At 42.7% G+C, this 102552-nt stretch overlaps 3 protein-coding genes and 1 non-coding gene across 6 annotated transcripts; 1 reads left to right on the forward strand and 3 right to left on the reverse strand.

The window, feature by feature from the left end:
* Window positions 1–30563: 30563 nt before the first annotated feature.
* Window positions 30564–50941, reverse strand: Steep1 (STING1 ER exit protein 1). Its single transcript, XM_090325663.1, has 7 exons — window positions 50783–50941; window positions 48227–48344; window positions 41637–41678; window positions 40457–40595; window positions 39499–39588; window positions 34908–35000; window positions 30564–31085 (listed from the first exon to the last, which is right to left on the reverse strand). Exons 1-7 carry the CDS (start codon window positions 50904–50906, stop codon window positions 31023–31025), a joined length of 669 nt encoding a protein of 222 aa, XP_090181789.1. The 5' UTR covers window positions 50907–50941; the 3' UTR covers window positions 30564–31022.
* A 914-nt stretch (window positions 50942–51855) lies between these two features.
* Window positions 51856–51927, reverse strand: Trnaa-ugc (transfer RNA alanine (anticodon UGC)). Its single transcript has one exon. It is a non-coding gene; the product is annotated as a tRNA-Ala (tRNA).
* A 13718-nt stretch (window positions 51928–65645) lies between these two features.
* Window positions 65646–78597, forward strand: Ube2a (ubiquitin conjugating enzyme E2 A). Of its 2 annotated transcripts, XM_090325638.1 has the most exons (6): window positions 65653–65884; window positions 66024–66104; window positions 66559–66584; window positions 74786–74875; window positions 76631–76719; window positions 77073–78597. In XM_090325638.1, exons 1-6 carry the CDS (start codon window positions 65841–65843, stop codon window positions 77199–77201), a joined length of 459 nt encoding a protein of 152 aa, XP_090181764.1. In that variant the 5' UTR covers window positions 65653–65840; the 3' UTR covers window positions 77202–78597. The 2 variants fall into 2 exon arrangements, with proteins under 2 accessions (XP_090181765.1, XP_090181764.1); XM_090325639.1 differs by lacking the exon at window positions 74786–74875 and having other exon boundaries at window positions 65646–65884.
* Window positions 78598–84592: 5995 nt separating this feature from the next.
* Window positions 84593–99919, reverse strand: Nkrf (NFKB repressing factor). Of its 2 annotated transcripts, none has more exons than XM_090325982.1 (3): window positions 99633–99919; window positions 89170–89300; window positions 84593–87641 (listed from the first exon to the last, which is right to left on the reverse strand). In XM_090325982.1, the coding sequence occupies exons 1-3, from the start codon at window positions 99896–99898 to the stop codon at window positions 85684–85686; spliced, it is 2355 nt and encodes a 784-aa protein (XP_090182108.1). In that variant the 5' UTR covers window positions 99899–99919; the 3' UTR covers window positions 84593–85683. The 2 variants fall into 2 exon arrangements, with proteins under 2 accessions (XP_090182108.1, XP_090182109.1); XM_090325983.1 differs by lacking the exon at window positions 99633–99919 and adding an exon at window positions 91411–91578 and having other exon boundaries at window positions 84596–87641.
* Between the last annotated feature and the right edge of the window lie 2633 nt (window positions 99920–102552).

Consider the following 102552-nt stretch of genomic DNA (forward strand, 5'->3'; position numbering starts at 1 on the left):
GCTCTGTGCTTCTGTATATTAGGTTCTTTTTTGTTGTTTTGTTTTTTGCTAGCCTCGGGCTTTAACTCTGGGCCTGGGTACGCTCCACTTCCAGTTTTTGTTTTTGTTTTGTTTTGGTGCTTAATTGAAGATAAGAGTCTTATACACTTTCCTGCCTAGGCTGGCTTTGAATTGTGATTCTCAGATCTTAGCTTCCTTGGGTGGCTAGGATTACAGGTGTGAGCCACAGTGCTTGGGTTCTATTACACGCTATCACTGGCTGGTACCTCTGTTTGTCTACCAGGAAAACAGAAAAACAACTTTTTTGCTTGAATTGAGACTCTTCTGTCCAATAAACTATCAAAAGAACCAGAAGTAGAGCTGTGGCTTAAGTGGTAGGATGCTACTGTGGGGGGGGTGGCGGGGAGGGGGGGAAGGGGGGACAGAGAGAAAGGGAGAGGGAAGGAGAATAGAAAATAGAAAAAAGGGGAAAGGAATTTGGCCTAGAGTGCTTGCCTAGCATGCATGAAGACCCAGGTTCGATTCTTGGAACCACATACATAGAAAAAGCTGCAAGAGCCGGGCACAGTGGCTCTCGCTTATAATCCTAGCTACTCAGGAAGCTGAGCTCTGAGGATTGTGGTTCAAAGCCAGCCAAGGTACTAAAGTTCATGAGACTCTTATCTCCAATTAACCACTAGAAAACCGGAAGTGGTGCTGTGGCTCAAGGGGTAGAGTGGTAGCCTTGAGCTGAAGAGCTCAGGACAACGCCCAGGCCCAGGGATAGGGTGGTAGCCTTGAGCTGAAGAGCCCAAGAACAGTGCCCAAGCCTAGAGTTCAAGTCCCACAACTGACAAAACAAAAAAGTTGCAAGTGGTGCTGTGGCTCAAGTGGCAGACCACTAGCCTTGAGGAAAGCCCAAGGACAGTGCTCAGGCCCTGAGTAAAAGTCCCAGAACTGGCCAAAAAAAGAAAAAGAAAATAGAAAAAAGACAAAGATTGAAACAACCAGGTACCAGAAATTGAGATTGCTCTGAAAACTAGACTCAGGATCATAGTTCATGTTTGTGACAAGTCTTGTGAGAAACATTTCACATGGATCTACTCTTCTGATTTGCTCACCAGCTTTGAGAAGTAGACAGCAGTATCATTTCCATTGCAGAGCTTATGAAACTGAAGGTTGGTGAGGTGCAGTAATAGGCTCGGTGCTAGTAGATTTGAAAGGAGAATTTAGGTGGTCCTGTCCAAGCATTTATTTTAGGTTATGAAATGTAGCAAAGTATGAAAACCAGCCAAGCAGAGTAGCCATATCTGTAACCTCAACAATTGGGAGGTAGAGGTAAGAGGATCACAAGTCCAAGGCTAGCCTGAGCTACACAGTGAGACTTGGTTAAAATTAAATAAAAATGAAAGCCAGCTAGTTTCAGTAGTAAGCAAGCAAGTCCATTTGAAAAACGTGGAACAGAAATTGTAATCACCGAAGCACAGTTTACAGGCCATTTTTAGAGTGTGGGTAATTTTCCAATTTCAGTCAATTTAAGAATTATTATTGTATAAACTACCCAAATATGAAGGTCTAGCCTATGCTCATAGATCCACCTGCCATTCCCCACTCATATTTATCCCTTTCAACTTGTCTAAGTTTTGCTGCATGGTTGGTTTTCCTCACCATACCCATTCCTGCCTCTGCTAGGGCAGTCCTTCAAGATCCAGCTTGAACCATCCCTCCTCTGCAAGCTTTCAACATACTCCACCAGTCAGGACCCAAGTGCTCTCTCCTGGACTTGCAAAGCAGTCTGTTTATGTCAGCTCTGTGAAAGCAACGTTTTGTCTATTTTATTCATAGTTCTATTCTCAGTGCTTCAAACAGTGCCTGGCATATAGCAGATACTTAGGAAATATTTGTTCTGTGAATGAATGATAATGGGCATCTTACAGTATGGGAAATGAGGTGTTTATCTCTGTAGTGGAAGGGACCTCTATCTTGCTCCTCTTTACATGCCTAACACCATACACAGAACCTAACACATGGTAAGTGAGGGGTAAATATTCACTAGGGGTAGAAATGAAGTAGGGGCTAGGAGTTTGGCCTAGTGGTAGACTGCTTGCTTAGCATGCACAAAGACCTGGGTTCAATTCCTCTGTACCACATGCATAGAAAAAAGCCAGAAGTGGTGCTGTGGCTCAAGTGGTAGAGCTCTAGCCTTGAGAAAGCCTAAGGACAATGCTCAGGCCCTAAGTTCAAGCCCCAGAACTGGCAAAAATATTTTTTAAAGAGAAATGAAGGAATGGATAAATGACATGTTGTTAGATTTACTCCTTTGGTTATTGATTGATATGAATGAATTTCAGTGGAATTGAACTCTGTGATACTCAGGAACAACTCTACAGTGAACTGTTCAGAACCTTTTTGATATGCCTTTATCATTTCCCAGAGGGCTTAGAGGAAAGATCTAGATGAAGCAAGATTTTGGAAATCACACGTTTCCTGTTACTATGTTGTCCATGCTAGAGAACCTGGAAGCCAGGGCCTTGTGACTCACTCCTGTCCCACATGTATGTATAAACCAGGGACAACTCCACATCAAGTGCTCCTGCCATTCTTTTAATATAGGCTGGCCCTTCCATCATGAGCTGCTAACACAGAGCATTCCATACAGTAAGTACTTGATGGGCATCTTGTGATGGTGACAGTCATGAACACTGGCTGTCACACAAGATAACTCAAGCCAAGAGGAGAGGAGCCAGCATGTTTTGGGGGGCACTCAAGGACACTGACATTAGAGTTGTACAAGCGGCACACCCGTGTGACTGCTTAGGGATGATTAGACCAGACATAGTCAGAGCCTAATGTTCCCATCTCTTAAAACCATCCCAGCCACCAAAAGCAGACAAGAATCCTAGAATGGATGCAAATCTTCTGACCTGCTCAGAAAGTAAGTAGAGTTGGCTCCTTCTCATTTATTTTTCCCTCTCATAGTAACATTTCTTGGGCTTTGACTGCAATACAAGTACTCTTTGTATTGTATTAATTCTCCACTTCATCCTCCCAGCAGTCTCACCATGCAGATGGGGAAAATGACCAGAGGTAGCAAACAATAGTGCAGCATCTGGAGGTTTTTGACTATGGAGAGAGAGGGAAAGGAAGGAGTTCAGACTAAGAACCATCAGCCTGTTTGGGGACTGACCCAACATCGGGAGTATAAAGTTAGCGGTGCTTGCAGCAATAGTTTCAAAGCATAGTTCTGACCTTTTCCAGTTGTAGGTCTATGAGTTTTCCTCAGTGCCTCAGTTTTTCAGCTATACAATGGGAGCAATAATTGCAGCTGCCTTGTAGTACCCTGAGGATTAAATGAGCTAATATTTGCCAGATGCTTGACACAAAATAAGTGCTGAAGTGTTTGTTAAATGACTCCTGGGGCTCAGCTGAGAATGGAGAGTAGCAGAGGGAAACACCTCCAACCCACAGCTCCGAAGGCATCTAGCACACACCAAGTGGGAAATGTGACTGCTATGGCTCTAATGGCTACCAAAGAAGGCGTTCGGTGCAGTGCTGGATGAAAGATATGGGCTGAGAAAGCCACCACGTGTCTCACTCACAGCCACAGCCACTGCAGCAGCTGTGGGCCCAGCTCCTTCCTCATTTCACAACAGCGTTTCTCACAGCTTCCTGCAGAGGGCGTGCTCCTCTTAACCTCCTCCTGGCCCCTCCCATGCAGGCTGCCAATCACCTACAAAGAAGCCTCCACGTAACACCTTCAAACATCATCAGGACTTGGTAATTTAGAACTTGGGCATGTGCTGGCTGGTCTGCTGAGTTCCTGGGATATGTTAGACAAGTCTTGGCTTCTCAACAGTATCATATCTAGTCATTTCCTCTCAGCCCCAATCCACGCCCCCTCACACACACATTGGGAGCCACGTGGTATATGCCAGCAAATACTTGGCCTTTACTAGGCCTAGCTGTATTGGTTCCCAAAGAAGACTCTCAGAAGAGTTGATGTTACAGAGCCTAGGGGTAATACAAGCAACAGTGACTGAGTTCTGGAGAATTGCATTTCTAAACCAGCCCTGGCAGAAAAAGTCCCAGAGACTCCATTTCCTATTAACTGACAACAACAAAACAAAATTTAAAAAAAAGAACTAGGCCAAAGGTGTGTTTCAAGTGGTAGAGCCCAAGCCGAGTAAGAAAGAAAGCCCAGTAAACAAAAAAGCCCAGTGAGCATGAGGTCCTGAGTTCAAGCCCCTTTAAATGCAAAAAAAAAAAAGAGAGGGAGGACAGCTAAGAGGATGCCTTCAGTTGCCACTTTGAACCTCCATTGACCAGATGGGGTCAGCACAACCCATTTCAGAAGGCAATGGTTTTGCAAAGCAAACCCAGGTGCAGACAAGTGCATTGCTATGGAAACATTTGCTGAGCCCCGGCTTTGGTGCCATCCTGGCATAAGTGCATAAACAGGGTCTTTCCTGAACCTTGGAAATAAGGGAAAAAATGGAAACAGTAGAAACTGATTCACAGTATCCGTTATACACATTAGCTGTGTGATGTGGGCACACCACATGTGCCTCAGTTTCCTCCTTTGTATCCCTAAAGCACTGTAGAATGGAATGGAGAGGGGGGTGGTCAAGATGTTCAGACAATGCAGTAGCCAGATCAGTCATGAGCTTACTTTCATGGCAAGGATATATTTATCTATGAAGGAATTTAAATCAAAATTTTCAAGTTGAAAAGATAAAATGGAAGGGGTTGTGCTTTTTATGATAATGAGATGATAAAATAAGAAGGCACGGTGACTCAAATCTATAAATCTGGCTATTCAAGAGGGTGAGTATATTGATTCCAAGTCAGCCTAGGCAGAAAAGTTCATAACACTCATGTCCAATTAACTACCAAAACAATAATAAATAACAACAATAAAAAGCTAGAAGTGGAGCTGTGGCTCAAGTGGCAGGGCATTAGCCTTAAGCAAAAAAGATCAGGGACATTACCCAGGCTCTGAGTTCAAGCCCAGTACTGGCACTTGAGCACGAGTGTGTGCACACAACATACAAACACACACACATACAAAGATAAAATAGTTATGAAAACTCACTGTTAACTAAAACAGGCTCTACACAGCTTTTTTTGTGGGTCATGGGGCTTGAACTTGGCCTGGGCACTGTCCCTGAGCTCTTCAGCTCAAGGCTACCACCCTACCCTTGAGCCAAGCCCCACTTCCCCTTTTCTAGAGTTTAACTGGAGATAAGAGTCTCAGGTCCTTTTGTGCCAGGCTAGCTTTGAACCTTGATCCTCAGATCTCAGCCGCCTGAGTAGCTAGGATTACAGGCGTGAGCCACTGCGCCCAGCCACAGTTTGCATTTTTTGTTGTGTGGGGGGTGTGTGTGTGTGTGTGTGTGTGTGTGTGTGTGTGTGTGTGTGTGTGTGTGTATTATTCCTGGGGCTTGAGCTCAGGGCCTGAGCACTGTGTTTGGACTTTACTCAAGGCTAGTGCTCTACCACGTGAGCCACAGCACCACTTCCAGCTTTTTTCTATGTATGTAGTACCGAGGAATCAAACCTGGGTCTTCGTGCATGCTAGGCAAGCACTCTACCTCTAGGCCAAACTGCCAGCTTCTTCCTGAGCTTTTGTGCTCAAGGCAAGAGCTCTACCACTTGAGCCAAAGCTCCACTTCTGGCTTTTTTTGGAAGTTCAATGAAGCTAAGAGTTTTACAGACTTTCCTACCCAGGCTAGCTTCGAACTACAGCCCTCAGATCTCAGCTTCCTAAGTAGCTAAGATTATAGGCATAAGCCACCAGCACCTGCCTGGCAAGGTTTACCTTTTTTTTTCCGACTGCTAAAATATATAACAGGCACACAATACTGTGGAAAGGAGGGTGTTTTGTGATAGGATCCATATGCAAAAGCTAAGGATAAAGAACATCAGACATGTGTCACTTGAGTCGCCCAGCTAAGTGTTGGATGACTTCAGAAATTGGAGGAGACTCCATCTTGGAGGCAAGATTTGAGAAGGGTCTTCGTGATTGGCTTGAATTCTGGCACGAACAGTATAAACTCAATTGGTCTGAATTGTTATGACATGGAGAAGACAACGTGGACCCAAGGAATTACAGTAATGAAGGTAGAGAGGCAGGGTGGCATTAAGGGCTGGCAGTGCAGTGCCAGATGCATTATCTCTGCTGCTGCTCTGTCCTGTGCCAAGCACTGAACTTGGCATATAGTAGGCTCTCAACTGTATGTGGAAGTAGATAGGAAGGGGATGAAGTAGGGAGGGAATAAGGGAGGAAGGGAATAAGGGAAGGAGGAAAGAAAGAAGAAAGAAAAGGAAGGAAGGGAGGGAGGGAGGGAAGGAAGGAAAAGAATTCAAAAGAAATCAAAGGGCTGGGAATGTGGCTTAGTGATAGAGTACTTGCCTAGCATGCACGAAGCCCTGAGTTCAATTCCTCAGTACTACATACACAGAAAACGCTGTAAGTGGCACTATGACTCAAGGGGTAGCGTGCTAGGCTTGAGCAAAAGAAGCTCAATGACAGGGCCCCGGCCATGAGATCAAGTTCCAGGACTGGGGATAAAAGAAAAAGTCAAAGCTTTCCACAAAGTTTGAGAGTTGGGACAAACAGAGTAACAGAACTAGGATACAAGTGTTTGAAGCAAAAATGTTATTGCTCCTATGAGATTATAAGCTCAAAGGCAGGATTAGCAGAAGCTTGGCTGGTTTGTTCATCTCTGTATCGTTAGCACCAGAACTAGAACAGAAAAAAAGGAGGGGGGTGGTCTCTGTAAAGATTCATTGAGAGGCCAGGTAATGGTGTCACACCTGTAATCCTAATCAGGAGGCTGAAATCTGAGGGTCACAGTTCAAAACCAGCGCAGGCAGGGAAGTCTGTGACATTCTAATCTCAAAGCCAGAAGTAGAGTTATGGCTCAAATTGTAAAGTGCCAACTTTGAGCAACAAAAGCTCAGAAACAGAACCAAGCCCCTGAGTTCAAGCCCCAGGATCAGCTAAAAAAAAAAAAGGTTGGGGGTGGATGTGGCTTAGTAGTTAAGTGCATGCATGAAAGCCCTATGTTCAATTCCTCAGTACCACATACACACAAAAAGCCAGAAGTGGTGCTGTGGCTCAAGTGGAAAGACTGCTTGCTAGTCTTGAACAAAAGTAGCTCAGGGACAGTGCCCAGGCCCTGAGATCAAGCCCCAGGACTTGGGAAAAAAAGGACGGAAGGAAAAAAAACAGTCAGGACTCTTACAGGGGTCCTTGTCCTTAGTGAAAACCAGAACAGTCAATTTTCTGATCCTGCAAAGATTTTTCAAGCCATGTTATTGTCTCAAGAGTTCCAGACTGTTTATTTGACTTGCCTCCAAGTGTCCACAAGGGGGCAGCCAATATCTAGCAAAAACTAGTTTTTTATGGAAATGCCTTGATGTTACAAGGCAATCTTCCCTCATAGATACTGCAACTCTCTGGACAAGCACAAAGGCTTATGGCATCCGCTTTCTCAGAACCTATTAGAAGGATCTGCAATGCCAGAGGTATGCCACCCGTGACACTGTAAGTTAGATGAGCACCAGGAATCTGCAGAGCCCTTGCCCAAATATACAACACATTGATTATTGCTCAGACCTGGCAGTTCCTTATCCCCTAGATTACGGCTGTCCTACTGTTTGCACCTTGCACAAGAGCCAGGCAGAAGCACAGCGTGACTGATGCTCATCGCACCTGATGGTGGTGTCAGCAAAGCTCTAGCAAACTGCCATCAATCTATCCATTGAGCAAGTACCCACTGCAAGAAGAACCCTGAATCAGATGTTGGGAGCCTGAAATCCAGACATTGGTTCTGTTACTGGGACTTGAATTCAGGGCTTGAGTGCTATCCTTAGTTGTTTTTTTTTTTCCCCCACTCGAGCCACCAGTGCCCAGCCAATAATTCTTTTAATGAACTAAATCTGATGGAAGAGAAAAAACAAACCTACAGGGCCGGGAGCTTGGCCTAGTGGTTAAAGTGCTTGCCTAGCATGCATGAAGACCTGGGTTCGATTCCTCGGTACCACATACATAGAAAAAAGCCGGAAGTGGTGCTGAGGCTCAAGTGGTAGAGTTCTAGCCTTGAGAAAGTCCAAGGACAGTGCTCAGGCCCTGAGCTCAAGCCCAGGATTGGCAAAAAAAAAACCAAAAAAACATGGGGCCGGGAGTTTGGCCTAGTGGTTAAAGTGCTTGCCTAGCATGCATGAAGACCCGGGTTCGATTCCTCGGTACCACATACATAGAAAAAAGCCGGAAGTGGTGCTGAGGCTCAAGTGGTAGAGCTCTAGCCTTGAGAAAGTCCAAGGACAGTGCTCAGGCCCTGAGCTCAAGCCCAGGACTGGCAAAAAAAAAAACAAAAGAACAAAAAAAAAACAAACCTACATTGGTTCAGAGACTGGCTCTGAGATCAGAGAGACCTAGATTCAAATCTCAGCGCCAGCATTTCTTATCTCTGTGGCGTAGGGCAAACTGCTTACCCTCCTAATACTAGGAACTGCTTCACAGATACTATCACTTTATAATATCTATTACAATGTGAATAAGTCCTATCATATATTGCTTAAAGAATAAAAAGGTATGAATATGTTCAGTACAGGGATAATTTTAAAAAAATGTTTCTGATCCACGGTGAATAGATAAGGACCCTGCAGATACAGCAGGCCAACTGTCATCTAGAATTCACAAATGGCCCAGAAGCAGCTATCAGCTGTGAAGTGCACAAGAGGCCTGAGGCCTAACTTTCCTGCCCCCTGAGGCAGTACAGTGACCCCTGAACTATTGTGGGAATTACATTCCAGAGGGACCTCCCTGCCTTCTATAAGTAGTAGTCATCCCTCGCTGTACTGCAGTTCACTTATTGCTACCTCGCAGATTTTCACCTGTCACGGGGTAGGGGGGATCATAACTCCCTCGTTGGTGAGGGATCACTACTTTTTTTTCTCTCCCTCTAGACCTGCCATACAGTGAAGCTACAATCAGTGAACAGCTATACAGGAAGGGATGACAGTAAACAGGAAGGAGATTCTTGACCTTCTCTTTTAGATCCACAATCTGCCTTATGGTTTTCCATTTGCACATGAATTTTATCAGGTAAACTTTCTAGGTTAGCAGGATCTTGTACAGCAGGGCTTTTTCCTGTCTTGTTCAGTACTACATAAAGAAGAAGAGGGCAAATCCATGATAGTAAAATGCTCAGGGAAGAGCCTTACTTCCTCAGCCTGGCAGCTCAGGACTTAGAGGGACGTCCCTGCCCTAAATAACCAAGCAAGAGATAAATAGAAAATACACACACACACACACACACACACACACACACACACGCGCGCGCGCGCGCACTTTGTGCAGAGCAGGAGCCTATAATCCTAGCTACTCATGAAGCTGACATCTGAGAACTGAGGATGAAGCCAGTCCTGGCAGGAAAGTCAGTGAGACTCTTATCTCCAATAAACTACTCAGAAAAAGCTAGAAGTGCTGCTGTGGCTCAATAGTAGAGTGCTAGCCTTGAGCACAAAAGAAATTCAGGGACAGTGCCTAGACCCTGAGTTCAAGCCCCAGGACTGGCACAAAAGAAAAAAAAAAAACTTCTTTTATATTTAGCTTTAGGAGATTAAGTGATTTTTTTCCTTTTGGCAATTCAGTTCCCCCCCCCCCCGAAAAAAAGGTGGGATGAGGGGGCTGTGAGTGTGGCTTAGTGGTAGAGTACTTGCCTAGCATGCACAAAGCCCTGGGTTCGATTCCTTAGTACCATATACGCAGAAAAAGCCAGAAGTGGTGCTGTGGCTCAAGTGGCAGACTGCTAGCCTTGAGAAAGCTCAAGGGCAATGCCTAGGATCTGAGTTCAAGCCCCAGGATTGGCAAAAAAATTAAAAGGCTGGGGGTGGGAAGAGGGAGTGTGGTCTAGTAGTAGAGTGCTTGCCCAACATGCACGAAGCCCTGGGAGCCTGGGGTTCGGATCTTCAGTACACTGAAAACTGGAAAGTGGTGCTGTGGCTCAAGTGATAGACCGATGGCCTTGAGAAAGCCCAAACACAGTGCCCAGGCCCTGAGTTCAAGCCCCAGGGCTGGCCAAAAAAAAAGCTAGATTAGGATAATATTAAATTTAACTTTACAGGAAGTAGTCTAAAAAATGGGTAAAAGCTTCATAGTCCAATGATTTTTGATCAAGCAACCACAATCTGGTTTCCAATCCAGTTACCCTCAAAGCCAGCCTGGAACTCTTATCTCCAATAAAATTATCAAAAATGTCAGAAGGGAAGCCATGGCTCAAAGAGTAGGGCACTAGCCTTGAGCACAAAAACCTAAGGAACAAAAGCCAGGCCCTGAGTTCAAACCTCATAACTGGACTAAATAAATAAAACGTTCAACAAGTAATCCAGAAAAGAAAACAAGCCATATTATCCATAATAAAAAGATATCCAGTAATTATCCTGAAGTTGATTGCTTGACCTTGCACTACTGCCTGGGCAGGTGTAGACTGGAGTAAGCAGACTAACTGAAACAGAGCCAAGAATCTGTTTGCAAAGTAAATGTCTGTTAGCTGCGCAGTCACAGTACTTTTTTTAAAAATCAGATTATGTTTGTGCAGGTGATAGACAAAAAATATATATACTTTTCTTCCTAGCTAGGGAATAATATATAATACTTATATATAATATTAATATATTCCTTATATATAATATGTGCATATCGAGAGAGAGAGGGAAGAGGGAGCCCGGGAGTGTGCCTAGTGGTAGAGTGATTGCCTAACATTCACGAAGACCCAGGTTCAATTCCTCAGTACCACATAAATTGAAAAAGCCAGAAGTAGTGCTGTGGCTCAAGTGGTAGAGCTCTAGCCTTGAGAAAGCCCAAGGACAGTGCTTAGGCCCTGAGTTCAAGTCCCAGGACTAGCAGAACAAAAAAGAAGGCTTAGTGGCAGTAACTGGCATGGCCAACATATAAATTCTGATTCAAGCCAGGGAGAAAAATTGGTAAAATTAATCTATATATCCCGGTTCCTGTACTGTTGTCAACAACCTCAGTACTTTTCCTGTGTGAGTGTGAGTGAATGTGTGTGTGTGTGTGTGTGTGTGTGTGTGTGTGTGTGTGTGTATCATTTGTCTTTTTTGTTTTTTTTTTGGTCCATCGTGGGACTTGAACTCAGGAGCCAGGCGCTGTCCCTGAGCTTTTCACTCAAGGCTAGTGCTCTACCACTTTGAGCCATAATGCCACTTCTGATTTTCTGGTGGCTTATTAGAGATAAGCATCTCACAGACTTTCCTGCCCTAACTGGCTTTGAACTGTGATCTTTAGATCTCAGCCTCCTGAGTAGCTAGGATTATAGGCATGAGCCACCAACATCTGGCCATTTATCCTTTGAATAGGTGATACATGTGAACTGAAAGCCTCTGATGTTGAATTTGCAAAACATAAGCAGTTTGCCTGGACAAGGTATGCCCCAACCCTGTGCCCTGCCCAGCCACAGGTCATCTCTGACGCTGCATTCTGGCTCCCTCTTGCAGAGATCATCTGTGCACAAGCAAACACATAATACTTTAGCACAAATGGAAGCATTCTTAATCCGATCTGAATTCCCAGTGCCAAATTAAACTGTGCAAGTAGCACACACCTATAATCCTAGCTACTCAGGAGACTGAGATCTGAGGATCGTGTTTGGAAGCCACCCTGAGCAGAGAAGTATGGGAGATCCTTATCCCCAGTTAACCAGCAAAACACCAGAAGTGGAGCTCAAGTAATACAGGAGCAAAAAAACTCAGGGACAGCATTCAGTCTCTGAGTTCAAGCCCCAGGAAAACACACACACACACACACACACACACACACACACACACACACACACACACACACACACACACACACACACACACACACACACACACACACACACACACACACACACACACACACACACACACACACACACACACACTGTTGTTTGTTTTCTGACCTTGTCCCAGAGGGGTGCTTGAACTCTTTAGGTGAAATTTCCTCAAGCTTATCAAAATTTTACCCGTTTGGGCTTACAGCTCTGGCTGGACTTTCTCAGAACTGAAATTCACAGAGAGGCCCTGGGGTCTTGCTTAATATAAACAAAGTCATTGTCTTTCACAATAGAATTCAAAAGGGTAACCCCATGCTCAGTTTTCTACTCTGTTCAGTTTAGGGCAAAGCAAAAGCTCAGCAGCTCTGGCTCCCACTCCATAGGTTGATTGATTCTGATGCTGTTCTAACATATGGGAACTTCTCCGCTCAGAATTGTGGCTTAGAAATAAAACACAGGAGTTACTCACTGGGTACCAGAGGTTCATATCTGTGATGATAGCTACGCAGGAGGCCAAGACCTGAGAATCACAGTTCAAAGTCAGCCCAGGAATTAAAGTCCATGAGACTCCTATCTCCAATTAATTACAAGAAAAAAAAGGGGGGGAAGTGGCACTATGGCTCACACAGTAGAACTAGCCTTGACCACAAATAGCTCAGGGACAGTGCCAAGGCCCTGAGGTCAAGCCCCAGAACTGACACCAAGAAACAAAAAACAAAAAACTAGTACTTAATCTGGTGACGAATGGCTCATGGCTGTAATCCTAGGTACCCAGCTGACCTGAAGGATCATGGGTCAAAGCCAGCCTGGGTATAAAATTCTGAAAAACTCCAACTGCAATCAATTAACCAGCAAAATGCCAGTCTGAAAGGGTGGCTCAAGTGGCAAAGTGGTAGCCATGAGCAAGCAAGACAAGCAAGAGCAAAGTCCTGAATTGAAGCCCCAGAACAGGAAATGCAACATTTCTAAATATAAAACATACACTTGGGAAGCTGAGGCAGGAGAACTCCAAGTTCTAGGCAGCCTGGGCTACATAGAAATACCCTGTTTTTAAAACAACAAACAAACCAGGGCAGATGATGTAGCTCATATAGGCACCATCACCAGTACTCATATAGGCACTTGCCTAGCCTATGTGAGGCCCCTGAGGTCTACCTCTAGCACTGTAAAAATAACAATAAATAAAGTCCTTACTACCCTGCTTTTTCTTGGGGCTCTTAGAACCCCACTCTGCCTCTAGAGGGCTGAGAAGAGTCCACTAAGAACTTCCCCAGTAATGCATTCTGGGAAAACTTGCTCTCATTGCTGAGCTAAGCATTGATCTCAGCCTCCCCAAAGTGCTTTGCTACTACAGTAACAAGCAGGGAGGTGGGGGGGGGGGGGAGAAGAAGCCTGTAGGGCTACCCAGCAAGACAGAAACCAGAACTTAATCAGAGCTCCTTTGGCTAGATTGGCACTCTTTGAACAGAACCACAGAGGCACCTGGTGCTCTTCAAAGGGCTGCACTGTCAACCCAGCCCCTCCTTTGTGCCTTGCCAGTGACACAGCACCAGAAGGATTTTTGTTTGTTTGTCAGTGTGAGGCTTGAACTCTGGGCCTGGGCATTGTCCCTGAGCTCTTCAGTTCAAGACTACCACCCCACCCCTTGAGCCACAGCACTACTTCTAGTTTTCTGGTAGTTAACTGGAGATAAGAGTCTCACGGACTTTAGTGCCTGGTCTGGTTCTGAGCCTCGATCCTCAGATCTCAGCCTCCTGAGTAGCTAAGATTACAGGCGCGAGTCACCACGCCCAGCTCACTTAGCTCAGGTGTCTAGCTTTAGCAGCTCCCTTGGGGAGCCTCAGTGGACAGAGCCAGACACTGTCATCTAGGAAGGTAACAGAACCTCAGGATGGGACCTGCATGGTTCTCCATGGCTCTCAGAAACCCATTGGGGTTCCCACATCCCTCAATTACAGGAACCCACAAGACCCAGATCACATACAACTGCAATTCCATTTGCTTCAGGCTCAGTAGGGCAGGTAAGCCACACAGCATAGGTTCAGAGGGCAGGTCACCCAGATAGGCAGGGCTAGCAGTTTAGTACAGTTCTTGAGGGAAGGAAAAACAACACGTATCCCTAACAACTAATGTATACACATGGACTATGCAAATGTTTGTTGAACGCCTGTTATAAACAAAGTCCTATGCCAGGAACTGTGGGGAGGGGAAAAGGATACAGACATGAATTTAGTGTACCCCTTGCCTAGACTGACTTCCAAACTGTTCTCCTCAGATCTCAGCCTACAGAGTAGCTAGGATTATAGGCATGAGCCACCATGCCCAGCTTCTAAACACATGTTCTGAGCTGGGCACTCTTGCTAGGTGTTAGGGATACAGAGAAGAGAGAAACAAGTCTACCCTTGTGGAGCTTCTATTTTAGTGAGGGAGGGAGAGAAGAGGGAAGGCAATATCATTGAATGTCACCAGGGTAATGACAGGATTCAGTAGCAAGCTTTGAAAATAGGAGGGGAAAATGGCTGATATTTGGATAGTCTAAGAAATCTTGTCAGAAGAAGTTCTATACAAACCCAGAATCCAGGCCTGGCTGGCTACAACATAAATGGTACCCCCTAGCAGTTCAGGCTGAAAGATGAATGGGAGTTACCAAGAGGACTTAGCAGATGTGGGGAAGAGAGTGATCCAAAAAGGCTAGAGTGCACAGGCAGCATTGCAATTACAAAAACATCATATGCCAAAGATCACTGTAAAGACTGGTATAGACAAGAACTGTATCAATGAATACCAAAACCAAGGGAATTTCAATGAGAAGCGAGATAGTTGCGTGAATTATTTAAAGATTATTTCCCATAAACTTTATTAGGTACCAAAGGCAGGAAAACATAGCTAAAAAATAAACTGGGGACTAATGTCACTGGTGATCAAAAACTGACATCCCTCCAAAGAAACAATGATACTGCCCATACACTAGACAGCACATGACTTGTGCAGGAAGGCACATCCTCAGTCTCATCAAGAGGAAACATTAGGCCTGGGGGCTAGTAGCTCACACATATAATCCTAGCTATTCAGGAAGCTGAGATCTGAGAATTACCGTTCAAAGCCAGCCCAGGCAGGAAAGTTTGTAAGACTCTTATCCCCAACAAACTACCACCAGAAAAATTAAAGAGGAGCTGTGGCTCAAGTGGTAGATGATTAGCCTTGAATGCAAAAGCTCAGGTCCTAAGTTCAAGCCCCAGGACAGAAAGGAAGGGAGGGAGGGAGGGAGAGAGGGAGGGAGGGAAGAAGGGAGGGAGGGAGGGAGGGAGGGAAAAAAAGAGCTGGGTACCCTGGCTCATGTCTGTAATCCTAGCTACTCAGGAGGCTCAGATCTGAGGATAGCGGTTCAAAGGCAGCCTGGGCAGTCCATGAGATTCTTATCTCCAATTAACTACCAGAAAGCCAGAAGTGGGGCTGTGGCTCAAGGGGTAGGGTGGTAGCCTTGAAGTGAAGAGGTCAGGGACAATGCTCAGACCCAGATTTCATGTTCTACAACTGACAAAAAAAAAGGAAGAAAGAGGATGCATTAGGCAAACATAACATGTAAGACATTCTGTTTAAAATATTAGCATGAGGGAAACAATGCTTTTCAAGAATTCTTCCAATTCTTTTGTCCTAAAAGACAAGAAATATTCTCCTTTTCATATTATAAATGAAAGGAAAAAAGGACCTGTTTTGCCATCTTCCCGACATGCTTTGTAATTTATTTTCCTTTCATTTTTGTTTATATGGCTCAGCTATAAAAACAAAAAAATTAAAAAAAGACAAGAAATACACACTATTGGAATGTTCCAAATTAAATAATGCTAAATAGAAAGACAACAAAATGGAAAAAAAAAATCTGACCTTGAAGTAGCTCCTATACTAGAGGGAAAAACAGTCTATAGGACATGCTGCCTCTCGTGATGAAATTGAAATCAGGACAGCAAAGCAAGAGTGCTAGATTTAGAAATGGATAACTTGCATAACTCTATGTAAGAAGGCATACACATTGGGCCGGATACTAGTGGCTCATGCCTGAAATCCTAGGTATGGCAGAAGGCTGAGATCTGAGATCTGAGGATTGTGGTTCAAAGCCTCCAAGAAGCCAGAAATGGAGCTGAAACTCAAGGTGGTAGAATACTAGCCTTGAGCACTAAAGTTGAGTTCAAGTCCCAGGATCTGCACACACAAAAAAGAAAACTAGAGGTTAGAGGTATGGTTCAGTTGGTAGGGCACCAGCCAAAGAGTGAAAGCATGGGGTACCAAGTTCAAGTTCCTGGTCTCAAGAAAAAGAAAAAAGAAAAAGGAGAATTGTCACAAAGCCTGTCTTCCTGCTGTCTTGGGCACATGATTTGGGACTAGCTTGTCAACAGGATTGAGACTGGATCAGGGGTTGAACTATGTCTGGCTTGGTGTATAGATGTGTAAGGTATGAGACAAGGGTGGGCTCGTTTCCCACATGGCTAATAGGTGATTGGCAGCACCATCGATGGAGAAAGGGATACTGAAGCAGAGCAAGAAGTGGCCTGCAAAGCGGAAGAGACATCCTGCTGAGTATATTACATTTGAGCTGCCAATGGCATATCCAAGCAGGGTTAAGAGGCACTCATTTGGAGACTGGTATGATGCATGAGCAAAGACTGGATTGGAAACAGAGCACTGCTATTCTAACATACATTCACACAGATATTTGTTTGTGTGCACTTATATACAGAGGCACAGAACTTCCAGGGAGAGCACACACCAGCTCATTCAGGCCAGGACTTGTTGACAGAAGTCACTGTAGGAGTCACCCTGGGAGGAGACGGGCATAGAAAGTCCCGATACACTTTACTGGTGGGTGGGGGAAGGAGGAAGTACGGGACCTCACACAGATCAGCTCTTCTTTCAATTTTTTTCTTTTCTATTTTGTCGGTCATGGGGCTTGAACTCTGGGTCTGGGTGCTGTCCCTGAGCTCTTCAGCTCAAGGCTACCACCCTAACCCTTGAGCCACAGCGCCACTTCCAGTTTTCTAGTAGTTAACTGAAGGGTCTCACGGACTTTAGTGCCCAGGCTGGCTTTGACCTTCAATCCTCAGATCTCAGCCTCCTGAGGAAGTAGAATTACAGGTATGAGCCACTGGTGCCCAGCTTAAATTTTTGTTCTGAGACAGCATATTGCTAAGTCTCCAAGATGGTCTCAAAATTTTGATCCTCCTGCTTTGGCCTCCATATTTGACTCTCTACTCTGGTTTTCAGTGTCTCTTTGATCACCATTACCCTCATCTATAAGGATAATGGGAATTGTGGACAGGATAGTTTTTATTCTGAAACTCTAGATTATGCCTATCTGCAGGGCCTCTTTCCAAGGCCTGCAGAGGTATTAGCAGAGGCAGCAACTGTGCTGGACAACTGTGTAGATGCTGGGAATGGGAGTTGTATGTTGAGCCAGGCAGAGCTTGGCAGTGAGTGGAGCACTTGTAACTCTAGCATGGTTTAAGCCCTACCTTTTTTGACTGTATTGACCCAGTAATGCCTGTGCCCTTACCCTGGTTACTTCCCATCCTGAATATTACACACAGGGCAGTGCCGCCCTCTCAGCTGCACAGGATGTTCTCAGGCTGATGTCAGGAGCAAATCACTCACAATGAGCACTTCTGACAGCTTGAGTGGTACAGCTTCGAGTAAAAAGAGCTCAAGGATAGTGCCCAGGCCCTGAGTTCAAGTCCCATGACTGACCAAAAAAAAAGTGTTGGGGATGGAGGTCAAGTTTTCTTCCCCACAAGAGTTGACAATCATAAAGGACGCTCCTTGTACAAGATGACAAGATGAGAGCTAGCCTACAGGAATCCATGCTGTACTTCTGTTCTGCCAAGAAGAAATCTTGATTACCAGCCAGGCTTGGACTTGATTCATTTAGTCATTGATGGCAGCTCTTTTTTTTTTTGATGGCAGCTCTTTGTGTTGAGTACTGGGGAGGATGGGGCCAAAGACTGGGCCATGGGAGAAATGCCAGCCTAGGTGCCAACACAACACTCATTTGTGCAATGATATCAGAGTAGGACACCACAACATAACCCCTACTGCATCAGAAGAGTCAAGCCTGAGAAACTGCCCAAGGGTTAGCTGAGGGGAAGAGACAATTACCTATGGTGCAGAAACACAAAGAGTGCATTCGTGGCCAGCATTAGAGGACAGCCAGATTCCACTGGCTCATGCCTATAATCCTAGGCATTCAGGAGGCTAAGATCTGAGGTTCACAGTTCAAAGCCAGCATGGGCAGGAAATCCTATGAGACTCTTATCTCTAGTTGAACCACCAAAAAACCAGATGTGGAGCTGTGGCTCAAAGTGGTAGAGTGCTGGCCTTGAGCAAAAGAGTTCAGGGATAGCGTTTAAGCCTTGAGGTCAAGCCCCATGATTACCACCCCCACCAAGTTTATTTTGAAAACACTCAAAACTCACTAATTACTAATCACTTTAATAGTTTACTATCATTTATGCTATTGAGGTTATTTATATCTGCATTGTTGAAATACTATATAATATGCTATGTGTGGGGGAAGAGTAACATTCAGTGGCAAGCTACATGCCTAGGAAGCATAAAGCCTGGGGTTCAATCCTGCTCCCTCTGGGTTCACCCTGCCCCTCCAGCATCAGTTCTCAAACATTATAATAAAGGTGGCAATAGAAAATGAACTGTGGTAGGAGTACATAAAATCTGAACATCAGTAAATGCTATAAACCATAAAATATGTATTGTTTTCCTAACTATCTAGATCTAAGAGATTGATGGGTGTAGGGGGAATATAAAAAATATAGATTAAACACAAGGGTGTATTGGGCACCATAGCTGTAATCCTAGGTACTCAGGGAGATGAGAGCTGAAAATTTCAGTTCAAAGCCAGCCCTCGAGATTCTTTATCTCCAATAAACCAAAAAGCCAGGAGTGGAATTGTAGCTCAAGTGGTAGAGCACTACCCTTGAGCAAAAAAGCTCAGGGACAGCTCCTAGACCTTGAGTTTAAGCCCTAGGACCAGCACCAGAAAAAAATGGGTGTAACATATGTGTAGATTATATTATAAATGCACAAAATAAGGAACTAATCCTCCAACATTTGAAATCTATTCACTTATTTAGCAAAGAAATTACACATGCCAGGTACTCACACTAGCTACAGGAGGCTAAGATCTGAGGATCATGGTTTGAAGCCAGCCCAGGCAGGAAAGTCCAAGAGACTCTTGCTTCCAATTAATCACAGAAAAAGCCAGAAGTGGTGCTATGACTCAAGTGTGCTAGTGCAAAAGGAGCCCAGGGACAGTGCTGGGGCCTAGAGTTCAAACCCCAGTACTGACAAAAAAAAAATCACTCATCTTGTTGACAAACGAAGTTCCTGCATCTTCATTGTTTCATATAGAAGTAAAAGTATCATCGAAAGTTCATGCGTAAACTACAATTTGTCAGTTATAATTTCAGGTGGGCATCTAGCCTCTAGCTACCCAAGAGACTGAGATCTGAGGATTACAGTTTGAAGCCAGCCCGGGCAAGAACATCCATGTGACTCTTACCTCCAGCTAGCCATCAAAAAGCCAGAAGTAGAATTGTGGTACAAGTGGTAAGCTTTGAGCAAAAATCTCAGGGACAGCATCCACACCATGAGTTCAGGCCCCAGGAACAGCATCAAAAAAATTGCAATTATAGATAAATAAGTTGATCAAAAATCAAATCAATGAAAGCATTCTATGAGAGTCAGTTAGCTACAAGCAATTCACAAAAAATAATGTGTATTTTATTATGTTGTACTATGCATACTACACATCTTCCATCTCAGTAAAACGTATAATGAATTTCTGTACATGTGCACATGCATGCATTCCCCTATACACTGAGAGCGGGGTGTTAAACATTTACCAACAAACCACGGCTTAAGCCCAAGGTTCAGATACTTTTGTACCATAAACACAAGGTTCAAAAATCCTGGTGGTGCTCCAAATCCTGACCAAACCTGAGAGGACAGGCATGTGAGTAGAAAATATTTATGTGTGTGGGTTTCTTTTTAAAGCGAACCAATAAACATCTAGTTATTGTATTTCCGTAGGCTGTAAATCCCATGAAGACAGGGACTTTGCCCCTGTCATTCCTCATGGGTTCTTTGCTATATTTAGCCTGTACTTAGCACATGAGAAGTGTTCAGTCAAGATTTCTTAGGTGGGGCTGATGAAACTTAGCTGGATGTTGGTGGCTCACATGTGTAATCCTAGCTATTCAGGAGGCTGAGATCTGAGGATCTCAGTTCAAAGCCAGCCCAGGTAGGAAAGTCTGTGAGACTATTATGAAGCTGTACCTCAAAATGGTTACTAGCCTTGAGTACAAAAAACATAGGGTGAGTGCCTAGGCCCTGAGTTGAAGCCCCAGGACATGAACGAGAAAGAGAGAAAGGAAGGAAGGAAGAGAGGAAGGGAGGGAGGGAGAGAGGGATTTAAATGGTTCTTATATTCAATTTCCTTTCTCTCAATGTCACCAGAGGGATCTGATTGGAGAGCCCAAGCCCCATCCACAAGCTCCCTGTTCCTCCTTCCTCAGTGCACTCTGAAAGCCCCCAGCAGGTACTACTGCTGCCTGATAGGAAGGTCCACTGCTGTGTTTCCTGGAAAGTGATATCGCATTGAAACCCGGCTGTCACTTCCAAAACTGAGGCACCTAGATTGGAAGAGGCACCTAGATTGGAAGAGGCACTCTGGAAGAGCTACCAACTATGACTGTATGGACAGTAGTGGAAGGGGAGGAAAATAAGGCAATGATCAAGTCTTTAGAAAAGTTCATGGAAAGCCATGATCTATTGATGAATAGATCTTTTTGACCAGAAATGTAAAAGGTTCCTATTTATATGGATCACATAGTAGCCGTGAGACCTCAGACAAGTCACTTTACCTCTCTGATCCTTAATCTGCTTAGGGAATAAATGGCATTACTCTAGAAGATTAGAAGATTCCTATGGTTTTCTACTGCTAATATAGGCACCTGAAATCTGAAAGGAAAGGAATTGGAGGGGATTCTGATATAGCAGAGGAAGAACATCACTTCAAGTTTCGGAGAGGTATGGGTTTGGGGGAGTTTTGTTTTTGTGTCAGTCCCAAAGCTTGAACTAAGGGCCTGCACACTAGCCCTGACTTTTTGTGCTCAAGGTTAGCACTCTTCCCCCTGAGCCACACCTCTACTTGTGGCTTTTTTGGTGGTTCATTACATGCATGAGCCACCAGCACCCAGATTGGCAGGTATATCTTTAATAGCAGACTTTCTCTTTAAGAGGAAGCAAAAATAGGGCCTGGAGTTTAGCCTAGTGGTAGAGTGCTTGCCTAGCATGCACGAGGACCCAGGTTCAATTCCTTGGTACCACATACACAGAAAAAAGCCAGAAGTGGTGCTGTGGCTCAAGTGGTAGAGCTCTAGCCTTGAGAAAGTCCAAGGACAGGGCTCAGACCCTGAGTTCATGACCCAGGACTGGCAAAAAAAAAGAGGAAGCAAAAATATACATAAGACATCCCAATTGGCAAGGCAAGCTGAAACAGAAGACTGCAGTTTCTGAAAACTATGAATAATTTAATTGCTGAGAGTTTGCTAAAGGACCCAGGAATGATGTTTGGATTGTGTCATCCATGATGCCCTTGCCTAGCAGAGGAATCAACCTCTGTGTGGCATTCCCATGCTCTTGGCTTCTCTTTTCCTTAGAATGTCCTGGCTCGAGTTCTCACTACTGCATATGCATGTCCAATGCCATCTTCCATACCTTGAACCCATTGCCCAAAGACAGGAAGCAATACTGACAAACACCAGGTGTTGGTGACTCACACCTAAAAAATCCTAACTACTCAGGAGGCTAAGATCTGAGGAGTGTGGTTCAAAGCCAGCCTGGGCATGAAAGTCCGTGAGACTCTTATCTCCAATTCACCACCAGAAAACTGGAAGTAGAGCTGTGGCTCAAAGTGGTAGAGCATTAGTTTTGAGCAAAAGAACTGAGGGACAGCAGCCCAGGCCCCGAGTTCAAGCCCCATGACTAACAATAACAACAACAAAAAAAGTACTGGCAAAATTTGCTCTCCTTTCCAGAAAAAACAAAAGTAGCTTCTCAGTCCCTCTATCATTTGCTATTTCTTAAGGAAAAGACTGTGAGGCCTGTGATTTTAGAAACTGTTATGTAGCCACAACTCCTGACAACTTGCTAGCCCTATGCCTCTTGTTCTACCTGAATTCGAATTTCTTTCTTTCTCTTCTTTTCTTTTCTTGCTGGTGCTGGAACTGAACCCAGGTCCGCAGGCATTCTAAGCATGAGATCCACCATCATTACCAGTATGTTGTAATGTTCAGAAGGACCCTAGGAAAACACGAAGTCTGGTCCTCAACCCTGGCTCCAAACTGCAGGGATAAATAAGGCTCCTTTCTGCATTCTCCGTGATTGAGAATACTTTCAAATGACTGCTATTGTCAGCCCACGTTCATAGCCTGGCTTTCTGAGAAAAGTTGTTAGTAACGTTGCACTTATTAAGTATTAGAATCTGAATGATGAGGAGGAAGGACAGATATTCCAAATAAATGAGTAAACAAAACTTCAGAACACCCCGAAGAGCAGATATTTTTCTTCTAACAACTAGGAGACTGAGGCAAAAGTTCCCATTAAGCCAATTATGGTGGCTCACGCCTGTAATCCTAGCAACTCAGGAGGCTGAGATCTCAGGATTGTGGTTCAAAGCCAGCCCAGGCACAAAAGTCCATGAGACCCATCTCCTATTAACCATCAGAAAACTGGAAGTGATACTGTGGCTCAAGGGGTAAGGTGGTAGCCTTGAGCTAAAGAGCTCAGGGACAGTGCCCAGGCCCAGAGTTCAAGCTCCAGGACTGACAAAAAAAAAATCAAGATCTATCATCCCAGGGACGTCTGGTTCCACATGCCAAGGATGCTTTATATACATGGCTCGTAAAATCCCCTGTATTCACAGCCCCTATAGTAGTATTGGTTCAGTTTATTCCCATGCACATGGCTGTAGCTTTCTAAATGGAGGGAAAACATGTCAGCTTCCCCATCTACATGTGCAGCCCTCCACAAACGGGCCTGTCATGTTCTAGAAACTACAGTACAAGAAGGTGGTCCCCCTTGGACATTTGCACAGCCTTCCTGGGATAAAGCACACCCTTAGTCACCCACCAGCCCTGGCATGTCACTAGAAAAGGTCCTTCCACAGAACTCCTGGTGGTATAAGGATTTCCTTTCTGGAAGTTCTATGCAGCCAAGAGTCAGAGTTGTTGTCACTGAAGCACAACTTTCCAAGAGGCAAATCTTCCCATACCCATTCTGTTTTTATGGGCCCCACTGACCTGTTGTGGGCTGAATGTAAATGTGCTACAATGGCCAGCCCTAGAGAGCTGGGCCTCAGCCCACAGCCCTTCCTAAATGGAAGCCAGTTAGCTTATATAAAGTTTAGCTTCCTCTGTACAACTACTTAAGGATTTATTTTTGTCTTATTTGGCTATGAAGATGCCCTTGACCCCAGCCAGTCTCTTTACTTCACCATACCTTGGCTTCCTTACCTGCAAAATGTGAAGTAAACAAAGACCCCTGAGCTGCTCTAAAACACAAGAAAAAGCTTCACTTGTGGGGGATATGTATGGAGACATTCAACATGCAAAGAAAAAAAATACTGAAAGACAGGTGCTGCATATGAGAGATAAGTCCAATGGATGTAATGTAACCCTGGTTATTCACGAGGTTGAGATGTGAAGATCACATTTCAAAGCCAGCCTGGGCAGAAAAAATTGTGAGACTCTCATGTTCAGTTAAGCACCCTCCCTCAAAAAAAAAAAAGAAGGAAAAATGGAGCTGTAGCTCAAATGACAGATGTTAGCCTTGAGTAAAAAAAAAAAAGAACTCAAGAACATCATCCCGGCCCTGAGTTTAAGCCCCAAGACTGGCACATTGGCACACACACACACACACGCACACGCACACCCACACACACGCGCGCGTGCGCGCGCACACACGCACACACACACACACACACACACACGCACGCACGTGAAGAAGACAAAAAGCTCAAGGGCCCAAGTCAGTCTCAAATAATTTAGACAGTTGGTAAAGACACTTGAAGACCAATGATGGACTGAAGGGGAGAGGAAAAATTGCCGGGAACTAAAGAGATAGATTTCTAAAATGAGGATAGTATATAAAAGAAGCCCTGACACATGGCAGAACAAGGCCTGGTCAATGTTCTTCAAGTGATCTAATTGTACTAGAACAGCGAGTGCTAGATAAGGGGCCAATTATGAAGCCAGATACGTGCAAACGAGGTAAGGAAAGTGCCTCCCTTCAGAAGACAGTAAGAAGCCACTGCAAGCATATTTAAACAAAGGAGCACCATGATCCATACCAACTATAAGAAAGCCTGCTGTAGCAGCAGAGGCAAGAGCAAAGTATCACAACAGGGCAACTATAGAGGAGTCTGTTGTAGTCATTCAACTTACATGGATCCAAAGTCTAAGTAGGGCATTGGGGGTGGGGTACAGAAGGGGAGAGATCTGAGATCCCTGCCTTTTTTTTAATTGGTCATGGGGCTTGAATTCCAGGCCTGGGCACTGTCCCTGAGCTTCTTTTGCTCAAGGATAGCGTTCTACCATTTAGCCACAGCACCACTTCTGGCTTTTTCTGTTCATGTGGTACTGAGGAATGGAACCCAGGGCTTCATGCATGATAGGCAAGCATTCAACCACTAAGCCACATTCCCAACCACTGAGAGCCCTTTAATAAGCAAAAGCAACAGGACATCAATGGGAAGTAGATGATAAGGGGAGGGATCATGCTACAGGAAATGCTAGTGTTTTGGCTTAAGTAACTACATAGTACTCATGTTCACTGATATTGGGAACACAGAAAAGATGGAGATTGGAGCAGAGGATGAAGATGACAGCCACTAAGGAAATGCCAGCTTTAAAATATATGTGGCTTTAAAGCCGGGAACTGGTGGCTCACACCTGTAATCCTAACTATTCAATAGGCTGAGATTTGAGGATCATGGTTCAAAGCCAACCCGGGCACAAAAGTCCATGAGACTTATCTAACCACCAGAAAACTGGAAGTGGTGCTGTGGCTCAAGCGGTAGGGTGGTAGCCTACATATATATACAGATACATACACACACATACTGGGAGCTTGGTCTAATGGTAGAATGCTTGCGTAGCATGCATGAAGACCTGGGTTCGATTCCTCAATGCCACATATGCAGAAAAAGCCAGAAATGGTACTGTGGCTCAAGTGGTAGAGTGCCCAGGCCCTGTGTTCAAGCCCCGGAACTGGCAAAAAAAAATACTATGTACTGGCTGGACGCTGGTGGCTCACATCTATAATCCTAGCTACTCAGGATGAGATCTGAGGATAATGGTTCAATACCAGCCCAGGCAGGAAAGTCTGTGAAACTTATTTCTAATTTCCCACCAGGAAACTGCCTTAAAGTGGTAGAGCACTACCCTTAGGTGAAAGAGCTCAGTGCCCAGGCCCTAAATTCAAGCCCCATGACCAACAAAGAAAAAAAAAACAGATGTTGAAGCTTCAGAAAATAGAGAAGGCTAGAGTGCAAGGAGAGAAGGACCCAGATCTGAAAGCAGGTAGGGGGGGCAGGTGAGCCTCAAAAAGGAGGGGGGAATTGAGGAGAGAAGAGAATGCTATATAGGTTAAGTGCAGCTACTCTGACATGACATCAGCACACAGAAGATTTATCAAGGAATCTTGTGGGGATTAAGGCTTGTGGGAGGGAAGCAGGGGGAGGAATGGATGGAGAGATGGGGCTGTAGTACAAATTCTACCCTATGAGGAGCTCTAAAGTGAGGTCAGGTCTTCATACTTCTGTATTAGTCACTCATTGGATCCATGCTGCTCTGAAGTGGCAGCATGGTCTTGGGTCAAGTGGCTGTCTTCAGCTGAAACTGTCCCCAAGGGCATGTGGCAGCTGAGGGCTATCCACAATAAGCAGAGTCCTACACTCTTAAGGGGGTCAGGGGAAGCACTTCATAGTGTGTACCACAGAGACAAAGAGGGCGCTATTGCATTGGAGTTGATCTGTGAACCACCTGGTGTAAGGCTCAAAGACCTAAATCTTGGTCTGTGAAACTGAAAACTGTTTCTGCTAAAAAGGCATGATAGCTCAGGTTAGGGGCTGGAGAAGCTAACCAGAAACCTTGCCATGTGTTGAAAGTAGAGCACAAATCACTCTAGCAGGACTGAACTGTTCAAATTTCAAAGCTCCACAGTCCCAGATCACCTAGATCTTTCTTCCTTCAGACTTAATAAGTTTGTGCTAGAAAAATCTCTGGATTATTTAGAGAACAATTCATGAGACAATGTTCCTAAATGCCCCTCAAATCTTATTTACTTCTTAAAAGTGAAATTCTCAGACACGAGTCATGATTGCTTTTGTTCCAACAATAGTTACTGATGCTAATGACATCCATCTTGCAGACAGCAAACAAAAAAACTATGTGGTTAGTAAAATATTATAAACCGATTAAGAAACAATTGCAGGCTTGACAATGGAGATGATAAACATCTGTCTACAAGCCGATGAATAAAAATTACAGGAGTCAGAATTAAACCTAATTAACAGGCAAACAGAAAATGTAGAAAATGACAAAGGAACATAGATATGAAGTAAAAAATGAAAAAGCACTACCAGAAATGATGAAATGCTGAACAGGTGGCTCATCCAGATATTAGAGTGACAGCAGCCAAGTATTCTACTCAATTCAACAGGCTTTTAAAATCCATACAGGAACTATAGGGATGATCATTCAAATAATACCTCAGTGTTCTGAGAAGAAAGGGTTCCCACAAAAGAAGAAAGATATAATGTGAACTCATTAGACTGTAGGGTGCCAAAGCAGGGCTTGAGCACTGTCCTTGGGCTTTTCTCAAGGCTAGCACTCTACCACTTGAGCCACAGCACCACTTCTGATTTTTTCTGTGGATGTGGTACCAAGGAATCAAACCCAGATCTTCATGCATGCTAGGCAAGCACTCTACCACTAGGCCACGGCCCCTAAGCTCTTGGCCCTTCCCCCTGTGTTCTTGAACAATTTGCCACTGAGAACATATATCAACAAAGGTTTCTTTGCCCAAGCTATTAATGATGCTAATTGCAGAATTTTTAAGATCTAGAGAATAGCAGATCTACAGGGCATCTATTTAGGAGGGAATACGTTTCTATATTCTAAAATCACTCTAGATAAGGGGAGTCCATTCTGCTTCCGGCCCAACTTTAGGATAGAGAGAATAACTTACAGCCTCCATGAGTGGATCAAAGCCAACTAGTATAATGTTATGCCTCTTCCCCAGCAGCCTCCACACCAAAAGGAATTAATACACCAGGCACTAGTGGCTCGTGCCTGCAATCCTAGCTATTCAGGAGGCTGAGATCTGGGGATCACAGTTTGAAGCCAGCTTGAACAGGAAAAGTCTGTGAGATTGCCCCCAAAAAACCTGAAGCAGAGCTGTGGCTTAAGTGGTACAGTGCTAGCCTTCAGCAAAAGAACTCAGGGACAGCACCCAGGCTTTGAGTTCAAACCTCACTACTGGCACACATACAGAAGTCTCCTAGTTGGGAATCAGTAGCTCAATCTGTAATCCTAGCTACTCAGAGGTAAGAGATTTGAGGATCATGGTTGAAAGATAACCCTGGCAGGAAAACTCTTGAGACTTTTATCTCCAGTTAACTACCAAAAAAAGTCAGAAGTAGAATTATAGCCATAATTCATAAAGCTGGTGGTAGAGTACCAGCCTTAAGCACAAAAGCACAAGGACAGCACACAGGCCCTGAGTTCAAGCCCTAGGACCAGCACACAAAATGAAGTCTCCAATAACTTCATACTATTTTCTAGATCTAAAATCCTTATTCAGATCTTCAAGGCCCTAAGTGCCCTGGTTTCTGTTCACTCTTTGATCTCACTTGCTTGCTAAAATCAGTCTGGTTGGTCTTTTTTTATGTTCCTCCAATTGCTAAGCTTCTTCTGTCTGTAACTCTTTTGCACTTTTTAATGGCATCAATTGGAATGCCATCCCCATGATCATTTTGTGTCAGATCCTTCAGGTACTTTATAGAGCTTAAACAGTCCCTCCTCGCAGCCTAGCCCTGATGACTCATAATTCTCTATCACATCACACTGGTTGTTTTGTGTGTGTATGTGTGTGGGGGGGGTAGTCATGGAGCTTGATCTGGTCCTGGGCACTGTCCCCGAGCTCTTTAACTCAAGGCTACCGCCCTACCCTTAAGCCAAGCCCCACTTCCTATTTTCTAGAGGGTAATTGGAGATGAGTGTCTCAGGTTTTTTGTGCCTGGGCTGGCTTTGAACCTTGATCCTCTGATCTCAGCCTCCTGAGTAGCTAGGATGACAGGCGTGAGCCACAGTGTCCCAGCTCATATCACACTCTTTTAAATGATCACTGTATAGTACAAGTAAAAAGAAGTTTCACTGTAATATTTTCACACACTCTGATCATCGTCACTCTGCTACTCTCTTATCCCCTACCTTTTCTTTTTCTTTTTTACTTCCTTCCTTTTCTTTTTCTTTTTTTTTTTTTTGAACAGTCCTGGGGCTTGAACTCAGACCCTGAGCACTGTCCTTGGGCTTTCACAACACTAGCACTCTACTACTCAAGTCACAGCACCACCTCTGGGTTGTTTAGAGTTTTTTTTTTGTTTTTTGTCTTTCTGTGTATGTGGTACTGAGGAATTGAACCTAGGGTTTCATGCATGCTAGGAGAGTCCTCTACTACTAGGCCACACTCCTGGCCCCCTTTCTTCCCTTTCTTGTGTGCTCCAGTACTGAGACTTGAACTCATGTTCTTACACTCTTACTTAGCTTTTTCATTCAAGGTGCTTTTTTCCTTGAGCCACATCTCTACTACTTTTTAACGAAATTTAATGCATATCATCATGCTTTTAATACATTAAAACATTCTGTTATTTAATGTCCTTTATTATATTCTCCCCCAAATCATCTTTTCTTTTCTCTTGGCCCCTTCTGCTGATTCCCAATTCCTTTTACATTGGTGGGATATATACTTATTTAAAGTTATCATAAATATTTCATAGTTATATATATTTATTTTACATTTATATGTGCTATATTTATTTTATGTATAATGTATATTTATAATATCCAATTTAATGGGGGTTTTTTGGTGGTCATGGTGCTTGAACTCTGAGTGTGGGAGTTGTCCCTGAGCTCTTCAGCTCAAGGCTACTACTCTACCCCTTGAGTCACAGAATTAATGTTTCATATATATATATTAATGTTTTATATATATGTATGTATATATAATTTTTTTGTGGGTCATGGGGCTTGAATTTGGCCTGGGAGCTGTCCCTGACCTCTTCTGTTCAAGGCTACTGCTCTACCCCTGGGCCTGGGCATTGTCCCTTAGCTCTTCAGTTCAAGGCTACCACCCTACCCTTGAACAAAGCCCCACTTCCTACTTTCTAGAGGTTAACTGGAGATAAGAGTCTCAGGTTCTTGGGGCTGGGAGTTCGGCCTAGTGGTTAAAGTGCTTGCCTAGCATGTGCAAAGACTGGGGTTCGATTCCTTGGTACCACATACATACAAAAAAGCTGGAAGTGGTGCTGAGGCTCAAGTGGTAGAGCTCTAGCCTTGAGAAAGTCCAAGGACAGTGCTCAGGCCCTGAGCTCAAGCCCAGGACTGGCAAAAAAAAGTCTCAGGTCCTTTTGTGCCTGGGCTGGCTTCGAACCTTGATCCTCAGATCTCAGCCTCCTGAGTAGCTAGGATTACAGGCATGTGCCACCATCACTGCGTTGGCTTGTCTTTCTGAGTCTGGCTTATTTCACATAACATAATCTCTGGTTCCATCTATTTTCATACAAATACAATTTAAGGGTGGGGGGTGTGGGGGGGGGAGGGAAATGGGTACCAAGACATGTGAAAGGGTATCAATGTATGTGAATTAATGCGCCTTCTATCTGGCAAATATCATGTAACCCTTTTACTAATTACAATAAAAAAAAGAAAAAAATACAATTTAATTCTTATTTAGAACTGAATAAACCATTTTCTATTGTGTGTGAACATCATATTTTCTTTTTCTTTTTGTACCTATATCAGGGCATTAACTCAAGATTTTGAGCTTTCATTTTGGCTTTTTCTCATAGCTCTTAGTCTAATATTTTGCTAGTTAATAGATTTTTCTGCCTTGGCTGGCAGAAAAGAACTGTGAACTTCAGAGCTCAGTCTTTTGAGTAGCTAAGTTTACAGGCATAGCTACCAGCATCTGGCTATGCTTTGCTTATCTTGAAACGGGGTCTTATCTTTAGCCTTACACTGGCCTGAACTGTAATCTTTTTGATGTCCCACAAAGTTGGGACATCAAAAAATCCAGCTTGTTCTTTTGAGACAGAATACTGTACACTACATATCTGAACCATGATCCTCAGATCGCAGCCTCCTTAGTACTTAGGATTACAGGCATGAGCCACCAGCACCCCGCAACTTTACAATGTTATAGATGAAGCAAAATATGTAATTTAAACCAGATGTTGAAATGGTTAGGATTAGTATCTAAGGACAAATACCTGAGAAAATACGTAGAAATGTAACCACAGACATGCTAAGGTGCTTCCTATGCCCCTCTTATACATTGCACATCTCAAAATGAAATAGTATTACAATAAAAATACATTAATGAACTCGATAATATATATATATATATTTAATTCTACAGGAGAAGCAATTCAGAATAGTAAAAAACTTCAAGTTTTAAAAAGCATACTTTTGGGTTTACCAATCACTTGGTACTTGGGGTATTCAGAGTCTTTTATGTTTTCATATGAATTCATTTTGAAAAAGAAAAAAAACAAGTCACCTTAGAAACTAGATAAAATGATACATTAATAAAGTTTCTACACAGCTGACAAAATTTACACCAAATAGAAAAAAATCATAGCATAGAAAACTTTACACAAAGACTAATTCATCTCCCAGAAAGCAGGTCAAATGGACTTGAAAACCTTACTAAATATGAGTGAATGGGAAGCAAAGCAAAGTAAATCCTTCTCCTGGAGCATATAGAAATCAATCTATGTAATCAAAAAGGTATTTTTTTCTTCATGATTTAAGTGCTTGCCTCCAGTCTGGGCTCAGAGAAAGATCCTGGTCACTTAAACTGGTTGTCAATCAGGGTCCCCTTCATTTTTGCTTTCTTAGCTTCCAGTTCAGCCTAGAATGGAATTAGGAAGAAAATTATATTCTCAAATACAACACATACAACTCTTATTTTTCCTTCCTTTTTGAACTGCCCTCAGCACTCTCCCTTTCATGCTCATTAGGAAAACAAACAGGGGCCGGAAGTTTGGCCTAGTGGTAGAGTGCTTGCCTAGCATGCACACAGTCCAGGATTTGATTCCTCTGTACCACATACATAGAAAAAGGTGGAAGTGGTGCTGTGGCTTAAATGGTAGAGCTCTAGCCTTTAGAAAGCCCAAAGACAGTGCTCAGGTCCTGACTTCAAGCCCAGTGATTGCCCAAAAAAAATGTAACTGTAACCCCTCTATATGTTACCCCCAAAATAAAATACAATTATATATAATACACATATATACATGTATTTATGTATGTGTGTATGTTTGTATATATGTATGTATATATATGTATATGTGTGTATATACATATGTATATATAAACAAACAAAACAAAGGCAGTCCAGGCATGAAAGTCCATGAAACTCTCATCTCCAATTAACCACCAGAAAACCGTAAGTGGCACTGTGGATTAAATGGTAGAGCAATAGACTTGAGCTGAAGAGCTCAAGGACAGTGCCCAGGCCCAGAGTTCAAGCTCCACGACTGACAAGAAAAGAAAAAAAAGAAAAGAAAAGAAAAAGAAAAAAAACTAGCAGTGGTTCTGAAATCCTTATGAATCTGTAACAACAGTTTTTCCAAACTTTCTGATGTTATAAGCATACATAGTAATTATATTTGTATGCAAAACCTATTTGTAGGTGAAGCCATAGCTCAAAATGCCATCACTCCTGAGACCGCAGCACCTCCCAAAGCCTGAATAATCGATGTCATGGTGTATCAGTAACCTATCCATGACAGAACAAGAAAATACCATTCCAGAGAAATGCTACTTAAAACTATGGTTTATAAAGTATTACCTGTCAGTGCAAAATACATAAAAAAATTGAGAATAAACATTTAGTAACTTTTACATCAAATTGACAGAGTAGAAATAAAATGAAATAATCTAAGAATATAAACTTAGACCAATTCTTTTTCTTTTGTATTGCACAAATCACAAAATTGGATACAGGAGAAAAAATCAAAGCGTTGGTCTTTCATCTTAGGAAGTTTCAGAAGCTCTGCTCTATACCACTATGGTATATAGCAAGGCAAAACAGCAACTGGGCTCCAATAGATATTATCACCAAAATACCACTATTTGTATTACAGAATATGTATCCTTTCTTTTTGTATTATTCAGGAGTGACTGCAGGGGCTCACGCTTGATATTTTAATCTTCTACTTATGGTTTGAGGTCAAGGTCAAAGTTTCTGGATGGTCTCTTATGATGTAATATTGTATAGTAGTGCTACCTTGGTGCTAACATGAGTTGGACCCAGTTGTTGCTTTTTTTTTCTGTTGCCAGTCCTGGGCTTGGGCTCAGGGCCTGAGTACTTGTCCTTGGGTTTTCTCCAGGCTAGAGCTCTACCACTTGAGCCACAGCACCATTTCTGGCTTTTTTCTATGTATGTGGTACTGAGGAATTGAACCCAGGTCTTTGTGCATGCTAGGCAAGCACTCTACCAGTAGGCCAAACTCCCAGCCATAGTCATTGCTTCTTAAAACACTAATATGTTTTGGTGTTTCAAGGGCTCATCTTAGAGCTTGGTATCTCTTTATGTAATGGTGCCTATATTTTCTTTTCTTTTCTTTTTCTTTTGGCCAGTCCTGGGCTTCAGCTCAGGGCCTGAGCATTGTCCTTGGACTTTCTAAAGGCTAGAGCTCTAACACTTGAGCCTCGGCACCACTTCCAGCTTTTTTTCTATGTCTGTGGTACTGAGGAATTGAACCCAGGTCTGCATGCATGCTGGGCAAGCACTCTACCACTAGGCCAAACTCCCAGCCCTATTTTCTTTCTTTTTTGTTTTTTGATAACTTAGAATATTCTACTAAATTCAGACATCATTGCACTGATGCCTCGTCAAAAGGTACAGCAGTTGCCAAGTGGTATACACCTATAATCCTACGTACACAACAAACAGAAAGTAGGAGGTTTATGAGTTCAAGGCCACTCCCAGACAAAGTTCAGCAAGATTCGGTTTTAAAAAGAAAATAGAAAATGAAGGGTCATGAGTACTTGCCTAGTAAGCATGAGTCCCTGAATTCAATCCTGAATACTACAGAAGAAAAATATGGCTCACAATTATAATTCTAGCTACTCAAGAGACTGAGCCCGGAGAATCGTGGTTTGAAGCCAGCACAAACAGGCAAATATCTCCAATTAAACAGCAAAAAGCCAGAATGGAGACTCAAGTGGTGGAGTATCAACTGTGGGTGAAAAAGCCACATGTGAGGCTTAGGGTTCAAGATCTAGCACCAGCATTTAAAAAAAGAAAAATTGGGGGCCGGGAGTTTGGCCTAGTGATAGAGTGCTTGCCTAGCATGCATCAAGACCTGGGTTCAGTTCCTAGGTACCACATGCATAGAAAAGCCAGAAGTGGTGCTGTGGCTCAAGCAGTAGAGTTCCAGCCTTGAGAAAGTCCAAAGACAATGCTCAGTTCCTGAGTTCAGTCCCCAGGACTGGAAAAAAAGAAAAAGAAAAAGAAAATAAAAATCATCTTGGCACTGCTGGCTCATGCCTATAATCCTAGCTACTCAAGAGGCTGGGATCTGAGGATCACAGTTCAAAGCTAATAAAGTCCATGAGATTCTTATCTTCAATGAACAACCAAAACAAAAAGCCAGAAGTGAAACTGCAGCTTAAGTGGTAGAGCAAAAAAGCTCAGAGACAATGCCCTTAGTTCAAGAGTTCAAGCCATACAACTGACAAAAAAAAATTGGGGCTGGGACTTTGGCCTAGTGGTAGAGTGCTTGCCTCAGCATGCATGAAGACCCAGGTTCGATTCCTTGGTCCCACATACATAGAAAAAAGCCAGAAGTGGTGCTGAGGCTCAAGTGGTAGAGCCCTAGCCTTGAGAAAGTCCAAGGACAGTGCTCAGACCCTGAGCTCAAGCCCAGGACTGGCAAAAAAAAAAATCATCCTCAGCCAAGCACTAGTGGCTCACACCTGTAAGCTTAACTACTCAAAAAGCTGAGATCTGGACTGGGAATGTAGCTAACTCCTCAGTACCACATAAACAGAAAAATCTGGAAGTGGTGATATGTCCAGGCCCTGAGCCTGAGTTCAAGCCCAAAGACTGGCAAAAAAAAGAAATATCTGAGATCTAAGGACTGAGGTTCAAAGCCAACCCAGGCAGAAAAGTCTGTGAGCAGGGACTAGGGAGTGTGGCCTATTAGTAGAATGCCTGCCCAGCATGCACAAACTCTGGGTTCAATTGCTAGGTAGGTACCACATACACAGAAAAAGACAGAAGTGGTGCTGTGGTTCAAGTGGTAGAGTGCTAGCCTTGAGAAAGCTCAAATACAGTGCCCAGACCCTGAGTTCAAGCCCCAGGATGGGCAAAAAAAAGCTAGATTCTCATCTCCAATTAACTAGCAAAAAGCTGGAAGTGGAGATGTAGCTGAAGTGGGAGAGTACTAGCCTTCAGAACAAAAGTCAAGTGAGAGCTCAAGTCCCTGAATCCAGATCCCAGTGGTAACACACACACACACACACACACACACACACACACACACACACACACACACACACACACACCATCCTAGCTAAGGCAATTGAACAAGTGTTATAAGTTAAGAGCCTAGCTGCCTAGTTCATGTAGTCACCACTAGAAAGCAGAGTATTCCTCTGGATGCTCACTGGAAACATGAAATACCAACTATGAAATTGCCAATGCCTTTCAATTCATGCCACTTACCAGCTCTTGCAGTCGCCTCTTGCTCATACCTTTGCGCTCCAATTGTTTTTCAATCACTTTGGCATTTTGTGCATAGGAATCAGCAACTTCCCTCTGAAGAAAAAAAAATATTACCCAGGGTTCTCACTGAGGAACTACTATAATGAAGACTGATGCAGCAGTTTATACTGCTCAAGTCAGGACATCATGACTAAAATGGCATGCCTCTGTTCTCTCAACAATTCATTTATTCAATAATCTAGTTTGTTTTTAGTTGACACATATATGTACTATATTATAGTATAATAAGAATAACCTCTATTGATCTCTTTTCCTATCCCATACCCCTATTATTCACTGGTTCCCACTGAAATTCCTTATGTTGTTTTCATACATAGCCTAAAAAAGTATAGCTGAGTGACAGTGTATGTGTGTGGGGGGGGTGTGGGTGTGTGGGTGTGTCTTTCAAGTCTAGACTTTCTCAAATGTGGTGTTTTGCTTTTTTTAGCTTGCATTATATTGCTTAACCTCATGACCTCCAGCTGTCTACTTTCTTGCTTTCTTGTCTACTTGCTTGTACGTTCTTGAGTAGTATTCCATGGTAATACACACCATAGTTTCTTTACCCATTCATCAGTCGGTGGGTACCTTGGCTGATTCCACAGTTTGGCTAGTGTGAATGAAACTGCAAGTTTAAACATAGGCATACATTTTCTTTCTTGAATATTGATTTAACTCCTTCTGATATATGCTGAGGAGCGGTATAGTAGAGACAATAAGGAAGGTCTACTTGCAGTTTTATTTTTCGTTTTTTTGTTTTTGTTTTTGCAGGTCATGGGGCTTGAACTCAGGGCTAGGAGCTCTACCACTTGAGCCAGACTTACAGTCTGGCTATATTAATTTCCATAGTAGTTGTACTTAGTTTACATTTCCATCAACAATGTACAAGGATTCCTTTTCTTTTCACATTCTGGCCAGTATTTGTTGTTTGCTTTTCGATGAATGCCATGCTGGTAAGAGTGAAATAGAAGATTAGTACTGTTTTCTTCTTGTTTTGTTTTGTTTAGGGTTTTTTTTTTTGCCAGTGCTGGGGCTTGATCTCAGGGCCTAGGCACTATCCTTAAGATTTCACAAAGCTAGTGCTCTACCACTTGAGCCACAAAACCGCTTCCACCTTTTTTCTGTGTATGTGGTACAGAGAAATCCAACTGGGCTTCGTACATGCTAGGCGAGCACTCTACCACTAGGCCACACTCCTGGTCTAGTATCTTTTGCTTGTTTGTTTGTTTTGTGGGTCATGGGGCTTGAACTCTGGTACTGGATGCTGTCCCTGAGCTCTTCAGCTCAAGGCTACCACCCTACCCTTGACCCAAGCCCCACTTCCCATTGTCTAGAGGTTAACTGGAGATAAGAGTCGCAGGTCCTTTTGTAACCAGGCTGGCTTTGAACCTTGATCCTCAGATCTCAGCCACCTGAGTGGTTAGAATTACAGGTGTGAGCCACTGTGCCCGGCTAAGATTTTTTTTTCTTTAATTACAGATTAGTTGTACAAGGGGGAGGGTTCATACATTCATACAATGTACTCCCATAAGCTCACTGCCAATTACCAGTCTCCCTTACTCACCTCCCCTTCTTAAAACAGTTCTATTTTCATATATGCACACAAAATATTTTAAACCTATATTCACCCTTGCTTCTTGTGCAGACACTTATCCCCCCAATACAGCCTATTTTACTCTCTTATCTTTCGTTTTATTTAGCTTATATTAATTGTACCTAAGGAGAGCATGGTATTTCAAATGTTCATATACATTTTAATCAGGATAATTCTGCCATTGTTCAATCTTTCACTTTAGTGTAGCTTTTTTTTTTTGCCAGTCCTGGGCCTAAGCTCAGAGCCTGAGCACTGTCCTTGGACTTTCTCAAGGCTAGAGCTCTACCACTTGAGCCTCAGCACCATTTTCGGCTTTTTTCTATGTATGTGGTACTGAGGAATCGAACCCATGCTAGGCAAGCATGCTACCACTAGGCCAAACTCCCGGCCCCATTTTAGTGTAGCTTTAACTTAGATTTCCTTATCTTAAAACATTTCTATATATGTCTATTAGCCATTTGTACTTTTTCTATCTATTGAATCTCTTTGTTCATTTACTAATTGGTTTATATGTTCTACTATTTAATTTTTTTTGGTTGGGCTTGAACTCTGGGCCTAGGTGTTGTCCTTGAGCTCTTCAGCTCAAGGATAGGGGTCTACCACTTGAGACATAGTGCCACTTCTCTATATTTTGAGTACTTTAAATATACTGGACATTCATCTTTTATCTGTTAAATAGCTTGCAGAGATTGTTTCCTATTCTAAAGGTTGTCTTTTGGTTCTGGTGATTCTTTTGGGGTGCAGAAACATTTTTTTTTAATGTTGGTTATGGGGCTTAAACTCTGGCCCGGGGAGCTCTCATTGAGCTCTTCAGCTCTAGGTTAGTGCTGTACCACTTTGAGCCACAACACCACTTCCAGTTTTCTGGTGGTTAACTGGAGATAAGAGTCTCACAGACTTTAGTGTCTGGGCTGGTTTTGAACTGTGATCCTCTGATCTCAGTCACCTGAGTAGCTAAGATTACAGGCATAAGCCACTGGCTCCAGGCAACCATCTAATTTTTTAAATGTCAAGTAGTCCCACTTGACAATATTTGCTCTTATTTTTTTTAGGGTCTTTTAAGTAGAGGAGCAAATCATCTATTTTAATCCTTCATTGTTTTTTTTTTTGTTGCCTATTACTTTGGCAAGGAACTCTTTCATCCTATTCCTAACTATAGAGAAAATGAATTTAGTTTTTCCAAATCTATTATGATGTTGGTTATAGGTCTGTCACATATAACCTTTATATGCTGAGGTGAATTCCTTCTATTTCTAGTTTCTTTGGAACTTTTATCATAAAAGATGTTAAGGACCAGGAGGGTACCCTAGTGGTAGAGTGCTTGCCTAGCATGCACAAAGCCCTGGGTTTGATTTCTCTATACCACATACACAGAAAAAGCCAGAAGTGGTGCTGTGGCTCAAGTGGCTGAGTACTTAGCCTTGAGCAAACGTGTCCAAAGACAGTGCCAAGGCCCTGAGTTCAAGCCCCAAGACTGGCAAAAAACAAACAAACAAACAAACAAACAAAAACATGTTAAATTCAGGCCAGAAGTTTGGCCTAGTAATAGAGTGCCTGCCTAGCATGCACGAAAACACAGGTTTGATTCCTTAGTACCACATACATAGAAAAGCTGGAAGTGGTGCTGTGGCTCAAGTGGCAAAGCACTAGCCTTGAGCAAAAGTGTCCAAGGACAGTGTCAAGGCCCTGAGTTCAAGCCACAGGACTGGCAAAAAAAGAAAAAAATGTTTAACATCGTAATTTATTAGGACCAGGGGGCCGGGAGTTTGAACTAGTGGTAGAGTGCTTGCCTAGCATGCATGAAGACCTGGGTTCGTTTCCTTGGCACCATATACGTAGAAAAAAAAAGCTGGAAGTGGTGCTGAAGCTCAAGTGGTAGAGCTCTAGCCTTGAGAAATCCCAAGGACAGTGCTCAGGCCTTGAACTCAAGCTGAGGACTGGCAAAAAAAATTAGGACCAGGAATTTGGCCTAATGGTAAGAGTGCCTGCCCAGCATGCACAAAGACCAGGGTTTAATTCCTCAGTATCACATACATAGAAAAAAAGCCAGAAGTGGTGCTGAGGCTCAAGTGGTAGAGCTCTAGCCTTGAGAAAGTCGAAGGACAGTGCTCAGACTCTGAGCTCAAACCCAGGACTGGCAAAAAAAAAAAAGAAGTGGTGCTGTAGCTCAAGTGGCAGAGCTCTAGAGTTGAGAAAGCCCAAGGACAGTGTTCAGGCCCTGAGTTCTTACTCCAGGACTTCCCCCACCCTCCCCCCCAAAAAGAGGAAAGATGTTAAATTCTATCAAAGGCTTTATCTTCATCAGTCGAGATGACCATATGATTTTTTTGTCCTTGGTTCTTTTTAAATGTTGTATTATGTTTACTGATGTATATATTCAACTGAGATCACTCTTTTTTTTGCCAGTCCTGGGCTTGAGCTCAGGGCCTGAGCACTGTCCTTGGACTTTCTCAAGGCTAGAGCTCTACCACTTGAGCCTCAGCACCACTTCCGGCTTTTTTCTATGTATGTGGTACCGAGGAATCGAACCCGGGTCTTCATGCATGCTAGGCAAGCACTTTAACCACTAGGCCAAACTCCCAGCCCCTGAGATCACTCTTAACAGATAATACCTCTCCATACACATTATTCTACTGAAGTATCAGAAAGAGAATTGGTGCTACAGCCAAGGACAGACAAAGCAAGCATTACAGCTGACTAAAAGAATCCTAAAATCATTTAGTCTATTAATTTTTAAATTAAAGAGAGATTAATAAAATCTAACTCCTTGGTTTTCACTATACAGGTATCCCTGAGATGCAGAGAAATATACTATCCCAGTGTCATATAGTTCCTTATTAGGAGAGAGCAGTCTGAAAGCAAAGTCTCTAGTTACTCTCTTATGCAGAAGTTATGGCTCCTCAGGTCCCTTTCCTCCCAGCCCCCAATTCCAACTACCTTCAGAATAGAAGTACTTACTGCCTCAATCTCTTCTTCCTCTTCATCAATGGTAGACACTGTAACAGAGCTGAACTTGCCCATGTCTTTAGTCCTCTTGGTCATCATCACCTGGAATAGCAGGAAGAGGAGTCAGGCTAACTCATCCCCAAAGGATCCATGAAGCAGGTATGTGTGTGCACGCACATGCCCATGGGCAGGACTGGGGAGGAGGGGATTGGACATACCTTCCTCTTACAGACACACTATTTAAAAGTGACAATGAGGCTGGGAATGTGGCTTAGTAGTAGAACAAAAAAGTTAAGGAATAAGCCGGGAGTGGCTCACGCTTGTAATCCTAGCTACTCAGGAGATTGAGATCTGAGGATCTCAGGTCAAAGCCAGCCCGGGCACTAGGATCACTGAGGTTGAGATCTGAGGATTGCAGGTCAAAGCCAACTCGGGCACTAAGGATCAAGGGACACTTATCTCCAATTAACCACTGGAAGAGTGGAAGTGGCTCTGTAGCTTTGAGCTAAAGAGCTCTGACACAGCGCCCAGGCCTAGAGTAAAAGCCCCACGACCAACACAGACACACACAAAAAGTTAAGGAACAGTTCCCAAGCCCCTGAGTCCAAGACCCATGACTGGGAGCCAGAAATTTGGCCTAGTGCTTAGAGTGCTTGCCTAGCATGCAAGGGGACCCGGTTTCAATTCCTTGATACCAAATATATAGAAAAGCCGGAAATGATGGTGTGGCTCAAGTGGTAAGAGCACTAGCCCTGAGGGAAATAAAGCCCAAGGGCATGCTCAGGCCCTGAGTTCAGTCCCCAGAACTGGCAAAAAAAAGAATACAGCCATGAAGGGAAGTTTCTTATTTTAAATTTCGGTGGCTGGAATATAGCTCAGTGATCCTTGCCTAGCATGGACAAAGGATTTAAACACTACATAGAAATAAAGTAGGGACCAAATCTAGTCTGTCTCCTTTGATGATAATTACCTTCTTAGGAGGCTCCTGCTTCTGAGTATATATATTTGTTTTCCCAAAACCCTGACCAAACTTCACTACTGCTCCATCCACAATGAAGGTCACAGGAGCATTCTTCGGTTGGGACTGGTAGAAGAGCGGTAGTCCACACCTGCAAAGGCATATGAAACACTGGAAGACTTCTAATTCCAAATCTCCAGTGTTTTACAAAGCATTCTCAGGTTCCAGGAAAACTTTTGCTTCTGGCATACTAATGACTGGCTCTTCCCCACGTTTCCCAAAACAATTTGGCATGAATGACTTGGAGTGCATTTTAAAACTGCTCATCAGTTTCCTAGGTCCCTCCCAGAAATCCTGATTCAGCACATGTAGCTGGTGAGGCCTGGGAATCTGTCACTTTAATCAGCATCCTAAGTGACTGTTAACATTACCCATATTTGGGGATGGCTTATGTTTCTGATAGCTTTGCAGTAAAAACAAACAAAAACTTCTAACCATTCTTCACAGATGTCTGGATGCCTAGTTTGGGCATCTTTGTCTAGTATTTTCTGTATTATTTTGTAGCATCAAGAGGGAGTTTAAAAGGCTATACTGCAGTGATCAAATGCAAAACCAAAACCTATAGTAATTGCCATTTTCTTTAGCTGGGCTGATAATTATTATACTTCTGAGGTAAAAACAAATGAAACCTATTAAAATATGATAAAAACAATTTTCTTAATCCAGTAAAGTTAAAATTTTGCCTCCTCACTTCCTCCTCCCCTCCTTTCCTTTTTCCTCTCTCCCTCCCTCCCTCCCTCCTCCTCCTCCTCCTTTTGAACCAGCACTAGAACTTAAATACAGTGCCTCATACTTTCACTTAGCTTTTTTCTCTCAAGGCTAGTACTCTACAACTTGAGTCACATCTCCACCTCCAGCTTTTTACTGAAATTAGAGATGAAATTAACACAGATTTTTCTGTCCCTGGTTAGTTTTGAACTGTGATCCTCAGATCTCAGCCTCCTGAGGGATTAGATTACAGGTGTGAGCCCCCAGGACCTGGCTTCCTCATTTTTTAATGTGTGACTGATCTCTTTGGGAAACATAGTGGCATTTAGTTTGAAAGTTGTCAAGATTATAAACATAGAGACAACTGAAAATGTTCATCAAATAATTATTTTCTACCACCTAATGCCACACTTTTCATACTTACTTTGCACACTTCTTCCTGTACTGTCGTTCAATGCCTTCAGGTCTGCAGAGAAAATGGAAGTAAAAAAGTAATAAGGTAGGAACATTTTTTTGCCAGTCTTGGAGCTTGAACTCAAGGCCTAGGCACTCTCCTTGAGATTTCTCAAGGTTAGTGCTCTACCAGTTGAGCCACAGCACCACTTCTGCCTTTTTCTGTGTATGTGGTACAGAGGAAATCAAACCCAGGGCTTTGTGCATGCTAGGCAAGCACTCTACCACTAGGCCACACTCCTGGCCCCAGGAACAAATCTTATAATCAATTAACTTTACCATTTCATTTCTTCACTTCTTCATTATTCATTATCACTCATTCATTCAGGCTGAAAGTTTTATTATATAGATCAACTGCTTTGTTAAATGTGTACCAGAAATAAAGGTCCAGAATTTCTTCCTGCCTTCACAAGCATTTATTGAGCTCCTAATACAAATCAGATACTTATCTAGCAGAGGAAGATGTAAGTAATAGGTGCCAGGATTATTCGAGTCATAGTAATAACAATAAATAGCAACCACTTTATATAGTCAGTCTTCAACATCCATGGGCTATGAAGCTATGGATAGCAGATCAAAATAGCTATCAATAGCCATTCAAAAAAAATTCAAAAAATTGTGCCAGTACTGAACATGGACAGATTATTTGTCCCTAAACAATACTTATTTGCATAGCATTTACAACTTACATTTTATTCAATGTTATAAGTCATATAAAGATTATTTAAAATATTCAGGAGACTGTGAGTGGGTTATGCAATTGTCAGGCCATTTTTTTACCTTTATTGTAAAGGTGATGTACAGAAGGGTTAAAGTTACATAAATCAGATAACACTTGTGTATATTTTAGAGAAGCTCATGCTATATAAGCAAAAGCTATGTAATTAGCTCTCTCTGTTTGTGGGAGATGGTTTTTAGGACCTCTTGTAGGTACCAAAATCTACAGATGTTCAAGTCCCTTATAGAAACAACAACTTTATTGTGTAGGTCATATAATTATTCCCATTTTACAGATAGAGGAACCTAAGTGAAAATTATATGATTTGCACAGGGTCACAGTGCAAGTCCAGGAAGTCAAGCACAAGAAACCACATAACACTGTCTTAAATAAACAATACATAGATAAAACAACTCAATTCCACCCAACCAATGGCTTGATAGAAATTTGAAACTCAGGGCTGGGAGTTTGGCCTAGTGGTTAAAGTGCTTGCCTAGCATGCATGAAGACCTGGGTTCGATTCCTCGGCACCACATACATAGAAAAAAAAGCCAGAAGTGGTGCTGAGGCTCAAGTGGTAGAGCTCTAGCCTTGAGAAAGCCCAAGGACAGTGCTCAGGCCCTGAGCTCAAGCCCATGACTGGTAAAAAAATAAATAAATAAAGTTTTTTAAAAAAAAAGAAATTTGAAACTCAAGCTTAATTCTTTTTTTTATTATTTTTTTATTGTAATTAGTAAAAGGGTTACATGATATTTGCCAGATAGAAGGTGGATTAATTCACATACATTGATACCCTTTCACATGTCTTGGTACCCATTTCCCTCTCCCCTCAAGCTTGATTCTTTTCTTATCTCTCACTTTTCCTTTGAGATAAAACCCTACTACAAGGGTTTTATCTCAAAAGGGGAAAAAAAGAGGAAAAGGTAGCACCAGTTTCCCCAATGAATAACCTTTACTTTCCCTTTATTAAACTCCTCCTTGCCTTTTTTAAAAAAGGAGGAAGGTGGGGAGTGTGGACTAGTGGTAGAGTGCTTGCCTAGCATGCACGAAGCCCTGGGTTTGATTCCTCAGTACCACAAACACTGATAAAGCCGGAAGTAGTGCTGTGTCTCAAGCAGTAGAGCTCTAGCCTTGAGAAAGCCCAAGGACAGTGCTCAGACCCTGAGTTCAAGCCTCAGGACTGGCAAAAAAAAAGTGTGTGTGTATGGGGGAGGGAAGGGACCATCTTGAATCTGCCATTATTATTTCCCAGAATTATTTTAACTGCATCTGAACTAGTCACCTCACTCCCCACCCCTTGTTGGTTTCTATTTTTAAATAGTCAATATACACATGGTATACACAAAAGTATAAAGAAAATGACAAGGAAATGTCTTCCCCACTTGTCCTCTATAATGAAATTTGAAAAAAGACAGTGTGGCAGGTGCTGGTGGCTCATGTCTGTAATCCTAGCTATTTAGGATGCTGAAATCTGAGGATCCAGGCTCAAAGACAGCCTGAGCATGAAAGTCTGTGAGACTCTGTGAGACTCTTTTTTTTTAATTGTCAGGGTAATATGTAGATAGAGGGGTTACAGTTACATTCATCAGGTAGTGGATGCATCACTTCTCAAACATTGATACCCCTTCTCATGTTTTTGTCCCTGTTTCCCTTCCCCCACCTCTTTTATTTCCAATTAACCACCAGAAAATCAGAAGTGGGGCTGTGGCTCAAAGTGGTAGAGCACTAGCCTTAGCAAAAAGATCTCAGACACAGAGACCAGGCCCACGACCAAAAAAAAAAAAGAAAGAAAGAAAGGAGGGGCAGGGAGGGAGAGAGGGAGGGAGGAAGCTTAGAGGCTGGGGACATGGTTGGAGTGTTATGACACTTGCCTAGAAAGTATGATACCCTAAGTTCAAACCTCAGGACTGCCAAAAAAATAATGTGTGGTATGCATATACATTTTATTTGGTCTTAAGCCCTACCATTTGTGATAACATGGAATGAACCTGGAAGATTCTGTGTAAAATGAAATAAATCAGGTACAGAAAGGGAACTACTGCATGCATCACCTCATTTTTTTTTATTTTTATTTTTTGCCAGTGCTGGTGTTTGAACTCAGAACCTGAGCACTGTCCTTGCGTTTCCTCAGGGCTAGAGCTCTACCACATGAGCCACAGTACCACTTCTGCTTTTTTCTATTCATGTGGTACCAAGGAATAGAACCCGGGTCTTCATGCATGCTAGGCAAGCACTCTTATCACTAGGCAAAACTCCCAGCCCCATTTATTTGTAAAAATCTAAAATATTGTCAAACTCAGAAAGGCAGAGAGTAGAGTGGTGGTTGACAGGCAATGGAGTGGAGAAAACAGATTTTTTGTTAAATGAATATTCATTCTGTTACAAAAATCTAATGTATAGCATAGCATTTACAGTTATCCATATAGTATATTTTTAAATTTTTATTGTAATGTATAGAGGGGTTACAGTTATATTTGCCAGATAGTAGGTGCATTACTTCTCACACATTGATACATTTTCTCATGTTTTTGTCCCCATTTCCCTCCCCCACATACATTTTAAATTTGTTAAGATGATGGTGAGAAACTGGGACTTCTTACAAAAACTGGCATTAAGCTGTTACTTTGTGAGTGAGCCTCCTTGGAAGTGAAACTCAACATTTCAAAATCATACTTGACCTTTTTTTTTCTCCAGTCCTGGGGCTTGAACTCAAGGCCTGGGCACTGTCCTTGGACACTTTTTGCTCAAAGCTAGTGCTTTGCCATTTGAGCCACAGCGCCATTTCTGGCCTTGTCTGCATATGTAGTAGACAGTAATCGAACCCAGGGTTAGGCGACACTCTACCACTAGGCCAAACTCCCGGCTATCATACTTGATCTCTTAAGCACAACCCCACAAAAGACTATAAACACCAAGCTAAGCTTGTTTTTGAATTCCTGTCCCACAGGAACTATTCAAAAAGATAAACATTTGTTACTGTTTTAAATCAATCAAAGGAACGACAGGAGATGAGCATGGACAAACAGGACAAGGCCAGTTCACATAGAATCATTGAACTTTCAGGCATGTACATTAACCAGCTTAGATACCCCCTCTACCCCCAGCCAGGGCTTAGGATCAAACCCAGGGTTTTGCACAGGCTAGGCAAGCACTCTACCACTAAGCTACACCCCTAACTGTGAACAAGATTTTAAAAACAGTTCCCTGGGGCTGCGAGCATGGCCTAGTAGTACAGTGCTTGCCTAGCATGCAGGAAACCCTGGGTTTGATTCCTCGGCACTGCATACACAGAAAAAGCCAGAAGTGGTGCTGTGGCTCAAGTGGTAGAGTGCTAACCATGAGAAAGCTCAAGGATGGTACCCAGGCCCTGAGTTTAAGCCCCAGGAATGGCAAAAATAAATACATAAATAAATAACCACATAGAGGAAGGCGAGTAGAGGGAGCAGCTTCCTGCTCATCAGTCTTGTTTGTTTATACTTTTGGGTAAGAATCTTACTAAAGAGTGTCTTTTGCTGTCTAAAAATGTTTGTGGACTGGGAGTTTGGCCTAGTGGTAGAGTGCTTGCCTGGCATGCAGGAAGACCCAGGTTCGATTCCTCAATACCACATACATAGAAAAAAGCCAGAAGTGGTACTGTGGCTCAAGTGGTAGAGCTCTAACCTTGAGAAAACTCAAGAATAGTGTTCATGCCTGAGCCCAGGAAAAAAAAAGTTTGAAAAGCATTTCTGGAAATGATCAAGACCCACTGAAAGAAGTGACATGTGTGCACTTTAGATGATTTAAGCAGTAGAAGATAGAAGAGAGCAAAACTAAAGGTAAAAAGACCAGGGAGCCAGGTGTTGGTGAAAATGTTTTCAATAGCTTATTCACAACAAGAGTTGGGTTACCAACTCTTATTAGCACACACCAATGAAAAACAACTACTAGTTAAAATTATTACTAAAATGATTAAGAGATCAGATATGAGTAGAATGGACCCTTAGTCCAATATAGCTAGTGTGCTTATCTGAGAAGAGGATTGGGGTGTGGCTCAAGTGGGAGTTGGGTACAGACACCTGGTTCATGGTACTTTATCATGGCAGCTCCAGCAGAGTATATTCCAGGAATCTAGGTTAGAACCTGGCACACAGAAGGAGCTCAATAAATGATTTGCTGAATCTTAATTCCATAGTATTATCTGTAGCATTTGGTACCCGTGGATGAAAACTCTTCACACACACCCTTTAAAACTCTCTCTTGGAGGCTGGGAGTGTGGCTTCATGGTAGTGCTTGCCTAGCATGCATGAAGCCCTGAATTTGATTCCTCAATACCACATAAACAAAAAAAGCCAGAAGTGGTGCTATGGCTCAACTAGTAGAGTGACAGTCATGAAGTCATGATGAGTAAAAGATGCTCAGGGACAGTGCCCAGGCTCCGAGTCAAGCCCCAGGACTGGCAAAAAAAAAAAAACCCACAAACACAAACAATGAAAAAAATGAAAAACATCTTTCTTGTTTTCCACATCAATTAGGTTTTCTTGGTTCTAATGCTTTAGTTTGATTTTTAAATTTTAAGTCCTCTCATACTCTCTCTGTGTTAGCTTTATCCTCTCAAACGTTTCAATTCTCCATTATATATATGAAGGATTCCAAAACGTACAACAGACCCAATCATGTCCTACCCTGCTTAAAAAAATGGAAATAGCTCTTAAAAGTTTGCAAATACAGTGCGAACTGTCAATTGCACTCAGCCCTCATCCCAGTATGCATGAACCCCTTCCTTGTAAAATAGTAACCTGTGTTCTTCCCACAAAGAACCATTCAAACTTCCCAAGCACATCATGTTTGATGTTTTTAATACTTCCCTAATCCCTCTACCTGAATGGAATGTTCCATCCCCCTCATCTACCCAGTATAAAAGCCTATTTCAGACCAACCAAAAATGCCACTATCTTTTCAAGTCTCTCCTGACCACCATTCAGGCAAAAAAAGCCCATTTCTATCTATTTTCTTATAGCCTTTTGTTTGTTTCTAAATTTCTCACAATAGGCAGCAGGTTTCCTCACTGAGCCATGAGCTCTTAAATACTAATGGTGCACCTCATTCATAGAACCAAGATGTATACGCCAGAAGATTACAGGTGTGAATATACACCTGTAATTTGTAACCAAATTACAGCTATCAAATGCTAACAGAATCCCATCTCAGGCCCGGCCCAGTGGTTCACAACTGTAATCCTAGCTACTCAGGAGGCTGAGATCTGAGGATCGTGGTTCAAAGTCAGCTTGGGTAAAATCCACAAGACTCTCATCTCCAATTAACCACCAGAAAACTGGAAGTGGCGCTGTGGCTCAAGGGTAATATAGTAGTCTTGAGATGAAGAGCTCAGGGGCAATGCCCAAGTCCAGAGTTCAAGTCAAACTACTGACAAAAAAAAGCCAGATGTGGTGGCTCACACCTGTAATCCTAGCTACTCAGGAGGCTGAGATCTGAGGATGACAGCTCAAAGCCAGCCCGGGCACTAAATTCCAAGAGACTCTTATCTCCAATTAATCACTAGAAAACTGGAAGTGGTGCTGTGGCTCAAAGGGTAGGGTGACAGCCTTGAGCTGAAGAGCTCAGGAACAGTGCCCAGACCAAGTTCAAGCCCCACGACCAACCCCCCCCCCAAAAAAGAATCCCATCTCAGCACCATTTCAAGAAAATACAATAAAGACTTTTGCTGTATTTGAGAACTATCACAAATGTCAAAATATTAAGTCTAACGATAGAAAAAATATTCAATACTACATGAGATATTTACATCCTTCATAAAAGATCCCAACCAGTAGTAAAATCCTACAGAGGAAACATTATTCCCTTACCTCCGGAGGTATGTAGTCTCTTCATCTTCTGTATTACAAAACTTGTGGGCATGTTTGGCAGCATCAATCACACGAGATCGGTCTCGGGGCCTCATGGGTAATTTCTCTAACTGACAATCTGTAGGAATAGAAAAATATTTGGTCACTAGAATGAGCTAAAAACAGACATTTTCAGTGGAGACTTTAATACACTGAAATCTTAGTTTATATTATTACTATTATCATATATCTGTATCTATAGATAGATGGATAGATATAGATATATAGACGGCTCCATCTGAAAACAGACATGAACTAAATTTGGAACAGTTGTAAAGCAGAGAAAAAAACTGGTAAGATGCAAATTAAGTAGTGAAAGGATCACAGGGTACAGTCAAGTGCTCAATATGATGTGAGATTAATGGAGGATGTACAAAAGGGAGTTAGAGACCACCAGGCAATTTGCATATTAGCTCATGTGCTCTCTGCTATGAGATACTGAAGGAATAGCAGTACTACCAAATCCACAGGAAAGATTGCAATAGTAGCAACTGAAGGGTAGACAACAGGGAATCATGAATTAAATTAAAGTGTGATATTGACAGGCCCACAGGACCTGCAATTGGAAATGCTTAACAGACAGCTAGAGTTTGAAAAAAGGTTCAATTTAGAAATGAGTGTCTGGGAGTTAGCAGAAATGAACTAGTATTTAAAGTTTAGAAATGGTTGAGATCACCCAGGAAATGAGTAAATGGTAAGAATACTGAGATCTAGAGTTTTGACAGGTCTAAAGTCTGTGAGGTTAAAAGGAGGTACAGACTGTAAAGGAACAAGAATATGAGATAGTAGAAAGATCACAAATATGTAGTCCTTTTTTTGCCAGTCCTGAGACTTGAACTCAGGGTCTGGGCACTGTCCCTGAGCTTCTTTTGTTCAAGGCTAGTAGTACTCTACCACTTGAACCACAGCACCACCTCCTGCTTTTTCTGTGTACGTGCTAGGCAAACACTCTTAACACTAAGCCAAATTCCCAGCCATGTGTGGAGTCTTGATAGCAAATGGAAAAATGTAGCTAAAGGATCACAAGAAACAGGATCATCTCTTTCAAATGCCACTATAAAGGGGATTCAAATGAGCACTGATGGTATGTGGTAATGTATGCCTGTAATCCTGAAACTTGGGATGCTACAGAGGGAGTGTTATGAGTCTGAGGAAAAGTTTATCTATGTAGGTGAAATAAGGTTTGGGTGGTAAGGGAGGAAGGAAAGCCTGCAACAAGTTGGAAACCCTTTTGAAAATGTTTATTATAATAGAAACAAAAAGTATGTTGGAAATGAACTATACCACCTGGGAGAAAGGTGGAGGGGGGAGAAGGCTGGCGGGGGAAGGGGAGTCAGAAGGAGACAAACTGGAAGAAAATGAGGGCAGGGTGACACTGCTGAAAAATAAATGTACCATTACATAACTTAATAACTATAACCCCTCTGACTATCATCTTTATAATAAAATGTTTAAAAACAAAAACAAAGAGCTAGTCATGGGTAGCTCAGTCCTGTAAATCCTAGCTAATTAGGGGGCTGAGATCCAAGGATCTAGGTTCAAAACCAGCGCAGGCAGGAAAGTTCATGAGACTATTAACTCTAATTAATCATCAGTAAGTGGAAGTGGAGCTTTGGCTCAAGTTGTAGAGCACCAGCCCTGAGCAAAAAAAGCTCAGAGCTAGCACCCAGGCCAAGTTCAAGCTCCAGTGAGATGATAGTTGGATAAAGATGAAGAAGCTTACTTTTATTTATTATGAAATGAGAGCTATTACACTATCTGTATTTCCCATAGGAAAGGTCCAACGTGTGTACAGTAAGTAGTTTGTTGTTGTTTTGCCAGTAATGGGCTTGAAGTCAAGGCCTGGGCACTGTCCATGAGCTTCTTTTGCTCAAAGCTAGCACTCTATCACTTGAGACACAGCACCACTTTCTCTGCAGGCTTCATGCATGTAGCAAGCCCTCTACTACTAAGGCACATTCGCAGCTTCTGAAATAACTTTTAAATACACATAGGAATAGTGGAAATGGAGTACCTTTTATAGTTCTTTGGTAGTCATTGTCATATTTCTTTTTTTTTTGACCAGTTATGCTGGGAATTGAACTCAGGGCCTGGGCCCTGTCCCTGAGCTTCTTTTTCTCAAGGCTGGTAATCTACCACTTGAGCCATAGCATCATTTCTGGCTTTCTCTGTGTATGTGGTACTTAGGAGTTGAACCCAGGGCTTCATGCATGCTAGGCAAGCACTCTACCACTAGGCCACTTCCTCAGCCCTTTATATATATATATATATATATATATATATATATATATATATATATATATATATATATATATATTGTAGAAGAAGGTCTAAATACAGAAAGATTAATTTTAAAAAAAAACAGAAAAAAAAGACAACATCCTAGGGTGGAGTAGTAATGTGTAAGGAGGATTTTGACCAAAGGGGATGCCAGCCTGCCTTTTAATGAGCGGCGGTTGCCATACAGTTGTCAAAACGCCGTCTCCTTGGAGACGCCCCCCAGTCCCGGCTACTCACCCAGCACCAGGACCATTTGACCGCACAAACAGTAGTAAACATGGAGGGGCTTCTCGCCGTCGTCATATTCCTCTCGGTCCCGAGTATCGGAGCAGACGACCGACCGGGACACTACTTTCGGCATAGTTCACACGAGCCGTCCGAAAACTAAGCGACAGACCGACCGTCGCGTAGAAGTGACGTCACACAAGTCCCACCTCTTCTCTCAGCTGCCGATTCTGGTCTCAGCAGTGTCGTGAGAAACTTCCGGGAAGTCCCTCAGGCTAAGATGCTGCGGCCCCGCCCTCGGCCTGCAGAAGTTATCTCTTGGTTACAGGAGCCTCGACTGTTTTGTGACATCTTTAATATACCTAAATTATTAATAGCTCTATAGGCTTATGAATATTTATGTATAAGCATATACATACATGTGCATGTAAAACCTGATATAACAAAGGGCTGTATATAAGCATTCTAGTTGTACCCATTATCTCTGACTTTTTTTTTTTTTGCTTAGTCCTAGGGCTTGAACTCAGGGACTGGGCACTGTCCCTGAGCATTTTTGCTTAAGGCTAGCGTTATATCACTTGAGCCACAGTGCCATTTCTGAGGCTTTTTGTTTTGTTTTGTTTTTTGCCAGTCCTGTGCTGAGCCTCAGCATCACTTCCAGCTTTCTTTCTATGTATGTGGTATCGAGGAATCGAACTCGGGTCTTCGTGCATGCTAGGCAAGAACGCTACCACTAGGCCAAACTCCCGACCCCCCGAGGTTTTTTGTTTGCTTCTTTTGAGGGGAAGGTTAGGCAGTTAATTGGAGATAAATCTCATGGACTTTCCTGCCCAGGCTGGCTTTGAGCCGCGATCGTCAGATCTCAACGTCCTGAGTTGCTAGGATTACAGGTGTGAGCCACAAGCACACAGCTTTTAAAAAGATTTTTCTTCTAACCCCGACATTTATTTTCCAATATAGGGAGGCAGAGATAAGATGGAATTTAGACATTTAAAGTTTAAATGATTTTGAAATATCAATGGTCTTATAAAAAATGCAAAATATGTTTCTGAAGATTCATAGGCAGGTAGTTGACAATAAAACAGTGGAGATGCCGGGAATCGAACCCGGGACCTCATACATGCAAAGCACGCGCTCTACCACTGAGCTACATCCCCTCCTGGGGACAATGGCCTCTCTATCTCTTATTAACCATAAAAAGCCGAAAGTATAGCTATAGGCCACCTGCCCTTGGTTTATGCTTGCGATCTTCGCTCTTCAGTAGGCTTAGATCTGAAGATCAAGATTCAAAGCTAGCCCTTCGAAGCCTGCCGGGGAAAGAAAGCCCATGAGACTCATCTCCAATTAACCATTAGAAAATTAGCGTCTGTAGGAATCTTTTTTTTCCCAGTCTTGGGATTTGAACTCAGACCCTGGGCACTGTCCCTGAGCTCTTTTACTCAAGGCTAGCGTTCTACCACTTAAGCCACAACGCATTTCTGGGTGGTTTTTTTTGTGGTTGGTTGGTTTGGGGCTTTTTTGTACTTATTGGAGATAAGTCTCATGGACTCTCCTGCCCAGGCTGGCTTTTTTTATTTTAATTTTTATTGTAATTAATAGAGGGGTTATAGTCATATTCGCCAGATAGAAGGTGTACAACTTCACACATTGATACCCTTTCTCATGTTTTTGTCCCCTTTTTTCTCCCCCCTCCCCCTGCCCCCAGGTTGGCTTTGAACCCTGATCCTCAGATCTCAAACTCCTAAGTAGCTAGTATTATAGGCATGAGCCACCAACTCAAGACTTCTACATAAACTTTATTTAAATATTCAAAACATACTATTAATACTTTGGTATAATATTTGTTATGCAAATCTACTAGTGAAAAAAATGGCATTCTTTATAGAGGGGGATAAAACTAACCTTACTAATAGCTACAACTTAAGACTTCTCCATCATCAAGTTCACTTGCAAAGGTTCATCTATTAAATTTTCTCTGTAATAATATTTATTTATTTTGTATTTGAAATCTTTTTCACAGAGACAAATGCTTCCATGTACTTTTTTTTCCCTATCCTGGGGCTTGAACTCTGGACCTGATCACTGGTCCTGAGCTTCTTTTTGCTCAAGGTAAGCTCTCTACCACTTGAGCCACAGCACCAATTCTGCCTTTTTTTTTTTTAGTAGTTTTATTGGAGACAAGACTTTCCCATAACGCTGGGAATATGGCTTAGTGGTAGAGTGCTTGCCTAGCATGCACAAAGACCTGGGTTCAATTCCTCGGTACCACATACATAGAAAAAAAGCCAGAAGTGGTGCTGAGGCTCAAGTGGTAGAGCTCTAGCCTTGAGCAAAAAAAAGAAAAAAACAAAAACTCAGGGACAATGCCTAAGCCCTGAATTCAAGCCCCAGGACTGGGAAAAGGGGGGGGGGTGGGAGTCTCACAATTTCCTGCCCAGAGTGGCTTTGAACCGCCATCCTCAGCTCTGGGACCCCTGAGTAGCTAGGATTACAGGCATGAGCCACCAGGGCCTGGCTGCCATCTACTTCTCTCAGTGCACGAGCATATGCTTTTATTTGAGCAAATTCATCTCTCAGAAGTCATTTAAGAATTCTATTATGTTTCTCCTTCTCCTCCTCCTCCTCCTCTTCCTCCTCCTCCATCTTGTGCTTTGCCAGTCCTGGGGCTTGAACTCAGGGTCTAGGCAATGTCCCTCAGCTTTTGTACTCAAGTTAGCATCCTTTATTGATATTTGTCTCTTTTTTGTATTGCTAGGAATAGAAGTTATTTGCCTTTTAATATGATCGTGTATAGCAGATTAATGACTTATAATTAAAGTTTAGAGATTGAGTTGGCAACATAGAAGCTTCCTTTACCCTTGCATTGAGGTCCAAAAAAATATTGCTGGAACTATAGTTTGAGTTTAGGAAATAGATTCACTTCAAATTTATATAGGAATGTGAGTCATGGTTTTTATTTTTTTGTGGGTCATGGGGCTTGAACTCAGCCTTGGTGCTGTCCCTGAGCTCTTCAGCTCAAAGCTACTGCCCTACCCTTGAGCCAAGCCCCACTTCTCATTTTCTAGAGGTTAGTTGGAGATAAGAGTCTCAGGTCCTTTTGTGCCCGGGCTGTGTTTTAATTTTTAACTGAACAAGTCATTAAAGCAACTTGAAATTACTTATCATTCAAATAATGTTACTCATTGAATGACTTTATTGAAATATGTCCAATGTAAACACTATTTTCCTGATAATTTAAGTTAAATTTAAGAAACATCACATATCTAGCAAAACCTAACTGCAAAAACAGTTTAGTGTTCAATAACAGTGGTTGAGGACAGTTCTTATTCAGAACATTTCTTTTCTTTTCTTGTCAGTTAATTGGAGATAAGAGTCTTGTGGACTTTTGTGCCCAGGCTGGATTTGAACTTCAATCCTCAGATCTCAGCCTCCTGAGTAGCTACGATTATAGATGTGAGCCACCTTGCCTAGGTAGAAAATTTCTTTTCTTTTCTTTCTTTCTCCTCTTCCCCTCCTTCCCCCTCCTTCCCTCTCCTTCTCCCTCCTCCCCCTCCCCTCCTCCTCCCCCTCCTCCCCTCCTCCTTCTCTTCCTCCTTCTTCTTCTTCTGCAGTACTGGGGTTTTAACTTAGGGCCTTGCCCCTCCTTCCCTTCCCGTCCTTCCCCTCCTTCCCCTCCTTCCCTCCTCCTCCCCTCCCTTCCTTCTCCTCTTCTTCTTCTTCTTCTTCTTCTTCTTCTTCTTCTTCTTCTTCTTCTTCTTCTTCTTCTTCTTCTTCTTCTTCTTCTTCTTCTTCTTCTTCTTCTTCTTCTGCAATACTGGGGTTTTAACTTAGGGTCTTGCCCCAACTCTATCTTCCAAATACTGAGTTTAAAGTATGCACCACCATGCCTGGCTTCAAAATCCATTTTTATTTTCTTGTCTTATTGGAATACATATGTACTTGTACTTAAAAATGCTATGTTCAGGGCCGGGAGTTTGGCTTAGTGGTAGAGTGCTTGCCTAGCATGCATGAAGGCCCGGGTTCAATTCCTCGGTACAACATACATAGAAAAAAGCTGGAAGTGGTGTTGAGGCTCAAGTGGTAGAGCTCTAGCCTTGAGAAAGTCCAAGGACAGTGCTCAGGCCCTGAGTTTAAGGCCCAGGACTGGCAAAAAAAATGCAATATTCAGGAAGTGGTGCTGTGCCTCAAGTTCTACAGTACTAGCCTTTGAGTGCCTAGCAAGCCCCAAGACCAGAAAAAAATAGTTTTTTAAAAAGCCTGGCACCTGTGGCTCCTGTGAGAATCTTATCACCAATAAACTACTCAGAAAAGGCTGGAAGTGGTACTGTGGTTCAAGTGGTAGAGTGCTAGCTTTGAGAAAGCCCTGGGCTCAGTGCCCAGGCCCTGAGTTTAAGCCCCAGGACTGGAAAAAAAAGAAAAGCAATATCCAGAGACCGGACCTACCAGTGCCTCACACCTGTACTCCTAGCTACTCAGGAGGCTGAGATCTAAGGCTCATGGTCAAATGCCAGCCCGGGTAGGAAAGGCCATGATATTCTCATCAAAAAGCCTGAAATGGCTCGAAGTGGCAGAGTACTAGCCTGGAAGGAAAGAAAAAAGCTCCTGAATTCAAGTCGTAGAAGGATTGGCATAGAAGGATTGGCACAAAAAATAAATAAATAAAAAAAGAATGAGGTGATATGTATGGCATTCGCTTCCCGATTTCTGGTAGTTGTTTGGAGGTAAGAGTCTCTTGTATTTGTATGCCTTGGCTAGCTTTCCTCAGCCTTCAGCCTTTTCGAGTAGCTAGGATTACAGGCATGAGCCACTGGCACCAAATGGCAGGCTGGATTTGTCTGTGCTTTGATGACTCTTGGCCTATGGTTTGTTTGATTATATCTTCATGTATTACTTTCATTTTAGTACTATAAAAAATTACCACCAACTTGATGGCTTAACACAACACAAATTTATTTTTTATACTTTTAGATATCAAGAGTTAAATACGAATTTCAATCTTGGTCTCACTGGTCAGGCTGGCTGCTTCTGAAGGCTTCAGAGGAAAACTTACTTTTCTGCTCCTCGCTTCTTCAAGTTACCATCTCTTGGTCTCTTGGCTTCTGGCTACATTGCTCCAATCTCTGTTTCCATCATCATATGGCTTTCTCACTCTGAGCTCTGACTCCTAATGCATCCCTCATACAAGGACAAGTGGGACTGCATTAGGCCTACCCATTTTGATTTTGGCTGGTCCTGGGGCTTGAACTCAGTGCTTGAGCACTGGCCTTCAGCTTCTTTTTTGCTCAAGGTTAGTGCTCTACCACGTGAACCACTCTCCACTTCCAGCTTTTTGGTAGTTAATTGGAGATAAGAGTCTCATGGACTTTCCTTCATGGGGTGGCATTTGACCATGAGCCTTAGATCTCAGCCTCCTGAGTAGCTAGGATTACAGGTGTGAGGCACTGGTAGGTCTGGTCTCTGGATATTGCTTTTCTTTATTTTTTTTCCAGTCCTGGGGCTTAAATTGGGACCTTTTATGGAGTGGTATAAAATTCAGTTGCAAATATTCATCTATTAAATTTTCTCCGTACTAAGATTTATTTACTTTATATTTGAAATCTTTTCAGAGACAAATACTACCATATACTTTTGTTGTCTGTTGTGGAGCTTGAACTCAGGGCCTTGGCATTATCCCTGAGCTTTTTTGCTCAAGGCTATCTCTCTACTACTTCCAGTTTTTATTTTATTTATTTATTTTTTGCCAGTTCTGGGGCTTGAACTCAGGGCCTGGGCACCATCCATGGGCTTCTTTTGCTCAAAGCTAGCACTCTATCACTTGAGCCACAGCACCCCTTTCGGCTTTTTCTGTTTATATGGTACTGAGGAATCAAACTCAGGGTTTCATGCCTACGAGGCAAGCACTGTAAGACTAAGCCACATTCCAGTCTACTTCTAGTTTTTGAATGGCTGATTGGAGATAAGAATCTCACAAGGACTTTTTTTTTTGGCCAGTCCTGGGGCTTGAACTCAGAGCCTGAGCACTATTATTGGGCTTTCTCAAGGCTAGAGCTCTACCACTTGAGCCACAGCACCAGTTCTGGCTTTTCTATATATGTGGTACCAAGAAATCTAACCCAGGTCTTCGTGCATGCTAGGCAAGCACTCTATCACTAGGCCAAACTCCCGGCCCCACAAGGACTTTTTTGCTCAGGCTGGTTTCAAACCACAATCTTCAGCTCTCAGCCTCTTGAATAGCTAGAATTACAGGTGTGAGCCATTAGTGCCTGGCTGCCATACACATCTACCAGTCAACAATTATATGATTTTGACTGAACAGATTCATCTCTCAGAAGGCATTTAAGAATTCTATTACAGCTGGGTGTGGTGGCTCATGCCTGTAATCCTAGCTATTCAGGAGGCTGAGATCTGAGGATCAAAGTTCAAAGACAGCCAGGGCACAAAGGACCTGAGACTCTTATCTCCAATTAATCTCCAGCAAACGGGAAGTGGGGCTTGGCTCAAGGGTAGGGAGGTAACCTTGAGCTGAAGAGCTTAGGGACAGCACCCAGGCCTAGTTCAAGCACCACAACAGCCCAAAAAAAAGAATTCTATTATAGGCTGGGTGTTGGTGGCTCACACCTGTAATCCTAACTACTCAGGAGGCTGAGATTTGAGGATTGGGGTTCACAGCCAGCCTGGGCACAAAAGTCCGTGAGACTCTTATCTTCTCCAATTAACCACCAGAAAACCAGAAGTGGCACTGTGGCTCAAGGAGTAGAGCACTAGTTTTGAGCAAAAGCGTTCAAGGGTAGCACCCAGGCCCAGAGTTCAAGCCTCAAGACCAACAAAAGAAAAATAATTATATTACATTACTCTTTTCTTTCTTCATTGTGGGGCTTGAATTCTGGGCTTGGGCATTGTCCCTGAGCTCCTCAGCTCAAGGCCACTGCCCTACCCCTGAGCCACAGTACCACTTCCAGTTTTCTATTTTCTAGTGGTTAGTTGGAGATAAGAGTCTCACAGATTTTAGTGCCCAGGCTGGCTTTGAGCTGCGATCCGCACATCTCAGCCTCCTGAGTACAAGCTTGAGCCACTGTGCCTGACTTCTTCTTCTTCTTCTTCTTCTTCTTCTTCTTCTTCTTCTTCTTCTTCTTCTTCTTCTTCTTCTTCTTCTTCTTCCTCTTCCTCTTCTTCCTCTTCTTCCTCTTCTTCCTCTTCCTCCTCTTCCTCCTCTTCCTCCTCTTCCTCCTCTTCTTCTTCTTCTTCTTCTTCTTCTTCTTCTTCTTCTTCTTCTTCTTCTTCTTCTTCTTCTTTTCTTCTTCTCCTTCTTCTCCTTCTTCTCCTTCTTCTCGTTCTTCTTCTTCTTCTTCTTCTTCTTCTTCTTCTTCTTCTTCTTCTTCTTCCTCCTCCTCCTCCTCCTCTTCCTCTTCTTCTTCTTCTTCTTCTTCTTCTTCTTCTTCTTCTTCTTCTTCTTCTTCTTCTTCTTCTTCTTCTTCTTCTTGTTTTCTTCTTCTCCTTCTTCTCCTTCTTCTCATTCTTCTTCTTCTTCTTCTTCTTCTTCTTCTTCTTCTTCTTCTTCTTCTTCCTCTTCTTCCTCTTCCTCTTCTTCTTCTTCTTCTTCTTCTTCTTCTTCTTCTTCTTCTTCTTCTTCTTCTTCTCCTCTCTCTGTCTCTGTCTCCCTCTCTGTCTCTCTGTCTGTCTGTCTGTCTCTCTCTCTCTCTCTCTCTCTCTCTGCCTCCCTCCCTCCCTCCCTCTCCCCCCCCCCCCCCTCTCTCTCTCTCTCTCTCTCTCTCTCTCTCTCTCTCTCTCTCTCTCTCTCTCTCTCTCTCTCTCTCTCTCTCTTTGCTAGTCCTGGGGCCTGAACTCAGAGTCTGGGCACTGTTCATGAGCTATTGTGCTCAAGTTAGCATCCTGCCACTTTAAGCCACAGCTCCATGTCTGGCTTTTAAAAATGGTTAATTGGAGATAAGAGTCTCATAGACATTCCTGAGTGGGCTGGCTTTGAACCACAATGCTTATATTTTGGTCTTCTGAGTAGCTATGGAATACAGATATGAGCCACCAGTGCCAGCAGGCTTAGCCATTTAATCAGGGAAATAATTTCTCTATTTTCTCACTTAATTTAATCATACCTATAAAGTTCCATTTCATTTACCTAATAAAGTAATAAATTCACAGGTTCTGAGATGAATTTTGATGTGGAGATTGAGGGGACATTATTTGACTCATGACACCATGCCTTCATTTCCTTTGATCTAGAAATTCAGCAGATTCCTACATTAAAAGCCTTAACTCCAAACTTTTTTTTATTGTAATTAGTAAAAGGGTTACATGATATTTGCCAGATAGAAGGTGCATTAATTCACATACATTGATACCCTTTCACATGTCTTGGTACCCGTATCCCTCCCCCCCCACACCCCCCACCCGTCTTGGTTTTCCCCCCTTCCCTATCAAATTTCAAATATCCAAATACAAATAAATTCAATAAATCAGATAACAAGGTGAGATACTATACCAATATGAGATAACCAAGGGACAGCAAAGGAGATGAGAGACAACATAGTACATTAAGGACAACAATCATTCATTATATGGCTTTTGTTTCACTATCCTGGAGGTCCTTTCAATTAGCTTCACATTATATGTCCTTATGTATCAAGATTTTGCTCTATTGTAAATCTCTGCTAGTAGAGCCCAAGGTTTCTACTGATTATGACGAATGAGGGAAACCATTGAGCCTAAGGTCCTTTGAGTCTGGCTTACTTCACTTAATATGATTTTTTCTAAGTCTTTCCATTTCCTAACAAATGGGGCGATGTCATTCTTTCTGACAGCAGCATAGAATTCCATTGTGTACAAATACCACAACTTGTTGATCCACTCATCAACTGAGGGACATCTAGGTTGGTTCCATATCTTTGCTATGGTGAATAGTGCTGCAATGAACATGGTTGTGCTAGTGGGTTTAGGATGTCCTTGTTTCTGGGTGGTTGGGTAAATGCCAAGTAGTGGAATTGCTGGGTCATAGGGGAGTTCTATGTTTAGCCTTTTGTTAACTCCAAACTTTTATATTCCCTATCCCCTATTTCCTAAGAGCTGTAAATGGACAGCAAATTACTACTTTGTCTCCAGGAGCAAACACTGTGGCCTCTGTTGATTTTTGTGAATTTCTGGGCTCCATTTGAGATTTGGGAGTCAAGAAAGACATTGATTGTATTTTCTATCGTCATTTGTATTAAATTTTATCAAGGAATTGTAAGACTATACGCCTGATTTCATTGAATAACAGAAATACAAGCAGTTCTATAACCCTGGAAATCATAGTTGATTTGTTATTTTCCTTTGACCCAGTTTAGAAATATTAGCATAAATTCCACATTATGAATTTCCATGAAGGATTTTCTACCATTCACTCCTTTTTTTTTTTGCCAGTTCTGGGGCATGAACTCAGGGCCTCCTTGGGCTTTCTCAAGACTAGAGCTCTACCATTTGAGCCACTGCACCAGTTCCAGCTTTTTCTATGTATGTGGTAACTGAAGAATCAAACCCAGGGCTGTGTGCATGCTAGGCAAGCACTCTACCACTAGGCCAAACTCTCGGCTCCATTCACCAGTCATATATCCCCATATTTCACACAGCCTTCTCTTTCAGGAGAATTTACTTGAGTGCAGGGTTTTTTTTCTTAGCTTTGTTGGTTTAAGGCTAGCAATCTACCACTTGTGTCATACCTTTGACTTCTGGATTTTTGTTATTTAATTGGAGATAAAGAGTCTCACAAATCTGTCTACCCAGACTGGCTTTGAACCTTGACTCTCAGATCTGACTCTCCTAAGTAGCTATGATTACTGGCACAAGCCAACAATATCAGATAAGACTTCATCTTTTTTTTTTTTTTGCCTGTCTTGGGGTTGAACTCGGGGCTTAGGCACTGTCCCTGAACTGCTTTTGCTCAAGGCTAGAACTCTACCATTTGAGCCACAGCACCACTTTTGGCTTTTTCTGTCTGTGTGGTACTGAGGAACGGAATCTAGGGCTTCAGGCATGCTAGGCAAGCACTCTACCACTCGGGCACATTTCTTCGACCTCAGGTATGACTTCTAAGTTGGGGGTCAGGGTGGGGGAACAGCTTTACTGGGAAGAGGATATTTCTGCAAACTGTCAAGATTAAATGAAGGTAAGAACAATGCTTGGCAAACTGTGTTATATTTTAGGATGTTCTAGCCTGGTACTGGTTTGGAAAACCATCTTCTGTGTTACTACTTGCAATGACAATCCTTCTTTGAATGAGAATTGTGAGAGCGCAGTGTTCTGATGATGCGATTGCATTCTGTTGCTAGAGATGCTTTTAGTTAATAGGTACCACAGGACTTCCAACCACTTTGGTTCGTGAATCTCTAGGTGCCTTGATCGTTTGGTGGAAGGAGGGGGAAGAAAGGTGATTTCAAAGAGCAGACGTGTGTGAGAGTAAGACGCCTTCAAGAGGTTGAAGAAGGAGGTTTGTGAGTTGGAGGCCAGCCATGGCAATTGATGGAGATTCTCGTCTCCAAACAGGCAAAATTCAAACAAAGGAGTAGATAAAGCTACAACAAACTCAAAGATATCTAGATGTTATAATTCGTTTCTATCCAATCCAGGAGGCTTTAAGGCCCTTTTGTACATTCTAAGGACACATACACTGCCTCTCAATGGGGGTAGATGTGATTTTTCTCTCATGCTCTAACTCGCTAAGCTGCCTAAATGGTGCCAGCCCTGGATGCGAGGGCACATAATCAACTCATCACACTCACTTCTCCAAGCTGATGGCTCAGTAGTCCTCAGTGGAACTCTCTAGTCCCTAAGTTCAGTTCTCCACGTCTACAGAATATTTCACTCTCTACCCCCTATTCACACTGTATTTTCCCCTAAACTTCTGAATTCGTCTCTCTCAAGCATCTGTTTTATGCCAACATTGAAATATGCTTATTTCAAGATCCCTAACCCCCTAGGATCTATCCATATCTTCTCAAAGTTATTAAAGCAAACACTAATCTAGGTTCTACTAAGATGAAATTCAGTGGTTAGTTAATGTATTTTGTGGCACTGGGGGTATTAAAGGCCTCATACCTATGATCTATCTATCCACTCAGCCCATCTAGCAGATTTAAGTTTCTAAATGAGATGATTTCAAGAGAGGTAAGTTATTCAGGGTGGGTCTGGCCTAATCAGATAAAACCTTCAAGTGGATGGAATTTTCCTTGAGATTCAAAGTATGAAAATTCAATGTGAGAGGAATTCTCTGTTGCTGACTTGAAGAGGGTTACCAGGCAAAAGGATGTAGGCAGTCTCTCAGAGGGGAGGGTGGTTCTCATTTGGCAGCTAACAATGAAACCTGGACCTCAGTCATAAAACTGCACAGAACAGGACTTTCTGTGCAACCTGTGCTAATCTGTGAAGTGGTAAGAAAATCATAATGTTTGCTTTTACAGATCCTGTTTTTGCTAATATCACCTGTGTCCACTTAGTAGCTGACAAGTTTCTCTATGCAAACAAAAGGATTTTTAAAAATTTCTTTTTGTATCCCCATCTTACCAGAGACATAATCTAATGTTATGAGGGACATTTGACTGATAAGTGTGAGTTAATGCAAGATATAAATCATTGGCTGTACTGGTTGCTAGTCAACAACGTGTGTAAACAAATTTTTGCCTCTAGTGTAAATAAATTCGTGCATATTTGAGAACTGCTGAACATCTTCATTCATTAAAATGGATGTCATATCAGTCCCAACAATTCAGGAAATACCACTTAAATTGTTTGGTTTTTTTGTTGTTGTTTTGTTTTTTGGTGCTGATCCTGGAGGTTTGAACTCTTGGCTTAGGTGCTGTCTGAGTTTTTTTGCTCAAGGTTAGGAGGCTATCACTTGAACTCCACCTCCACTTCCGCTGTGTGTGTTAGGGGTGGTGTGCGCGCATGTGCATGTACACTTAACTGGAGCTAAGAGTCTCACAGACTTTCCTGCCTAGGCTGATTTCAAGCAATGATCCTCAGATCTCAGCCTCCTACGTAGGTGTGATTACAGGCATGAGCCACAGGTGTTTGGCCTCACTTAAAATTGGTTTCTCATTCGTAATTATAGCTATCAGGAGACTGAGAGAGGCTGAGATCTGAGGATTATAGTTTAAAGCCATCCTTGGCAGGCAAAGTATGTGAGTCTCTTATGACCAATTAACCAAAAAGCTGTAAGTGGAACTGTGTTTCAAGTGTTAGAGTGCTAGCCTTGTGCAAAAACTCTCAGGAGGAATTGGATGAATCTAGAGCGAATCATGTTGAGTGAGACAAGTCAAGACCTAAGGATCAAAAGGCGCATGGTATCCTTAATATGAGGCTATTAAATCCAAACAGTACAAGAGCGAGGACTCAATAACTGCATACCCAAAGCTATGGACATGGTAATGGAAATATAAACATAACTATATAGTCATAAAAACCTATGACTCTATAGACATAATGTTTTATTTCATAAATTAATATGTTTCTATGACATACAAACCCTTAGCCTAATTTTGATTAAGTTCTAAATACTAAGTCCCAGAGATTGTAAATAGAGATTCCCTCCTTGAACACTTGTTTGTTAAACTTGTTATTTAAAATATGATGTAAAAATCAATGTTAATAAATTCTTTAATAGAAAAAGAAAACTCTCAGGAAGGGCCAAGAGTTTGGCCTACTGGTAGAGTACTTGCCTAGCATGCACAAAGATCCAGGTTCAATTCCTCGGTACCACAAACACAGAAAAAAAGCTAGAAGCGGTGCTGTGGCTCAAGTGGTAGAGTTCTAGCCTTGAGAAAAAGAACCTAAAAACAGTGCTCAAGGCCAGGACTGGCAAAAAACAAAACAAAAACAAACTCTCAGGGACAGAACAGCACGTATGCCTTGAGTTCAAGCACCAATATTGGCACACACACACATACAAACACACACACACATATACAAACACAAAATGTTTCTCAAAGTTGCTTATTACATGCTATACCCTAATTTCTTTTCTTTTATTCCCCTCCCCCCACTGTGTGGCTTGAACCCAGGGTCTGGGTGTTGTCCCTGAGCTCTCTTGCTCAAGGCTAGCTCTCTACCACTTAGAGTGAAAGCAACTCTTCCAGTTTTCTGGTGATTAATTGGATGTAAGAGACTCAAACTTTCTTGTCCGGACCACAATCCTCAGATCTCAGCCTCCTGAGTAGGTAGGATTACAGGTGTGAGCCACTGGCGCTCTCCTATTCCCTAATTTCAAATTTACCTTAGAGGTTAAAGCTGCAGCAATTGCTCTTTTTATTGTCTTTTCTCCACATTCAATGGGTTGCCAAGTCTTCCTCATGCACCTCTTGCCCAAATTTTCTGGTATTGCCCAGTGTCATATCTCCACATGGAATGCAATTGGAATCTCTTAGCATTTCTCTTAGGAGCGATTTCTGATTAGCGTTGTTCTCGTGATGTCAATTCTTTGTTCAAATACCTTTGAAGGAATCCATTAATTTGGCATTGAAGAGTCTTCAGGACTTCAGTCAAAGCTACGTTTCTGAGAACTTCTGCAAATGTGTATTTTGGCTACGTGCTAGGTTGTTTTTGATTGATCTTGAATATTTCTGTCACGTTGTTATTACTTTTGCAGGTCCATGTACTAATCGTGACATTTCCTGCTATTTCAACTTTTCCACGTGCATCTTACTTTTACTTGATCTACTGTCCTTCCAATTGTGTGCAGTTGGATAGTCTCATACCTTGGACTCTTCGGAGCCATTTGGCTTGTTGAACTGTCAAAGGGAAATGTGGTTCCAGAGTCAAATTGTGAGTGTCTAGAGATTTTAAAAAAAAAAAAAAAAAAACAACTGTTCTGTTTGCATGAAGTTGTCATTGTCTCCTCCAGGAAAGTCAACACCATTTTATTTATTTTTTGGGGTGATCACTGGCCTAAATATTGGAATGGAAAGCCTCACATTCATTCCATGGGAAAGGGATCCAAGAGCCTCTTTCATAGTAAAAGGTCTTCTTTTGCTTTTACATAATTTTAACTTTTCTGTCTCTCTCTCTCTCTCTCTCTCTCTCTCTCTCTCTCTCTCTCTCTCTCTCTCTCTCACACACACACACACACACACACACACACGCGCGCGCACACACATACACACAGACACACACAGACACACACACTCACTCAGTTTTCCTATCTCTACAGACGTCCTCCTTTTGGAAAACAGGATTGCTTAGACCCACTCTTCCTTCTATTCACTTTTACTTCCAATCTTCTCTTTTCCCTTTTTTTCTCTTTTCTTCCTTTACCGTCACCCTAGTGGTAGTGCTGATTTTAATGTAAAACAAAATAATTTTATCTTCAAAGGAAAAAGAAAAAGAGCTGGGTGCCGCGAGGTGCACCTGTAATCCCAGCAGGAAGATGGTGAGTTTGAGGTCAGCTTGTCTGAGCAAACCAATCCCTCCCGCCAAATACAAGTCTCTGTCTCTCCTTATGTGTCTGCTTCTCTTGTCTCTTTCTGTCTCACACATACAGAGACAGACACAAACACACACAAACACACACACACACACACACACACACACATCCAAAAAAAAAAACACAACACAAAAGGAAAAGGAGGGGGAGTAGGGAAGTTCCCAAGGTTCCTGTTAGTATTGGGAACTGGAAAAGGAGCCTTTTTTCCCGTTAAATTCTTATCCATTTGAGCCTTTCCCTTTCTTCACGCTTACTGGTCATCCGTGGACCATGCCAGCACGACTCCCAGCCTCCTTTGCTAGAATTTAATGACATAAGCAACTTTCGCTCCCCCCCGCGTCCCGGTGTTGGTACGTCCTGTCCGGCGAGAGGCGTTTCACACCCCCCTCCCTTTGCTTTCAGTTTGGTTCAGCCCCCGTCTACTCGGGGGTGGTGCTTAGCCGGCGCCAGACCGACCCTCGTCTCCAGCGAGGCAGTGCGGTTCCGTTGGGCGCTGCCGCACTCTCTCCAGCTCCGGCTCCGGCTTCAGCTCCGGCTCCCACTGCAGCGGCTTCCCCCGAGTCGCGATCTCTCGGTGGATGTTCCACCTCTGACCCGACAAGAGATATGTCTACTCCGGCCCGGCGCCGTCTTATGAGAGACTTCAAGCGGTAAAACAAGCGGGGACATCGGAGGCGGGGGGCTGTGTGCTGGGGCGTTGGGCGGGTCCGGGGGGTTGAGGAGAACTGGCCCGGTACTGACGCGACTTTGGTGGGGGGGGCACGGCGTTCGTTGTGTGTCTCTCTGAAGGTTGCAAGAAGATCCTCCCGCTGGAGTGAGTGGCGCTCCTTCGGAAAATAACATAATGGTTTGGAACGCGGTCATTTTTGGGTGAGTCTGCGTTCCTGGCTCTTGACGAGAAATGGGGGTCACCGAGCGTCGCGCTTGGTATCCCCGGGCAGGCCCCGAGCGCAGGCTTAGGGTGAAAGACGACGCGGGGGGGGGGGGATGTTTGGGTTTGGCTGGGCCTAGGCGCTTCCCCGGAGCCTGTACCTCGATTTAGCTCAGTTCCTGCTGCCAGGGAAAATCATTTGGGGGTTTGGGGGGAGGCATGGTAGGGAAATGGTGGTGGTGGGTGGGATGGTGGCCTGTGCTGTGTTTCTACGACCCCCCTTTCCCAATAACTGGACTTAATAGCTTAGCCCCACGCAGCGGCACTTGATCAGGGCATTAAGGGATGGCACCTCCAGAGTACCCAGTCATCTCCTAAAGGTGAGGTAAAGAGGGGACGCCTCGCCGCCCCCCAAGCGGGAACTGACTTCAATTTTTTTTTTCTGTGTTGTAGGCCAGAAGGTACTCCATTTGAAGATGGTAAGAGACAGTTTATTTACCCTCCTTTCAAGACCCTGATCATCTGGGGAGGGGTGGAGCGATCCCCCAGTCACCCTACAAACACCTTCCCACTTAGAAACCTTAGCCTCTGCCTCCTACAAGCTTGACAGCAAAAGCCAATATGCGGCAGGTTGCTCTAGATGTTGTCTATGGACTAGAAATGGACCTTTTATATTTCCTTCGTCTTGTTTTTTTTTTTTTCTTCCTCTCACTTTGTTTTTAAGACATTCTGGGAAAGGTAGTCAGTATTGAAAAACAAGACTATTGGAAACTGGTGCGAAGGGGTTTTGACGTTTGGAGCTGGAATTTTGCTACTTTCACCACCCCCCCCCCACTGTTATTCTGACTTAGTGTGTAACTAACCACTTGCTGAAAGGACGATCTCAGGGACCATCTGCTTCACAATTCTATCTCAAGGGCAGGAAGTGGTCAGCAGGTGCCTTGTTTTGAGTGTGTGTGTATATGTCTGTGTGTTTTCACTACTGAGTACATGTGGAAATCCTATACACACAATTGTATGCTTTCTATAATCACACATTGCCTGCCTGCCTGCCTCTGGAGAGGCCCTTAACTGTAAAAATTGTAATTTTGTTTTTCTTCAGCCTTGCACCTGAAGAAAAATAAGGTCAGTGCTCACACTGTTTTACTAAAGGCTAGCATTCTACCACTTGAGCCATAGCACCACTTCCTGCTCTGTATGTATCTGTTAGACCTAAAACTCTCACAAACTTTCCTGCCTGGACTGACAATCCTCACTCAAATTTTAGCCTCCTGAGAAGCTAGGATTACAGCCTTGAGCCACTGGTGCCTGGCTGGCTTACCTTTTTAAAACACATCATGTCAATTGCTCTTTAAAAATTGCCTTTTCAGTTTACACGAAAACTGCACAGGTTCATGTGTACTTTCAGCAAATAGAACACACACTATATCCCCTTCACCTAACTCTTTCCTTCTTTATTTGATAGAAATGTCAAAACAAGAAAATGGACATGGACAATTGAATTTTGCAGGAACTCATTTGTGTGTGTGTGTGTCTCTTGAAAGTTCTCTATATTAAAAGGGTTTAAAAAGTGATTGCAGCCTGGGAATGTGGTGTGCGGTAGAGTGCTTACCTAGCATGCGTGAAGCCCTGGATTTGATTCCTCAGAACTACATAAACACGAAAAGCCAGAAGTGGTGTTGTGGCGCAAGTGGTAGAATGCTAGCTTTGAGCAAAACAAGCTTAGTCAGGAACAGTGCCCAGGCCCTCAGTTCAAGCCCCGCAACTGGCAGAAAGAAAGTTCATGAGATTCTTTAGATTTGAACTATTTAAAAAGAAAATCTTTTTTTTCTCAATGGTTTATCTTCCTTTGGTATCACATTTTGAATGCACACACACACACACCCTTCAGTTTGAAGGTAGGAAAGAAAACATTTGTACAAACTACTTACTATATACTTAATGTTACTGAATTGGATTGCTTTTTGGTGTTTCCAGTCACCAAAATGCTGTGAGGTAAATGAAGATCTATAATTTGTCTCAAATACTTAGATTTCCTTAGGGAACTGTGGTCAGTTAGCTCAGTACTTTTAGCTTCGTTTTTATTTCACCTCCTGGCTAAATATCACTGGTCTTCAGTACAGTGAGAGAAATGACAGGAGAGTGAGTGCGTTCCTGCTATTAACCATTTAAATTGGACCTGTGGCAAGAAATACCTAGGCTTAACTTGTTCTCTACTACATTGGGACAAATTCTCTGTACCTAAGCTTTCTGTGCAGATGAACTGTATTTGCTGCAGTTCTAACAAGCTTTTGTGGTGGATACATTGGCTTTCTTTTTTCTTATTTTACTTGGACTGTTTTATGTTAGGCACAACATCATTAATAGCGCATCAGTTTGCTGGAGGTTGGCTACTTAAAATTTCAAGGGTGCTTCTCTTGCTTTAAGTGGTATGAATTGAAAAGGTGTTCATGGAATCCATTATCTGCCTGGACATGTCCCCTTTGACATAACTGGCTCTATTTTGGATGGTGAATATTTCTCTTCTGGCATTACTGAAAGGTATTAGGCTAAAATAACAGTACTCTTGTTTGATTCATATTATCAAAAGTCTTCTGTTATTCCTGGATGCTTCTTCAGGTGCCTAGAACTCCTATACAGATTGCACCATTTATTTTCTGTGTGTGCTGGTCCTGGGGCTTGAACTTAGAGCCTGGGGCACTGTCCATGTGCTTTTTTTTTTTGCCAGTCCTGGGCTTGAGCACTGCCCTTGGACTTTCTTAAGGCTAGAACTCTCCCACTTGAGCCTCAGCACCACTTCCAGCTTTTTTCTATGTATGTGGTACCGAGGAATCGAACCCGGGTCTTTGTGCATGCTAGGCAAGCACTCTACCACTAGGCTAAACTCCCGGCCCCCCCTGTGCTTTTTTTTATGCTCAAGGCTTGGACTCTTACCACTTGAGTCACAGCTCTGCTTTTGGTTTTTTGATGGTTAATTGGAGATGAGTCTCTTGGACTTTGCTGCCCAAGCTGGCTTCAAACCACAATCTTCAGATCTCAGACTCCTAAGTAGCTAGGATTACAGGCATGAGCTATTGACTTTCATCTTACCTATTTTTTCTTTAATGTTTGTTCTGGGGCTTGAACTCTGAGCCAGAGCACTGTTCTTAAGGATTGTATTTTTGTTTGTTTTTTCAGTCCTGAGGCTAGAACTCTGGGCCTGGGTACTGTCCCTGTGCTTTTTGCTCAAAGCTAGCACTCTACCACTTGAGCCACAGCTCCACATTCAGCTTTTTTGTGATCAATTGGAGATAAAGAGTTTCACAGACATTTTAAGCCAGGGCTGGCTTTGAATCGTAATTCTCAGATCTCAGCCTCCTGAGTAGTTAGGGTTACAGGCCTGAGCTCCTGGTACCTGGCTCCAAACTACCTTTGTTTCTATAATTGCAAGGTCCCAATTGAAGAGAAGAAATATTAAGAAAAGGTTTTGATGTTACCGGGCGTGGTTGTTCATGCCTGAAATTCTAGCTACTCAGGAGGCTGAGATCTGAAGATCAAGGTTCAAAGCCAGCTCGGGCACAAAAGGACCTGAGACTCTTTAGAAAATGGGAAGTAAGGCTTGGCTCAAGGGTAGGGCGGTAGCCTTGAGTTGAAGAGTTCATGGACAGCGCCCAGGCTGAGTTCAAGCCCCCTGACCCCCCCCCCAATTTTTTTGTTCTGTTTTGTTTTCCCACACCTGTAGCTTGAACTCGGGTCCTACCAAAGTGCCACTTCCAGCTTTTTCTGATTTTTTTTGATTATGTGGTACTGAGGAATTGAACCCAGGGCTTTGTATATACTAGGGAAGCACTCTACTAAACCACATTTCCAGTCCAAAATTATGTTTTAATGAGAATAACGCCCTCTATTGCTCTGTTTTTCCCTGAGAAAAGAAAAGGGGATTTGTAAAGGAAATTTGATTTGACTTCACACACTTGAAATTAGAGAAATATTCTGGAAAGTTTATACTTTGTTCAAATAATATATGGTAATTACAAAGGTTATAGAATATATTCCTCATATCTAACATTGTTAATAGTCATGGGGATGTACTTACTTGCTTTTCATAAACGTAGAATTCAAAAGAATGTGATGGATGGAGAGTTTGAGGCATTATCTTAAGACTCCATCATTGAATTTATTTTAGAGTAGTTTGCTTTCTCTTCAAGAGTCACAAAGAAGCCAAATGACAGACAATGAGGAATTTTCTTTGGATGTTAGTATTTTCAAAAATGTGTATTTGTGTCTATCTTGTGGCAGATCATGTACTTATTTTTTAGTACAAAGGATTGAACTCAGTCTTATGTTTGCTAGCCAAGTGCGCCCTACCTACCACATGAGCTATGCTCTCAGCCCAGAACATATTTTCCCTTCCTCCCCCTCCCAGACTCTCCCCCTCTCTTTTTCTTTATTGTAGGTTGTGGGGCTTGAACTCAAGGCCTAGATGGCTATCCCTAGCCTCCTTGTGGTCAAGGCTAGTGTTCTACCACTTGAGCCACAATGCCACTTGTGGTTTTGGAGTAGTTCATTTTAGACAAGAGTCTCATGGAGAGTTTTCTGCCTGGGCTGGCTTCGTCCACAATCCTCAGCCTCCTGAGTAGCTAGGATTACAAGTATGAGAGCCACTGGGGCCCAGCACATACATTCTTATTTTTATTTTTTATTTTGCCAGTCCTGGGGCTTGAACTCAGGGCCTGAGCACTGTCCTTGGGCTTTCTCAAGGCTAGAGCTCTACCCCTTGTAAGCCACAGTTCTACTTCTGGCATTTTGTGCTTAGTTGGAGACAGCTTTTAGATTTTTCCTGCCCAAGCTGGATTTAAGCTGTGGTCCTGAGATCTCAGCTTTCTAATAGCTAGGATTACAGTCATGAACCACTGGCACCTGGCAGTCGACTGTTTTTTTGTTGTTGTTGTTGTTTTGTGTTTTTTTTTTTTTTGAGGGGCTTGAACTCTGGGCCTGGGCGGTGTCCCTGAGCTCTACAGCTCAAGGCTACCTCCCTACCCCTTGAGACAGACTGCTCAAGGGAGATAAGAGTTTCATAGTCTTTAGTGCCCTGGCTGGCTTTGAACTCCTACCCTCAGATCTCAGTCTCCTGAGTAGGATTAAAGACGTGAGCCACTGGGCCCAGCTGGGCTCTGTTTTTGTTTTTGTTTGTTTTTTATTATTTTTTTTGCCAGTACTGGCCTTGAGCTCAGGGCCTGAGCACTGTCCTTGGACTTTCTCAAGGCTAGAGCTCTACCACTTGAGCCTTAGCACCACTTCCGGCTTTTTTCTATGTATGTGGTACCGAGGAATCGAACCCGGGTCTTCATGCATGCTAGGCAAGCACTTTAACCACTAGGCCAAACTCCCGGTCCCTTTGCTTGTTTTTTAATAACCTCCTTTTACACAAAGAACTTGAGGTTTAGTCAAACTGAGTGCCTTCTCCCTAGATTTCCCAGCTACTAACCAGAGTTAAGGATTTCAACTAAGATCCAGCTGTTTCTACTTTTCCCCACTCTGATCTATTTTTCTTCTTTATGCTTCCTTATATAATACTTCACCACCTTTAGATATCATATTTACTAATGATGGGGTTAAAGGGCCTCTAGTCTGTTTTGGAGGGACACTACTGGGGTTCACACTTTCTAGGCAGGTACCCTACCTCTGAGCTATGCCTCTAGCTCTGTATGTGCTATTAAACCTGCCCAGTAGTAGAGCAATTTCTTGGTGCTTCATCACTTGCCTATAATTTACAAAGATACATAAGGAAACAAGTGTTGAACTGTCTACCATTCCCACTTTCTTGTATAAAATCCCTAATTTTTTTTTTGCTAGTCCTGGGGCTTGAACTCAGGGTCTGAGCACTGTTCTTGGGCTTTCTCAAGGCTAGAGCTCAACCACTTTAGCCACAGCATCACTTGGAGCTGTTTCTGTGTATGTGGTACCAAGGAATCGAAGCTGGGTCTTCATGCATGCTAGGCAAGCACTCTACCACTAGGCCAAACTCCCGGCCCTAAAGTCCATAACTCTGAAAGGAAGAATTGCACATTCTTCCTCAAGACCCGGGAAGATTTAGATGGTGATAAAGGTAAGGTACATTCATTTCATGCTTTTGTTTTTCCTTTGTTGTTCCCAGGGCTTGAACTTCAAGGCTTGGGTGGGGCACTATCCCTGAACTTCTTTTGCTCAAGGCTAACGCTTTCATCACTTGAGCCACTTTTGGGTTTTTCTGAGTGTTTTGTCTTTGGAGATAAGTATCACAGATTTGCTTGCCTGGGCTGACTTTGAATTGCAATTCCCAGATCTCAGCCTTCTGAGTAGCTGTGTTGACATATGTTGTGGTGGTGAGAATGGAACGCAGGCATTCCCACAGCTAAGCAAGTGCTCTACTCCACTAGAGGAACTTCCCTACCTTCTACTTTGATGTGACCTTTTAACGTTCTTCTCGAATTTTGTAATACATGTTCATACCAAGGACCACTTACAGTGAGCTCCTTCCAGTGAGTGGGGTAGTAAACAACCTTTTGTATTGTTACCTAACAGCTGTAGACATAAAATGACTGTATTCTTCTTTTCTTCCCCAGTAATAAACCTCTTCATCGGAGAAAGGCAGAACTAAATTGCCAACTCTGCATTCACAATAAATGATAATCTATCTGAAGGATGGTCTGTTGTATTACAAATGGGTCATTTATTAAATTCACCAGGGAAATAGAACGTGTATCACATTATAGCAAATAGAAACTCATTTCCTCTCATTTACTTAATTTCTCAGTGAGGGGGGAAAATCTCCCAATTGTGTTTTTGATTTATTTGACAATTGAAAACACGTTGAAAGACAAGATCTCCCCCAGATAACAGCATCCTATAAATCTTGAGTAATGGAGTTTGTTTATTGCCTGCTGTGCGTTCAGGGTTCCTCCCCCTTAGGTTAATCCATATTGAAAGACAATAATTTCAGTAGCAGTAGTCTAAACAGATATCATGAGAGAGATAACTTCGTAGCTGGGCACAGTGGCTCACGCCTGTAATCCTAGCTATTTTCCTGAGGTTGAGATCTGAGGTTCACAGTTCAAAGCCAGCCCAGGCACTAAAGTCCATGAGATTCTTATCTCCGATTACCACTAGAAAACCACTAAGGGGTAGAGCAGTAGCCTTGATAAGAAGAGCTCAGGAACAGTGCCTAGGCCTAGAGTCCAAGCCCCACAACCGAAAAGAAAAGATAATTTTGTGGCTTCTACAGTGACCAAATGTGATTTTTAAATCATTTCTGCTCTGATTTCCCTCCCTTAATGTGACTTAAGTTGATCTTCAGGATTTTAAAATTAACTGTGAAATACTTGCTCAAATTCAGTGTTTTCACTAGTCCCTATTTCATGAAAATGAACCAGTGAACAATTTTTATACTTACTCCTATTTTAAAAATAATTTGAAGAAGTGGCGCTGTGGCTCAAGGAGTAGGGCAGTAGCCTTGAGCTGAAGAGCTCAGGGGCAATGCTCAGGCCGAGTTCAAGTCCTAAGACCAACAGCAACAAAATAATAATTTGAGCTGTGCATCAGTGGCACTAAAGATCACAGTTTGAAGCCAGCCCAGTCAGGAAAGAGATTTATCTCCAATTAACTACCAAAAATGCTGCAAGTGAAGTTGTGGTTCAAGTGGTAGAGCACTAGTCTTGAGCAAAAAGGCTCAAGGACAGTACTTAGGCTCTGAGTTCAAGCCACAGGGCCAACACAAAATTTTAAAGAAAAATGACTTGATTATAGATTTGTATTATTTATGTTAGTTTTGAATCTGTTTTTTTTTCTTTTTTAGTCAGTCTTGGGGCTTGAACTCTGGTCCCTTAGCTCTTCAGCTAAAAGCTAGTGCTCTACTACTGGAGTCACAGCACCACTTCCAGTTTTCTGGTGGTTAATTGGTGATAAGAGTGTCAGAGATTTTTGCATCTGAGCTGGCTTTGAACTCAGATCCTCATCTCAGCATCCTGAGTAGGATTACAGGTGTAAGCCACTGGCACCCAGCTTGTTTTCTTTTTCTTTTTTACTCTGTTGAAAACTACTGCAATTTAAGATGGCATCTGATTGAAATAATGCTTTTGAGGTCTTTTTTTTTTCTTTTTTCTTTTGCCAGTCCTGGGCTTGAGCTCAGGGCCTGAGCACTGTTCTTGGGCTTTTCTCAAGGCTAGCACTCCGCCACTTGAGACATAGCACCACTTCCAGCCTTTTTCTATGTATGTGGTACCGAGGAATTGAACCTGGGTCTTCGTGCATGCTATGCAGGCACTCTACCACTAGGCCAAACTCCCAGCCGCTTTTGAGGTCTTTTATTCCTCTAAAGGAAGGAAGCCAAATTTGGGGCCTAGTTTCTTGTCATTTAACATAAGGATATTTTCAAAGTGCACACTGGCTAGTCATCCTCCAAGCAGCAATTTTAAGTATGTGATAGTTTTTAAGTTTAAGTGAAGAATGGTAAACCAAAGCACAAATCACCCTTGATTTATGGTTCTTAGAATCTTTATCTTTAGAGCCATTCCTAGAAGAGCTGACTTTCTTACCTTCACTATACTATATCTTCACTATTTCCTTTAATACTTGGGAAATAAAAGCCTTATGGAACATTCAAACCAAAGCACTACTGAACAGTGATAAATCCATTTCTTAACGTTTTCTTTTCTGACTTCAGGAACATTTAAGCTTACAATAGAATTCACTGAAGAATATCCGAACAAACCACCTACTGTTCGATTTGTCTCTAAAATGTTTCATCCCAATGGCAAGTACTCAATTTTAATACAGTATTTAAGCGATTATTATAAAGTGCTATACAAGGTGCTACAATTTCCTTTTTAGCTGTCGTAAAGAATCTGCTGTTTCCTGAAATGTGAGCTTGTTTGCAGAGGCTTATTGCCATCTTGAGCTGTAGTCCCAACACTGAAGTAGAAAAGAAACTTGCCCTTTGCTTGGAGTCTTAAGAGCCTCCTGGGTTTGGTGATGTTTGTCATTTACTTATTAAAATACAATTGAGGTTTCCTTTTTTCCCCATCCTGGGGCTTGAATTCAAGGCCTGGGTACTGAGCTTCTTTCTGCTCAAGGGTCTACCACTTAAGCCATAGTTCTACTTGTGGCTTTTTCTGTGATTAATTGGAGATAAGACTCTGCTGTCCCCATTGGTTTTGAACCACAACCCTCGCATCTCACCTTCTGGATAGCTAGAATTTCAGGTGTGAGTCACCTGCACCTGGCTCAGTTTCCTTTGAATGCTAGGCCAGGTCAGTGTAATTATCTTCACTAACATTTAGAAAAATAGTGGTGTATATCAGACTTGCCATAGAACATTTAAACATGGCAAATTCTCTGGCCTCACTCCAGACCTACCAAATAATCAGCTTCCACTGAGGGCCAGGCATGTATTGTTAGGAAAGTGCTGCAGATCTACAGAATTCTTTTTTTTTTAGTCATGGGGCTTGAACTCTGGGCTTGGGCGCTGTCTCTTAGCTCTTCAGCTCAAGGCTAGTTAGTGCTCCACCAGTTTGAGCCACAGTGCCACTTCCGGTTTTCTGGTGCTTAATTGGAGAGAAGAGTCTCAGAGACTTTTGTTTCCAGACTGGCTTTGAATTGTGATCCTCAGATCTCAGCCACCTGAGTAGCTAAGATTACAGGTGTGAGCCACCAGTGCCTGGCACATCTACAGGATTTTTTTTGCCAGTCATGGGCTCGAGCTCAGGGCCTGAGCACTGTCCTTGGGCTTTCTCAAGGCTAGAGCTCTACCAGTTGAGCCTCAGCACCACTTCAGGCTTTTTCTTTGTATGTGGTACTGAGGAATCAAACCCAGGTCTTTGTGCATGCTAGGCAAGCACTCTACCAGTAGGCCAAACTCCTGGCCCCCATCTACAGGATTTTAATGTTCCCCTTTTTCCCCCAGTAGTAAGCTCACAGTGGCTTGCTTTTATAAATTAATAAAATAGTGTTTAGTACCAGATATTTTATATCTGTATGCCAAAATAAACCTGGTGAGTGCTGTGCTTGTAGGAGCCATAGTTTATAAATGTTGTGGAATGAACTTGCCACAGTTTTTTTGTCGGTTTCAGGGCTTGAACTCAGGGCCTGAACACTGTTCTTAGGTTTTCTCCTGGCTAGTGCTTTACCACTTGAACCACAGCACCACTTCTGGCTTTTTCCATATATGTGGTACCCAGGAATTGAACCCAGGTCTTTGTGCATGCTAGGCAAGCACTCTTACCACAATGCCAAACTCCCAGCCTGAAGTTGTCACAATTGTATGGATAAGGGATCCTTGTAGGCATTCCTGCAAAGTAGGGCTCATTTCAGAATGTGCTGTTTATGATATAGTGCTATACAGTTTTCTACCAATCACAATTGACATCCCCTAATCATCACCCTGATTCACTAGAGCAGTGAGGACACAGTAAACTGGTCATCTTTCCTTTCAGTTTTGAAAGCAAAGTGTTATTTTTGTCTGAACTATATTCTTAGAAGTCTTATGTTTAACATACTTCTGTGCTCTTAGTTTATGCTGACGGTAGCATATGTTTGGATATTCTTCAAAACCGCTGGAGTCCAACCTACGATGTGTCTTCTATCTTAACATCCATCCAGGTGAATTTTTCCTGATTGTTGACTGTGACCTCTGATGTGTTTATACTAGTGACTGTTTTTGGAAAGTCCTAACTTAGACCTTTTTGAGGCAAAGCTTATTTTATATATAAAATCAGACCATAAATACCCAAGCTACCAAAAAACCTGTATGTGTCTAGTCTTATTTGCAATTAATGCCATATAAAGTTACTATGCTAATGACATCCAGTTTAACTATTAGGTAAGACAATCCTATTATCACTGATAAAATAGTTGTTTTTTTTACCCACATATATATATATATATATACATATATATACATATATGTGTGTGTGTGTGTGTGTGTATGTATGTATGTTTTTTTTTCTCTATAGTCTCTGTTGGATGAACCCAATCCGAATAGTCCGGCGAACAGCCAGGCTGCCCAGCTGTACCAGGAGAATAAAAGGGAATATGAAAAACGTGTTTCTGCAATAGTAGAACAAAGTTGGCGTGACTGTTGACCACAAGTGGAGTAAAAGAAGAGGCTGGGCATAAAAAAATTATGTGTTTATCACATTATTAATGCTAATGACATTACATTTACTTTATAAAAGCAAATAGCTGTTGTGCTGTTTCTGTCTTCCTTTGCCAAGCTTTCTCTGCTTCTCTACCCTCCTGTTGACATGAGACACTCTACGAAATCCAATGTACTGTACCTGGGTTACTTGCAAACATTACTAGTACTTAATAACTCTTTTCTATCGTGTCTCACCTGTAACCTCCCAGGCAGTTTACCTGTATTTCTGTGCTTTACACTAAGCTTTTAAGATGTTGTTTAAGTGGCTCTGATACATACTCTGATGACCAGGATATATATTTTTAAAAATTTGTTTATTTTTGGTGTGTGCCAGCCTTGGGGCCTGAATTCAGGGTCTGAATGCTGTCCCTGTGCTTTTTTGCTCAGGACTAATGCTCTCACTACTTGAGCCACAGTTTTTTGGTGTTTAATTGAACCAAGAGTCTCCTATGACTTTCTTGCCCTGGTTGCTTTCAGCCACAATTCTCAGATCACAGCCTCCCGAGTAGTTCGGATTACAGGCATGAGCCACTGCTGCCTGGTGGCTCAGGATGTCATTTTTAAGAAAATGATAGCTCAAGTGTTTCATCCTGGTTTAGTCCTTCCCTTAGGCTAATACTTGGAAGTGAATGTGTTTAGAATGTGGCCTATAGAAAACAAGGAAATAAATGGTATGCAAACATGTTCTGGAAGGGAAATGAAAACAGAAAGTATATGATATTAGTATCTAATGGTATTTACTGGTGGAAGGCTAGTGCTAAAGGACCTGGCTAAGGGGCAAAGTGATTGTAATAACGTATCTGCTTGCAAGAAGAGTAATGGGACACACCTGCTAAGTTTCTGAATCCTGGTCTTCTGATATTTAAAAAATTTCTTTAAAAAATTATAAGGATGTACAGAGAGGTTAGTTTTTTTTTCTTTTGAAAGGTGTGAGAGCAGAGGAATGGATGCAATCATTAAGCTTTTGAGTTATAGAAAGTGGACGATTCTTTAATCCTACAGGAAATGTTAACCTAAACTTAGAATCCTCCACCTTTTTTTTTCTTAGTTTGTCACAAATATGTTCCCTTCCTTGAATTAACTATTTTCAACTTAAATCCTGAGTTACTTCTGCATGCTTCAGTTTCTTCCCTTTCAGTTTTATGAGAAACTTTAAATCAATGTCTGCAATCTTTCTTTGGATATTTACACTTTTAGATACACAAAACGGGACAAAACTTAAAAGTGTTTTGTCTAATTGCTATTTTTTATGCATTCATTGCTCTTTAGCGTTGCAAAAGTAACCCATGTAAAAAATGTACATTTTTCAAAAGTTGTAAATAAAATAACCTTAAAATTTTGTCCTTGAGGTATAATTATATTTTAGCTCAGTCTGAACTTTAGTACCACTTTTTTTGAGGAATCTCTTTATCTACTACTCATTTCCCCCATTTAAATGCAAAAAATAATAACACCAGGAAGGGATAAGAGGATAGGATGGAAAAAAACGTTTTTTTCTTTTCAGTCATGGTGTTAACTGCTTTAAAAACCATTTCACAGAAACTGGGTGCCTTGTGGCCCTGTGGCTCTTGCCATAATCCTAGCTACTCAAGATGTTGAGATCTGAGGATTGGAGTTCAAAGCCACCCAAGCAGGAAAGTCCATGAGACTCACTATCTCCAATTATGCACCAAAAAGCCAGAAGTAGAGCTTTAGCTTAAGTGGTAGAATACTTGCCTTGAGCATAAAAGCTGAAAGACAGTGCCTAGGCCCTGAGTTCAAGCACCAGGACAGGTACACACACACCTTTTAACAGAATATAAAATTATCAAACAAGTACTCTACTGAAGTAGCATACCTTATGGCCAGTTGCGGGAATGAGATTATAAAGAATAATAAACCAGTGTCCTCGGAGACAAAAATTGGACTTGTGGATCTTGACACCCTATTTAAACTTCTTTTTACTTTAAAAAACTATCAAAATTATTGAGTGGAAATGAGACTTAGTGGTAGAGTGCTTGCCTAGCATGCATGAGGCCCTCAGAAACAGGAAAAGCTGGAAATAGAACTGTGGCTCACGTGGTAGAGTTCTAGCCTTGAGCAAGGGAAGCGCAGGGACAGTACCCAGGCCCTGAGTTCAAGCCCAGGACTGGAAAAAATATTTATTGAAAATGTAAAGTTTGGAAGTATGTTGCATGTTCTCCTATGACCTAAAAAAAAGAATGGTGAGTATAAAATGGAACTGTTTGAGGGTGGGATGTCAGCAGGAGGGGGCTATGAGAGTGGGGGTGAGTCACACTACTTCATGTGTGTGCATAAAAACAAGATAATGAAACCTGATCACTGTTTTAGAGGAGGAAGATCATTGTTCAAATGAGGAACAGTAGTGCAGGGAGTTAATTTGATCAGGTATATTGCATGCATATATAGAAGTCATAGTGCAACCCCTTTGCACAATTAATGTATGCTAATAAGGAAAAGAAGAGCCAGGTGCAGTGACTCACACCTGTAATCTTAACTAATCAGGAGGCTGAGATCTGAGGATCAAAGCCAGCCTGGGCACTAAAGAACATGAGACTCTCTTTTTTTTTTTTGCCAGTCTTGGGCTTGAGCTCAGGGCCTGAGCACTGTCCTTGGACTTTCTCAAGGCTAGAGCTCTACCACTTGAGCCTCAGCACCACTTCCGGCTTTTTTTTTTTTTTGCCAGTCCTGGGCTTGAGCTCAGGGCCTGAGCACTGTCCTTGGACTTTCTCAAGGCTAGAGCTCTACCACTTGAGCTTCAGCACCACTTCTGGCTTTTTTTTCTATATACGTGGTACCAAGGAATCGAACCCGGGTCTTCATGCATGCTAGGCAAGCACTTTAACCACTAGGCCAAACTCCCAGCCCCTGAACATGAGACTCTTATCTCCAGTTAATCACTAGAAAACAAGAAGTGGTGCTGTGGCTCAAGAAGTAGAGTGCTAGCCTCGAGCTGAAGAGCTCAGGGACAGTGCCCAGGCCGAGTTCAAGCCCCATGACCCACAAAAAAGGAAAAAAAAATCGGGCTGAAGGTCTGGTTTATATAGTAGAGCACCTGCTGTAAGTGAAAAAGCCAAGCTAGAGACAAAGGTCCCAAGTTTAAGCCCTGCTACTGGCAAAATACTTTTTAAAAAGCCTATGAAAATGTAGTTATAGGCAATTATTACATATTCTGGTTCCTTTGTATGTAAACTGACCTTTAAAAAAATTACAATCCAGGTGCTAGTGGCTCAGCCATATCTATAATTCGAGCTACTCAGGAGCTGGAGATCTAAGGATCATAGCTTCAAGCCAACCTGGAAAAGGAAAGTTGAGACTCCTCTCTAACCAATGAAAAGCCAGAAGTGGAGCTGTGGTTCAAAGTGGTACAGTGCTAGTCTTGAGCACAAAAGCTCAGATAGCCCTCAGCCCCTGAGTTCAAGCCCAGGACCGGCACAAAACAACAAAAAACCTGGTTCAGCCAGGCGATGGTGGCTCATGCCTATAATTCTAGCTACTCAGAAAGCTAAGATCTGATGATCGCAGTTCAAAGCCAGCCCGGGTACAAAAAGTTCATGAACCTCTTATCTTCAGTTAACCACCAGAAAACTGGAAATAGCTCTGTGGTTTAAGTAGTAAAGCAGTGGCCTCGAGCTGAAGAACTCAGGGACAGTATCCAGGCCCAGAGTTAAAGGCTCAAGATCCACAGAAACAAAAACCCTGGGCCAGGAGTATAGCCTAGTGGTAGAGTGCTCGCTTAACATGCATGAAGCCCTGGGTTCCATTCCTGAGTACCACATACACAGAAAAAGGTGGAAGTGGTGCTGCAGCTCAAGTGGTATAGGGCTAGCTTTGAGACAGCTCAAGGACAGTGCCCCAGACCCTGAGTTCAAGGTCAAGGACTAGAAAAAAATCCTGGAGGAGCTTAGGCATCTTTAAAGGTCACTGTTTTCTTCTGGGGAGTAACCTAACTCATGAGGTTTAAAACATACCATGGTTTGGGTAAGGGTGGCTAGATGAAATTAAGTCCTTAGGATGTCTAAACCCACTCACCCTTTAAAACTGGTACTTACAGAAGCCTTAGTGTGAGGGAGTTCAATCTACACTTAACAGTACTGAATCATTTCACTTTACAGCCATATCTAGTTGTTGGGTATTTTTGTCTTGCTTTTTGGTTTTTTGGTCAGTCATGAAGCTTGAATTTGGGGCCTTGACACTGTCCCCAAGCTCTTTTGCTCAAGAGTAACACACTACCATTTTTAAGCCACAGAGCCACTTCTGGTTTTCTGGTGGTTAACTGGAAATTATAGTCTTACAGACTTTCTTACTTGGGCTGGCTTTGAACTGCAGTCTTTAAATCTAAGCCTCCTGAGTAGCTAGGATTACAGGTGTGAGCTACTGGTGCCTGGCTAGGAGCCATGTCTTTAAATGTCCTTAGTATTTCCTCTCAAGTCCATTTCTGCTTCAAAATAGAACTCCCTTAAATTAGTATTTATTTGATGGATGCACTTTCTCAACTTACTGTGGCTGCATACCTTAAACAGTGACACTGTTAATCAGACTTGAAAAATCTAACATGAGACTTGGAAAAGAGCATGTTTGGTAGCATTTTATTTTGTACATCATTCCCAATCTCTTTCAAGGAAGGACTAATCCTCTTAAGACCTTAGACCAGGGGTCTGTGAGTTTGGCCTAGTGGTAGAGTGCTTGCCTAGCATGCATGAAGACCCAGGTTCAATTCCTCGGTACCACATACATAGAAAAAGCGGGAAACGGTGCTGTGGCTCAAATGGTACAGTGCTAGCCTTGAGGAAAGCCCAAGGACAGTGTTCAGGCCCTGAGTTCAAGCCCCAGTCCTGGCAAAACAATAACAACAACAAAATACCTTAGAACAGTCTTAGTGGTAGAGTGCTTGCCTAGAATGCACAAAGCCCTGGATTTGATTCCCTGGAACCACAGAGAAAAAGCCGGGAAGTGGCACTGAGGCTCAAGTGTCTTGAGCAACGTGGCAGGCCACGTTGAGGACAGTGGCAGGCCACGTTGAGGACAGTGGCAGGCCCTAAGTTCAAACCCCAGTGGCAAAAAAAAAGCAAAAACTTAGAAGAGAGTCAACCAGCTGATCTTTCAAAATAATTATGAATAAGTGCATCATTTACCATTGATTTGAACATTTAATACCAACTGCCTTCTTTATAATATTTAACTGTCACCACAGGGTGCCTGTATGCAATCATTACAAAAAAAAGTTAACTAGATCAGATTTGAAGGTTCTTTCAGTTCCGCACCTGCTGATGTGGAAAAGGATACGTGCTGTGCAACTAAAGCTATAATCATATCCCCTTTATTTAGGACTCATCTTGAGTTTTGAGGGTTACAGCAAAGTGAACACATCTTATACCATTAGAAAAAGAAACCCAGGGGCTGAGAGTTTAGCCTAGTGGTAGAATGCTTGCCTAGTCTAGCATACATGAAGACCCGGGTTCTATTCCTCGGTACCACATACATAGAAAAAAGCTGGAAGTGGTGCTGAGGCTCAAGTGGTAGAGCGCTATCTACCAAGGACAGTGCTCAGGCCCTGAGCTCAAGCCTAGGACTGGCAAACAAAACAAAAACAAAAAAACACAAATGAATGCCTATTTCTACTCTGCAAAATGGAGGGGGAATCCTAAAAGTAGATCTATGAGACTGAATGTTCTCTCTCTACATAAATATATATATATACACCTATATACATTATATAATATATATATACTACAGTATATATGTATAATGTAAATATTAAATCTCTATATGGTACACATAATCATTTCACTGTCACACATTAGGTGCTGGTGGCTCATATCTTTAATCCTAGCTATTTAGGAGGCTGAGATCTGAGGATCATGGTTCAAAGCCAGCCTGGCCAGGAAAGTCTGTAAGACTCTTTTCTCTAATTAATAAGCAAAAAAAGTCAGGATTTTTTTTTAAAGCAGGGTGACTTTGATCTAATTCTGCATCGGTACTGAACCTCATCTACAGAGTTTAAAAATCTGGCCCTTCAAAACCAGGAACCAAATTCATATACTCTTGACCCAAATTATCAGTAACTACACTAATCTGTTTTCAAAAGCCCATCTAAAATCCAATTTTAATGTTAACATTTCTCATTTTCCTCCAGAAAAAATCATTTTGGGAAGAAGAAATGTGAAAAGTCAATTTTTCTTTTTGCCAAACATGGGGCCTGAACTCAGGGCCTGGGTGCTGTCTCTGGGCCTCTTTGTGCTCAAGGCACTCTACCATTTGTGCCACAGGTGCCACTTCTGGCATTTTCTGAGTAGCTTTTTGGATGTAAGAGCCTCACTGATTTTGCTGCTTGGGCTGGCACTGAACCACAATCCTCAGATCTCAGCCTCCTAAGAAGCTAGGGTTACAGGCAGGGGCCACAGGCGACTGGCTAAAAGTCAAGGTTTCATACTTTGTAATCTCCAAAGCCACTCTTATTCAAGAAAAATCCCGTCTTTTTTTTTTTTTTTTTTTTTTGGTCAGTCGTGGGGCTTGAACTCTGGACCTGGGCACTGTCCCTGAGCTCTTCAGCTCAAGGCTAGCACTCTACCACTTAAAGCCACAGCGCCAGTTTCAGTTTTTTGGTGGTTAATTGGAGGCTAAGTCTCATAGATTTTTGTGCCCGGGCTGGTTTTAAACCCTGATCATCATCTCAGCTTCCTGAGTAGTTAGGATTACAGGTGTGAGCCTCCAGCACCCAGCCCCCCAAGTTTTTCTAACTCACTAACTGAACCAGTTTCCCAAAGTGAGTTCCTTTAGCAATTCCTAATACACGAAGGTCCAAAATAAAACGCACACCTCTTTTCTTAAAAGGACATTCACCACAGGAAGATACTAGAAAGCAAGTATCAAACACTGTTAGTGACAACTGGTCCTTATGAGTTAGAGAGATTCAAGTGGAAAGGCTAATATTCTTCAATCATTTAACTATCATTTAGTGTAAAATATAAACATTGGGCAAAGGAAACTACTCTTTCTTATGCCTGCCGAACATTTTAAGACACTACAAACAACCTGATGCATCTAAAAAAAACATCTCACTGAAGGGCTTAATGAACAATAATATCTGTGCTGTTCTAGGAAGGTGAGGATGTGCTCGATTTATCTGAAATGTAACACCCAAATCATATACAAGGGACTAGCCTAAGATTTCGCTGAAGCTAGCCTGTTGGTGCATAGGAAAAAGCATGCTGGGTGACTGATTTCTGTTCCCATCTGCTTAACCATTGCATCCATCCACATGTGCTTCACAAGGGACGTGTTTTCTGCAAATACCACTTCCCTTCTGCAGATTCAGACCCCCAAATCTAGTCGAGACTAGGCTGCAACCCAGAAATAAGCACACCACTATTTTGATCAACTCTGGCTCCTTTTGTTTATTCAGGAAGCATACACTAATTCTTTTTATACATTTTTTTTACATTCCAGAAATAAGCGAAAAATAGCAGTTTTAAATATGTTACAAAGTTGGCTTTGGGGATTTAATAAGCTTTTTTTTTGTCCTTTTTTTGAGAGAGAGGGACCAGCCAACTGACCTTTGCATCAAAGCACCAATGTATCTTCAGTCTTTTATCAAGCTCTGCCACAGCTGTGGTTGCCCAGGATATGCTGTACATCCAAACCATGGCAGAGCTACAATGGAGAGTTGCTGTGAGTCTCTCTGCAAGGCACCAAGAACAAACAGTTCGAGCTTCCTTCCTTCCAGTGAATGAAAAGTTCCTTGTGAAACTTTTTCAACTGCTCTCTCAAGTAGTGCTCTCTCAGCATGAAGACTAGGATTTGTTAAAACTTATAGATCACAAGGTACAGTGAATCACTTTCAATACTCTGAAAATCACATGACTTGAAGTTATAAATAAATGAACAAAGTACTTTTAAGAAAGGTTTACATCATTTAGCTGACATTTACACGTACAGCACAATTTACTGTTAAACATTCTATAACTGGCTTCACACAAAGATGAAAAGAGATCATACAAAAATGAGCTGACATTTTCCCAGAAGTCTGGAATTAAAACTGCAGTTTAACTGGAGTCAATATTGACTTGACATATATATTGTTGCAGATTGCTGTACTATGTATGCCCTTTAAAAGGTGAACTTCTTTCTCAGGGTGAGATTTCATTTGGATGTGTTCTTGCTTGAGCAAACTACTAAAATTCCAAGGGGCACGGGCATTATCAAGAGACACAAACAGTAACTGCACAATATTATCTGCGGGACGAAGCTAGTACAAGTAAGATGGATTTCTCCAGATTCTAATACCTAATAAAGCTCTACATGAAATGAACAAGGTGAAACATCTTAAGAATGACTAGTACTCTGCGACCAGAACATGTGGCGTTTTCCTTTTGACCACAGAGCTGCCTCATTAGGCATTAAGAAAATAAAATGGAGTAGGCTCTTCAATTCGCTTGAGGCATAACAAGCTCATAATGCCCCACTTGGCCTTCCTGTTTGAGTTGGTCTAGGAGGTCTTCCTTCCGCCGTTTTCTACCTACCACCAGGTACCTATCATGGCCCACCCCGTGAGACTTACTCTTCAGGCCATACTTCTGAGCAATCTGATGAATCTGCTTCCGTTCATCATTGGTCAACTCGGTGGAGAAGGTCAAATCCGTGTGGCTCTCGGAGCGGGCGTAGTTGCGGATGATCTGTTCAATATCTCTCTTGGCAATTTTGTTGACCCTCTCTACATCAAGACCTAGCCCTTCCCGCTTATGCTGCTCCTTGACAGAGATAGGCTCCCGTATGCCTTCGCCTGATTTACCTAAACCACCACCAGTCCAGCCCATCTTTCTCAGCAGCTGATTCCCTATGTTATCTTCTCGGATTTGTTGTTTGTAAGCCTCTTCTGCAGAACGGCCCTGGATCTCATTTCTGGAAATCACATCTTCCACTGTTCCTTTCTTCAGGTTGTTGATGACAGTTGGCTGGGTCTTTTTGAGGGTTTTCACAGCTTCCCCAGCAGCTTCGTATTTGACACTTTTCTTCACCCCAACGGCTTCTGCGATGACTTCACTTTCCAGAATCACTTTGCATTTCCAGCGGAGGCCAGTCATCCTTTCGTACACGTACTCAATTGTCATGCGGTTGAACTGAGCCGTGTCATTCAGTGTGCACACGGGATTCGAGGAGTTCTCGTACACGACAAGGTCCTTTATATCTTTCTTCTTTCCAGATCCTCTGGGTGAAGAGCCCGAATGGCACTGCAGACTTTTCACAGATGGGTATGTGGGCTGCGTTTTCTGGAGAATTTTCAGAGCCTCGTCGGCAGCTGCATGCTTACTTGTTTTCTTGGTTCCATAACCTTCGGCTAGGCAGTGATCTTGCAAAAACACTCGACAACGCCATGTGCGATTTGGCATCATCTCGTATTTGTACTCGACTGACATTTTGTTGAATGAGGCAGAATTGTTAAGGATGCCAATTGCATCATTTGCATTTTCAGTAATGACGAAATTGGTCCAGTGTTTGGCAGAAGCATTAAAGATGGGTTGGCCGGAAGCATCTTTCCCCAGCACCACCACGTCTTCTGGGGGTTTCAGAGCTGGAGGAAAGTCATAGGAAAGCACACCGATCTGACACACTACCAGGTCCTCTCCAATCGTGTGCTTAAATTTCCGCCGGACAACTCTAACCTCAATACACTTCTGCAAAAGTTTTACAGCTAGCTCAGTAGCACGATCCCTGGACCCATTCTTGCTGCCAGCATAACCTGTAGTTAAGTAGATATTTTGGCATCTCACTTCACAAGCGTAGCCGTCTGTGAGCAGTTTTTTATTTTTGGGGATGTCAGCAGGAGGGATTTCTTTTAAAGGAGCATATATATACTCAGGGTTGGTCTTACAAGCCTGGATACATCGAGTTAGCATGTATGTGTAATTAATCTTATCAGAGCCAGCAGTCATCTCAGGATTAGAAAGGTTCTTCCAAATAGTTGCTGTTAGTTTTTCAATAAAATACTGCTTCTCAGCGACCACTGACTCGGGGTATGTTTGGGATGAGGCCGGCTCAGGAGCTGGCTGAGAGTTAGCCTGCTGGGAGGTACTGCCCGGGGCAGGGCTCCCACTCTCAAAATACATGTTGGTCGTGACAGGTTGATCTTTTGTGAAAATAAAGCCTGACGAATCACAATACTGAGAATTCCCATCTTGCACACTGAAAGAGTCTTGAGTATAATCTTGGTAGATGTTGCGTGGCATGGTAGTAAAATGTGTTTGTTCCGTTCCCTCTTTTGTTTGAGGGCCATAAGGATCTTCCTGTCTTTCATCTTTTGAACTACTAGCTACAAAATGTACAGGCTCAAAACGAGGTCTCGCATGGAATTTGGAACCGGCTTGCTTTTTAGGAGGATTCTGACCTACAGAATGAGTGAAATTTACAATTCATTAAAATGAGGATAACTTCTGAAGACCCAAACAGGAAAATTGTACCAACTATATTATTTGCAAGATGCACTATTGGTACAGCAAATGTCCCGTCACAAAAACCTTCAAAGTCATTAGGGTGAAGGGACTCATATCAATGTAATAGTAGGGGAGGGGGTGTTCACGGTCTTTCTATGTGTAAGGGAAGCTTTTTTTGGGTGCCAGTCCTGGGGCTTGAACTCAGGGCCTGGGCATGGTCCCTGAGCATCTTTTGCTCAAGGCTAGTGTTCTACTACTTGAGCCGCTTGTGATTTTTCTGGTGGTTAATTCCAGATAAGAGTCTCATAGGTTTTCCTGCCTGGACTGACTTTGAACCACAAACCTCAGATCTCAGCCTCCTGAGTAGCTAGAATTACAGGAGTGAGCCACCAGCATCCTATTAAGGGATAAGTCTTGAAAGGAAATAGACCACAAGAACAAATGTGCAAGGTCATTACCATGCACGACTGGAGAGTTCTTTGGTGTCAAATGAGCTGAAGCACAGGTACAACATAGTGTTCACCTGTTCTGGAACATAAAGTATACTGGAAGGATGTTCTAGTACAATTTCTTACTACTCACTGAAGGGTTATAAATGGAACAGATGGTTCTAAAGTAATAGAGATGATGACCAGAGACATTTACAAAACCTTTCTCTTTGGTGTCAGAGATCAGTAATTCTGCAATATTACTTTATACAGTTATAACTCAAAAAAATGAAAAAAGAAAAATTAAAGGAAAAAGTCATCAAAAGATGCGAAAGGTTTTTCAATGAAAATATTAATACTGTGCTATTCTGTACAACAGGCTGGTAACTATACTGTATTTCTAGAACAGACAGGTAAATACAAATGCTCTGTGTGGAAAGCCCATTCAAATCTACAGAAGAGCTCGGTTAAGACTATACTAGACACTGGCACTCTCTTGCCAGTGGAAAAGCTGGTCCATTCTGGATCCATCCAAAGGATGTTATTACTTAGATGACCAAATGATCCCAGCATAAGGTTGTTCTACTTAGAGGGAGGTCCCTTGACATACACTTGAAGAATAGCATTATAGCATGTCTTCAGTATTCTTAGCTTTCGGTTCTAGTTAGTTAGCATCCTCAAACAAAAAAAAAAAATAAGACTTCCCTACATTTAAAAATCTTTTATCTGGGGCTGGGAGTTTGGCCTAGTGGTAAAGTGCTTGCCTAGCATGCACGAAGACCCAGGTTTGATTCCTCAGTCCCACATACATAGAAAAAAGCCAGAAGTGGAGCTGTGGCTCAAGTGGTAGAGCTCTGGCCTTGAGAAAGCCCAAGGACAGTGCTCATGCCCTGAGCTGAAGCCCAGGACTGGCACCAAAAAAAACCCCAAAAAACAAAAAAAACCTTTTATCTGTGTAAGAACCAATGTTACCAATGTAACTTAAAACCACATGCATATATTTTCTAAAGCCATACTTCTTTAAATTCCACCTTTCCAAAAGAAGTATACTCACCATCATATGTTGAGAGGTGGCGTTTTTGGCCTTTGGAAGGTTTAGGCAGCATCAGGTCATATGAAGGCATCTCCCCAATATCAATACCTTCAGCCATTTGGAGAATTTTCTCCATCAAGTGTGGGCTATACCTGTTTAAGTAAATATAATCTACAGTTAAAACAGTTGAAGATATAGCTTGTAGAATTTTTTTTCTTTTTAACTTTCTAAATGAGCAAATCTTATCACTGCTCACACAGAAATTTATCAATAGGGTATTTGGCTATAAAATCAAAGATTTAGCCCTAAAATACCTATCTATGAAATCAGTAACTGTAGTACTTATTAGGAACAATATTTTTCAACATAAGACATAGAAACATAAAATCAAAAAAGCCAAATAATAAGAACATGAGGCCCTGAGTTCAAACCATATCACCAGTGCATGCACCTCTAGCCTACAAGCACATAACCACCTACAAAATAGTGACAATACCAAATGCTGGCAAGAATGCAAAAAACTGGATTCCTCAGACATTACTAGAGGGGATATAAAATGGTATGGTCACTGACAGTTTATTATAAAAACTTATGTGTGGGGGTGGGTGGTGGGTGGTGGAGGGTAATGGGCACCAAGACATGTGGAAGGGTATCAATGTATGTGAATTAATGCACCTTCTATCTGGCAAATATCATGTAACCCTTTTATTAATTTCAATAAAAAAACTTATGTGCACATGAAAACTTGTATATGAATGTTCACAATAGCTTGATTGTGTGTGTGTGTGTGTGTGTGTGTGTATGCCAGTCTTGGGGCTTGAACTTAGGGCCTTGGTGCTATATTTGAGCTTTTTTGCTCAAGGCTAACACTCTACAACTTGAGCCATAGCCATACTTCTAGCTTTTAGGAGCTTAACTGGAGATAGTTTCCTGGACTTTCCCATGCTTTAAATCACAATCCTCAGATATTAGTCTCTTGAGTAGCTAGGATTACAGGTATGAGCCACTGGTGTGCAGCAATAGCTTGATTTTTAAAGGGCTTAGATATAGTCAATTCAGATATCTTTCTTGTTGTTGTTGGGGGGGGGGTCCTTGAACTCTGGGCCTGGTGCTGTCCCTCATCTCTTCAGCTCAAAGTTAGTGAACCACAGTGCCACCTCCCACTTCTGGTTTTCTGGCGGTTAATTGGAGATAAGAGTCTCAGAGGACTAAAAAATCCGAGATGGCTTTGAACTGTAATCCTCAGATCTCAGCCTCCTGAGTAGCTAGGATTACAGGCGTGAGCCACTGGCACTCAGCCAGATAATCTTTCAAGTGGTAAAAGGTTCAACTCTGGCAAATACACGCCACAGAACACCACACAGCAACAAAAAAGAGTAAACTACAGATATGATATGGCTGCAGAAGGAAAATAGGAGGGATTTTTGTACTGAATATTCAATATTTTGACCATGGTAGTAGATACAAAAACCTCTCAAAAACTACATACAACAAATTATATGAAAATAAATACCGACATAATCTAGTAAATTTGAGGGAATCTGGAGTAAAATTAGTTGAGGATGATAAAGTCATTATCCTAGTTGTGTTACTGTAATTTTAAAAGCTGTTACCTCTGGGGGGTTAAATGAAGGTCGACACTGGGCATCTCTTTGTAGTGCTTACTACAACTTCAAATGAATCTACAATAATCTCGATTAAATATTTCACTTAAAAAATTGGATGTTTCAGGCCAGGAGCGTAGTGTAGTGGTAGAATGCTTGCCTAGCATGCATGAAGTATTGGGTTCGATTCGGGGCTGTGGCTCAAGTGGCAGAGCACTAGCCTTGAGCAAAAGTGTCCAAGCACAGAGTCAAAGCCCTGAGTTCAAGCTCCAGGATTGGCAAAAAAAGAAATTGGATGTTTCAGAAACAGCTGGAAGTAGTACTGTGGCTCAAGTGGCAGAGTGCTAGCCTTGAGCAAAAAGTGTTCCAAAGATAGTGCCCAGGCCCTGGCTTCAAGGCCAGGACTGGCCAAAAAAAAAATGGACTCATCTCCAATTAAACAGTAAGAAGCTGGAAGTGGTGCTATGGCTCAAGTGGTAGTGTACTAGCCTTGAGCAAAGAAGCTCAGGAGCAGTGCGAAGGCCCTGAGTATAAGTCCAGGACTGACACACACCAAAAAACATGGGACAAACTGGACTTGATGCAATAGGACACACACATGCCAGTACTGGGGCCTCATGTTTTCACTTGGCTTTTTTGATTAAGACTGGTGCTTTACCAGTTGAGCTGCAGCCTTTTGCTGGTTAACTGGAGGTAAGACTTCCTGGCTTTCCTGTTGTGCTGCTTTTCAATTTTGATCCTCAGATCTCAGCTTCCTAAGGAGTTGGGATTATAGGTGTGAGCCACTGGTTCCCAGCAACACTTTTTTTTTGGGGGGGGGCTGATCATGGGGCTTGAACTCTGAACCTGGGTGCTGTCTCTGTGCTCTTTTTTTTTTCCAGTCCTGGGCCTTGAACTCAGGGCCTGGGCACTGTCCTTGGGCTTTCTCAAGGCTAAAGCTCTACCATTTGAGTCATAGCACCATTTCTGGCTTTTTTTTTTCGTATGTATGTGGTACTGAGGAATCAAACCTGGGTCTTTGTGCATGCTAGGCAAGCACTCTACCAATAGGCTAAACTCCTGTCCCTGTGCTCTACCACTTTGAGTCACAGCACTACTTCTGGTTTTTGGTGGTTAATTGGAGATTAGAGTCTCAGTGAGTTTTGTACCTCGGCTGTCTTTGAACCACGATCATCACATCTCAGCCTCCAGAGTAGCTAGAATTACAGGTGTGAGCCACCAATGCCTGGCTGTCATTACACTGTTTTTCAAGTATCTTCTCCTGCAAAAAACTGAACCTGAACCTAATCAATAAGTCCCTAACACCCTAAATCACGTTAAGCACTACTGCAACCATTTTTCCAGCCAACTGGTAGCTCAAGTTTATAATCTTAGCTACTTGGGAGACTGAGATTTGAGGACTGAAGTGAGAGCCAATGTGGGCAGACAAGTCCGAGAAATCTCCAGTTAATCAGCAAAAGGATAGAATGGAGATGTGTCTCAAAAGGTGGTGCAACATGTGCAGAAAAACTAAGCAGGTACCCAGTTTACTCATTAATATATGAAAATAAAGTTAGGTGGGAAATAATTATAGGCTAAGAAAACAGGTTGTGTTGGTAATCCTAGCTACTCAGGGCGCTGAGATCCGTGAATGAGAATTTAAAGCCAGCAATGACAGAAAAGGCCATGAGACTATTATTTCCAATTTACCAGCAAAAAGACAGAAGTGGTGGCATAGTTGAAATGGTAAAATGACAGAGCAAAGCTCTGTACTTGTTCAAGCCCCAGTACTGGCAAAAAAAAAAGTCTAACTCTCAAACATTATAAATTCTGTATATATAACTCTGTTAAAATGTAGGAGCCCAATTTCCAAAGTATAAGTTAAAAATGATGAAAATTAGAAGTCTACAACTCTTGAATAATCTCACATTTGCTACCAAGATTAGTAATCCAAGCTACTCACCTTGAGCTCTTGTCAAGATTCTCTAGACCTTCAATAAGAGCCTGTTCCAAGTATAGTGTGTATGTATACTGAACATGGTATACATGTCATACAAAACCGCACAAGGTAGGGGCTCACTTCATTTAAACTTATCTTTTTTCTCAAATTCCTTCCAGCACTAGTAATCATGATACCTATTTACTGTTCCCTACTCATTACAATGGCCACAAAATTCAGCAGCTCCCAAAGACTAAAACTAAAACTGCGTAGGATGCCAAAAGTCAGGTTGTCTGTCCTTTATTGTGAAGTCATGATACCAAAGATGCCTAGCTAGCTTGAACAAGAATAGTAATGACAATACCATATGTATCTAAGGCTCAATTATTCAAAGAACAAGGCAAATATTAACCTAGAGTCTTTAATAAGGTCACTAGGATTTCATTCTGTTTCTAAAATTACCCACCCACAGAAAAACAGCTAAGGATAAAGAAGCTGTTCTACAAATGTGAAACAAATCACAGCAATAAAGCTTTAATTACTCAGTCTTCCATAGTGCCTTTTCTTAAAAAAAATTACTATTTTTTTCTTTATAATGGTGAGGTACAGAGGAATTGCGGTTACTTAAGTCAGGCAAACAGTACATTTTTTTTCTTTTTCTTTTTTTGCCAGTCCTGGGGTTTAGACAGTCCTTGGGCTTTCTCTATCACTTGAGCAACAGCACCACCTCGGGATTTTTTTTATGTATGTGGTACCAAGGAATCGAACCCGGGTCTTCATGCATGCTAGGCAAACACTCTATGACTAAGCCAAACTCCTGGCCCTGAGACTTTTATTTTCAATAAATTACTCAAAAACCCAGAGGTTCAGGGATAGTACCCAGACCCTAAGTTCAAGCCCCAAATGCTGGTGGCTCATGTCTATAATCTTAAAAGGCTAATTGCTAAGGATCACATTTCAAAGCCAACCCAGACAGGAAAGTCTTTGAGACTTTTTTTTCTTTATTGTTATTAAAAGGTCATTTACAGACAGGTTACCATTTGTTTTTCTTTTCTTTTTTTCTTTCTTTCTTTTTTTTTTCTTTTGCCAGTCCTGGGGACTGAACTCAGGGCCTGAGCACTTGGGCTTTTTCCTCAAGGCTAGAGCTCTGCCACTTGAGCTACAGCACCATTTCTCACTTTTCTATAGTTATGTGGTACGGAGGAATAGAATCTGGGTCTTTGTGCATGCTAGGCAAGCACTATATTCCTAGGCAAAACTCTCAGTGTCCGCTTTCTTCTTCTTCTTTTTTCTTTCTCTTGCCAGTCCTGTGGCTTGAACTCAGGGCCTGGGCAGTGTCCTTGGACAATTTTGCTCAAGGCTAGTGCTGTGCCACTTGAGCCACAGAGCCACTTCCGGCTTTTCTGTGTATATGGTACTGAGGAATCAAACTCAGGGCTTTGTACACGCTAGGTGAGCACTCTACTAGCTTACACTCCTGGCCCTCTGCTTTCTTAAATATATATGGGTATAGATGTACACCCATAGGTATATACCCCCATGGTGTACACATACACACACACACAGGTATATATGCCAGCCAGTGGTAGTGTACTACCTTAGCATGCATGAGACCCTGGATTTGAACCCACTTACTATAAAATGAATAATTTGTAAGCAAAAATTGCACAGATCCCTAGATATACATATCAACAATAATGTAAGTGCTATATCTGGAGTTGATTTAAAAACTACACTCATTTTTCAGTAGCCACAACACATTATCTTAGAAGTTGCTTATACAAAAAAAAAATCTTGCCAGGTGTGGTGGCTCATGCCTGCAATCCTAGCAACGTTCAAGCCAGGCCAGCCTGGGCACTAAAGACCCTAAAGACCACGAGACTCCAATTAACCACTAGAAAGCTGGAAGTGGTGCTGTGGCTCGAGGAACAGCGCTCAGGCTCAGAGTCCAAGCCCCAGGACCAACAACAAAAAAACCCTTGGCAGGCTGTTTATGAAAGCAGACAAGAACTAATTTCAGCCATTTGAGTTTCCAGTTTGCTTAGATGATGAGGAAATATAGTTAAAAAAAAAGTGGCTGTTTGGGGCTAGGAGTTTGGTCTAGTGGTAGAGTGCCTGCCTAGCATGCATGAAGACCTGGGTTTAATTCCTTGGTACCACATACATAGAAAAGGCCAGAAGTGGTGCTGTGTCTCAAGTGGTAGAGCTCTAGCCCTGAGAAAGTCAAGGACAGTGCTCAAGCCCTGAGTTCAGGCCCAGGACTGGCGAAAGAAAAAACAAACAAAGCAGTAGTTCCTGGATCAGCACCATGACCACCAGTTGGGAACTTGATAGAAATGGAAATTCTGAGACCTTCCATTAGAAACCCTAGGGGAGGACCCAGGAAATAGGTGACTGTGTGTGATTGTGTATGCCTGAGCATGTGCTCTACCACCTGAGCCAAAGCTAAACTTTTGGAGTTTCTGTTGGTTAATTGGAGATAAGACAGACCTCCCTGCCCTCACTCTCCCAGCTTTTCCCATCCCCCACTCAAATTGAACTATATTACCATAGTGGTTTTCCTTTTTGCCAGTCTTGGGGCTTGAACTCAGGACTTAGGCATTCTCCCTGAGCTTCTTTTGCTCAAGATTAGCGCTCTACCACTCGAGCCACAGGGCCACTTTTAGCCTTTTCTCTTTATGTGGCACTGAGGAATTGAACCCAGAGTTTCATGCATGCTACATGAGCATTCTACCACTAAAACACACTACCAACTCCTCCTTATGTCTTTTTTTTTGCCAGTCCTGGGCTTGAGCTCAGGGCCTGAGCAATGTCCTTGGACTTTCTCAAGGCTAGAGCTCTACCACTTGAGCCTCAGCACCACTTCCGGCTTTTTTCTATGTATGTGGTACCAAGGAATCGAACCCGGGTCTTCATGCATGCTAGGCAAGCACTTTAACCACTAGGCCAAACTCCCGGCCCTCCTTATGTCTTCTTAATGAGACTCCTCAGATCTTGGGTGTGGGGTGGCTTGATCCCTGTCCTCTGTGGAAGAGAAAGGGACACATTCCTATGATCCTCAGACCAGTCTCTCGAATAGCTATGACTATAGGCATTATCCACCAGTGTATAACTGACTACTACTACTACTACTATTTTTTGTCAGTCCTGGGGCTTGAACTCAGGATCTGGGCACTGTCCCTGACCTTCTTTTTAACAAGGGTAGCATTCTACCACTTGAGCCACAGCACCACCTTTGTTTTTTTCTATTGATGTAGTACTGAAGAATCGAACCCAGGACTTCATGCATGCTAGGCAAGCAGTCTACCATAAACCACATTCCCAGCTCCTGACTATTTTTGAGACAGGGTCCTGCTTATAATCCAGAGTGGCCTAGATCTTAATGTCTCCCAAATACTGAAGATATAGGTGTGAACTGTACCACATCTCCCCAATGGGTAATGAGTAAGAACACTATAGTCATAAAAGTATTCAAATCTGTTTCTCAGAAATCGACAAAGGGAGGAAACAGGGTCTGCTTCTCTACACACCTGAATTCCTCCTGTTTTAGTCATAAGGAAATTTTCAAAGATATCTTTGAATGAGTATTTTATTTTGGCCCCAACTCCAATGCAACACAAAATAACTTGCCAGAAGAAAGTAAGTTCCTTTTAGCTAGGTCTGTTTCTCTCTTTTCTCTCTTCTTCTTCTTTTTCCTTTTTTTTTTGGTGAGTCATGGGGCTTGAACTTGGCCTGGGTGCTGTCCCTGAGCTCTTCAGCACAAGGCTACCACCCTACCCTTGAGCTGAGCCCCACTTCCCGGTTTTTCTAGAAGTTAACTGGAGATAAGAGTCTCAGGTCCTTTTGTGCCCAGGCTGGCTTTGAACCTTGAACCTCATATCTCAGCCTCCTGAGTAACTAGGATTAACAGGCGTGAGCTATTGCGCCTGGCCTTTCTTCTTCTTCTTCTTTCTTTTTTTTTTTTTTGGTTTCTTTTTGCTAGTCCTGGGGCTTGAACTCAGGGACTGGGCACTGTCCTTGAGTGTACTTAAGGCTATACCTTTTGAGCCACAGCACCACTTCTGGCTTTTTCTGTGTATGTGGTACTGAGAAATCGAACCCAGGATTTTATGCTTGCTAGGTAAGCACTCTACCATTAGGCCACACCCCTCCTTCCTTTTTTTTTTTTTTGCTCGGTTTTGGGACTTAAAACTCTGGGCCTGGGTGCTGTCCCTAAGCTTTTCAGCTCAAGGCCTACCCCCTGAGCCACAACGCCACTTCTAGTTTTCTGGTAGTTAATTGGAGATCAGAGTATCATGGACTTTAGTGCCTGGGTTGGCTTTGAACAGTGATCCTCAGATCTCAACCTCCTGAGTAGCTAGGATTATAGGTGTGAGCCACAGCACCTGGCCCTTTTTATGTGTGTGCCAGTCTTGGGACTTAAACTCAAGACCTGGGTACTCTCCCTGAGCTTCTTTGGCTCACGGCTAGTGCTCTACCACTTCAGCCATAGTTCTAGTTCCATCTTTTTGGTGCTTTAGTGGAGATGAGTCTCACAGACATTCTCTGCCCAGGCTGGCTTCCAACTATGATCTTCAGCCTCCTGAATAGCTGAGATTACAGGGATGAGCCACCAGTGCCCAACCCTTCTGCTAGTTTCATCCTTGTTCATAGTGTTGTAGATATCAAACTGGAACCTTGAAAAACAATAAACAAGTTTAGAAAGGCCAAAGCCATTATATACTCTTCAGTTTGCTTAACAGTAGTAATCTGTCACAAAAACAGTGGCTCTACCCACATCATGCACTCAAATATAGATATTACCCCTCTTAAGATGAACCTCAACATAAAGCCTATGTGAAGTAGATCATACCAGGTGCCTACCTTCCAGGATTCAGATAAAATGTAAGCATGAGGTCATTACTTCAGCTATTTGATAACTGACTTGGCTACCAAGTAACAAGATTTTTTACATACAAAAGACAGAATTGCATACCTATGCTCATATATAGAATATCCAAGATACGTGCGTTGCTTTGAAAGTCAATTACCAGTGATTACTGGCTTGGTCTGTGTTCATGTCCTGAGCTGTAACGCTAAAGATTTTCTTAGTTTGTTTCATTTCTGATCCATCCATCCCTAAAATGGGAGCTGTGTCGCAGTGAAAAGAGCATCAGACTGAACATCAGAAGATCTGAGTCCTACCTCCAATTGTAGGATCGTGAACAAGTAACTCAACTTCGTGCTCTCCACTGATTTAGCTATAAAAATTAGGTCTCCAAACCTCCAAAGTTGTTGTAAAGATCAGATATATTTTAAATGTGTTGTACAAATAAAGCTGTAAACATTCATTCATCCCTCAGACATTTAACAGGCAGCTATTACGCAGCCAGTATTCACCTAGGACTGCTGATGGTATGAATAAAAAAGTAAAATTCCCTCCTCTGCCATCCCCCCCCAACAGCTTGCATTGCTAGTGAAAGGTTAGATTTTATTATTAATATAAAGGATGGTTTTATACAAATAAAGGATGGTTATTCTTCCTTATGAAAGATGTTTTTAAGATTCAGATTCCCCCTGGCGTTCTGTGATATTAAGGAGACTTAAAGGTACTTTATCAATTGCAACAACATTGCTATGTGAAGGTCACCTGGATCTAACTTACTGGGACTTCCCCAGTAGTGACCAGTTCATCCAGTGAAATAAATATTACGTCCTATAGGAAGTTATCAGGCTTAGAGAAGACAGAAAAAAGAAATTCTGTGAGAAAAGAAAAGCATCACATTGGATGCCATATTTATCAATTTAGGCTTGGAGTGGACAAGCCTATTTTTCAGCATCTTTAAATGTCATTCCTAGAACTGAATTGGTAGAATTGGATTGGATCATTTTCCAGAATTTATTATCCTTCTTAATTAAAAAAAAAAGTCACACTTAGAAAGCAATGTCCAAAAAAAAAAGGAAGCTTCTCAGTCTATCAAAGGAATGATGTGTCTAGTAAAAGGCCAATTTGAGGGTTCTGAAGGACAGAAGTCCATGCAGCCAATTCATAGGGAGAAAAAAAACTGCGTTGATATCACACTGCAGTGTCTATTGAATGCAAAGAGCTTCCAAAGAGGCCTGCGTCTCTCTTCAGAAGGTTCTAGGAATTGAGTGAAAACACATACAGAAACACACGCGTACATCTTAAAACCTCATCCAGTGACCCCCATGTTAATCTGTATGATCCCCTTTAATGTAAGAAGAGGATAATTCATTTTTACAGCAGATATTTCCATTTCTTTGTCTGAAGCTCAGACACATTATGCGCAAATCTAAGCAAGCTTGACACTGCGGCTTATAGAGACCTGCTGCATATATGACTGCCACAGAAGACAGTAAAGACTCACCTATCTGGGCTGCTAGAAGAGAAGGAGTGCTTTATCTAATGCTAATGGCAGGAGAAAGTGGTCAGGAGGAACCTAACATTAGAGTAGCGTTGTCCCTAAGCTGCAAATTCCCTTCATGGCCCTCGGAAACCCTACAGAAAATTCTCTGCAGATACTGCATCCTTGGAAGGCCCTATGCAGCTTTAAGGTACTGGCATTCATCATTTTCCCACGCCCTCCAATTCCATCAGCAACCACAATCACTACCTGTCAATAATCAATACGCCTCTTGCAGTCGCTGCTTTATCTCCATTCCTTGTTGTGGAGGGGCTGCGAATCTGCGCAACGTCCTAGCTACTAGGTCCATTCCCTGTCTCCCTTGCTCTGTCACGCCATCCTATGGCAATCGTGGAGTATCCTAGTGTCCTCAGGCACCTTGAAATGTAGCTTCCAAGCCAAGCATCTCCCATCCTTGTTCCGGTCCCTAATCAACCAGCACCTCAGTGACTCCCTCCCCGATCTTCCTAATGCATCCACCCGCAATCACCGACCCCCTTCACCTATCTAACCCTCGACCCTCAGCCCGATCCCCCCCACCCCACCCCTGTTCCTCACCTGCAGCCCAGGAAGACGTGGTTGGTCCAAGCAGCGGAGAGCGCGAGGAGCTGATCGAGTGCAGCACCGGGATAGCTGTGCAGGTGTCGGCAGATGAAGCTGCGCCGCAGAGCCCACTGCCAGTCACTTTCGTGGCTATAGCGCCACTGCTCCAACACTGGCTCGGGCGGGGGCGGCGGGAGGGGCGGCGGCGGCGGCGGCGGGAGGGGGGGCAGCGGCGGTGGCGACAGGAAGTCGCCCCCCAACAGTAGACGTCCTCCAGCCATCTTCTCCGCCTCCAAGCAGGGAGGGGGTGAGGGGTGGGGGGCGGGGACCCTAGAGATGAAGCTGACTCGTGAGAGTGAGAGCGTGCGAGCCTGGAAGCCGACTGGGAGAGGAGGGCTGGCTGTGAGGGAGGGATCGGGTGAGGGACACTCAGAGGAAGCCACTCTGAGGAGTCTGGAGTGGAGAAGTAGGGGGACTATCGCTCAAAGGATAGAGGGGAGAAGTAAGAGCTCAAGTGCCGGCCGACCCCAGGGCGCACCCCTTCGGCACTGTTCCAACTCGTGGAGGAGCAAGAGGGGGTTTTCCTGTGTGCACTGGTGAAGCGCGCCCGTGGAAGCTAGCGAACCGCTTCACTTCGCTCCCTTGTCGGATACGCACAAGGCAACGCACGGCCCCGAAGAGTGGAAGAAGAAGGAAAAAAAAATGTTTTTTAAAGACACTAACCACTACTCCCCCCTCCTCAGGGCTGTAGCCTACCTACCCGCGTGCTGCCCCGAGGTTGTGAGGCCAGTACGCAAGCGCCGCCGCTGTTCCCTAACTTCCAAATCACGTCCCAAGATCTCGCGAGACGTGGCGCTCTCTCCCCACCCCACCCCGTTTCCTATGACGGTTAACTGGCTGGTGACGCAGTAGGCTGACAAGCGGAGGGCGGGGGAAACAGGAAAGGGAATGTAGAAACTTCTATTCGGTTCTAGAACAAGATTAAGTCCTTGAAAGGTGTCCTTAGCTGATGATCGACTACAAAGTCTCGCCGGATGTTTTTTTCTTCTTCTGGATTTCTTAGCGATGTAAATAGTGACACCAACTCCTTTGAAAGGGATTTAGGTTCCGGATGGATTTTACATTTTTGTTTTGCGGGGCGGGGGGTGGGGAGTGGAGAGGGTCGGTCGTGGGGCTTGAACTCTGGGACTGGATGTTGTACCTGAGTTCTTTAGCTCAAGGCTACCTACGGCCATACCCCAGGGCCTGATTATTGTCCCTAAGCTCTTCAGCTCAAGGCTACCACGTAGCCCTTGAAACCCAGTACCACTTCCCATTTTCTAGAGATAAAGTCTCAAGTCCTTTTGTGCCAGGCTGTCTTTGAACCGTGATCCACCGATCTCAGCCTCCTGAGTAGCTAGGATTACAGGCGTGAGCCACCTCTGCCCTGCTTGCTTTAACCTTAAAAAAAATCACACACACACACACACACACACACACACACACACACACACACACACACACACACACACACACACACACACACACACACACACACACACACACACACACACACACACACACACACACACACACACACACACACACACAATCTTGCCTTTCCCCGAAAGCTTGCTATCTGGATGGGGTCAGCAGGAAACTTCTCGTTGTTAGGGCCTGCAGGTACTCTAGAGTTTTGTTAAAATGAATGAATGAACTCTATCAATTGTTCCAGCCTAGTGAAATATTTTCTTGGAAACTACATTATCTTAATTTGATTGCTTTTATAATGGGATTGATTTCAGCATGCCAAAGCTAAATTGGTTTCAGTCTTCTTTTAAGTTAGTAGTTGAAATTTCCTATCATTGTCATGGCATTAAATGATTAAATGGGCCGGGCATAGTAGCTTACGGCTATAATCCTAGCTACTCAGAAGGCTGAAATCTGAAGATAGTGGTTCAATGCCAGTCCGGGCATTTAAAAAAAAAATACCTGACTCTTATTTCCAGTTAACCACTAGAAAACAGGTAGTGGGGCTGTGGCTCCAGGGGTAGAGCAGTAGCCTTGAGCTGAAGAGCTCAGAGACAGCACCCAAGCCCTATGACGCCCCCCAGAAAAAAAAAAACAAAAGAATCTCATGGACTTTGTTCCCTGGCTGATTTTGAACTGTGATCTGCAGATCTCTCATTTTTATGATGGCAGGCTTGAACCAAAAGGCGTCCAAACAAGAGGCAATGAGATGCTGTTTGGTGTCAAAAAACACGAAAAACAGATGACTTAACACCAGCAACAGTCTGACAGAAAACCTGAGAAGACCCACCATTGCCTACAAGGTAACAATGGATCTGTGGGTATGCTGGCATTGTCTACTGGGAATTGCTATAAAAGCAACTAATGGTGGAACAAAAAATAATGTGTGAAATGACTCATAGACAAGAGGGAGGAAACCAGGTGTGTATGTGGGGGGAGGGGGGTTGTCTTTTCAACTCCCAAATCTGTTAAACCTCCAGTGAATTCTGATCCAGCACCAGCCACCTGAATTACTTCAGTCCACACGGGTGTGGCCAGAGTGGTCATAAATCGAGGGACTGCTCTGAGGTATCAAGACAAGGATACCTGGCTATTTGGAACTAACATTTCTCTCTCTTTTTTCCCCCTTTTTTCCCTTTTCTCCCAGTCCCAGGGCTTGAAATTAGGACCCAAACACTGTCCTTGGGCTTTCTCAAGGCCTAGTGCTCTACCACTTGAGCCAAAGCACTACTTCTGGGCTTTTCTATGTATGTAGTACCAAGGAACCGAGGTCTTCATGCATGCTAGGCAAGCATTCTTACCGCTAGGCCAAACTCCCGGCCCCATTTCTTCTTTAAAAACTGTTCTTCCGGAGATGCAACTCAGCAAGTTGCACTTGCTAGGCAAGCGCTTTGCCACTGAGTTACATTCCAGCCCCTCTCTCTCC

This window comes from Megascapheus bottae, chromosome X (assembly GCF_031878675.1).
Source record: "Megascapheus bottae isolate mThoBot1 chromosome X, mThoBot2.hap1, whole genome shotgun sequence".
Lineage (NCBI taxonomy): Eukaryota > Metazoa > Chordata > Mammalia > Rodentia > Geomyidae > Megascapheus > Megascapheus bottae.

Coding starts and splice junctions, on each gene's coding strand:
- Steep1 (XM_090325663.1), bottom strand. CDS start 50,906: ATGCCGAAAGTAGTGTCCCGGTCGGTCGTCTGCTCCGATACTCGGGAC. Junction 40,596..41,636: donor TACAGGAAGAAGTGTGCAAA/GTAAGTATGAAA, acceptor ATGCCTTTGCAG/GTGTGGACTACCGCTCTTCT. Junction 35,001..39,498: donor AGGAAGAAGAGATTGAGGCA/GTAAGTACTTCT, acceptor TTTTTTCTTCAG/AGGGAAGTTGCTGATTCCTA.
- Nkrf (XM_090325982.1), bottom strand. CDS start 99,898: ATGGCTGGAGGACGTCTACTGTTGGGGGGCGACTTCCTGTCGCCACCG. Junction 89,301..99,632: donor CACGTCTTCCTGGGCTGCAG/GTGAGGAACAGG, acceptor TTACTTAAACAG/GTATAGCCCACACTTGATGG. Junction 87,642..89,169: donor CCACCTCTCAACATATGATG/GTGAGTATACTT, acceptor CTCATTCTGTAG/GTCAGAATCCTCCTAAAAAG.
- Ube2a (XM_090325638.1), top strand. CDS start 65,841: ATGTCTACTCCGGCCCGGCGCCGTCTTATGAGAGACTTCAAGCG. Junction 74,876..76,630: donor TAAAATGTTTCATCCCAATG/GCAAGTACTCAA, acceptor CTGTGCTCTTAG/TTTATGCTGACGGTAGCATA. Junction 76,720..77,072: donor CTATCTTAACATCCATCCAG/GTGAATTTTTCC, acceptor TTTTCTCTATAG/TCTCTGTTGGATGAACCCAA.